At 37.9% G+C, this 123,577-nt stretch overlaps 5 protein-coding genes and 1 long non-coding RNA gene across 6 annotated transcripts in view; 4 read left to right on the plus strand and 2 right to left on the minus strand.

Annotated features, from left to right (window-relative positions):
* The window catches only part of LOC125255962, a 4,111-nt gene extending 1,580 nt beyond the window's left edge, over positions 1 to 2,531 (minus strand). Inside the window, exons 1-2 of the mRNA XM_048171573.1 lie at positions 1,964 to 2,531; positions 37 to 1,086 (exon numbers count right to left, since the gene is read on the minus strand). Of these exons, the coding sequence (XP_048027530.1) occupies positions 37 to 1,086; positions 1,964 to 2,531 (1,618 nt within the window). The remainder of the gene's footprint in view (positions 1 to 36; positions 1,087 to 1,963) is intronic.
* A 9-nt stretch (positions 2,532 to 2,540) lies between these two features.
* LOC125256041 (GTPase IMAP family member 9-like) lies at positions 2,541 to 4,191 on the minus strand. The gene is made up of 3 exons (XM_048171685.1): positions 4,090 to 4,191; positions 3,336 to 3,392; positions 2,541 to 3,189 (listed from the first exon to the last, which is right to left on the minus strand). Exons 1-3 carry the CDS (start codon positions 4,109 to 4,111, stop codon positions 2,600 to 2,602), a joined length of 669 nt encoding a protein of 222 aa, XP_048027642.1. The 5' UTR covers positions 4,112 to 4,191; the 3' UTR covers positions 2,541 to 2,599.
* A 16,003-nt stretch (positions 4,192 to 20,194) lies between these two features.
* On the plus strand, positions 20,195 to 21,364 carry LOC125255892. Its single transcript, XR_007182023.1, has 3 exons — positions 20,195 to 20,587; positions 20,743 to 20,837; positions 20,953 to 21,364. It is a non-coding gene; the product is annotated as an uncharacterized LOC125255892 (long non-coding RNA).
* Positions 21,365 to 46,603: 25,239 nt separating this feature from the next.
* LOC125255963 (integrin alpha-M-like) lies at positions 46,604 to 83,815 on the plus strand. Its single transcript, XM_048171574.1, has 34 exons — positions 46,604 to 48,143; positions 50,741 to 51,081; positions 51,190 to 51,403; positions 59,589 to 59,706; positions 61,756 to 61,859; positions 63,216 to 63,286; positions 63,799 to 63,910; positions 64,048 to 64,175; positions 64,826 to 64,966; positions 67,221 to 67,329; positions 67,441 to 67,577; positions 68,728 to 68,874; positions 68,995 to 69,195; positions 69,367 to 69,500; positions 69,588 to 69,733; positions 69,891 to 70,039; positions 70,633 to 70,764; positions 70,857 to 70,930; positions 71,048 to 71,189; positions 74,247 to 74,345; positions 75,789 to 75,868; positions 76,022 to 76,108; positions 76,210 to 76,288; positions 76,409 to 76,504; positions 76,958 to 77,014; positions 77,289 to 77,387; positions 78,823 to 78,902; positions 79,054 to 79,140; positions 79,241 to 79,319; positions 79,447 to 79,542; positions 79,996 to 80,082; positions 80,207 to 80,317; positions 81,979 to 82,092; positions 83,705 to 83,815. The coding sequence occupies exons 1-34, from the start codon at positions 46,604 to 46,606 to the stop codon at positions 83,813 to 83,815; spliced, it is 5,502 nt and encodes a 1,833-aa protein (XP_048027531.1).
* Positions 83,816 to 90,006: 6,191 nt separating this feature from the next.
* On the plus strand, positions 90,007 to 114,437 carry LOC125255471 (integrin alpha-X-like). Its single transcript, XM_048170763.1, is given in 34 exon segments — positions 90,007 to 90,155; positions 91,259 to 91,382; positions 97,791 to 97,894; positions 98,024 to 98,094; positions 98,397 to 98,511; positions 98,619 to 98,749; positions 98,848 to 98,993; positions 99,378 to 99,528; positions 101,015 to 101,165; positions 101,307 to 101,380; positions 102,208 to 102,325; positions 102,436 to 102,569; positions 105,408 to 105,559; positions 105,672 to 105,870; positions 106,782 to 106,915; positions 107,005 to 107,044; positions 107,046 to 107,148; positions 107,279 to 107,331; positions 107,333 to 107,428; positions 107,932 to 108,063; positions 108,167 to 108,240; positions 108,358 to 108,499; positions 108,749 to 108,769; positions 108,771 to 108,809; positions 108,811 to 108,849; positions 109,650 to 109,729; positions 109,862 to 109,948; positions 110,049 to 110,127; positions 110,922 to 111,017; positions 112,359 to 112,445; positions 112,599 to 112,709; positions 112,808 to 112,921; positions 113,310 to 113,420; positions 113,530 to 114,437. Coding segments are annotated over 34 exon segments (3,432 nt in total). The 5' UTR covers positions 90,007 to 90,115; the 3' UTR covers positions 113,614 to 114,437.
* Positions 114,438 to 117,116: 2,679 nt separating this feature from the next.
* LOC125255470 (integrin alpha-X-like) lies at positions 117,117 to 120,740 on the plus strand. Its single transcript, XM_048170762.1, has 5 exons — positions 117,117 to 117,338; positions 117,457 to 117,567; positions 117,666 to 117,779; positions 119,787 to 119,888; positions 120,002 to 120,740. The coding sequence occupies exons 1-5, from the start codon at positions 117,276 to 117,278 to the stop codon at positions 120,083 to 120,085; spliced, it is 474 nt and encodes a 157-aa protein (XP_048026719.1). The 5' UTR covers positions 117,117 to 117,275; the 3' UTR covers positions 120,086 to 120,740.
* The last annotated feature ends 2,837 nt before the right edge of the window (positions 120,741 to 123,577 follow it).

The following is a 123,577-nucleotide window of genomic DNA, read 5'->3' on the forward strand; positions in this document are numbered from 1 at the left end:
TTCTTCTTTCAGTCTCTGGTTAAATTCACCATAAACTCTGTTCTTTCTCTCTTCTTTTCTCATCCTCTTCTTCTCTTCTCATCTTTCCCTCTAGTTTCTGTTTCTCCCATTCCTCTCGTTCTCTCTTCATCTCCTCATGGATCTTTTCCTCACTCTCTTCTTTCTCTTTTATTCCTCTTCTATATCGTTCTTCTCTCGTCTCCTTTTCTCGCCTCATTTCCTCTATTTCTTGATTAAATCTCTCTCGTTCTCGTCTCATCTCATCTCGTATCTCTCTCTGATGTTTCTCTTGTTCTCTTATTTCTCTTTTGAGTTCTTCTTCTCTTCTTTTTCTCTCTTTGTCATGATTCTGTCGTTCTTCCTCCATCATTATCTTCATTCTCTCTTTCTCTTCTTCTAATTTCTTCATCTCCTCTTCTCTTTCTCTGACTCTGTCCATCAGGATCTTCATCTGTTGTTCTTGTTTCTCTCTCTCCATCTCTCTGAACATCTTACATGAGTAGAAACTCCCTCCGTTCGCTGTCACCATGTTGTCTATCTTCTCCAGTAGATCAGACACCTGTGTTCGGTCTCCAGTCTGATTATTATTGAACACATGGAATCTGTTTCCACACGCTTCAATCAGATTCATCAAAGGAGATCCAGGTTTTCCCAAACACTGTTCAATGGTTTTGTTCTTCAGATCGTCTCCTCTGGTGAAAAGCACCATGGTGAACTTTAGAGATTTCTCTCCAAACGTCTCTTGGATGATCTTCACTGATGTTTCCTCATGTTTAGTGAATCGTCCCAGAGGAATCAGTAGAAACACATGTGGTCCAGGCAGGATCATGGAGATGCAGTGTTTGATTTCTCTCTGGATCTCCTCATTACTCAGTTCAGTGTCAAACATTCCTGGAGTGTCGATCACAGTAACCTGTCGGCCGTTGATTTCAGATGTTTCTCTCCGACTCTCTTTAGTTACTGACTCAAAAGATGCTTGTGCCTTAAACGCGTCTCTTCCTAAGATTGTGTTTCCAGTTGCACTTTTCCCAACTCCAGTTTTTCCCAGCAGCACAATCCTCACTTCACCTGTGTTTTCTTGTGAACCTTAAATTTTTAAAGATTAAAAAAGCATTTACAACAGAACAAACAATACTGAAATTTATCAACATGGCACTGGGGTAAGCTGTTCCACTGTTCGTCAATTTTGTTATTTTGATATTTTATTTTGTTTCATTTTTTTTTTTTTATACCTGTACCAATTCAAACTCTGAAGTGCTGTGTGTCAGTTTCCTTTAGCATAGCAAAAATAGCTTAAAGGATTAATTCACTTCAGAATTAAAATTTCCTGATAATTTACTCACCCCCATGTCATCAAGATGTTTTTGTCTTTCTTTCTTCAGTCGCAAAGAAATTTTGATTTTTGAGGAAACCAATTTAGGATTTTTCTCCATATAATGGACTTTAACGGCTATCAAAGAGTTTTAGGTCCAAATTGCAATTTCAGTGCAGCTTCAAAGGGCTCTACATGATCCCAGACAAGGAATAAGAGTCTTATCTAGCAAAACAATCAATAATTATATTTAAAAAAAATCATATCAATTGATTTTAACTGGAAAAGAAAATGTATGCTGGTGCTCCTGTTTATCTGTAAGATTATAAAATTATAGTGAAACTTTAAGCCTCAATGCTCAAGTTGTTTGCGATTGAAAAAAATGATCGGTTTGAATATTCTAATAATCCTGTGGAACAGCAACCTTGTTTTTAGTACAATCGGAATGTTTATGTTCTGAATTTTAAAATTTTAAATTTGTTAACTTTAGAATGTTGAATATTGCAGTTCTAAATTCCACCTTTAACTGTTTAAAACACAAATGTATAAACAATGCTACACAATAAAGCTCCTCTGTATAAATTATATATATTTTTTTGTAATTTTTCTAGTTACATAATTTTAGACTCAAACTGATTTTCTGGTCATTACCTTGAGTCAGTAAATGTGTCTCCAGTGAATGAATTTCCTTTATCTCTTCATATTTCATCAGTTTTTTCATCTGCATCTCCAGAAATGTCTCTGTGGAGAAAAACTCTCCTCTGTTTTCTTGCAGCATCTTCTCAATGTTCTTCATCAATGTGGACACTTGTGTGTTGGGACCAAAGAAATGATGTCGACCTCCAAATCTCTCAATGACAGACTGTGTTTCTTCATTGAGTTCTGCTGTCTGATGCTCTGAACTCTGCATTATGAGGATCATCATATGTTTGTTGATTCTGGAGCTGAAGATCCTCTGGATCTCCTCCATTTCTGCTTTGTCTTCATTATTTAGAGGAGCATCAGGAATAATGAGGAGGAAAACATGAACTCCAGGATCACAGAGAGACACACAGTGGAGAGTCTGACGCATCACTTGCTCCTCTGAGAGACGAGTGTTGAACAGAGCTGGAAGCTCCACCAGACTGATCTGACATCCATGAAGCTCCACGTCTCTCAGGATCAGCTCTGATATGGAGGATTTCAATGTCCCGCCACTTCCACACACAACCAGATTCATCTTCACACACTCTGAAAATGACAGTAGAAGAAGAACATTTAAAAACTGTTAATTTATCACTAGAAACATCAAATATCGTTACACTCACGTCTTTCTGTGGCTTGTTGCTTCATTGTGAAATACTGTGAACCTTCTGCACAATCCAGGTGTTGTCCATCATTCATTTTCACAATGTCCTCAAACATCTGCAGAAGATCATCAGGAGAGCTGCTTCTCTGAAGACTGAAGTGTCTGTTGAAGCATTTCTGAATGATCTTCTGTAGGATGTCATTGGTTTCAGTGGGCTCTTGTGTGGTGAGCACCATGGTGTGTTGATAAACCCTCTCAGACAAAGAGTCCAGCACCTTCTCCACACACTCCTGATCTTCTGCTGAACACTGATCATGTTTGAGGAGCAGAACGATCACATGAGGTCCTGGATCAGACAGATACACACACTCTCTCACTGTCTGTGTGATCTGATGATCTGAGATGTTTGTCTGGAGCAGCTGAGGACTGTTGATGACCATCACGTGTCTGTCCTTCAGTCTTCCTCCGACTCTCTCAACAACATCTGGAGGAGCTTTACTGTCAAACGCTGATCGTCCCAACAGGAAGTTTCCCACTCCAATGTTTTCTGACACACTCTTCCCCAGAAGAACGATCCTCAGACCACTCACTGAAACACACAACACATTTAAATTGTGACACCAAGATCTTTTTAATGCATCAGCATCATCAACATAAACTAAAACACATTAGCTTCTTTCAGAATTTGAATTTAAAATTTTGTTTTGAAGTGAGTAAAACTGGCAGTAATCTTACTGTAGGGTGGATTCTCTTTGCTTTTTCTTCTCCTGCGAGAGGAACCACGAACAACAACTGCAGGAACAAAAACACTTACATTTGACACTTCAATATGACAAAAAGGAAACAGGTCAAAAAATAAGATTAAATGTATTGATTCTCTAAAAATGTTACTGCAGTACACATGAACATATTAAGGTACAGCAGCTCAAACGAAGACAAAGCACATAAAAAGTGTTATTTAATAAACATTTTTATTAAATAACCCATAATCCAACAAGTGTTTCTCCCTCTCTGTTTCTTCTCAAACTCTTCTTTTATATGAAAACATGATAAAGCTGCAGCTCAGAACTAATAACTACATTTGACAAAATGAAAAAGCAGAGGATATATGAATATAAATGTGATTCACACTCATTTCCTCCTCATCATCTGTCTTTATTTATATCAGTGATGGAGTGAATTAGCTCATTCATTTGTGTGGTGCTCATTAAGTACAACTAAATTAGAAACAATGATTATCTCTTTTATTGTAAATTAAGTATTTGATGTGGGTTATTCTGAAGATTTTATCATACTTCATGTATGAATAATTTTTCCTCAACACATTCTGCTACTCTGTTTAATGTAACCAGTTATTGTGTCTATATGATGAGCTGTTTGAACTGAACCCAGCAGCCTCCCGTAGTTTTCTGATCGTGACCAGACATGACTTTTATTCAGACATGTTTATTCAACTATTAATATCATTCATAGATCTATAATCTCTGACCTCTGCTCTCTCTGCTGGACATGATGATATTGTGTTCTTTCTTCAGTCTTCAGTCCATCATCTTCTCTGACTCCTGACGTCTGTCTCTTCATCATCACCCTGTCAGAGATTACACTCATTTTACTTCATCAGTAATAAGATTCTTACCATACTACAGGCACAATATTTAATATTGATAATATAAATATTATCAATTATTACCTATTAATTTTACATTGCTTATAATGAAAAATGTTAATATTAGATTTATGTTCATATGTTAATGATTGTTTTTCTGTGAATCTGAGCATAAACATTGATATTGTCAAAGATATCTTATAACTTAACAACTGTTTTGATGACAAAACGAGCCACTTGAGAAATTTGTTAAACAATACCACCGCGGTAAAGTTGGTTTTATATTCGCACATTCGGGCTTCCGCTTTCAATAACTTTCTAATTATATGTGCAAGAAGGTTAATGTTTGCAAATTATAATCAGCGACATTTATGACAACCAACTACATTTTTCAAAATTGATTAAAATGGGCAAGTATTGTTGTAATGCTATACTTACCTGCGAATGTCCACCGAATGTCCACCATAGTGTGGTAATCAAGATAGGGACCGTCTAAAAAGTTGTAATTTGTTTTCATTGTGTCAAAACAGACAACTACATTTTAGCCAATTACAGATGTATCACCAAATATCACTCACATTATGCCTTCTAATGCTATAGATTTTCCTTTAGCAAAAACAAAACTCTTTATAATGATGGGGTTTGAAAACATTTCTAGGAAATAAAATAGAACGAACATGTACATGAACTGTAATTTGTTAACAATCCAGACAAGTGGAAAATCACGTGTAATCCCCTGAACATAGTTAATCTCTTCATTTTATCAACAGTTTTCTTTTTTTTTTTTTTTTGGCTCAAAATGAATGAGAACTGTGTTGCTGTGTTGGTTTTAACAATGACATATGATTCATTAGGTTTTGAAAGCATGGGCCGACTGCTCCAAAGCAACTTGGTACATCTTATCTGGACCCTACAGAACATACTACAGCCCATGTCTTGTTCCCCTCTGTTATTTTTAAGTGTGATAAAGACTTAACAGTGTAACAGGTGTTGAATTAAAAGAATGGCTTAACTATCTTTTATGTTTTCCTGTTGTCATCTTTGTTTAACATTTAAACTCTCACAATATCACAATTTATGTGTATAGATTGATGCTGACAAGTGTGTAGAAATATTACTGTCCATGGTACTGAATCCATAAGAATATTGACAAGTACTAAAAAAGCATGACAGAAAATAGGATGATTATTTTAGGTGAACACCTCAAAAACTAGTGTCAAAACGTTCTTCAATGTGGTTTATAAAGAGTTTGTGCCTCACATATAAAATTTCTACCATCACTGTCTTCTTTATTGACACACCTTCAAGCTCAATAGCTTTTGAAAGGAGAATCCCAGTGCTCCCCTACTAGTTGCAAAATGTTTTTTTTTATGCTAAAGAACATACTACAAGTCTTAAATGTATAATTATTTACTCTAGATGTTAAATTTCCACCAATCAGTCTATTCTATGGTTTTCTTCATTGACACACTTTCCTGTTCTATAGTTTTTGAAAGGAGGGTCACACTGTTACAAAATAAGTTTTAAAATACTTATCTGACCCCAAAGAACATACTACAAGTCTTAAATGTACAAGAATGTACTGCAAAAGTTCAATTTCCACCATCACTGTAGTCTATGGGTTTCTTCATTGACACACTTTCCTGTTCAATAGTTTTTAAAAGGAGAGTCACACCGTTACAACACAATGTTTACAATAATTATCTGACCCTAAAAAACATACTACAAGTCTTAAATGTGGAAGAATTTACTCAAGAAGTTCAATTTACACAAATCAGTCTATTCTATGGGTTTCTTCATTGACACACTTTCCTGTTCTATAGTTTTTGAAAGGAGGGTCACACTGTTACAAAATAAGTTTTAAAATACTTATCTGACCCCAAAGAACATACTACAAGTCTTAAATGTACAAGAATGTACTGCAAAAGTTCAATTTCCACCATCACTGTAGTCTATGGGTTTCTTCATTGACACACTTTCCTGTTCAATAGTTTTTAAAAGGAGAGTCACACCGTTACAACACAATGTTTACAATAATTATCTGACCCTAAAAAACATACTACAAGTCTTAAATGTGGAAGAATTTACTCAAGAAGTTCAATTTACACAAATCAGTCTATTCTATGGGTTTCTTCATTGACGCACTTTCCTGTTCTATAGTTTTTGAAAGGAGGGTCACACTGTTACAAAATAAGTTTTAAAATACTTATCTGACCCCAAAGAACATACTACAAGTCTTAAATGTGGAAGAATTTACTCAAGAAGTTCAGTTTACACCAATCAGTCTATTCTATGGGTTTTTTCATTGACACACCTTCAAGCTCAATAGCTTTTAAATGGAGTGTCATACCATTACAAAATAAGTTTTAAAATAATTATCTGACCCTAAAGAACATACTACAAGTCTTAAATGGTCAATTTCTACCATCACTGTATTATATGGGTTTCCTTACATTTTCCGGTTCAGTAGCTTTTGAATGGAGGGTCACACCGCTTTAAAAGAAGTTGTAAAATAATTATTTGACACTAAAGAACATACTACAAGTCTTAAATGTACAATTGTTTGGTCCAGATGTATCACTGCCTCTATGGGTTTTAATCCATGTTTCTAGAAATCCATAAAAACAGAAGTGTTAATTTAACTCCTAAAGAGTTGAATTTGACTCCGTTTCAGATAACATTTGGCCCCACTCGAAATCAGTGTAAAATTTACTCTTTGGTCAGTGTCAAGTTTTTAGAGTTAATTCTACTCAATATTGTGTAAAAAATAGCAATGAAATGTGTAAAAGTATTTAACACTGTAGTTTAATCACACTGTTAATAGTAATATAATTACACAGTAAAAAGTTAATTTATCTACAATTTTACTTTTAAAAAAGACAAAGTGTAATATTTACTTTTCATTTCTCTACAGTGTTTTTTTTTTAAACAAATATATAAATCATAAGATGCAGTGTTACTGAATTATAAAACTATCAACTACTATCCAAATAAAAACAAGCACAATAACACTAGATTACAGAATTCACAATTTATTGTAAAAAATAAAGCATTTCAATGTCATTGAATTTACACTGCAAACCCATTGCCTTGTCTCTGACCAAAACATGTATAACATCATAAAAATGTTTACCAGAGAAAGCAATATGGCACAACAAGTAGAGTGTCATTCCCTCCATATGACATTTCTATGTCAAAAGGCCTAGGGTGATGCAGGTTGTCGACATGAAAAAAAAAAAAAAAATCTTGCTTTAGCCCAATTAACCTTCATAACCTGAATGCTACTGTACACAATTAACAATTAAATGTTTTGAAATATACACATAAATCTTGAGATAACATGGATGAGAATATAATGTTTATTATTTGAAGTAGTAAAAGAAGCAGGCCCCAGTGTTGGTCAGTAGAACTTACTAAATCTCCAAAGATAAGATGAACATTCCGAAGTAAGCACCAGGACTGAACTGCATTCAGTCCCAGATCATTAGATCCTTCACCTAAATTAACAGCTGTTGGGAACCTGCAACAGTACCTTGCACTGAAAGACTCCACCAGACCAAACAAACTATGCAAACCCAAATTATCCCCAGTAACCTGTACTACAGTGCCGCAAACATAACCATTGTATAATGGAATCTCAATACCATCACTCTCTAACACTTTAATGTCTCAAACAATGGGAGCAAAAATTTCACTAAAACCATACCGTTTAACATCTTGGGAATAAAATAAGTTGCACAGGTGTATGTTAGCCAAGAAAGAATTCCATTTTGGAGAGAAGTTTCTTAAAGTAAAATTTACTCCACCCAATTTATGAATACCTCACTTAGGACCAAGAGGGTTGGCGACCTCAAAGTCATCATAGAACATTTGGATCTGTATTGTCTGCTTCTCAGTTGAGAACAGGGGGAAAAAGATCCATCACAAATATCTCTCTGTCTAGAGTCGCTGGTAGCGGAGCTTTGCAACATTTCTGGAACATACTGACTTTTAAATATTGACTGCAGTGTAGATAAAATTGGAATATACATGAATTTACCTGATCATATGTTCCAGTCTTTTTATTTCGTCTTGTGTCAAATCTTGAACCAATCACACATTCAACTATTTCTACTATTTCCCAATTGTCAGTCTTAAATTTGATTGCTTGTATTCTGAATTTAGAATTGTGAAAGGATTCTCTAACCCCTCAAAACACACCTCAACTTTCTTGCACGTTTCCGTTTCTCTTTCATTACTAAATACATGCTTTATCACTGTCACTTTAGCATGCTGATGGATATCTTGAACAATCTCTTCCATGGAAATCACTACAGAGTTCAGTGTACTTTGACCAACACCTGCTGCCTTTAGATCAGAAATTACAGCTGAACAACTATTTACAATGTATGGCGAAGATAACTGTGACTCAGCCTCTAAATAATTAGAAAAATTCTCAAATTTCTATACATCCAAATTATTGTTGATATGCAATTCATTTTTACAGGAGCTCATTGCTTCTACCTTAAAGTTAAATTCTAACAGTGTTTGTAAATGAACTGCCCAAATTATTACATTATTTGTGTAAGGGTGGGACTCCTACAGCGGTTCAGACTGTAAGGTTTGCCGGGCGACTAAAGAAACTTTATCAGTAAGATGTTAGAAAACTGTACATTTCTTGTCTATTACCACCCACTGCAACTTATACCAACGACGGAAATAAGCGCAGTTACAATAGCAAAATATGTGGGAGAGCGTTGCTATAGTGTGACAATATTGTATTGCAATAGGGAGCACATTATTGCGAGAGTGCCCGAGATCCAAGGAAGAAGAGCATAGAAAAAAGCAGAGCCTAGAAAAAGAGCCAGAGCGACAGTCACAATATTCTTTTATCCCTTCCTTGACCATGTGACTGAAACCTAGATGTGAGACATTCAAACTGACCAATCAGAAGATTAAAACTTCCCCCCACTGTACTAAAGGTGTGACCATTTGTAGACCCCCGATGTAGACACATCTTGGCCTCCAGGCCTTGATCACTATCAACACCTTTGAGCCTTCCAAATGGCAAGAGAGAGGAGGTTGAAACAGTAAAGCAAATGTCTATGTTCATTTTAAAATATCTTTGGATATTTTCAATTCTTACATTTTCTAACTGCATTCTTCTTAAATAGTAATTTTGACATGCATTCTCTGTAAAGCTGCTTTGAAACGATATGTATTGTGAAAAGCGCTATACAAATAAATGTGAATTTAATAAAATATTCAGTTGACTCTTCAACATGAGAAACATTACTTGTGTTGACGGTAATTTGAGGATATGAAAGAACATATTCTACAGGATAATATTCTACAGAATCAACTAAACTGCTTCCATGGCACTTAAGATGCTTTCTTAAACCAGAAAAACCAAGAACGTGAGCATCCTTCTTGACCACACTTCAGAAAAAGAGTCCTGCCTGTACATAGCATGCTGGTCAACCACAATGAAGTAGGACTGAATGGTGCTCTGTGTGTATCCCTGGGCAAGAAGGTAGGGCTGACTGCTTTGGGTGATGTTGTCTAGATGCTGCTGCACACTGGTTCCAACCTACAACAAAACACATTCAACAGAATTGTTTTGGTGACCAACTTCTGACAATAGATCAGATCACCTCCAACTGTGCACAAGATTGAGGTGATGGAAGATATATTTTAAACAACTGTTAAAGAATTAGTTCACTTTGAAAAATGTTTTTGCTGATAATTTACTCACCCCCATGTCATCCAAGATTCATGTCTTTCTTTCTTCAGTTGAAAATAAATTAAACATTCCAGGATTTTTCTCCAAATAATGAACTTCCATGGCGACCAATGGTTTAAGGGTTCAAATGAAGGGTCAAATGTCTGTCTCAATGTAGCTTCAAAGACTCGACAATCCCCGCAGAGAAATAAGGGTCTTGTATAGAGAAACGATCGGCTGTTTTCAAAATAAAAATAATATACTTTTTAACCACAATTGGACCTTTCCGACATCATGACGTAATGCCTGGCGCATCTTGAGAATCTACAACACGTGCAATTGTGGTATTTTTATTTTGAAAACGACTGATTGTTTTGCTAGATAAGAACCTTATTTCACTGCTGGGATCATATTGAGACTTTGAAGCCACATTGAGACAGACTTTGAACACTCATTTGAACCCTCAAACCATTGGTCACCATTGAAGTCCATTACATGGAGAAAAATCCTTGAATGTTTTCCTCAAAAACCTTAATTTATTTTCGACTGAATAAAGAAAGACATGGAACTCTTGGATGACATGGGGGTTAGTAAATAATCAGCAAAAAAAAAAATTATAAGTGAACTAACCCTTTAAGCATACCTTTTGAAATCTGATGAGCTGATCTACTTTCCCGGCCTCTTTCTACCTTGTGCAGATGGTGGTAGCAGATGTAGCAGCAGCAAGATGGCAGACATGTCACTGTCCCAGCCTACAAATACGTAAATAAAAACATTATGCCATAGCATAGCATTCAAAATGACAACTTGCACCATTACGAAAATGTACACTACACACCTACATAACCCACAATAACAAGTAAAACAGTTCCATTCATACTATTCTCAACTTCAGCAGCTGACTCAGCATTGCGCATCAAATACAAGAGTTCTGTGGTGGGTACAAGTCCATGGCTTTCCTTTATTACTTTTGCTTTAAAAGTGGTTGGCCACTTCTCCAGAATTTGTTGGCCGTGGCCTCACCAAACAGAAATCTGAAATCTTGTTCTATCTGCAATGTAACACACAGAACTGATGAGTGATACCTAATGCTACATTGGATATTTTGGTGATGCTGTGAATTAAGATGTCATACCAGTCCTGGTGTGTCCAGAAATCGTGGGAAGACCAAGAAATCTGATAATTTGGCTTCATCTTTGACCATTGCTTGCCGATATATGAAGGTCATTTTCATCTTCTCATGGACAGTCTTCTCATCAGCGGAGTGTCTCAAAACAGCAATAGCTGCTTCCACTTCCTCATCAGATAGCAGCTCTCTGTCAAAGGTGAACACGACCTGGCCCACCAACTTAAGACAAAAAATGTTAAAAACTCATTTCTGTACAATTCACAGGTCATCGATATCACGCCACTGATCAGTAAACATACCTTTAGGAGATTTGCTGACTGAGACACCTCTTTCCTCTGCTGTTTTTTTTTATGGTCTTCAATCGCCATGCAAGGTATCCTGAACCACTCTCTGGATCGTAGTAATGTTCCTAAGTGATTATAAATAAATTATAAGAGTACTATTAACATTTCAAAGAGTGAATATGTGCATAATGTTGCAATAACCCATTTACTTACATATCCATTCTAGATAGGGAAACAAAGCTACTATCCCCTGTGGGGGGGGGGGGGGGGGGGGGGGGTCCTAGCATATGAATTCAAAGTTAACATCACACTCAAATGACATTGCACAACACAATTTACATAATTAACATTTGTAAAATAATGACAATGTTTATTTTCAGCCCAGCTATATGCTTAATGCTTACCCGTGTGTTTCTGTCATCTCAGCAGCAAGTATGTTAATCATCTGTCTTCTGGTGGCATCTGTCAGGGATTTGGTTTTTCCATACTCTTGCATAATTTGTTCACCACCAGGCTTTGATGTTAAGATAAATAAACCATAGGTGAAATAAAATGTGCTTTCCGTTATTGTAAAACCATATGTAATAATGATGGAAAAAAAATGTTATCTAAAGAACACTTCCCATGGTGAAACAACATTCAGATTGGACTTAATTTAAGCAACTTGGACTTAGCAATTTCCACCACTTACCACTTTTGCCTCAGTTTATGTGGCATGGCCTTTTAGGCTGTCTTCCTTCGGCAGTGGCTTCTTCTTCAACAGGGTCACACATTGTGAAATTCAGGATGACGGTGTCATCAGATGTACCCGAGCATGATAATAATTGAGAGGCTGTTCATTATGAAATTGGTACAAAATATAGAAACATATTACAAGAAAAAGTTACTGGTATTTTAAGACAATAAATTGTCTCATTCCGGCCTTTAAACTAAATAAACTAATTTGTGAATTGCCTGAATTAATACCAAGTCCTCCATTGCCCAGCATGATTCTCAGAGTTCTGTCAACTTCTGTCTGACTGGTCATACACCTTAATGTCTGGCTGCCTGCTTTCTGGCATGTTAAAATTTTAGACACGCTGTTTAAAAAAATAATAAAAAACCATGCATTCCCTTCTCACAAGAATCAAAGTATCTGCAGCCAATTTTAAGTAACTAAAAATATAAAGCACAACAGAAATGATTATTGACCTTACTAGATATCATAACATAATTGGTTAAAGCTGTATTATTTTGTCATTGCGTGATGAATAGGCTATAGCTTTATGTACTCACCTTCTTTCAAGAAAGCATCTAATGTCAGCTCAGACAGCTTGGCGTTTTTCTGCTCTTCCCCGAATTGAACACGCAACAGCATTTTGCCCCTGTTAACAAAGAAAATATATAGGCTATTCAAAATCATAATTTAGGGCTGGTTCAACTAGGAGTTACCTATCCATTTCTCTCATGCACTATGCTATTACACTGCAATTATGGCGGCTGAAGAAGACAAAGTTTAGGTTATTTTCTGCAGCAAATTAGGCTAGTTAAAGTTAAGAGGCACGGTGTCCAATTAGCTACCAAATAAATGTGCCAAAGTTAGCTAGCTCATTTGTAACCCGTTAAAAATGTTAAGCCTTGATAATAAAAAACACGTCATGCAATCAGTGATCAAAGTTATCGTTTTATAAGACCAACATTAACTATCAGATGCATGTTAACATTACCAGTATATATAAAAAACCTAGATTGTTGCCTGGGAAGCTAAAAAAAATACGTTAGCTAAGAATAACTATTAACTGTATTAAATCTTTTGTTGTTATAGTGACCGAGTTAACGTTATTTTACGCATAACTTCGTTCGTGAAAATATTGCAACACAAAAGAAACACAGTTACCGATACGGATTGCTATAACTTGTAATATGACCTCAACTAATTTCAGCACACTTTTAAAATTATGTAAAGTTAAAAAACACCGTTTTGGTGTGGACAACACAGGATGTTACTTACCTAACAATATCAGTGACCTAAGCGTTGCTCCTATGCAATCTTCCTCCACCGAAATGCGTGCCAAACGTTTGAAAAGCACAGCAGAGTGGTATTCGTCACTGTTGTAGAGTTGAAATTGTAACTGCGTTTCTGCAGATTTTTACACTCACTTTTAACTCCACTGATAGAGCAACTTTACTCCCCAAAATGTTTAAAATACTCTATCTGGGTTAAAATAACTTTACTCTGAAATATTAACACCACATTTTTTTACTCCAACCTACTCTACACACCTGTCTGTATGTTTCTGGCAGTGCAAAATGATATATCAATCAGCTGGTTCAGGTGTGCCTAATTATTGTTGGAGATAAATTCTGCAGCCTATGTGGCCCCATGTTGGAGACCTAGATGTTCATTATCCATTCAGCATGCAGGCACAGTGAACATCACAATGGGCCGTTATAAAAAAGGGAAAAAAAATAAAAAGAAGTAATGTGTGGGAACAAGCAGGAGGAGTGGAAGTTGTAATAAATGAGCTAAGGAAAGCTGACATCTTAAACAGAAACACAGAATATTCGTCTGACATATGGGCTCAGCTGTCCATTGCTTTATTTGGCGAGGACCACCAAAAAAACCGTCACTGGTTATGGGTCACTTGGACTAACAATCGCAACCAAGTGAGAGACCGAATACATCTGGCCAAGGAAAATACAGCAATGAATCCAAGTCCTCCAGAAAGTCAGACACAGGAAATAGAAGGTAAGAAAATCTGTGCATCTATGCAATAAATGTTGCTACCCCTAATGAGAAAAGCTTTACCCAGTGTTATTTTCCTTGTTAGATAATTAGTTAGTTGAAAGGCTTGTTGATCTTGATGTTAATAAAAGATGTTAATCACTTTTGTGCCTTAAGTTACATTCTCTTTTTAAACTGATCTACCACAGACATGGCAGTGAATGAAATACCATGCCTGGAGAATGTGGGACGTGTGGACTCAGAATCAGAATCTGATGAAGATGGTCTGCAACCAGAAGAATGTGATGAAACTGAGACCATGGAAACACAGGCACCAGAGGCTGGCCCAAATACATGGCGGCAATGTCCAAAGGTGTGCAGAAAGTTTTGCTTAATTTTAAAAAGAAAACAGTGGAACAAAATTAGACCACTACAGGGTTCCTCAAAATTAAGAAATCCTTGGACCCTTTTTCTTTATGATTGCTTTAAAGAAAAAAATCCATGCTGCACTCTTTCCTTCAAATATCAGCATGTAAAGGCTCTCCATAGCAACAAACGAAATGCTCCATACATACACATTTTAGCCATTTGCACATTCCCCTCATGCCCTGCCAAATACAGGTTCACGTTGAAGAACAAACCATCTACAATAGACAAACAGGTGAAATTCTTTGTTAAGCAAAGTGGAGAAATTCAACATAAAGTCACAGAAAAAAAATTTAGGCCAGCAACACATCTAAAAAGAGGCAAGATTGCAAAATCTCTTTTTCATGGACCCAGCGATTATTTCTACCGCAGACTGCGATCAGCATCAACAGGGGAACTTTTGGCTGGAAACATGACGAAGTGCCTGAACAGAAACGTCCTAAAAGTCATTGGGTCTGAGGTAAGGAGAAAGCAATGTCTTCATAATGATATTTTGATGGAGATGCATCTCACACAATCCATACTAAAGGAGACAGACACCAAATATTTAAGAATTCCAGGGTACATTCAGCACCTTAGTGTTGACCCATTTGGTGTACATATGTACACTGAAATGGGCATCAGCATTCTTGTTGAGCATTTAAGAACCAAAAGCCCAGTTACTCTATATCTTGATGCTACAGGTGGGCTTGTATCAAAGCTACCAAATCAACCAAAAAAAGTGCTGTATTACTCCCTTATTCTTCCTGGGAAAGGTCGTGGTTCACCCCCTGTTCCTGTCTGTGAAATGCTTTCAAACCAGCATTCAGTTCCTCCTATTGCATTTTGGCTGATGCAATTTACATTACAGCTCTCAAAATACACACAACTGCATGTCCATCAAATTGAGACAGACTACAGCTGGGCTCTAATGCAAAGTGTCCTCCTTGCGTTCAATAAGGAAAACATCACCTCCTATTTGTCATAATCATACCTTAGATCTAATACTGTCGCATGGAATTGATATTGATGCTGTTGAAATTCTACAGCAGAGCGATGATATATCAGATCATTATTTAGTGTCGTGTATAATACAATTAGCCAAGGCTACAAAACCACCACCCAGCCATAAATATTGTAGAACCATCACGTCTACCACTAAAGATTGCTTTATAAATAATCTCCCTGAGCAGTTTCATCGCCTTAGTATACCTGACAACTTAGAAGAACTCGATGCTGCAACAGAAACTATTGGCTCTCTCTTTTCCAGCACATTAGATGCAGTCGCTCCTTTACGTCTAAAGAAGATTAAGGAAACTAATCCAACGCCGTGGTATGATGAGCACACTCGGGCTCTAAAACGAGCAGTTAGAAAAACTGAACGTAGTTGGAAGAAAACAAAACTAGAAGTTTTTCGCCTTTCGTGGAAAGAAAAAATGATTGAGTACAGAACGGCTATAAGAAATGCTAGATCTACTTATTTTTCAAATCTCTTAATAGAAAACAAACATAATCCTAGGTATTTATTTGACACAGTGGCTAAATTAACTAGAAACAGAGATTCAACTGCTGACGTTTCCATAGAGCACAGCAGTAATGACTTTATGAACTTCTTTACTTGCAAGATTGATAATATTAGAGAGAAAATTAAAAACATGCAACCGTCCACAGTTTCGCTTCAGACAGTGCACTGTAGTGTCCCTGAGGTAAAACTAGAATCATTCGCCGCTATAGGAGAGGAAGAATTATCTAAACTTATCAAATCATCAAAATCAACGACATGTATGTTAGACCCAATGCCGACTAAACTACTGAAAGAAATGCTTCCAGAGGTCGTAGGTCCACTTCTTGATATAATTAATTCATCCTTAACACTAGGATACGTGCCAAAAACCTTTAAGCAGGCTATTATTAAACCTCTTATTAAAAAACCTCAACTAGATCCGAGAGATTTAGTAAATTACAGGCCAATCTCGAATCTACCTTTTCTGTCAAAGATACTAGAAAAGGCAGTTTCAACACAACTGTGCTCCTTTTTAGAAAGAAATGGAATCTGTGAGGATTTCCAGTCAGGATTTAGACCATACCATAGTACTGAGACTGCTCTCGTTAGAGTTACAAATGATCTACTCTTATCATCCGATCGTGGCTGTATTTCTCTATTAGTGTTATTAGATCTCAGTGCTGCTTTTGACACTATCGATCACAACATTCTTTTAAAAAGACTTGAAAACTATATTGGCATTAGTGGAATTGCTTTGGCATGGTTCAAATCGTACTTATCTGACCGTTATCAGTCTGTAGTAGTTAATGAAGAGATGTCGTATCGCTCACAAGTTCAATATGGAGTACCACAAGGCTCAGTACTAGGACCGTTGCTTTTCACTCTGTACATGCTGCCCTTAGGAGAGATAATTAGGAAGCATGGTGTTAGTTTTCACTGCTACGCTGATGATACTCAGCTCTATATTTCCTCGCGCCCTGACGAAACCTACAAATTCACAAAACTAACAGAATGCATAGCTGACATTAAAAACTGGATGACAAGAAATTTCTTATTATTAAATTCAGAAAAAACTGATATCCTAATCTTTGGACCAAAAACTTCCTCACGAAAAAACCTTGAATACTCCCTAACGCTTGACGGGTGCTCCATTAAACCTTCGTCCTCAGTTAGGAACCTGGGTGTGCTCTTCGATACCAATCTTTCATTTGAAAGTCATGTTTCTAGTATCTGTAAAACCGCCTTCTTCCATCTAAAAAATATATCTAAATTACGACATATGCTCTCAATGACAAATGCGGAACAGTTGGTTCATGCATTCATGACCTCAAGACTAGATTATTGTAACGCTCTACTGGGTGGTTGTTCTGCTCGGCTTTTAAACAGACTACAGTTGGTCCAAAATGCGGCAGCTAGAGTTCTTACTAGAACCAGAAAGTATGACCATATTAGTCCAGTTCTGTCAACATTACATTGGCTCCCTATTAAACATCGTATAGATTTTAAAATCTTGCTACTTACTTATAAAGCTCTAAATGGTTTAGCTCCCCAGTACCTAAGTGAGCTCTTAATGCATTATAGTCCTTCACGTTTATTGCGATCTCAGAATTCAGGCCAGTTGATAATACCCAGAATATCAAAATCAACTGAAGGCGGCAGATCCTTTTCCTATTTAGCACCTAAACTCTGGAACAATCTTCCTAGCATTGTTCGGGAAGCAGACACACTCTGTCAGTTTAAATCTAGACTAAAAACACATCTCTTTGCTCTTGCATACACATAACACATTATCAATACATTAACATTTTTCAAATCCGTTAAAGGATTGTTACGCTGCAATAATTAGGTCGGCCGGAACCGAGAACATTTCCTATAACACTAGATATACCTGTACATCAGAATAAGAATGGCATCTACGCTAATATCTGTCTCTCTGCTTATCCTGAGGTTTGCCGGGTGCTGGATCCAGGCCGTATCCAGATCAGATGGAGAACCTGTGTCTGGACCTGACTACAACGTAGCCCAGGAGACAATGGGCCTACAGATCCAGTTCTGGCTGCATCTATAATTCAGATTTTTAATCCCCGTATCCGCTTACATATATTTATATATAATCTATTTTTAATCTCTATAATAAAAATGTATAATTCAGATTTTGATCTCCATATGCATTTACATATATTATATATATCTTCCAAGGGGTTTTTTCCCTCCTAGGACTTTTTTCCCAGTGTTAGCACGCTGGGTTTTTCTCCTAGGGGGTTTTTCCACCCCTGGGAGTCAGCCGACATTGGCTTAATGTAGCACCATCTTGTATATGTTACATATTACCACGCTTGTTTGTACAGCTTATTTTTAACCACTTCCCTTTTTTCTGTGCTTCTAATATGTAAAGCTGCTTTGAAACAATTACCAATTGTAAAAGCGCTATATAAATAAATTTGACTTGACTTGACTTGACTATCTGGATAGAGCCTATAGCATTTGCAGAGGACAAAAAACATGGGAGGAAATAAGACCTGTCACTGTGCTGCATCTCTGTGCTGCTCATATACTAAAAGCAGTTAGACAGGCAATAACTAGGCACACCAAGGATAATGGCCTGAGAGACTTTGTGACATTTGGCTTTGCAAGACTGCAAAATGCTAGCTCAATCAATGACTCTGCAAGCATCTTCAGAGCATTGTGCACAGTTTTGTCAACACCTAAAAACTCAGCAGCAGTCAAAGCAAGCTTGCATTTCATGGAGAGCATCATTTTAAAAGAGGAACAGTTGGAAGATGCAGTGGTGGGAGATTCCGAAACAGATCACTCTGGTGAAGAAAAAAAGGACCTTAAATCAATTGTGAACAGGTCTCCATTCACCTCATTTTTCCATCAGCTGTTGGAAGAGGTCTTAGAACAGGCAGCAAATGAAACGGAGTCAACTGAGGACAACCTTTACTTCTGTCCAGGCATTATAAACTTCCTATTTGATAACTACCTTGCCATCTTTCCCCTGTGGAGTGGGTTACTCTTAGGAAGTTTGAAGAGGTATGCCTCAGACGACAATACTGTGGACACAAAGAGCCGACCAGAGAAAACAAGAGACACAAATTGTCATGTTGAGAATTGGTTCGGGATCATCAAGCAATCAATTATTAAGACAAAATGTGTTCGACCAGGAACATTTGTCAGGAAAATGTTTCTTGCCCTTCAGGCAAGATATACAGAACACATTTTGGAACATAACCTCTCCCAAGACCTGCTTCTGAGACCTCTTCGAACAAAGGACATTTCCCACTGCCATGAAACATGGGCAAAGACCAATAAAAGAACATTCCCAGCCTCCAAATCAAAGTTCTATTCTCCTCCTCCTTGTGTGCCAGCCCCCCAGAAAAAGAAAAAGACACCGATTAACCAAAAGGATGTGACATGCATAGATGGGTATGGCCAAGAAAGCAAGTCAAATTTGGTCCCCTGTGATCTTTCCTCAAAGGTAGTTCCTGTGGAGGAAGAGGTAATAAAAGTAAATATTATTAAATTGTATATTGCAATGCATACAATGTTACAAGCAGAAGCAACACTACTTTAACTGAGTATTATTACAGGTTGACATGCTAGATGGGTACAGCCAAGAAAGCAAGTCAAATTTGGTCCCCTGTGATCTTTCCTCAAAGGTAGTTCCTGTGGAGGAAGAGGTAATAAAAGTAAATATTATTAAATTGTATATTGCAATGCATACAATGTTACAAGCAGAAGCAACAGTACTTTAACTGAGTATTATTACAGGTTGACATGCTAGATGGGTACAGCCAAGAAAGCAAGTCAAATTTGGTCCCCTGTGATCTTTCCTCAAAGGTAGTTCCTGTGGAGGAAGAGGTAATAAAAGTAAATATTATTAAATTGTATATTGCAATGCATACAATGTTACAAGTAAAAGCAACACTACTTTAACTGAATATTATTACAGGTTGACATGCTATGGCAAAGTGATCCTACTGACCTTATTGTGGTGATTGTAAGAGCCCCTGACAGGAAACAGGAGTACCTGTTGCATCACAGGGATTTTCAAACTTTGAGGCCACACGAATTGTTAGTTGGGGAGGTAAGTTCATGATATATAATATAATATAATATAATATAATATAATATAATATATATATAATATAATATAATATAATATAATATAATATATATAATATAATATAATATAATATAATATAATATAATATAATATAATATAATATAATAAATGCACCGTTCAAAATGTGCCATTTGGTTTGAGTTTGTGTGTGAGAAGTATTTAAGACTTAAATAAAACAAATAATGTGATTTGAAATACAATATGCTTTTAACTTTTCAACCTCTCATTCAGGCAATTGAGAGCTACTTCTGCACTGTTCTCAATTCTTGTGATGCAACTGGTAAGATCTTTCAGTTAAGTCATTACATCACTGGTGTCATTTTGCGTGGCAAAAGAGAACAGATGGCTCGACAAGGGTTGAGAAAAGTGAGTGAAAGAGTTACAAAAGTGTTTTGACTGAACATCTACCCTATCACAATTGCTTGAATTGTCATTAACTTTGTCATTTTTGCCACACAGGTGAACTTTGAGGATTACAATGGTGTAATCACTTTTGTAAATACTGGCAATGTGCACTGGAAGTTTGTGGTGAGTGAAAACACTATGATCTTCATTTACACTAATGTGCAAATATGTTCTGTACTACACCTTAAAAAGCCAGGTATTGTTTATATTGTGTATATATGATTGAGCTTATGTTTGGGTATGTCATTGATTCATACAGTATTTTTTTATCTTTCTAGTATCTGCATGCTATATCACAAACCATTTTTGTTGTTGACCCTCAATCTGGCACTAATGAAATGGAAGAAGCAAAAAAGGCGTGTTACAGATTTGGGTAGGAGCTTGTTACTTTAATGTCCTGTTATTATTCTGCTGTATCAGAATGTTCTGATGAAGGTATATTTGACAGAATTATACTACACAACTTAAATGTATTTCTTAAAAAACAGGGAATACTTCAAAATGAGACAACGTCAGTATGGAAAAGAGGACTGGGTGAAAGCCAAATGGAAACCTGGCAAAATCCACCACACATTTCAAAGAGATGGCACGAGCTGTGGTTGTTTTTGTAATGCAGGCAAGGGTGTCTACAGATATTAACATGTCAAATTTAAGACTTTTATTAGGAAAACTTTGACATTCTAAGACTTTTTATTAAGGACCCGCAGCCACCCTGGTAACTGAATGTTGGTTTACAAAATATTCATGACAAAACTGGGAACACCAAGGTCATGGCTTATTTTTCCACACAAATATGAAAACATGTATAACTTGAATGCACTGTACTGTAAATTGCTTTGGATTAAAGTGTCTGTCAAATGCACATTGCACTTATATTTTCTCATAGTTCATTTTGTATTTTAACATGCTGCTGTCATACCACCAGATGGCCAAGCTTGTGGTGCAGGAATTTCCACAAATTCCTGGCAGCATGGAAATAACCCCCACCAAAGACTGGATGTGCCATTGCCGAAGAAAAATGGCAGAAGAAATTCTTCAGGCATCAGGTATTGTAAACAATCCTTAAAGTACATCCGTAAAGACAACAATCCTGAAAGTGCATTCCATATACTTAAGAGTTTAACAATTTAAGTCTTGTTTTTTCATTTACATTTAAATAATTGCAGTGTCAAAGGAGGAGTATTGTTCTTTGTGTGGGACTAATGAATCTCCTCAAATGGAAGAGCCCTGTATTTGGGTAGTCAATTTGTATTTCACGTGAATATCTTCTATTTATGGATTGTAAAACCAAAGTAAAATTAACTTTGACCACGTGTGTCCTGCTTTCTCAGGTTCAGTGCGAAAAATGCAAGAGGTGGTATCATATAAAATGCTTAAATGTTGCAGTCCCACAGGAAGACCAACCATGGTTCTGTTGCTTATGTATTTAAGTTAAAAAAAATTATTTTTTGGATTTGTTTCAAACAATGTGTTAATCTATGCAGTGATAAACATGATTGTTTATATGTAGTTCACTTAGTTTAAAAACAAGACATGTCTGTAATAAAGAGCTGAAAACAATCACTGAACCCCTTTGTTTGTTTGTTTTTTATCTACTAAATCAATTAAACATTGCATTTCTGTTAAGTTCAGTATGTTACAGCATTGCAAAATTTGATAGGATCCAGTAGATGTTACAATGCCTGAAAGATGAGTATTGTGTCGGATAGAGTTTGTTTGTGTTACTGCTGTTCTAAGGCAATTTGTGCAACCACTGAAATTGTATTGAAAATTTAGAGGTACCACAGTGGCAAAGATATGTTTTATAAAGAGGACAGCCCACAATTCAGCTGTGTTGGAAAGTGGGAAGTTTCAGTTGTAGTATGTTTAGAAGGGTTCATAGAAAAAAAAAATACAGCTTATTCTATAAGGTACAGTGGGGGAAAATGCCCCACTTAAGGACTGTAATTTTTTTTTTTTTTTCTGTGAAAAGATACATGTGTCTAGAACAGTTATTCTAGATTCAGTGACAATGACAAAAATTATAAACCAAGTATGAAAAATGTCCAGAGTTTTGCTATTAGATTAGTAATGCCATTAGATTTGAACAAAAAGTAAATTTGTACCAAGAGGGTAAAATGCCCCCACTCTGACAAAGCAATTTGCTTTATATATTTACAAAGTACAAGCAGTACCACCACAACTAAAATGAACTAAATAAATTAAAGTCTTAAAATATAACCAATATTATGAATTCCAAAATTATAAAGCCTATATGAATATATATATTTTTTTAAATAGTTTGCTGATGCTAACTGGCTAGCTAACTAACCAGATAACTTGAGGTAGGCTAATTTTTAAATATGAAGTCCAAATATTTTATTCAACCACCTAGTTAGATACATTTGATGGAAAAACAAAGGTGATGTTCTGAACATGATAACTACAGTAATTATGATGGGGTCGTTTTACCCGACAGATTATGTTTGAAAAAAACTTCATTCTGAAAATAAAATTATATTTTCCTTAAATGACATGTACTCCCTAACTACACAGGGCTTACTATTCTCATATCATATATAACTGTGAGGTTCTGCAAAACAAGCTTTAAAACATTTATTGCTTTGAATAAAAGTGTCTGTCAAATGCACATTGCACTTATATTTTCCCATAGTTCGTTTTGTATTTTAACATTTGACTGCTGTCATACCACCAGATGGCCAAGCTTGTGGTGCAGGAATTTCCTCAAATTCTTGACAGCATGGAAATAACACAGAAGACTGGATGTGCCACTGCACTGTGCTACAAGAGAGAATACGTGTTTATTAAAATGAACATCACCAAACTTGTTCTTTGTTGAAACAGGACACATTTATTATAGAGTAAAAATATTTCACAAGCGCGTTCTGTAAAAATAGTAGTACACAAACGGTTAGCAGATTTTATTCTCTACAACGAGTACCGGGATTTGTGCATTTAATTTATTTATAATTTATCTCAAGTCATAAACTAATAAAACACAACAATTTCAGTACACTGTTTAAGCAGGTGCGAGTGGAAAGCGACGTGTACATGAGACTTTATAAAAAATAGCATTGGCAAAATTTTTGTTGAAAAAAAATGGCTTTAGTACTATATTACGTAATTTTAAAGAAATATATTTAACATGATTTTAAAACAATTTGTTCCACCATTCAAAAACCACTAAATACAAATTTACTAAAAAAATTAGTTACCTAATTAAATTCAACGCAATGTACTCACATATGTTTCCTAGGTGCTAGATAATGATTAAATAATTTGGGGTCAATCTATGCAAAAAACTGAAAAGATATGAATAATCATTTATACAATCCTGTACTGAATTGTGGTCATTTTTGGTAACTATAACTGATATTACATATTCTCTGAATCATGCAAAAGCATTTTGCAATTAAATTTGTAAACTCAAGTGAAAACATTTGAAATCTGAATGTTGATTGATTAAAAGGAAATCAAAATTATTTCAATAGAATGGTTTAGCACAACTGTGCACATTCAGCACCAAGCTGTGGACAGAGGCTGAATCATAAGGAATCATTTATATGTTCATGGGGGTCTGAAGAATTTGTGCATTTACAGCCAAGTACATTATAGAAAGAGTATGATGCCAATAATGTTACTGTACTATACACCATCACTCATGAAATTAAGGAGGATAATTTTGTTATAGTCATAGTTCTGCAAGATTGGACACATCAATCAATGCACATATATCATGATGTTGTGAGAGTTTAATGTTACATTAAAGTGGTATATGACAGGTAAACATAAAAGATAGACAGTGTATTAAGTTTGTTCAATCTTTAATTAGAGAACACTGTTACATACCTCATTATAATGATCACAACTCTATATCACATGTAATGCAAACAAAAAACAAGTGGAAAAACAAGAAAAATTAAAAACCTATTACCTATTAACCAAATACATTGTACAAACAAACAAACAAACAAACAAACAGTAGACTAGTTGAAGTCAGTACCGCTGTCATACATTGTAGATGTACATTTCAGCTCCATGGACAGTGGCAGTGCAGAACGAATTTTCTTTGTTCCTTGTTCAGGTCTAAAAATAAATTGTGTAACGTTTTAAATCAAGGCAAGGAGAGATTTTCAGCTTAAAAGAAGGTTGTCATTAAAGTATCATGTAGTTTGTAGACGGTCCCTCAGAAGTTCATGACGTCACATCTTTCCATAGAGAACAATGTGTTTTTCAGCTTTTACAAACGTCGTCTTCTGCATAAAAATGTGTTGTAGTTTATAGTCATAATAGTCGGTAATGATAATTAACTGAAATGATTACGTTTAAATGCATAACAACAAAGTTATTGAACCTGAAAGACCGAATGTGCGAATATCAAACCAACTTTACCACACTACAGATTATTACGTCACTATAGCAAAAGTATGTAGTATTTCTTTACCGTTTTTATAGGCATATATCTTAATTTATACATTAATTTATACATATACTATTGCGCAATGGCGGCGCCAGCGACCTGTCCGTCTTGAAAATGAACGCTTTGCTTTGACGCAGTTAAGCAGTTTACACGCGCCTGCTGAAATATACATTTGATTACATTTTGGAGAACAGACCGAAGAAGATCCGTCAATGTGTATTTGATCATTGTTTGTGTCAAGTTCAGATATGAGCGCGAGCACATGTAAAGAGTTTTCTCTCTTCTTTAAAATGTAACGTTAGCTGTATACGTTATTAATATAGTAACGATATAGCCTGACGTGGTCATACTCAATTCTAGTCAGAATATGAGTCTGATACTGCTCCATTGGGCTTTGATTATGGGGGCGTATTTCAACCGATCCAGGAAAGACCTCAATTGGATAGACCTACAACCAATCAGAGCTACAGAGTAAGTGACGTATGTTGAGAGACGCATAGTTGTCAACAGAACTCTTCTTAGCGACCATCGGGGCCAGCTGATAAATCAAACTTTTGCCGAATCCCGTAGGAAGGACGGCAAAGACATCTTTCCCATCGACAAATGCCTTGATCGCGGTCCTCTGTTCCTCTTTTAAAATTAATGCGCTGTCGATATCTTCTATAACGGACGCGATGGCGGAATCTACACATCTCAGTTCTTCAACAACAGCCATCATTGTTGTAAACTAATTGACCTTTCGCAAAGACTCGCCCCCTTAGTTACTGTTGCTTTGTCCGACAAGCCGTGGCGCTGTCACGCCACACAGAGTGGAAAATACATCGCGGAGCAAAGAGGAAACTGACAATACATCGACAGACGAGACAGAGCAGGTTACTTATGATATTAAAGTCCCAGCTTTCAAACTGTGTAGTTATTAAAAAAAATTCAAACAATAAAAACCGTTTTGTGGCTCTTTAATGTGTTGTGACCATGATCGTGACAGATTGCTGTAGCGCCTCAGCTCAAGAGGCTCGTTAACTGATCATCTCTTCCTACTAGTCCATTTATAGCATCAAATAAACATGAATGAACATGAGAATGAATGTTGTTTCAAACGCGGAAAGACGTCAATATGCACAATTTTTCAAGTTTAACTCCACCGATGTTAATCTTCTAACTCCTGACTGCTTTGTCGGACAAAATGGCGGATGCGGCGTTCTGATTGGTTAGATCGCTTGTCAATCAAACTCCCCAAGCGCTCTTTGATGACGTGGGTGGTTACGTAACCGCAGATAGCCTGTCCATCATCGATTAAAGCCCGCCCTGGCAATTTGATTGGCTCGGCCTTCTGGGAGCCGAGCATAATTACTCCACAATGGATCGAGTCCAGACCGAACTTCCCGTCCAAAAAATATTGTGGGCGGGGTTCGGGCTGGCACCCAGGCTAGTAACGATACATTCGGGTTACAGATGCTAGAATGCTTGTCTCTTCTATGTTTGTTTGTTGCAAAGATGTCTAATTATGATAATAAATTAAATATCTATTTAAATAATAAACATTAAATAATAACATGCTATTGTGTGTGTGTGTGTGTGTGTGTATATATATATATATATATATATATATATATATATATATATATATATATATACCATATATATATATATATATATATATATATATATATATATAAATATATATATATATAATAAAAGTAACTAGTAACGAGCTACTTGAGTAAGATTTTTATTGGATACTTTTTTACTCTTACTCAAGTAACTATTAGGATTATTACTTTCACTTTTACTTTGAGTAAATATTTCTATAAGTACTTGTACTTTTACTTGAGTACAGTTTTTGGATACTCTACCCACCTCTGGTTCTTAAAGGCATACATCCACTTATTTAATATATCAATATATAAAGCAGTGAACTCATTACCTGTAGAATATTATTCTACTGGGTTACATATATATATATATATATATATATATTTTTTTTTTTTTTTTTTTTTTTTTTTTTCCTTTGGGTACAATGTTTATGAATGGCTATGCTGCCTGATGTGTTATTGTGTCCTATTTATATTTATTGTTGATGGAGCTATTCTGGTGTTTATTATTTTTTTGAAAGATCTCTTCTGGTGTCTTGGAAATCATTGTTGTGTATCTTGTGAGATATGTGATTTTACTCTTGTCATTCCTTAATTGTGACCTATTATAGACTTGAACTGAAGTTTGTGGACTAATTATCTGATTGTTTTAGTCATGATTGTAAACACCTGTGGATTTATAGTGCATTTTCTATATTATTATTGAGAGTGAATGAAATTGTTACACTGACGAAGGCGAAGAGCCGAAACGTTTGTCATCTTATCTCCTGTTTACTTAAATTAAAGTCTTTTTAGAGTGCAGACCTTTTCTGTATTCTTGATTTGATATATAGGTCTTGGCACCTGATTAGCTGGGAGAGCGCGGTGTTTTAATTTGTTTCTTTTTTTAAAATGGTTACTGTGATAGGGACCCGACCGGTCACAATGAGAATCACTCCAAGATGTAAATAAAGGAGCAATGTTGGTGTCCAAAAGATGTTTATTACAAACAAATGTGCAAAAATGTGCAAATAAATATGGTTAAGAGAAATGAAACATGTTATCAATACAAACCGTCAGTGTAAGTTCTACCAGGAAGACTTTAATGCCACATCATTCATTCATTATAATAGGTCTGGCCAATCACTGCTTGACACCTAAGTATAAAAGCACTGAATTCTCTGTTTCTCTCTTCGCTTCCCAGCATGGGAAATAGCTCACTTAAATTTCAACCTGACTTGATCGTACTCTATTAAATTAACTGACATTTTAATTTAAAATCGTTCTGTGAACGATTGGGTAAATGATGCCCCTTCCGTGATGCACGCTTAATTTTTTTGTGATTGTGAAGGAAATAATCACATAGGAAATGTTACTGGTTGTTTGATTGTCCTACTACGATGTAAAAAATAATGATGGATAATACCACAGTGGTGCTTCTAAGTCCATGTCAGCCTATCATCCCGAATGTTCAATGAGCTGTCGCATCAACTACTCGATTTTAATCATCAGACACAAGTTTATTGCTATTTTCAAATTTCAAGAGTATACAGGTTTTCTCCTCATGAATTTTGTCTTCGAAATTTGCCTCTGCAGTCTGATTGAGGACTCTTGGTGCTTTCAAGTCACGTTGGAAAGATCATATTTACGAGCTGAACTAGGGTTTCCACCTTCAGTGTTGCAAAATAAATGACACCCATTCACAGGCAGGTGTGTTGGAGCTAAACTCCTTATTCGGCCTAGCATTGTCACCCCGCACAAAATGCGTGGCATTCTTGTGTTGAACTATATAGACGACTGGCTCATTCTGGCTCAGTCAGATGGTGGTTTGACATCGAGATGTCGTTCTCAACCACATGAAAAAATTGGGGTTAAGGCTCAATTCCAAGAAAAATGTGCTTGTTCCAGCTCAGATGTCCACTTTTTTAGGAGTAGTGTGGGACTTGATATCGATGAGGGCAACGTATCGAGTCGATACTAGTAGCCGTAAACATGCTAAAGCTAGGCCAATCCATCACTGTGAAACAGTTTCAGAGACTGTTAGGCCTCATGGCGGCAGCGTCCAACGTAATACCTTTTGGCCTGTTGTACATGAGACCTTTGCAGTGGTGGCTCAGGACCAAAGGGTTTTCCCCGAGAGGCAACCCATTTCGCATGTTCAAGGTCACGCGGCAATGCCTTCATGCCTTGGACATGTGGAAGAATCGTTGGTTCCTGTCCCAAGGCCCGGTATGGGTTGGGGAGCGGTCCTGGATGGACACTCAGTACGAGATCTGTGGAGGGGCCATCATCTCACTTGGCATATAAATTGTTTAGAGATGGTGGTAGTGTTTCTAGCTTTGAAACACTTCCTCCCAGACATTAAATGATCACCATATTCTAGTTCATTCAGACAATACTTTGGTGGTGGCCTACATAAATCATCAAGGGGGTCTAAGATCACACCCACTTTGCAAACTGGCACATCAGATCCTCTTGTGAGCCCAGGGGAAGCTTCTTTCATTGAGGGTATGTAGATCCCGGGGTCAATGAATCAGGGAACAGACATCCTGTTGAGGCAGGGGCTCATAGATGCTGGTCTCTCAACTGAGGTTGTAGAGATCATCCTTCAATCCAAAGCTCCATCCACAATGGAACTCTATGCTTTGAAATGGAAACTTTTCACTTCTTGGTGCGGAAACCATCAGCAAGACCCAGTTAACTCCTCGGTCAGTACAGTGCTGGAGTTTTTGCAGGAGCGGTTCTCTGCAGGGTTATCTCTGTCCACCTTAAAGGTGTATGTGGTGGCTATTTCTGCCTACCACTCTCATTTGAATGGTTGGTATCAGTTGGTAGAGACCCCCTAGTAGTTAGTTTCCTTTGTGGCACTTTGAGGCTAAGGCCTGCAGTTCATACGAGAGTACCATCATGGGATCTGGCTATTTCGGAAGGCCTTTCTTTGGCTCCCTTTGAGCCCATTAAAGAAGTATCTGTATTCCTCCTTGCGATTGATTATGTCTCTCAAGAGATTTGCACTTGATTGCGTCTCTTAAGAGAATTGGAGACCTGCAAGCCCTGTCAGTTTCTCCTTCATGTTTAGACTTTGCTCCAGGAATGGTCAAAGCTTTTCTTCACCCTTGACCAGGGTTTCTTCATCTGCTTTGCCCTGTTAGGGCTCTAGATGCATATGTCTACAGAGCTGCCCATGTGGCCAAAGTCAGACTGTTTGTCTGTTTTGGGTCACCAACAAAAGGGTGCCCTGCGTCTAAGCAGAGGATGAGCAATTGGATAGTTGAGGCTATCTCTCTTGCTCATGAGTCGGCCAGCCATCCATCACCTTTGGTGGTCCGACCCCATTCAACCAGATGTATGGCTGCTTCAAAAGCATTATTGTCAGGAGTTTCCCTTCAAGATGTGTGTGATGCTGCGGGGTGGTCTTCTCGCCATTCATCTGTGAGGTTTTAAAACTTAGACCTAGGGTCTACTCCTGGGACGAGTGTGCTTTTTTTTTGTTTATTTGTTTATTTATATGGATCCCATTAGCTGAAAGTCTCTGCAATCAGCTAGTCTTCCTGGGGTCCATTCTAAAATGTTACATTACAACAACAACATTTCAATCATCACAGTAAATAAAATATACACATATACACATTATACATACACACACTCATACATACATACAATCTGGTTTCGGTCCATAACAGGACAAGACATAAATACAATATGATTTATAATTACATTAATCAAGACATATAAGAACCTACATCAACACATAACACCTTAGACTACTTTTAAATGACAGCTTATTACAAAGCTGATCAACTACAATGGGAATGTTATTCCAGATGACAATAGCTCTATACAGGACAGTTTTCTTCATAAAATTAGTTTTTGGATAGCCTGTTTGCCTTTCTGGTGTTATGATTATGCACAGAGTTACAGTACACTATTTGATTAAACAGAAAAATAGGCATTTTCATTGTCAATGTGTTATATATCATGGTGTTTAAAGTAACTATTATTCTTTGGTTTAAAGTGAGCCATGAAAGAGTAGAATACATCTGATCTCTACTTGTTTTAATTGAGCAGCCCAGAACAAGTCTTGCTGCTTTATTTTGCACAACTTGTATTTTTGTCAAGTCCTTTTTAGATGCAGAAGACCACACCTCAGTGCAGTATGACGTGACATAATTTTAATGACTCTGTAACTATTTTTAAAGTGTCCTGATTCACATAATGACAAAATTTTTTAGTTACAGCAATGACACGTCCCATTCTGTTAACGATAGTATTTATGTGTTCTTTCCAATTAAGACTACTATCCAGGCACGTGCACACATAGACATAAAAGGGGGCTTGAACCCCTGCCCTTTTTCTTCCTCGAGAGAAAGTGGCCTTTTTTCTGGGGTGCTTTTTTTTTTTAATAAATGAATAATTATTACTGTTTGCGCACAGCTTCCCTGTCAAAAATATATTTACTGAATAAAATAAATAAATAAATAAATACTATATCAGTGCGGCTTTGTCGAGTTCAGCTGCCCTCCCTCCGCGACACGCCATTTATTCCCGCACGCACGCGCGCGCGCGCCCCACCTCGTGTTTGCTGCTGGCTGAAAATTTGTGACAACTATTCCCGGGAAAATACAATTGCTGTCTGGCGATGAGAAGCGAAAAAGAAAAAAGCCCTAGATGGATCCATCCCGTGCATTTCTTTTAGGTATCCTATATATGTTCACAAACATAAATTTGTGAAACTATTGTGAAACTATTTATGGGTGAGATTATTTATACGTTTAACGCCGTGTTAATAGTTTGACCACCAGCAACGCATCTGCCTGATTTGATACTAATGTAATTTATGTCATATTATAATATTTTAATGTGCTATGCATTGCGTTTTGAACCATGTTAAAGATATCTGTAGGGCTGTCAATACCAGAAGAGGAGCATCCATGAACCGCATTATTAGACAGTTTTCTAAGGATGCACGATTTATTAAAACTATTTAAAAACCATAATACAGCATTACATAATGCTATTCATAAATCTACGCTTACACAGGAGAATACATCAATAAAAGTGGCATGTAGCATTTCTATCAAAAAAAAAAAAAAAGTGGCCAAATATTTTTATTTAACTAATAATAATATATTTTTAATCATGGTGGTTGGCTTTGATCGTGGATTTGATCATGCTGTGCTGTGTAACAACAAAAATCAGCAGGCTTTTGGCGCCTTCTGCAGGCATTTGTTATAATATATAATGTATTTATAACATTTCTGGGGAAAAAACTCTTGATGTGTTTAAATTTGCAGATTAGCTTGTTTTGGTTAATTTAGAAGAAGTCTACAGATGCAAACAGATGGATGGTAGTAGGCTTAAAATAAACACCATTTAAATGTGTAGGGTTAGGGTTAAGTTTTCTTTCCATTAGAGTAAAAGACATGGCAGGAAAAATGGACCAAAATCTTAAAATTGTCCACTACATGAAAGAAGTATTCCAGTAACACCAAAAGAATTAAAACGATTTATTGATTTGTGCAAATAAACAAATTATTAGTGAAACTATGTCCCTCTCCTTGGTGTAGTAATTTATTCTATATATATAGCTACTTGAAAATAGTAGTGTAGAAAACATGCAGATTGTGGCATAATTTCCTTTGCTGTTGCTCTTGTGATAAACCTAGAGAATACTAAAGAAGACCATGGTCTCTGTGTGAACTAATTATTTTGTAGAAATCTGAACAATTGCGTGAGTGTGAAGGAATTAAAATAAATTGGTAAGGAAGTCAGAGTTGACTTAATATATTTAAGTGTTTATTATTTTTTTTAAATAAATAATTATGAGAAGTGCCCTTTTTTCCACTTGAGCCCCTGCCTCCCAAAATGTCTGTGCACGTCCCTGCTACTATCAATAACCAAACCCAACAGTTTGGCCTTTTCTACTTGTTGTATTCTTTGCCTGGCTATATGTAACTTTAATTCCGATCCAAGCCTCAATTTTTGTTTTGATCCAATAATCATACTTTTAGTTTTGGATATATTTAAGACTAATTTGTTTCCGCTAACCCACTCATACACCGAATCCAATTCTCTAGACAGAACATGATTAAGTTTGTCACATGAGTCTGCAGCATAGTAAACAGTTGAGTCATCTGCAAACATTGTCATTGATGCTTTTTTGACAGTTAAGGGTCAATCATTAATAAAAATAGAAAACAAAAGAGGACCCAAATAACTTGCTTGAGGTAACCACATATTAAACCTTTATAATTAGATAAAGAACCATTGTAAAAAAAACCCCACTAAGTTCTGTGGGAAAGATAACTTTTCATCAGTGCAACAGCAGGAGTGAAGCCGGAGCTCTTCAATTTCTCAATTAAAATATGATGGTCTATTATATCAAAAGCGGCACTGAAGTCCAACATGAAGTCCACAGTAATTAAAGTCTTGTGTTCCAAAACCTTTTCTTAAATTACTAACTTTATTTGTAAAATAATTATTAAAATAGTCTGCAATATCTTTGGATTCTGTTATAAAACCTCCATCAGACTCTACAAAAGAAGGGGATGCATTTCTATTTCTACCCATAATTTCATTTAGGATATTCGAAAGCTTTTTGCCATCATGTTTAACACTGTCAATTCTGTTTTTGTAGTACACTTTCTTTTTCCTTTTATTCATTTTAGTATCTTGGTTCCTTAATTTACAATATTTTAATCTGTCCTCTAAAAAAAAGGAAACTATAAAGCTAACAAACAGTTGTGCACAATTGGTTTCACACAGACTGGCACTTGTCAGTATGGCGGCATGTGTTTAAACGTCCCCACAGCGTCAAAACTATGATGCAGCATGAGTGTCCTTGAAAGGGAACGTCTCAGGTTGTAACCATGGTTCTCTGAAAAGGGAACTAGACGCTGTGTCGTGTTGACATACTTCCTGCATGCCTGTGATCACCTTGCTTCAGCCTTTTCAGAAGCTAACGCTGTTTGGTTTGAGTATGCTTTATGGTTTCCTGGTCAATGACGTTCTGTCATGCCATTGGACTTTACAAGCTTCTTCCCGGGTTGGTGACATCATAAACCATGCAAAACACTGCCCCCGGGAACACACAACAAAGTGGGCGAGGCCATGTTGCTCAGCATAATGGAAGCGGAAGAGTTGTGTACACCAGACGCGAGCGACATGTCAAAAGATAATATAACCCATTATAATCTGTGATATTTTCTACACTGGATGCGCCGTGGAAGACAGCTTCCAGAATCTACACAAGTTTAATGCTGGATTTGCACAAAGGCTATTACTGAAAGATGAAGCAGTTCCTACTTTAAAAGCATAAGCTGCTGTTTATTGGCTTCAACTGTAAGTATGTTTTATTGTTTGTACATGTCTTTTAAATGTATAGTTCTGTTGCTATTTTTTGGTTGCATCAACACTCAAAAAATTGTTGTTAGTTTCACTCAAACCACCCTTGTTCACATTACTTAAACTCATGTAACTACATGACCGTAATTTAACTGTGTTGTTTCTACTAAAATTGAGTATTGTCAGCTTTACTTAGTGTTTGTTCAGTCAACTTAACATTGCTGTGTGAAACGCACACATTATTGTTGACACAACTAACTGTGCAGTGGATCCGTAGTTCCCAGCATGCTTTGCAAGGGACTGCATTAGGAGAGTAAATTTAGGGATTAAAGTGTTATTTTATGTGTTTTTCAGTAAAGGGAAAGATGTTGTTAGTTTATGTTAGTGTTTAATGTTTAGTTATGTTGGACATTTAGAGTAGTTTCTGTAATGTTTTTGAATTTGAATTGGTTACCATCATGCAGAAGAGTGTCGCCTGTGTTTAGGCTGTGCACACTCATATACGCATGCTTATAGGATGAAATTCCTGCTCTCAGTTCAATTGAGTTTGTTCAATTAGCTATTTTTTGAGTGCATTTTGGGGTGAGGGGCTGCATTCTGATATGTTGTATCCTTTTTATTTAAATGATTATTCAAAAAAAAAAAAAAAAAAAAAAAAAAGTGAAATGAGTAAACAAAGACCAATGTGTTTTTGCTTCACTAGCCAGTTAGCTGTATTCTATTGCATACTTCTCCAACAAACTTCTATGTTGATAGACAAACAGTTGTTCATGTTATAAATTAAACGCTACCTTTACAAAAATGCTACTACTCAGTCATGTATTCGGCTATAGTAAAGCTTTAATCAGGATAAAACTGTATATTGAAAGCTAACAAACAGGAGTGACAGCATATCTAAAAACTTTGACACAAATACAAAATGAAATAACATTCATAAACGTCCTTTAAAAGCCGTGATTGCAGAGGTTCTGCTTGACCCTCTTCATCTGGATCTGATTCAGGCTCAATTTGATACAGCAATATAGACGCCATTATTTACATTTCCACTGAAGCACATGTAGCAACTAATGGTAAAGGGCGTGGCATTTCCGGACACTTCAGCAAATCACAATACACTGGGCCAGCTACCAGCCTACTAACCAATCTGAGCACATTGCATATTTCGAGGGAGTGGCTTCATAGAACCAGGAAGTCAAATGAGCCATTCAAATGACAATGGAAACAGAGGTGTAGAATGAAGGTAAAATATAATTTATATAAAATATAAAAAAACCCCGAAGCATTAAGACATGTTAGACTGCGCCCCAAAAACACAATCAGTGAACACAATCAGTGAACACAAAACACTGAACCACCCCTTTAATAAAATATGTTATAAAGGAATTAATACATTATGACACATTTAATTAATAAAAATTCATATATTACTTAATCTATTATTCATATAAAGAAACTTTATTAGTTGTTGATGCAGTAATCATTAATTAATGGTTTAGTTCTTCATGAGTCATACATTAAAACATCATTATCTGTGCATTAGTTAAGCATGAGTTAATGCATATTAGTGCACCTGTATTGTAAAGTGTTACCGATTGTTTTTATGTGTGCGAAATTTGAGACTATTTAAACGCCATACACGAAGGCCACCATATGCCATGTTACGCAAAGGCCATGATAGACCTAGCTATGAGAAGGGCCATGATAGGAAGCATTATGCAAAAGGCCACAATAGGCCACTTATATGAATAAAACATTGAAAGGCCATGATAGGCCAATTTTGTATGATAGGCTGGGTAACATAAGACGATATTAATCATTCTTCACCTGATAACCATGATAGGCTGCGTTATGCAAAAGGCCCTGATAGGCCGTGCTATGTGAAGGGTCTCAATATGCCAATTATGTGAATAGTTATGTTAATAGTTAATACAGTTATGTAAAGGGACGTGATTGTGAAGACCGAAGCCAAAAATATAGTAGAAAAATGAATGAAACCACCACCAGTAGCTAGTGAAGAAAAACATACCTTGATTATTACTTGAAAGTGCCTGCTGAGCATTTGAGTTATTTTTTAGAAAGAACTTTCATGTATTACAGCCTATCGTGTCGTTCCAATAAATCCACTGTATAGATTCCACCAGTGAAGCGTACTTGTCATAATGACATAGTCCACAAGACTGAGTGAAGTTTGTGAGGGCATCAAATGCATCAAAAAGTTTAGAAATTCTTAGAAGAAACTGAAATAGAAATAGAAATTTGAGCAGAAAATGTCAGAAAGCCTGTCCTCGGAACTAATGTTTTAGTTGTTGTTTCCTGTACGTCCCGTTATTAGCGACGCACACTGGTAGAAGATGCCTGTTAATCCATGTTTATGCTGCTATTATGCTCTGTGTAATGCGTTCATGCAATAACTGTAAGTACTGTTATGCCTTTATCTCTAATTAGTATATGTTGTGCATGTGATTGGTAATTGCTGATGTTTATATTGTTCGAGTTTACCGTTTATTTCGGACGTAATTTGCCGATCTAAATCTGCTGAGTCATCAACATCCGCTCTAGTGTTACGAGCCGATACAGCGAATGTTTGTTTATATAATTGCTTACAGCATAATATTCAGTCTAGTACTGTATTTTTGTTATCTTTATTGTGATTATTAATATAGACATATGTTTAATATATTTTTGGTACTATGTTACTGAGTAATTAGTGTAATGAGACATGCAAGTTATATGAATATTATTGTAAATTTATTTCTCTTTATTTCCTTTGTAGACCATATAATATCACAGCTGCATACCTCAGATGCATATTCAAGACTGTAAATAAATGCCTCATTATCAAGAATCTCTTCTCCACTCCTGATTCTCTGACCGGAATCTGATCCATATTTGGCCGCCTCAATCAGCTAAAAACTTAATTGTAGTGGGGCTTCGCTACATTATTATGGTCCTTCGAGCCGGATTGAGTGCAAGCTCAAACCAGTATGGATCCAGAAGCAAGTGACACATTAGAGACAATGGACAGACCTCGCCGCAGGACTAATCTGCCTTCTCACCTGGACGATTATGAGGTTGGCTACCGACCCGCTGATGACCCTCCTCCTAAAGCTTCTTCCCACTGTCCCAGTCAACCAAGAAGCAGCTCGAGGAAAACGTCTCGAAGTGGTGCTAGCTCTCATTCCAGGACAAGTAGGCGCTCTGTTACGTCCACTGGCGTTTATCTTCCACCTGAACTCTCTAGTGTCCAGACTGCTATTTTGGAGGAGAAGATTAAACAGAGGCAGTTAGACAGTCTCCGCCAGCAGGTCCAGGAGGACTCACTGGCTGATGTGGAATACCAGCGGCTACAAGCACAAGCTAAAGAAGCCCAGCGTATTCAAGAGGAAGCTCTTACAGCAAAGCAGGCCTTATCCAAGCATCTAGAAAGACAGCGAAAGCTGCAACAAGCAGAGACTGAGCTTGAGGTAGCAAAGCTTGTATCCTCCATGCTTATTAAAGACTCTGGTTCAACGACTCCTGTGCCTCCTGGCTCACCCGACAGCCTTTCGCCTCCGCCTCAGCTCATACATAGTAGTCCAGCCATGAGCCCACCTCAACCATCATGCGCTATCCAGCGGCCCTCTACTCAGTCACCAGCTGTGACCTCAACCATACAGATTTGTCAAGCTGAACAGATTATTCCTGATGACTCTTGGGTGTCTCAGCCATCACTTAGACCACTGCAGTTAACAGCTGAATCTGGGAGTGCACCACCTGCAGCACTCCACCTGTTACCACAAGCAGCAACACCAGTCTCTAATGCATCTCAGACTACCCATATAACTGCACCAGCTCACACTGTGTTATCAACATCTACTGTGGTACCCCAATCTCACTCAGGAGCCACAGTCATGTCCACTGCTGCACATCCCTTGAGTACAAGCACGCCGTCTGTGCCACAGCAACCTACCACAGCAACATTGCCGCCACATACAAGGCTACATGCAGTACTGCAGACAGCACTTCCACCTGTGACAACACACTCACGTCTTCTGCAGCCTCCATTTACCAGCTATCAGGCTTCAGCCATTCCATCTACTGTCCCTAGCCATGCTCAACCACCTTCATTCTTGCCCTTTCCGCAGGATGGTCATCCAGCATACCCTGGTACAGAGCTACTGTTTGCATCAGCCTATGGCATCCCACAACCCAAGTTGCCGGTGTTCGACAGTGGTAAGGAGAGTGACTTTGCCTTGTTAAAGTTGGCACTGGACAATCTGTTGAGCAATCACAACCATCTCAGTGAACAGTACAAATATCATGTCTTGCTAAGCCATTTAAAACTCCCTAGTGCTCAGCAGCTGGCTAAAGCCTATATGTACCATCCGTGTCCTTATTCAGCTGCACTGCAGGCTCTTCAAGACAAGTATGGCCAGCCAAGACAGCTTGTTCAGTCAGAGTTGGGTGCCATCATGAGCACTCCACCAGTCAAAATGGGTGATGCTAATGCTTTTGACTCCTTTGCATTATCCGTTCAATCATTGGTGGGCATGCTAAGGACGCTTGAGGGCCAGAATGGTTATGAGCTCATGTGTGGCTCTCATGTGGATCGTCTGCTAAGTAAGCTACCATCTGCTTATCGTGATGGCTTTGTTGAATACTGCCTAAGCAGGGGTATTCTACAGATGGGTACTGATAAGACCTATACACTTCCTGATCTGGCCACCTGGTTAGAGATCAAGTCTCAAGCGAAACGAATCTCCAGCCGAGCTGCAACCTTGTTCCAGAGTGACTCATCCAAGCTCTATAGTAAAGCTACGACATTCACTCGTCCAAAGGAGAGACCAACACCTGTTCTCATGGCCAATGAGAGCATCACCATGTCCCCTAAATCTGCAGACTCAAAACCCAGCTCAAAGCCAAAGCCATATTGTCCCCATTGTGACAACAGGGACCACTACCTCAACTCCTGTGACCAATTCAAGAAATTAACCACTGCTCAAATCGTCACCTGGATTAAAGAGGGAAAACGCTGTTGGAGATGTGGTCGGACACATGCAGTAGAGACCTGCAACCTCAAACGCCCATGTAAGGTCTGTAAAGAACTGCATCTTACAGTTCTACATGAGTCCATTAATGACACTTCTAGGGCTGTACTCATGGTAAGCTTGCCACCTACCAGGATTTACCTTGACAGACCTAACCGTTCTCCAAAGGTCATGTTGAAAGTGGTCAAAGTCCTCCTTCACAATGGTTGTCACACTATGGAAACCCATGCAGTACTTGATGACGGGTCAGAGAGAACACTAGTGCTTCAGCCAGTAGTGCAGCAGCTCAAGTTAACAGGTGCTCCTGAATTGCTTCCCCTACAGACGATTCAACAGTGTCACACTGAACTTGAAGGGTCATCGATATCTTTTGAGGTGTCCTCAGTATCCAAACCCATGACGAAGTTCACTATACGCAACGCATTCACTGCAAACGGTCTGTGTCTAGCGGAGCACAACTACCCAGTGACTGCCCTCCAGAATGCCTATCGACACCTGAAGGATCTACCGCTGCCTCCTGTGGACAGAGTAAAGCCATTACTCCTTATCGGGTCAGATAATCCTCACCTCCTGACACCAATCCAGCCCATACGCAAAGGCCCAATAGGGGGACCTATTGCTGTCTGCACGCAACTCGGATGGTCTCTCCAGGGCCCTATGAGTCCAATGCAACCTTCTCGAGGGAATCAACAGTGTCTTCACATCATGTCAGTTCCAACCCGTGATGATCTTATCCACCATGTAGAAAGGCTCTGGCAAGTCGATACTCTCCCCTACAACGAGAAAACGGTTACCAGGTCCAAACAGGATAGGGAGGCTTATACCCTGCTGCAAAATGCCACAATCCGGGTGAATGTGGACGGTGTTCAACGTTACGCTACACCATTGCTAAGGCGAACACCAGTGAGTTTACTCCATGCAGACAAAGAGACTGTGCTTCCTAGTTTGCGTAGCACTGAACGCAGGCTGGCACGGGATCCTGAGAGGGCTAAAGCCTACTGTACTGAGATCAAGAAGTTGGAGGTGGCAGGTTATGTGGCTAAGATAACTCCAGAGGAGGCCAGCAAAAGTGAAGAATCCTGGTACATCCCGCACCATATGGTGCATCACAACGGTAAGGACAGGATTGTCTTTAACTGTTCCTTTAAACATCAGGGACAGTCCTTAAATGATCAGCTGCTGCCTGGGCCGACATTGGGACCTTCCTTACTGGGTGTCCTCCTGAGATTCCGCCAACACACTGTTGCTATCAGCGGGGACATCAAAGGTATGTTCCACCAGGTACGCTTGCTGCCCAAAGACAAGCCAGTGCTGCGCTTCCTTTGGAGGGATATGTGCAGAGAGGTGGAACCTGATATATATGAATGGCAGGTACTTCCGTTTGGCACTACATGCAGCCCATGTTGTGCCATCTTTGCCCTCCAACACCATGCCCAAGGACACAAAGATGACATGGCTGACCTAGTTGACATAGTAGGGCATTCATTCTATGTAGATAACTGCCTTCACAGCACACCAACTGCAGATGAAGCCAAAGCAACAGTGGATGGACTGCGCCAGCTGCTCTCCGATGGAGGCTTTGAGATCAGGCAATGGGCAAGCAATGTACCATCTGTGATCCAACACCTTCCCACAGATGCTAAGTCTACTAATAGCGAGCGCTGGTTAGCACAAAGCAGCACTGACCTCCAAGAACTCACTCTTGGTCTGCGGTGGAATTGTATCACTGACACCCTGGGCTATAATTTACGCTCTACGGAGACCGCTGCACCTACAATGAGGAACATGTATAGGATCTTGGCGAGTCAGTATGATCCTTTGGGGTTCATCATCCCATTCACTACCAGGGCCAAGGTTCTTATCCAAGACCTCTGGAAGCACAAGCTTGGTTGGGACGACCCCATTGAACCTCTGCATTTGAGAGAAAAGTGGCTTGCCTGGGTAGGAGAACTCCCGACTCTCCTTCAGTTGCAGTTCCCTCGAACATACACCTCGGCCTCCATTGACAACACTTCTGTTACCCATGAGCTTCATGTCTTTAATGATGCATCAGAAAGAGCTTATGGTTCAGTGGCCTACTTGCGTACAACAGATAGTCAAGGACAGGTCACTGTAACCTTTGTCTTGGCCAGGTCTAGAGTAGCACCAAGGAAGTGTCTGTCCATGCCTCGCTTGGAGCTAAGTGCAGCTCTGACTGGTGCCCAGATGGCAAAGGTGATCCAAACAGAGTTGACCATTCCTATTCACAAAGTTACTTTCTGGTCTGACTCCACCACTGTGTTATACTGGCTGACGTCGGAGTCCTGCCGCTACAAGGTGTTCGTGGGTACACGTGTAGCAGAAATACAGACCCTCACCGACATGGCTGAATGGAGGTATGTTGAGTCAGTCCACAATCCTGCTGACCACATCACACGAGGTCTTACACTAAATGAGTTGGCAGGCCCTCATCAGTGGAGCTCAGGGCCAGCCTTCCTGAACCAGCCAGTTGACCAGTGGCCATCCACACCCAAAACTGAAGAAGAGCCAGACTTCAGTGAGTTAAAGAAGGCTGCCTTTATTGGAACCATTTCTGTGTCTAGTAGTTCCCTTCCTGATCCATGCCAGTTCCACACATGGCAAGAGCTTGTCCAGGCCACTGTCAGATCCCTGCATGGGGCGGCTGGAACAGATACTCACTCTCCTGTCGAGGCTTCTGATTATATCGAAGCAGAGAGGCTCCTACTGGCACAGGCTCAAAGTGACTCATTCCCGCTTGAAGTCAGGGCTTTAAAGGCCAGACAGTCAGTTCCAGCTGACAGTCGTCTGGGATCTCTCGCCCCTGAGTATGATGGGGCCACCGGTCTCATTAGAGTGGGTGGAAGACTACGTCGTGCTAGTGACCTTGACCTGGAGACTATACATCCAATTGTATTAGACCCTGGCCATCCCATCACCAAGATGCTAATTAAGGAGGCAGATCAGCGACTCCTTCATCCTGGCTCAGAAAGGGTCCTAGCTGAACTGCGTCGCCAGTATTGGGTACTCCGAGGCAGAGAGGCGATACGTAAACAGCAGCGCACCTGTCAAGACTGTCAACGGTGGCGGGCCAAGCCTCAAACCCCGCGATTAGCAGATCTGTCCACCCTGCAGGCTGAATTTGTATAAGCCGCCTTTCCATTCTACTGGTGTAGACTGCTTCGGCCCATTCGCAGTCAAAATTGGTCGCCGTCAAGAGAAAAGATGGGGGATTATCTACAAATGTATGACAACACGGTGTGTGCATCTAGATCTGTTAGAGCATATGGACACTGATGCATTCCTGCTCTCTCTGCGTCGATTCATAGCACGACGGGGCAAGCCTATGGAACTGCTATGCGATAATGGCACTAATTTCATTGGAGGTGATCGAGAACTACGAGAGACCTTCAATGCCATGTCACCGAGACTTCAGGAGCTGCTGGCTGGGCAGAAGATCCGGTTCCGCCATAATCCACCAAGTGCTCCTCACTTCGGGGGAACCTGGGAGCGTGAGGTAAAATCAGTCAAGACAGCGCTGCGTGTAATCCTGCGAGAGCAGTCGGTCCCAGAACCAGTGCTTCAAACTCTTCTAGTGGAAGTTGAGAGCATTTTAAATGCCAAACCACTTGGCTATGTATCTTCAGATGTCGCAGACCTGGATCCAGTGACTCCAAACTTACTTCTTATGGGTCGCCGTGATGCCTCTCTACCACAGGTCCTATATGACTCTAACAACTTGCTCGGAAGACGGAAGTGGAGACATAGTCAGGTGCTGGCTGACTGTTTCTGGACTGCCTTTATTCGACATTACCTCCCAGGCTTGCATGGTCGTCATAAGTGGAGGACGGATGTCAAGGAACTGACAGTAGGTCAAGTAGTACTTATTGTCGATCCCCAACTTCCCCGGGCACTCTGGCCTGTCGGCACAGTGACGGAAATCCTGGCTGGGGCTGATGGTAGAATTCGGATCGCCAGAGTCAGGGTTAAGGAGAAAACCTATACCCGTCCAGTTGTCCGGTTGATCCCACTTCCTCACCTTGAGGACGATGACACAGGCACTTCAGACAGACTTTCTTAGGGTATTCAATTATCTTACCAGATAATTGGGGGCGGCTGTGTCAGAAAGCCTGTCCTCGGAACTAATGTTTTAGTTGTTGTTTCCTGTACGTCCCGTTATTAGCGACGCACACTGGTAGAAGATGCCTGTTAATCCATGTTTATGCTGCTATTATGCTCTGTGTAATGCGTTCATGCAATAACTGTAAGTACTGTTATGCCTTTATCTCTAATTAGTATATGTTGTGCATGTGATTGGTAATTGCTGATGTTTATATTGTTCGAGTTTACCGTTTATTTCGGACGTAATTTGCCGATCTAAATCTGCTGAGTCATCAACATCCGCTCTAGTGTTACGAGCCGATACAGCGAATGTTTGTTTATATAATTGCTTACAGCATAATATTCAGTCTAGTACTGTATTTTTGTTATCTTTATTGTGATTATTAATATAGACATATGTTTAATATATTTTTGGTACTATGTTACTGAGTAATTAGTGTAATGAGACATGCAAGTTATATGAATATTATTGTAAATTTATTTCTCTTTATTTCCTTTGTAGACCATATAATATCACAGCTGCATACCTCAGATGCATATTCAAGACTGTAAATAAATGCCTCATTATCAAGAATCTCTTCTCCACTCCTGATTCTCTGACCGGAATCTGATCCATATTTGGCCGCCTCAATCAGCTAAAAACTTAATTGTAGTGGGGCTTCGCTACAGAAAATACAGCAAATAGCTGTGAGGTTCATATGACGTCTGGCATTTATGCATTAAACATGTTGTGCTTAAAATGTGCAGATTGTCCAGGAGTTTCTTTTGGATTATGTGCTTAAATCATATTTCTTACATATTGCAGTTATTATTTATGTTAAATATTGCATTTTGGATGCTTTGCTTGTGAATAGATTGGCTGTGTTTAGAAAAGTGTATTGAACTGGCACTATAATTTGGGCATTCAGAAAGAAAGTTTGCATCTTTCCAACTGCAAAGGCATAGTGTAGTGTTTGTCAACTGGTGGTGTGTGCAGTCAAAGAAAAACATCAACAACAGAAAAACATAATTCGAATTGATTTTCTGGTGTAAGTCTTTTATTTTGAAAGACATGCACAAAAGCTGTAAAATTTTCTTTCAAACGCAGGTTAAGTAAAGAGTGCCTGAGAAAAACCTCATTTGACTCATTTGCACTGTTACTTCCTGATTTTTGATAATCCAGCTTGGGCATTACCTTCTCATTCACATCCAAGAACTGCCTTCTCATCATTCTCTTACCTGTTGCTCTGCTGATCACTTCAATAAACATCCATTAATGCTTTTACATCTGCCTCCGGTGTCTCTATCATAACAGAAGACCGGACCATAACAGCAACTATCAGCATGAGCATCACCGATCCGTTCCAGGAGCTCGTGGACGCACTGCGCCGAGCACTCACCCCACAGCCACCATCACCGTCATCCACCACCGCTGCCGCTTCCGCACCCACCATCACCGCTCCTTCTCCAGTGTTTACCGCCAGTCCCATGGCCAAACCGGCGCCCTACTCAGGATCGGCGGAGGACTGCAGCGGATTTCTCCTTCAATGTGAGCTGATCCTGGAGATGCAACCGCACCTCTACCCCACCGACATGGCTAAAATCGCGTTCATAATCTCCCAACTGCAAGGTAAGGCCCTTCAATGGGCGGATTCACTCTGGACTCAGAGAGGCTCTGTTGTAAACCTCTGACAGATTCTTCAACTGGTGAGAAGCTTTACAATCTAAAACAAGGAAATAACACTGTAAATGAATATGCCTTGCAGTTCAGAACGCTAGCCGCCACCAGCGGATGGAATGAACAAGCCCTTATCACCACCTTTTGTCAAGGATTGGAGCCTAATTGTCACGGTTCATGGGTTCACTTACTCGCCCTCGTGTGGTTGTGGTGTGTGTTGCATGGTTACTGATTGTGTGGGTGTCACCCACCTGATTGATTGTGATGTGCTGCCAGCCGAGTCTTGTTCTGTGTGTGCTTTATCTTGTGTGTGTCTACATGGCGTCTTTGTCAGTTCGTTGCAGGCTGTCCCGCTGTTGTGTTTCTGTGTTTCACCTCCTGTTATCCTGGGGTTCTGGATCTCCGTCTTGTGCCCGCGTCTGGGTTGGATTATTCCTTGGCTTCTGATACTCATTGCAGCCCTGCGCCACCCGGTTCATCTGTTTCAACACACCACGGCGTCAGCTCGTCTTTGTGACTGCAATGACTGTCCTTTTTGGAGTGAAGTTATTGTACAGCGTATTCTGTCAATAAATCCTGTTTTACTTGCACTTGGATCCTCTCTCTGTGTTCATTTCCTGACAGAACGAACTGACCCAGATGGATCCAGCAAGGTCGTCGGATCTTCAGGAGTATTTGAGCAAGAACGCTCAACGGATGGATCAGCAGGACGAGCAGGTGATGGTCACTGCTCGCACCGTGCAAACGTTGGTGGCGCAGGTGGCTGAGCTCTCAACCCAGGTATTACATCTTTCATCTCCCACTGCGCCAGCCCCACCGCCCATTCCCCACTCATCAACCAGCACGCCACAAGAGCCTCGTATTCCTGCACCAGAGAGGTATGGTGGAGAACCTGATGCTTGTAGAGCTTTTCTGTATAAATGCTCTATTTATTTCTCTCTGCAACCTAACACGTTCTCTTCTGAGGAGTCTAAAGTCGCATAAGGAAGCATAATGGACTTTGAGCTGGCTACTCGGTTGCACATTCCCATTCGCCCGTTGGATCACGCCATATCTGTTTTCGCCCTCAACGGACAGAAACTACCCACCATCACACACGCCACGGACCCCGTCACTGCCATCATTTCCGGTAATCACACTGAACTATTGTCATTTTACCTCTCCAGATCCGCTCATCATCCTATCATCCTGGGACATCCGTGGCTGGTGAAGCACAAGCCCAGGATTGAGTGGGGCCAGGAATCCGTGGTGGAGTGGAGCCAACACTGTCATGCGTCTTGTTTGTTGTCTGCTTGTTCGTCTGTGTCTCGTTCTGTGTTGTAGGAGGAGTCGGTGAACCTGTCAAACGTGCCCAAGGAGTACCATGACCTGAAGGAAGTGTTCAGTAAGTCCCGGGCTGCTTCTCTTCCTCCGCGTCGTCCCTATGACTGTGCTATAAATTTAGTTCCAGGGTCTTCTCCGCCCAAAGGCAAGTTATATTCACTTTCTAATCCTGAAAGGGAGGTCATGGAGAAATATATTTCTGAATCTCTGGCAGCTGGGATCATCCGCCCTTCTTCATCTCCCGCGGGGGCAGGTTTTTTTTTTTGTGGGTAAGAAGGATGGCTTTCTGCGGCCGTGCATTGATTACAGAGGACTGAACAACATCACGGTAAAGAATACTTATCCTTTGCCGTTGATGTCTTCTGCCTTTGAGCGACTGCAGGGCGTGTCTCTGTTCACAAAATTGGACCTGCGCAACGCTTATCATTTGGTCCGCATCAGGGAGGGGGATGTATGGAAGACGGCTTTTAACACCCCTAGAGGGCACTTTGAATACTTGGTTATGCCGTTCGGCCTTTCCAACTCGCCCGCCGTCTTCCAAGCACTCGTCAATGACGTGTTGAGAGATATGGTCGATCAGTTCATATATGTCTACCTGGACGACATATTGATTTTTTTCTTCTTCTCTCCAGGAACACGTGCAACACGTCAGGCGAGTGCTCCAAAGGCTGTTAGAGAATGGGCTTTTTGTCAAGGCGGAGAAGTGCTGTTCCATTTTTGGGGTACATCGTGTCGTCCGAGGGGGTGCGCATGGATCCTGACAAGGTTAAGGCTGTGGTGGATTGGCCAATTCCAGATTTCCGCAAGGCCCTGCAGAGGTTTCTGGGCTTTGCCAATTTTTACCGGCGTTTTATTCGCAACTTCAGCCAACTAGCCGCTCCTCTGACCGCCTTAACCTCCCCCGCAACGACGTTCAGGTGGTCGGCTGCAGCTGAGGCTGCATTCACCAAACTCAAAAGCCGCTTCGTTTCGGCTCCCATTCTTGTCGCCCCTGATCCTTCACGTCAGTTTGTGGTGGAGGTTGATGCGTCAGAGGTGGGGGTAGGTGCAGTTCTATCCCAGCGCTCCGCAGCGGACGATAAGATGCATCCTTGCGCGTTTTTTTCACATCGTTTAACCGCTGCCGAACGTAATTACGACATTGGCAACAGGGAGCTGCTGGTGGTCAAATTAGCTTTGGAAGAGTGGCGTCACTGGTTGGAGGGTTCGGGGGTACCTTTCATCGTCTGGACTGATCATAAGAACCTTGAGTATATTAGATCCGTTAAACGACTTAACTCTAGGCAGGCTCGGTGGGCTCTGTTTTTCGGTCGTTTTGATTTTTCTCTATCTTACCGTCCCGGGTCCAAAAACATCAAGCCCGATGCACTTCTCGCGTTTTTTGATCGTTCCGAGCGCCCGTCCACTCCCGAGTGTATTCTTCCTGAGAGACTCATTGTCTCTTCACTCACATGGGAGGTCGAGTCGAAGGTCCGCACGGCCTTAGAAGGGGTAACGCCTCCGCCCGGGTGCCCACAGAGTCGGTTATTTGTGCCAGAGGGGTTGCGTTCAGATGTTATCCGATGGGGCCACGATTCCAATCTGGCTTGTCATCCAGGGGTTAGTCGCACCAACTTTTTGGTTAAACAACGATTTTGGTGGCCCTGCATGGCTCGCGATGTTCACAATTTTGTTTTGGCTTGCTCTGTCTGCGCTCGTGGTAAGACTTCTAATCGTCCCCCTGAGGGACTCCTTCAACCGCTGTCTGTCCCTTCGAGACCCTGGTCCCACATAGCGCTAGATTTCGTTACAGGCCTCCCTCCTTCACAGGGCAATACAGTGATTTTGACCGTAGTGGACCGGTTCTCGAAGGCGGCGCATTTCATTCCCTTGCCCAAATTACCCACTGCCAAGGAGACAGAGGTTACTGTCATTAATCACGTCTTCCGTATCCATGGCCTCCCAGTAGACGTGGTTTCTGACAGGGGATCCCAATTTACCTCCAAATTTTGGAAGGAGTTTTGTCGTTTACTGGGGGCGACGGTTAGTTTGTCATCTGGGTTCCATCCCCAGATGAACGGGCAAGCTGAGAGAGCCAACCAGGATTTGGAGAGAATGTTGCGATGTCGGGTTGCTCAGAATCCTTCCTCCTGGAGTCAGCAGCTTCCTTGGGTGGAGTACGCGCACAATTCGTTGCCAGTGTCGGCTACGGGCCTGTCGCCTTTTCAGTGTAGTCTAGGTTACCAGCCACCTGCCTTTCCCAGTCTGGAATCCGAAGTCGCGGTCCCCTCCGCTCACGCCTTCGTCCAGAGGTGTCGTCACACGTGGAGAAGAGCCCGAGAGACTCTTCTTCAGGTGGGGGCGCGCACCAAGGCCCAGGCCGATCGCCACCGGCTGAAGCCTCCCATATACATCGTTGGTCAAAAAGTGTGGCTTTCTTCAAAGAACATTCCGCTCCGCTCCGTGAGTAACAAATTAGCACCCAAATTCATTGGCCCGTTCACGGTCACCAAGATTCTTAGCCTGGTGACTGTCCGCCTCAAATTACCACCAGCGTACAGCAGAATTCATTCCGTCTTTCACGTTTCCAAAATTAAAACCCGTTTTTCATTCTAACATTAATCCGCCAGTCCCGGTTCCTCCCCCGCCGCGACTCGTAGATGGGGAACCTACTTATTCGGTTCGTCGTATTTTGGACGCTAGGCGAAGGAGACGCGGATTCCAGTACTTGGTGGACTGGGAAGGTTACGGTCCGGAGGAGAGGAGTTGGGTTCCTGCCAGGGACATCCTGGATCACTCTCTTATTGATGACTATCGTCAACAGGTAGGCTCTCCTGGGAGCGCCAGGAGGCGCTCGTAGGAGAGGGGGTACTGTCACGGTTCATGGGTTCACTTACTCGCCCTTGTGTGGTTGTGGTGTGTGTTGCATGGTTACTGATTGTGTGGGTGTCACCCACCTGATTGATTGTGATGTGCTGCCAGCCGTGTCTTGTTCTGTGTGTGCTTTATCTTGTGCGTGTCTACATGGCGTCTTTGTCAGTTCGTTGCAGGCTGTCCCACTGTCGTGTTTCTGTGTTTCACCTCCTGTTATCCTGGGGTTCTGGATCTCCGTCTAGTGCCCGCGTCTGGGTTGGATTATTCCTTGGCTTCTGATACCCATTGCAGCCCTGCGCCACCCGGTTCATCTGTTTCAACACACCACGGCGTCAGCTCGTCTTTGTGACTGCAACGACTGTCCTTTTTGGAGTGAAGTTTGAAGTTATTGTACAGCGTATTCTGTCAATAAATCCTGTTTTACTTGCACTTGGATCCTCTCTCTGTGTTCATTTCCTGACACTAATGTGCGGTTGCATCTCGCTGCATACGAGTACTCCATAGGACTCGAACGCTTCATCCAACTCACCATCCGCGTGGGTTCTCGTATGCAGTCGTGTCTCCTCGAGCACCAGGGCCAGTCACTCTCCAACATCCTCCTCCGTCGGTCCGAACCCGTCAGCTCTCCAGAACCAGCAAGTGAACCAATGCAAGTGGATCATTCACGTCTTACTGCTGCTGAAAGACAGAGAAGGCTGACCCTGAATTTGTGTTTATACTGTGGATCTCCGGGGCATGTAATCTCCACATGCCCAACTCGTCCTCCTCGGCCCGTGGTGAGTGCTATCATTCCCTCCATTCAAAAGATGAAACCACTCACTACTATTGTCAACCTTACTGCTGCTAATGTCTCTGTTCCAGTGGTGGCGCTCCTCGATTCAGGGTCAGCAGGAAATTTCATCTCCGGCGCCCTCTGTCGACACCTCAAACTCAAGACCTCTCCGTCTCCGATTAATTACCAGGTCCACTCCATCACGGGCAAACCCCTGAGCCGTAAGACGATCCGTCGTTGTGTGGGACCTCTTCAACTACAAGTGGGTATACTTCATACGGAGAACATCCATCTGCTGGTTCTGGAGGAGTCCACCGCTGACGTGGTTCTAGGGCGTCCGTGGCTTGAGCAACACAGGCCCACCATCTCCTGGCGCACGGGCGAAGTCCTGAAGTGGGGCGACCACTGTTTCTCCAACTGCTTCCCAGTACTTCCAGTTCCAAGATCTCCACTCTCCAAGACTCTCTCCATCAATGCCACGTCCATCGAAAGTCCTGTAGAGAAGCGCTCGGTGGATATCCCACCTGACTACGCCTCCTTCAGTGACGTCTTCTGCCCGCAACGCGCCTCCAAGCTACCTCCACACCGGCCATGGGACTGTGTCATCGATCTGTTACCGGGTGAGCCAGTGCCCAGGGGACGCATCTACCCCCTGTCATTACCGGAGGAGAAGGCCATGGAGGAATACATCAAAGAGGCACTTAACCAAGGATACATCCGCCCGTCTACTTCCCCTGCTGCTTCAAGTTTTTTCTTTGTGGCAAAAAAGGACGGAGGCTTGCGGCCTTGCATCGACTACCGTGCACTCAACAAGATAACCATCAAGTTCCGGTATCCACTTCCCCTCATCCCAGCGGCCCTGGAACATCTCCGTGGTGCCACTGTGTTCACCAAGCTGGACCTCCGCAGCGCGTATAACCTCATCCGGATATGCGAGGGGGACGAGTGGAAAACCGCCTTCGTCACGCCCACCGGCCATTATGAATACCTTGTCATGCCGTATGGTCTGGTCAACGCCCCCTCCGTATTCCAGGATTTCATCCACGAGGTGTTCCGGGAGTTTCTCCACAAGTTCGTGCTGGTGTATATTGACGACATCCTCATTTACTCCCGGAGCTTGGCCGAACATCGCCACCACGTTGTGGAGGTCCTCCAACGCTTACGGCAATACCATCTGTTCCTCAAAGCAGAGAAGTGCTCCTTCCACCAGCCCTCTGTCCACTTCCTGGGGTACGTGATTGATCACAGTGGCATCCGGATGGACGAGGGGAAGGTCTCCGCTATCCAAACCTGGCCAACTCCAACCACCATGAAAGAACTCCAACGCTTCCTCAGATTCTCCAATTTCTACCGCCGTTTCATCAAAAATTACAGTACCATCGTCAGCCCACTCACCAACCTGTTACGTCAGCAGCCCAAGTCTCTGTCCTGGTCCCAACCTGCCACCAACGCGTTTGAGACCCTCAAGAAAGCCTTCACCACCGCTCCCCTCCTCGTCCACCCTAACCCGGACTTACCTTTTGTCGTGGAGGTGGACGCCTCCACCACCGGAGTGGGAGCGGTCCTATCACAGCAGCAGGGGACACCAAGTAGACTCCATCCATGTGCCTTATTCTCCCGCAAGCTCAACCCGGCGGAGGTCAACTACGACATCGGTGACCGTGAGCTCCTGGCAGTCAAGCTTGCCCTGGAAGAATGGAGACATTGGTTGGAGGGGGCTAACCATCCCTTCCAAGTTCTCACTGATCATAAAAACCTAGAGTATCTGAAGGCTGCTAAAAGACTCAACCCTCGCCAAGCTCGATGGGCCATGTTCTTTTCACGGTTCAACTTCTCCATATCCTATCGTCCAGGTTCCAAGAATGCAAAAGCTGATGCTCTGTCTCGTCTCCATGCTCCAGAGGAGAAAAATGAAACTCCAGAAATCTTTATTTATTTATTTCACACACTTCATCATTTTAAAGACACAATTAACAATAATTAAGAAAAGTTAATGTGTGTAAAAAGGGGGAAACCCCAAAGAAGCTATTGAAAGCTTTTAAAAGGGGGCCCAATACCCAATCACACCATACAACATATAACATACAAGAACAAAAGCTCAATCCATAAACACAAATAAATATAAATACATCAAGACAAGACTACAGCAAACAGACGATCCCAGCACAAATATAACACTTTCAAAATGATCAAGAAGTATATGTTGAAAGCAGTTTTTCCTTCAGATTTTTCTTGAAAACGGAGACAGAATGCAACAATTTAAGGTTTTCCTCAAGCTTGTTCCAAATCTGTGGACCTCTACAGACTACACTCAGGCTCGTACATTTCAATCGTCTTATTTTACCAGTAATTAAAAGTTTTCCCCTTGTGTGATATGTATGCTGGGGTCGGCTAATTGGGACAAGTTCACACAACCTGTAATTTAACTTATGAACATCCTGGAATATCATACAGGCATTATGAAAAGTATTATATTCAGTAAGTCTTAATAGACCAAGGCGATGAAACAATGGACGCAAAGGGGTATTTGGCTCAGACCACGTTAATACCCGTATAATTTTTTTCTGTAAAGACTGTATTTTTTTCAGGTAGCTAGTAAAAGTGTTACACCATATGACATTACAATAATTTATATGGGATTCAAACAAGGTTTTATATAAGATGACAAGTGCTGACTTTGGGAAAAAATTTCTTATTTTGAAAATTAATTAAATAATAAAATAATAAAAACAACGTATTTTGATAATTTTTTTATTAACTGCTCAATATGACATTTAAATTGTAGACATTCATCAATAAAGATTCCAAGAAATTTAGTGGTGTTTACTCTTTCAATAATTTGTTCATTTATTTTAAGACAAAAATGCTTATTTGCCAATTGATTTTGTTTGGAATGAAATACGATGTAGTTTGTCTTGTTTATATTAAGAGATAATTTATTGCACCGAAACCAGATAGCAACATTTCTTAGCTCTCTATTTATTATTTCTTCCATGTCATTTGGACTCTTATGTGACATAAATAAGTTTGTATCATCAGCAAATAAAACCTTGTGTAAAGCCATTGTGGAATTTTCAAAATCATTTATATATATTAAAAAAAGAAGAGGGCCCAAAATGGATCCCTGAGGGACTCCACATTTAATGGGTTTACTTACTGAAATTTGTTCATTGATACTTACATACTGCTGTCTACCAAACAAATAACTTCTGAACCAGCTAAGGGCTAATCCTCTAACTCCATAATGGTGTAATTTATTCAATAGGATGTCAAAATCAATAGTATCAAACGCCTTAGATAAATCTAAAAAAATACCAATACCGCTATCGCCTTTATCAATGGCATCATTGATCTTTTCGATCAGATCAAGTACCGCCATGCATGTGGTTCTTTTTTTCCTAAAACCATATTGAGAAGAAGCAATAATATTTAATTTATCAAGATTAAGCCTATTGTACACTACTCTCTCTAAAACTTTAGAAATTGTGGGCAAGATTGATATCGGACGATAATTGCACATATCATTTTTATCCCCAGATTTGAACACTGGTATTATTCTGGCAATTTTTGTCCTTTTTGGTACAATTCCAACAAGCAGAGAGAGATTAATACAATAAGTCAATGGCTCCATGATATTGAATGCTATGGCTTTCAGAATTTTACCACAAATTTCATCCTCCCCAGCAGTGTACGAACTTCGTAAATTTGTAATTATTTTATAGACTTCATCACAATTAGTTGGTTTCATAAAAAAAGAATGTACATAAGAGCCCCGTAAATAATGGTCGAAAGTGATACCCTGAGGTTGAACTATTTTGTTAGAGAGTTTTTCCCCAATTGAGTTAAAGTAATTATTAAAATTATTTGCTAAATTAATATCACGCGTATATTTATTATCCAAATTTGAGGGTAAGCCCACAGCATTAGGAAACACAGCGTTGTTTTTGCTTTTGTTAAGGACTTCATTTAGCACTTTCCCGGACTTCTTAGAGTCACCCTGTGATGCTTTTATGAGATATGTATAGTGGTTATTTTTACTTTTCCTTATTATATTAGTAAGTTTATTCCTGTAACTAGTATATATATCCTTGTTCATATCACTTGGGCATTTTAAGAAACGTTTATAAAGCTTATTTTTATGGGTGATAGATTTTAAAATACCCTTTGTGAGCCAGGGGTTGAGACCAGTTGCACGGTGTCTGCCGTTCTTTTCAGGGATAGTACAACAAATAGAATTTGTAATTTCGTTTATCAAGTTGTCATAAGCAGTATCAGGATTGTTGCAGTCATAGACTGCTTTCCATGTTTTAGCCTGTAAATTTTCACCCAGTAGTTTCAGGGTTCTCTCATTTAGTACTTTAATTTTTGTTTTTTCGCCGTGGTAATTCATTCTTATTTGCAAGATCTAGAAACAATACAATCGGACCATCCTGCCTGAAACCATCCTGCCTGAAACCATCCTGCCTGAAACCATCCTGCCTGAATCAATCTTCGTGAGCCCTATCCAGTGGTCGGAAGAGACCTTACCCTCCTCCAATGCCTCCTCACGCACTCCGCCGGGTTGCCCCCAAGGCTTGCAATACATCACACGGGCACGTCGCACTCCACTCCTGCACACCGTTCACTCTTCACTTGGCACTGGCCACCCGGGGGTCAATGAGACCCTCTCGTTGCTCAAACAACGCTTCTGGTAGCCCAACATGGCCAACGACGTCAGAAGGTACGTGCAGGGCTGCAGGGAGTGTGCCATCTCCAAGAGCCCACGCCATCTTCCCACCGGCAAGCTCAATCCTCTGCCCGTTCCTGAGAGACCCTGGTCACACCTGGGAGTGGACTTTGTCACCGATCTCCCCGAGTCTGATGGTCACACTTGCATCCTGGTAGTTGTAGACCGCTTCTCCAAAGCCTGCCGTTTGATTCCCCTGGAAGGTCTACCTACCGCCATGACTACTGCAGAACTGATGTTCAACCATGTCTTTCGTCATTATGGAATCCCCAAAGACATAGTCTCTGACAGAGGGCCCCAATTTATCTCCCGTGTCTGGAAGGCGTTCTTCTCCATCCTGGGTGTGACCGTCAGCCTGTCGTCCGGATACCATCCTCAGTCGAACGGGCAGACGGAACGAAAGATCCAGGAGATAGGCCGCTTCCTGCGTACCTTCTGTCACGGCCACCAGAACTCCTGGAACCAGTACCTGGGTTGGGCCGAGTACGCACAAAACTCCCTCCGACAAGCCACAACTGGACTAACACCATTTCAGTGCGTACTCGGTTACCAACCCCACTGTTCCCCTGGGACGGGGAACCCTCCAACGTTCCGGCAGTCGACTACTGGTTCCGGAGAGCGAGAGGGTTTGGGACTCAGCACACCACCAACTGCAGAGAGCCCTGCGCAGACGCAAGATGGCAGCCGACCTTCGGCGCTCCGACGCCCCTACCTACCAACCGGGGCAGAAGGTCTGGCTGTCCACCAGAGACATCAGGATGCGTCTGCCCTGCAAGAAGCTGAGTCCCCGCTTCATTGGCCCGTTCACCATCCTTCGACAGATCAACCCAGTCACGTACCGCCTCCAACTCCCTGCACAGTACAAAAGAATTCATCCCACGTTCCATGTCTCGCTATTAAAGCCTCACCACCCTTCTGTTCTTCCTTCCACAGAACCTGACGTGGCAGCCGTCGAGCCCCCCCTTCCACTCATCCTGGATGATGGTACTGCCTACGTGGTTCGTGAGATTCTGGATTCCCGGCGCCGTGGTGGTCTACTGGAGTACCTGGTAGATTGGGAAGGCTATGGCCCCGAGGAACGCTCATGGGTCCCCAAGAATGATATCCTTGATCCTAATCTGTTACAGACTTTCCACACCAACCACCCGGACAGACCTGCCCCACGCCCTAGAGGACGACCACCACGACGTCGGGGTCCTCGGCCCTCAGGAGCGGGCCGTGGGAGGGGGGGTACTGTCACAGACACGTCAGGTTCCACCTCACTCCCTTACCCACGCACTCAATCACCAGCTTACTAATCACCGCCACCTGAAGATCATCAACACCATCATCACCGCCTGCATTTAAACCCCACACTCACACACACTCACTGCCCGGTCTCGTTTGCACTACAACTCAATGTATGCTTACCTCAAGGACTCCAAACGCTATACTTACCTGCTTCCATCGTCTCCATCGTCTCCTTCGTCTCCAGTACTCCTCGTGTTCCTACCTGCCTGTGTGTGTGAGTGTCTCTTCCACCTGTCTCCATCTTCACCTGCAATACAACAAAAGGACAGAATTACCTTCTCATTCACATCCAAGAACTGCCTTCTCATCATTCTCTTACCTGTTGCTCTGCTGATCACTTCAATAAACATCCATTACTGCTTTTACATCTGCCTCCGGTGTCTCTATCATAACAGCATCAGCTTCAGTTTCGATTTGTAATTTATTTGCATATTATACTCATGGCAGTCATTTTATAAATTGCTTTGAATTTAAATCCACAACCAGGATACACCACATAGAAAATACAGTAGTCTACATTTGAAGTGCATCAAAATCTTTTCACAACTTTGATAAACTTTTTTGATCCACTTCAAATGTTGCCTATATCTCTTCTCAAATACTTCCTCATCTTATAATGACTATTCAAAGAGTCTCTAAACTGCAATATAGGTGATTTATTGTTTGATTTAATAAATTTGATTTACTTTACATTTTGTGCATTTAATAAATTCTCAATTTTATTTTGAGCATGTAGCCTCTTAAGCTTCATCCTTCTTGAATATGTAATCATTTTGTCTTTTTCAAATTGTTGTTCCTCTTTAGTAAGATGTTTCCACCCCTTTTTACATAATTAAACCACCTCTAGATCTCATCTTCACATTCATTTATTGACTTGGCTGTCTCACCTCATGCATCCACAATATCTACATTTGACAAGTTATAATGGACTACAACTTCTGTATCAGATTATGCATCTTTTGTGGTAAGATATTTATTTATTTTCTTCTCTATGTTTTATTATTTATTAGTAATTTTTTAACACACGGTCACTACCTCAATAGCTGTCTATTTCCTCTCCTCTGTAAGCCTTCTTGTGTTGCAAGTCTTAAACCTTTTTTTGTTAAATTTTTGTACGATTGAAAGCAACGAGTGGCAATAAGATTTTAACAAGTTTCTTGATCTCACCAGTTAAAATTGGCTTTATATTCTCATTAGTCTTTTTTTTAAATTTTTTTTATTTTAAGCGGTGTGAAATGCATTGCTGTAATCATGTTGTACACAAATAGATGAATGAGTGATTTAAAAATAAAACAGTGTATCATTGTAGGAATTAAGTTTAAAATTCTTATAGTTTTAGTTTTACTGTAGATTGTTGATTCATTGTTGATCATAAGACATTAAACACAATGAATTTTAGACAGAGCCATAAGTTCAAAACCAAAAGTAATGGCAAATATATATATAAAAAAAATAGGCCTACATACATGCATGCACATTTTTAAAGTACACATGAAATCAAAATTGACCTTATTTATTTTGTTAGCTCAAATGGACCCACTTTATATTAAGTGGCCTTAACTACTATGTACTTACATTTAAATTAATCATTTGATACAATGCACTTATTGTGTACATACATGTTTTTACATTGTACTTACATCTTAAAAACACCTGCATGTAATTACATCTGTAATTAATTTCTGTAATTACATTTATAATTACACTGTTGACCCATCCCTTAACCCTTACCCCTACCCTTAAACCTACCCATACCACCAAAGCTTTCCCTAACCTTACCCATATTCCACCTCAATACGTCTCAACACTGGAGAAAAGTCGTTTGCAACTTCCGGTTCATGAGGACTTTAACACAGCTTTAATCGCCTTTTTGGTTATTGGTTATTATATATCATGATTTAATAGACAGAACTACGACGCTGCATGCTCGTATTTTCTTTTGCACGGTCTGCAGCGCACCAGTTGAGAAACATTTTACAAATTGAGAACCGCCATGTTAGATTGCATCAAACGCTCTCCGAATTCTGATTGGTCGAGAGGACATATCGCATTTAGGCTAAAAACAGGTTCGGCGCTTATAGCGGTTTGGAAAGAAACTGCATCTTGCAGTACATTTTAAACAAGGAAATACACTGCGTTCCAAATTATTATGCAAGTGACACATCAGTAAGATTTCAGTAGAATAAACATTTAGATTTTAGTTTTTCTAAGAAAATGTTTGTTTGTTTATTTATCCATGTCTTTTTAGATAACTGGTATCAATCTCAGACAAAATAATTTGCCAGGCCAATGGAAACCCTACTTAGAGGTTGTTCCACATTATTAAGCAAGTCACAGTTCTCATGCAATATGGGGAGGAAGAAAGATCTTTCTGAAGATGAAAAGCATGAAATGGTGCAATGTTGTGCAAAAGGCATGAAAACAACGAATATTTTGTGAAACTGAATGGAGATTACCAAATTATCATAAGATTTGTGAGTGATTTAGAGCACAGCAGAACTTGGTCAGATAAAGGCTTATTAATAAAAGTTCCTGTCAAAAAAATTAATCGCATTAAAAGGGCAGCTATAAAAAAGCCAGTGTTGAGCAGCAAACAGGTATTTGAAGCTTCTGGAGTCTCAAGAAGCTCTCCATGCAGGCTGGCAGTTGTGCGTAAAGATGCATTTTAGACACCACTAACCAAACCTAACAAAGAGAAACATTAACAGTGGGTCTAGAAATACATGAAGACTCATTTTTTAAATAGTTTTATTCACTGAATAATGCTGTACTACAATAGATGGTCTAAATAGATGGATTTCTGGATGGTCCACATTCCAACAAGACTGTGACATCAGCAGGGAACTAGTGGTGATTTGGGCTGGAACATTGAGAAGTGAGATGGAAGGTCCCTTTAGGGTCTCTGAGGGTATTAAAATGACTTTTGCAAGATATGTGGAGTTCATAACTGGCCATTTTCAGCTATAGTATAAAAAGGAGGATAGTGCCTTCTGAAATACAACGCACTATGCACTATCCCATGCTGCAAAACAACCCCAAAGCAATAAAACTGTTTGAAAATGTATTTCTACACCCACTGTAAATGTTTCTCTTTGTGAGGTTTGGTTAGTGATGGCTGAAATGCATCTTTACGCACAACTGCCAGCCTGCATGGAGAGCTTCTTGAGACTCCAGAGACACCAGCAGCTTCAAATACCTGTTTGCTGCTCAACACTGGCTTTTTTTTATAGCTGCCCTTTTAATACAATTAATTTTTTTGACAGGAACTTTCATTAATAAGCCTTTATCTGACCGAGTTCTGCTGTGCTCTAAATCACTCACAAATCTTATGATAATTTGATAATCTCCATTCAGTTTCACAAAATATTAGTTGTTTTCATGCCTTTTGCACAACATTGGACCATTTCATGCTTTTCATCTTCAGAAAGATCTTTCTTCCTCCCCATATTGCATGAGAACTGTGAATTGCTTAATAATGTGGAACAACCTCTAAGTAGGGTTTCCATAGACCTGGTAAATTATTTTGTCTGAGATTGATACCAGTTATCTAAAAAGACATGGATAAATAAACAATCATACATTTTCTTAGAAAAACTAAAATCTGAATGTTTATTCTACTGAAATCTTACTGATATGTTACTTGCATAATAATTTGGAACGCAGTGTATAGCGATTTGGCATGAAACATTGATGGAGCAGAGAATAGGTTCAGTACACAGCAAAATGGCGTGACAAACTCTTTTTTTTTTTTATTTGAGAACAAATTGCAATATGTGTGAACTTTCTTCTCTACATGCCCCTCTTTAATGTTTTCTTATTACATAATTGCCTTTATTGGTGCTACACAGTGAAATCACCAGCAGCTGCTGAACTGGGGTCTGTGACTATAGAATATATTTTAGAATGGCTGCAATGTTAAATTGACCAATCAGGAAACTGGAATGGAAATATCCATTTTATATGTTTCAATTGTCAAATTACAGTTTTACTAATTCAGTCTTTATCACTTCTGGACACTTTAGTATCTCAGTCGGTGATGGCTTTTAACATTGATCCTGTTACTTGGAAGACTTTCACTGCACCTTCACCGAGTCAAAATGTTGCCTTTGGCTATAAGGTGATACAGAAAGACAAATCAAGGTGAGAGCAACATAACCACTGATAATGAAACCCCAAACCCCTGCATTGTTTGGAAAGCCAGTACTCACCACACTGCACAGGATTCTCCTTCAATTTTGATCAGCACTAGTGATGAGCAGTCTGTGGAGAGCAGCTTTATAAGCATAAAGTCTCCTTCACTCTGTAGATTATTATAGCTATGAGCTGAACATTAGGACAGGAAGAGACTGGCTTACCAGCATCAGTCAACCACTACACTTGGTTTTGTTTTTATGTGGCCTTTAGGGGTGAATCTAAAATAGATGCTACTACAATAGATGGACATGGAAAAAAAAAACAGATTATAGCTTTGTGCTTCATTGCACATAGTGAAGAATTGGTAACACTTTACAATAAGGTTCATTAGTTAACATTAGTTAACTACATTAGTTAACAGGAACTTATGAACTGCACTACAGCATTTATTAATCTTTGTAAATTTTAATTTCAACATTTACATATTATTAAAATCTAGTTACCATTAGTTAATGCACTGTGAACTATCATGAACAAACAATGAACAACTGTATTTTCATTAACTAACATTAACAAAGATTAATAAATACAGTAACAAATGTATTGCTCATGGTTAGTTCATGTTAGTTAATACATTAACTAATGTTTAACCAATAAACCTTATTGTAAAGTGTTACTGAAGAATTTGACTAGTTATTAAAAAATGCGACTTCTAAACAATGGGCCAAAATCCCATATGGTGTCTCTTTGAATGCAGCACCCCCTGTTGGCAATCAATTAACTTATAACATTATAGATTAGGAAATCCCATGCTTTAAAGGTGGTACAGAGGATGTTTTGTTTTATACATTTTTGCAATATTACTTGAAACTGTCTTTACTAACTGATAAAAGACTATTTATTAGGTGCACTGAAAGGAATATTATTAATATACATCATCTGTGCACGAGGTAGGGCCTTAAAAACATCAGCCAATCGTTTACGCGATCATCGCGTAAACGATTGGCCCTCTGGCTTGTCAATCACTGCCATTGTGAGAGGCGTGCGCGGATTGGCCCTCTGGCTTGTCAATCACTGCCATGACGTTCCTTGTGAGAGATGCGCGGCTGCGCGCTCTAGTAACTTTCCACACTCCGCATGCAATGTTTTTGTCAGGAGACAGGAGTAACAACTGCAGATTATGAGTTACCTGCGGTGAGTCCGACATAATGAATCCACTAAGTGTGTGCGCGGCTTAACGATTGTAAGGCCGATTATGAATGTAAATTGATACTTATGACTGATCATGCTCAAACGCGTCCAGTCAGAGCCAGTTGCGTTCAGTCTGCGATTACAGTCGGTGTTCAAATTCCATGTGAAAGAATATAAATCTGCTTCAGGAGCAGGAAACAATCGCTGTATGTTGAGCACAGTCAGAATGTTTTAGCTAGTCGTTAAATGTGTGCCCGGCTTAGTAACACAGCGAATGCCGGTGGTAAACAAACACTCATGCACGAGTTTTGGGAGGCGTTCACTTGAAATGAGCTGTGAAGGAGGGGGATTGTTCTTCCGCATGCACTCATTTCAAAAACTCAGTCGACGAAAACATCCTCTGTACCACCTTTAATGGGTTGTAAACCGATAAAGTAGCACACAGAACTGTAAATATACCAATAAAACTACCTGCACACACAGTGATAGGCATGGACTGTTTAAAATGGCAAGCATATGACATTATTATTACCATTTCTGCTGTATTATTTGTGAACTATATACATTTTCTCTATGCATGGAATATTCAGATGACCTACTAAATTTCCTTAAACCCTAAAACACAATGCAGTGCAATGCGTAATTCAAATTATGAGTAAAATAAATACAGAAAATTCCTTTATTTTATATTGGATCCTATTTCTTTCATACACTTTTCCTAGTGTGTGTATAGTATTCCCATATGGAAATAACACATAGGATATATGTACATGGGTACTAGTTCTTAATAAAATTGTCCATTAAATTAATTATCTTTCCTCTGTAGTTGATTCTAATATATTCTTACCTTTTTTTTTCTTATAGTCTGATTGTGAGTGATCCTTTAAATCAAATCAGTCAAGATAAAAGAGGATTGATTTATAGCTGTGCTGTCACACAAGGAACCTGCTCATCACTGAAGATTGATGGTATTTAGGGTTTTGTATTACAGTCCTAATTGAAATATTATTTGCCACTTTCCAAGTAGGGTATACTACGGTCTATGGCAATACTGTATATGAGAGTTATTCTCTTTTTCAACAAATGAACAGAGTAAATAAAATTTAAATAAAATTTTCCTGATAATTTACTCACCCCCATGTCGTCCAAGATGTCCATGTCCTTCTTTCTTCAGTTGAAAAGAAATTAAAGTTTTTGATGAAAACATTCCAGGATTAGTTCTCCATATAGTGGACTTCAATGGAGTTGGTTCAAATCCAAATTCAGCGGCTGGAATTAGCTGAGGTAAAGTGAGTGACGGCTCACAGACAACAGCGGCATCTACCTGTCACTCAAGTGACCACGCCCTTAATTATGCAGAACTTTAAGGCTTAATATAATTTAAAAGAATGAGATAGAAAAAAATTCACCCCCCTCAGAGTTGTCATGAAGGGCAAAATTAGCAGTATAGACCAAAACCACAATTTGAACCAACTTGTAAACATGTTTTTTTCTGCTGTAAACTTGGCCAATTTAACATGGGACTCAATGAGATTCTGCTCTCTTTTGGAGCCTGTCCCTAGCGGCCAGTCGATGAATCGCAGTTTAAGTCACTTCCGTATTGGCTTCACGAGAGACTGGGGGAGGTTGCCGCTTGGCATCTCCACGTTATGGTAAGAGGCGTGACCTTTCCGGGCAAGATGCGCTAAACTGCTGTCGAATCACAACACAGGAACCGCTGGCACAATCAGAACTCGTTACGTATTTCTGAAGGAGGGACTTCATAGAACAAGGAAGTCATCAGCCGTTTTTATGACAGTGGAAACAGCGGTATACAGATAAGTAAATTATGTGAAAAATACTGTGTTTTTTTACACGCGAAACATGAACACATGTTATATTGCACACTATAAACACAATCAAAGCTTCAAAAAAACACGAAAAACGGGACCTTTAAATAAATGTTCCAAATTCAAAGTAATTAAATTGCCCTATACTGCTCGCCAGTATGGGACCAGATGTGAGTGTAGATGTTGATAAATTAGATGTTTACTATACATTAAAGAAAAATAAATGATAATTATGTATTTGTAAATACATTATAGTATAGTATACTTTAGTAAATGTTGAAATTAACATAAATTAGATAAATAAATGCTGTAGAAATATTGTTCATTGTTAGTTCATGTTATCTAATGTAGTTACCTAATGCTAACAAATAAAACCTTATTGTAACGTGTTACAATAAAACAAACAAACAAACAGGATTTGTACTTCAAAGTGAGTGAAACATATTTGTAGAAAGTTCCATTGAAAATGAACAAACCGTCTGTGTGTTAATGAAGTGCCCTCAGAAGCTGTCAACATGTCTCTTGGACTTTCCATGGTTCAAGATCCTCAGTCTTCAAAGCTGGCAGTAAGTTTTACTGAACACCATAGAGCTCAGTTACAAATGAAGTACATATTATAACTATTTCACACTTCCAAATGCCTAAAGAACATAAAAAGCCAAATGAAATGCTCTGTACAACTACTCTCAATTCATAAAGGGGATTATAAATGTTAAAAGTCATGATGTGAGAAGAGAACTTGTTTTATGATCAATATTAAAGAACTCATCTATTGATTAAAAATTACCATTTCGCTGGCTTAAATGAACCCAAAATACGCTGAAAATTAAAATCACACACAAAATTACTTGAGTAACAACATTGTTTTACGCATAGTATAAAATGAGTCAATTTTATTTTATATAATTTTTTTGATTTATTTTTTGATTTATTATCCTGTCTCAACAACTAAACAGACTTTGACCAGAGTAATTAAATAATTGGTATTGTGGTCTATGATTACCATTTGATTTAGTATTCCTTTAAAAAAAAGAAAGAAAAAAAAGTGAAATCCATGTTTAAATTCCATCTCATTCAGATTTGTGGTCCAACCATTCCAAAGAAATGTGAATCAGTTACCACCTTAAATGGCATGTGCTTCATCAGTGAAAACAGTGGGTTTAAACCACCAATACCGAGCTCTCTGAGAGGTAAATATGATGAGCAACGAAGGGTGTTTTTTTGTGTCCCCATGCAGTCAAAGAGTTTTCTTTTGTTCTGATGTAACTTCAAAGCAGTTTTAACTAGGCCTACATATATACACTCTTCTGCTTCTCTTCATTTACAGACTGTCCTGGTCAGATTGACATTGCTTTTCTGTTAGATGGATCTGGGAGTGTACAGGATTACAATTTTAGAAAGATGAAGACTTTTGTGAAAAACATGATCAAGCGTTTTACTGATCGGGATGGACAGGTAGGAATATCCTTTATACCACTTCAGTGATTTCCGTTACTAATTGCAGCCATTTTTTTTTTCTAAATATAAAAATGGAAAGACATGAATTTGTCTTTCCATGTGTAATTATCTTTTTCCAGAAAAATATATATAACTGAATGGCATTATAGAAGACTGTAACACAGTTCGTAAATATGGGAAGAAGGAGGCGGGAACCGGCGAACATTCAACAAAACTTTAATCTCAAAATAAACAAACAAAGCGAAAGTAATGCCGGCAGACCCTCGCGGACGTCTGCCGGCCACACAAACATAATAAAACATAACATAAAGTCCAGGCCTGGTCCTCTCTCGTCCTCCACGGTCGTCGCTCCTCCTTTTATGCTCCCGGAGCTCCTCCGTGAGAGACTCAAGGCCGGTGCGCCTCCCAGGTGATGCTCGTTATCACTTGCGTCACCGGCCTCGCGCCGTTCCCTCACGGCTCTCGCCCGCCCTGGTCGCCACAAAGACTGGCCCTGCGTCTCAATCAGCTCCCTAGCTCCCTAGGTCGTGAATCAGTACATAATGAAAGTGAATGTGGCTGATACCCTGATCAGTGGCCTGACTACTGAACTAGGGAGCTGATTGAGACCCACGGATAATGAGACTTTATCTGTTGTTGTTTTACAGTTTGCCATAGCTGTCTACTCCAATGATTGTGTTATTCACTACAATTTCAATCAACTTAAAGACAGCACATGGGAATCTAAGGTGACAAATATACCATACAATGGAGGTGCCACTTACACTGCAGCAGCCATCAAAAAACTTGTGTAAAAGTTTTTTTGTTACTAGACGAATCTTTGTATTTATCAAATACATGTAAGATTTTTTGATTAAAATATCCAAAAAACACCAGAACAGTGTTATATATTTTGTTGACTTGTGTACTTACGTCATCCCAAATGTTTCCAAGAATGTTTAAATCCAGAGGTGGATTCATCGCCTATTTATGACATCATATCTGCGTTACACTCGATATATGGTTTTATTTTGTAGAAACCATGCATGGAAACACCAAAGACACTTTAATATACTGTATTATGTGTTTTATTAGACAAGTAAAAAACTGTTTGGACACATTAATCGATAGAAAAGTAATGTTATATAGCTCAACACAGTAAGTCTTATTGTTTAAATCTCGTTTTACTTGATTTACCGTGAATACCATGTTTTACCATGCCTAATATTGATCTAGTTTACTGCAGTGAGCAACAAGTGTCTCATAGCAGCCACCAAGCAAACACACAGAGTAGCATTATAACAACTTCCACACAAATGTATTTAATATGATAAACAGCACTGCGTTGCCCCACATACACTTGACCGGAAGAAGTGTGGACATCTGCGGCATAATAAAAGATCTGCTGCTCTCAAGTCATGTGTCGTGCTAGTCTCTCATTAGCAATCGCTCCAGCGGCTTTGTTCAGCTACAACAGCTTTCAGCCACACCCTGCTTCATTCTACAGTAGGCCTAATGTTAATAAATATTTAATACATTAGCTCATCCATGAATATGATTTCTGAATATGAGTCCTATCTGATTCTTTTCCAGTAGCTGTAGACGTGATGACAACATCACCCATGATTTCACGAAATCAAGGCGTCATTAAGCTACACATTTGTTTTGAATAAGCGACGTCTAGCTGCAAAAAATTACATATTGTGCCTTTAATATACACTGCTCAAAAAATGTAAAGGAACACTTTTTAATCAGAGAATATCATCAAGTCAGTTAAACTCCTGGGATATTGTTAATCAGTTTCAGCTGCTTTGGTGTTAATGAAATTAACAACCGGTACAATAGATGAGCAACTATGAGATGAACCCCAAAACAGGAATGGTTTCATAGGTGGCGACCACTGACATTTTTGTTCCCTACTCATCTTTTCTGACTGTTTTTCACTAGTTTTGCATTTGGCTAGGGTCAGTGTCACTACTGGCATGAGGCGATACCTGGACCCTACAGAGGTTGCACAGGCAGTCCAATTTCTCCAGGATGGCACATTAATATGTGCCATGGCCAGAAGGTTTTCTGTGCCTCCAGTCTCAAGAGCATGGAGGAGATTCCAGGAGACTGGCATTTACACTAGGAGAGCTAGACTGGGCAAATGAAAATTTCCTGATAATTTACTCACAATTGTGTCTAGTCAAATTCTTATATGTTGCAAAAAGCTATAGGGTTAAACCTGAAATTTATTGTGAATTTTATGTGGCCATTTCTGAGCTGCTAACTTTTTAATTTACTTATAGTTTTGAAGTAATAAATGCATGTGAATTTGTTTCCTTTTGTTTCCATTTATTACTCTAAATATGCTTTATAGCTTCATTTCATTTTTAAGCAAACAATATTTTTGTCTCTAGGTTGGCGAGGCTTTTAATGATTTCTATGCAAAACAGGAGTTGAATACAATTGCTACTGATCCAGACAATGATCACGTATTCAAAGTGACAGACTTTAATGCACTGAATAATATTCTTCAAAAGCTGGAAGAAAACATTATCGCTATTGAAGGTAGCTCAGAAAAAAATAAATATGAAGTGTATTTCTGCTTTAAGTATGTATAGACATATTTTTGTAATAACTGAATTGTTTTTTCTTAAAAGATTTAAATGACTTTAAAGAAATTAGTTATTTTAGTAACTTCTGTTGATTTGCTGCAGGAACCCAGACTTCAGGTGATTCCTCCAGAATGGAGTTTGCACAGGACGGATTCAGTGCAGCTTTCACATCATCTGTAAATAAATATGCATTTTTGCCAAATCCTTAATCCTTGAACTCTTCAGACCAAGTGAATGATCATAGTATGGTTATATGGTTGTATTTTCAAAAAAGGTATAAGAATAAACTTTAAATACTGTAACATGTATGACCCCAAAGACAACATTGTCCCCTGTGATCTTTTTGTGTAATGCTCACAAAATCTTTATCATTATATAAAAGAAGAGTATGGGATATCTTGACAATTTTCTGTGTGTGTCCAAATCCAACACAGTTTTGTTTTGTTTTGCTTTTTTTGTTCAGGGAAGCGTGTTAATGAGTGCAGTGGGAGCTTTCCAGTGGAAAGGTGGATATCAGGAATATTTGCCAGACTACTCCTTTCAAACAGGCACTGAGCATGAAAGCTATCTAGGTGAGGATTTTTAAACTCTTAAAACATAGAAAATGTGAATTTAGAGTCATTTTCTTTTTTACAGCAAATACAACTCAGAATATACATTGAACTATTGCATTTTGTCTGAAGGTTATTCGATGGCTATTGCAACAATGTCAAGGACCAGCTTTGCTATTCTAGGAGCCCCGAGATACAAACATAAAGGACGAGTCTTTGTTTCACAACTCAGAACCAATTATTTTAAACAGCTGCTGGACTCTCCCAAGGTTGTTCACTTACTTTTTTTGGTCAAAACCATGCATAAAAACAGTATTATTAGATATGTCCATCTAAAGTTGCAATATACCAAATCATTCTGATGACAGACTTTGGCTCAGGCATTTCAGAATGACCAAACCAACATTTGAGATGCTGTGCACTGTTGAGGCAGAGTCACATGAGGGTTTTTTTTTTTTTTTTTTGCAGGAATTTATGCGCATCTTGGCCTTCATTCCAACATTTTTTTTTTTCCCACACGATATCCCAAAATGTCAACCCAATAGGTGGATTTTCAATATACAATAACTGCAATAAATAAGCAATTGCAGTGGTTGTAAAGCAAAATCAACTCTCTACAAAATGACACTTTCACACATTGAACAAACCAGTAAAATGACCAGTGTTAGCATGTACAAATCCAGAACCGGCTGATGTCGAAATTGTGCTTTGGACCATTTGTAAAGTTTAGACAAAGATAACGAAATCAATTTACCATTACATCTGTGAATAAAAATGAAATCAAATTGGACAAATAGTGAAACTAAAGAAATAATTGCATTTTTTTTTTCAACAATTGTTCAAATAATGATATAACCATACTATGAACGTTCACTTGGTCTAAAGAGTTTAATGTTAAGGATTTGGTATATTTCTGTTTTTATACACATATGATGTGAAAGCTGTGTTTTTACATCTGAGGAAATCTTAATGGTAAAAGACGAAACAGCAGATCCAGTATATTTACTGAAAAATGCATTTAGCCAATTTACAATAGATAACAAATTAACACCATATTAGCTGGTGTACAACTAGTCCTATGCCAACCAGTTCACTATAGGGCAGAAGCAAACTCATCAATTCAAAACTGACTGACACAATTTAATTAAACTTGTGTAGTCACCTTTTTAGTTTTTTGAAGAAACAAATTGAATATTTAATATGCAAATATTTTTTACAACTTCCAAGTGTTTTTAGGGATGGTGCAGTTGGTAGTGGCAGCAGTGAGAGTTGTCTCAGCATTATGTACATATACATTACATATAGAGCCAACTGATGGTCTTGTCAGAACAAGAACGCTCAAAGCATAAATGTACAGAATCAAGTTACGATCAGCAGGGAGTATAGATCATTTTAATGTTCAAATTTCTTTCTTTTCAGCCTCAGATTGGCTCATATTTTGGAGCTGAGGTGTGTGTGGTGGATTTGAAGAAGGACTCCAATACAGACCTACTTTTGGTATCGGCACCAACATACATTGAGTCTGACCGGGAGGGCATAGTGTTTGTTTTCATCTTCACACATCAGGTCAGTGATTATTTGAGTTTCAATTAACAAATAAAACTTTTAAAAAGAGTTCAAGTAAGAGTGAACTTACTCTTGTGTTTGTTTAATCCAATTTCTTCTCTCTCTGTTATATCTTCACAGTTAAACTTCACTTTTTCGGATACACTGGTGGGCATGTCAGGTCAGAGGGGTCGGTTTGGCTCTTCTCTGGCCAGTCCAGCAGATCTGAATGGTGATGGTTTCATGGATGTGCTGATTGGAGCTCCTTTAGAGGAGGATGGACAGGGCAGCATCTACATCTTCAACGGGAGAAATGGAGCGATCAATTCAAAATACTCACAGGTAAAAAAGATGTGGGCTGATGGCAGTTTAAAGGGATAATTCACCATTCTGTCATAATTTATTCAACCTCAAGTGTCACCTTTCTTGCATTACCTTTCCTTGACTCACTTTATAGACTCTTATATTGTAATATTTTTTGTTAACTCTTTCATTCCCTCTTGAATGAAACAGAGGATTGTTGGATCGTCTGTGCGACCAGGTTTGCAGTTCTTTGGGATTTCATTGAGTCAGTCTTCTCTAGACCAGAGTCAAGATAGCCTTCCTGACATTGCTGTTGGGTCCAAGGGAGCAGTTCTCCTTCTCAGGTCTGTTTTCTGTTATAAAGAACTAAAATCTATACAAATACAGTTTCAGCCATAATCATTCATATGTGTTATATGTGGATCATTCAGGTCCAGACCCATCATGCTCTTGGAAACCAAAGTAACTTACAACCCAACCAAAATACCAACCAGTGACCAAACAGACTGTACAAAGCCATTGCAAAACACCCTGACAGTGTGCTTCACCATGAGTGCATACCAACATCGCATAACAGGTTTATTCCTAATATAATTGCATAGTTTTTATGTTTATACATCACATATCGTCATATACTCTGTTTGAGGTTTGTAGTATTCTGGTGTGCCCTTAAAATCCGGTATTGTTGCATTGCTAATATTTTTTGGGCTTTTATGATCAAACACATTTTCTAGGTTTGGCTGCAAATATTAATTACACTATAACGCTGGATGCCAAGCGACTGAAATATCGAGCATACTTCTTACTTAAAAACCGGCTCCACAGTGATGTGATGAACATTGGGCTGCAGGAAGTATGCAAAAGTCATGCTTTCTTCATAGAGGTAAGCATCAAATGTCATTTTTGTTTTGCATTTATAAATAGATTTTCAGTGAATCCGATGATACTAGGCTATAATTTAGGACTAAAAAAAAAAAATCATTCCTGCTTCTTATACTTAAAACTCAGGCATTCAAACTTCATTATCTTTATTTCATACAGTTTTGTTGTAATGTAACTTTTAAGGGCTTGCATTAAAAAGTGTAGTTACAAATGATCTTCTGCTGAAATTCCACATAAACACATTTGAACACAGCACACGCTATTAATTATAACTTTATTATTTACACAGTAACAAGAAAATTAACATGATGTCAAAGAGTATGTAACCTGATAGGATGAAAATAAAGAGCAAATGATCTATATATTGTGTTCTTAACTGTGATGAAACTTTAAATGTTTAATATTATATTCAATGATTCAATATTCAATTATATTATTCAGTGTAATATTATATTTAACATTTTAAGAAATATGATGGGGATATAACAAGAAACAAATGCAAAGCAAGAATGACCATAAACCATAGAAGTGACCATGAAGTATAACCATAGAGTTTTGTTAATAACATCTCTTATAATTTCTTGTTTCCATAAGGCTTGTTCAGATGATGCTCTGAACCCGTTGTCCAATCAGTTAAATTTCACATTTGAGGGTCTTCCATTAACAAGAATGCAAAATTTGAGACCAGTACTGCTGCCAGAGATAAAGACCTCCACAGACCACAATGTAAGAGTTCATCTGTGTTAAGAGCAGAAGTTAGCAGAACTTTATCACATATGAACAATTCATTAATTTTTCTGTGCCCTCACTTTTTATAGCTAGATTTTGAGATAAACTGTGGAACTGATAATTTATGTGTTGACGACCTCCGAATGGATTTCAATTTCTCTGGGTGAGCAAATCATTTGCTCTATTTCTGAACTGAAGTATTAAAAGAAATGAATATTTCCAAATCATATTCATGCTTATGAAAGTATTTCCGAATCTCTCTTTGGTTTCTGTGATCCAGGGCTACAAACATAGAGGTTGGGATAATGCAGGAGATCAACGTGACAGTGTTTGTAGAGAACAGAGGAGAAAACTCATACAACACTCTCTTCACCCTCAAATACCCCTTTGGACTTTCCTACAGGAAATTCACATCTAAACAGGTAAACATAGGCACATTTGCTGAAACTGTATTAGTTCAAAATGAAAACAATGACATTTCTAAAGCAAAATAGCTATGAAGATGCAATGAAGTTTTGAATAAGCCACATTAAAATTATGGCGTGTTAGAGTTAAGCACTTAAGGCTGATTTACTTCTGCGTCGAGTGTACACCGTAGGTGTGTTCGACATCGGCTGCGGCTGGATGCAACCGATCGGCGAGAGTAGCCGCGTGCAGGCGGGGAGGAGCTGAAAACGGAGACGTGAAGTCGGACACTTTCTGCTCGCGCTGTGTTTGCATACTTTATCACAGCTGAAGTTAAATAAATGCAATATTTGACTAATACACTGATGTTTCAGAGACATTTTCATTCAAAACTTTATGTACTGCTTACAGTGTCTGTTTTTACAAGAATAAAGTTCAACATAAGCATATGTTATTTAAATAACAATGTAGTGGGGTCTTTGTTTTTTATCCGTTTTATTTTGATAAACATGACACAATATAACATCGCGACTACATGAAAAGATCTTTAACTGTTATAAAAACACAGATTTTTGAGCATTACTGGAGCTGAAGGCGTGACAATAAACACGAAACACAGGTGATCATTGTCATGCGGTGAATCCGGCCAATCGTGAAACAGCTGTGTCGTCATCAGCGCTCGTGCAGCTCCTCTTGAGAAACTGCGCTGGCTGCCTCAGGCGGCTGATCTCGAATCGCTCTCGCGGTACTTTGAAGCCATACGTCACAGTCACATGACGTCAGTGCTGTCTCAAGTCGGACAAAATCAGCCGCCGATCGGTCTGTGCGGCGCTGCATCAAGTCGAACAAGCCTCGTAACTACAGCGTAGGCTGTGCGTAGCATACGACGTAGCCTGACGTGCTCCTCTTCAAAAATGTAACGACGCGTCAATTCTACGCGGACCGCACGCGCTCTGATTGGTCTGCTAGAACCTCTCCCTCAGGTCAAAAAACTGGCGCGGAGCAATAGGAGAAGAGCGAGCACTTTCAACTTCCATATGAATGAAAAAACACTCTGTTTCAGGGGACACATACAGTCAAACTGCAACAAAAGTCATTACCTATTTGCCAACGTACATGACGAGCTGCTTCTTCTTCGTCTTTTGCCTTGATCCTCAACATGAACGCGTACACTGCCTCCTAGTGGTCTGCATGCACGTCGACATGGACAACGACGCAGAAGAATAAATGAAGACAGACGCATAGCCTACGTCGCAGAGGCTCCGGCGGAAGTCCAACGCAGACGTATAAATCAGCCTTTAAGTGGGAAGCGGTGTCTGAAACACAGAAGCTGTACTCGTGTACGAGTATTGGAACACGAGTGTTTACCACCGGCATTCGCTGTGTCGTGTTTTTTGGATTCATTATGTCGGACTCACCGCAGGTAACTCATAATCTGCAGTTGTTATTCCTGTCTCCTGACAAAAACATTGCATGCCACGCCTCTGGAGTGTGGAAAGTTACTGGAGCACGCAGCCGCGCTCGTCTCTCACAAGGAACGTCACGGCAGTGATTGACAAGCCAGAGGGCCAATTGCAGATTGGCTGATGTTTTTAAGGCCCTACCTTGTGCACAGATGATGTATATTAATATTATTAGCAATAGCAGTTGGGTGATTTTACCTTTCTACTTCCTGTGAAGTGATGTATCGATGTTCCCTTATTCCCTATGCCGTTCGCAGTGCTCTTCGAACTTAACATGTTTGTTCCTCTCGGATTGGAATATCACTTAAGATGGCGGAATACCCTGTGAAGTCCATTTCGCAGTCCACTTACGGTCGAATGGAACGCTCCTTCGATCACACACACGAGCTGTGCGTTCTCTGTCTGGGAAGAGCAGGCATGGTAAGTGCCTATGCAAACTGTGAGCGTGTTCCTTTAAGAACGCTCCGTTTTCGCCTGGGTCTCTTCTTGAGGGAAGAAAGTTCAGCATCTGGGCCAAAGAATATACACTAACAAGACCAACACTAACATTCCATTGCAACACCGGCACCCAGCAGCGGCCCTGCGTTTCCGCCATTTTGGGGTGAAAGCAAGTCGGCAGCCCAGTTTCTGTATTATTTGTGAAAAGATGACTAGAATCTTCAATCAGCTTCAACACATGCGGTTTTTCTTTTTATCCTATCATTTCTTTGCAGACACTGCATCACATCCTATTCACCCACTGCCCCCTAGTGCCTATATGCAGGAACTACATAACACATCAGAATTACAAATTTATATTCAACAGCTTGAATATTACATCCCCCTTTTTTGAAAGCTTGACATACTATGTCAATGAACAAAATATTGCAGCTGTGCAAATCCTTAAGGTATAACATACCAATGCAACAATCAGTATACAGAAGAACAACAATATAACAACATATCAAAAGTAGTAGATTTCTTTCTACCTTTAGTGGTAGTATACCTTTAGTTAAGTTATACCTTAAGAGTCTTCGTAGCGCGCTAAGAGACAATGTTACCGGGAAACGTAGCCCAGGTATGATTTTAATGCAAGCTATTAAAATCTATATTATGTATACGCACAGATAATATAACAGTAGGCTATATTAGTCAATATTTTTTTATTAGGTTAAGCAGTGATTGGATAACGTTTTTTTTTTTTTTTTTTTTTACATTTTTAATTTAAGGCCCACCCACAATTGGTCTGGCCCATCCAAAACTGGAATCCTGGCGCCGTGCCTGGGCCACACTGAGCTGTGCGTAACGCCCACAGACGTGAAGTGAACGAGACAGAGGCTGTCCTGTACTGTCTGAAATGGTTAACTCTGTGGCGATGCATGTGCAAAACAGATTTAACTAATCATAAAGTCAATCAGGATACATAACAAAGCCTACTATAGGCCTACACTAACACCCCCCCACAATATAACCTGAGATGTTTATTTAACTTATATTTTTAAACCATGTAATGCAATATGCAATATGCAATGCAATGAAATGTAAGTTAGCATGTTTTACTTGTGTGTGTGTGTGTGTGTGTGTGTGTGTGTGTCTGTGTTGAAATATTTCATTAACATTCTGTATGAGCAGGGCAGAGTGGAGTGTGTGTCTCTGGATGCTGAACGAGGAGATACTCTGGGAAAAACCACTTGCCAAATCAGTAAACCCATCCTCAAGGGAAACACTCAGGTCAATAATCACACCGCTGACATGAACATTTGCTCATGTGGAGGAATGCATTTTAATGGTTAAACTGATAATCATTATTTTGCTCAAAAATTATTAATTACAATCGTTCTCATTTGAGACATTTCATTTTACATTTCATGAGAATTATTGAACTTTCACATAAACACAAATCAAGAGAACATCAAGTCATAGACACGGTTTATTTTATAGTCAAGATTCATGTTTATATTTATTACAGTTAGTCCCAGAGAAGGTTTCCTCACTGATTTAGTCACAGATGGGCAGTACAAATACTTCATTCATTCATTCGAGCAGAATATCACAATGGAGATCACTGAACTCCAACACACACATCTGCCTATATTCTCGGATCAGCAAATGGTTGTCAAGTTGGGAAGATTTAGTAAAGCACTTGTTGAATAATTTATTGATTTAAGAGGAAAGCTCTGATTCGGGTATTTAAACTCTCGACATCTGGCAACCCCAAAGCATGAAAGCTCATGGAGACTTGTTACTGATACAAGAACACAGGAAATGTAAACAAACAAACAATAAAATACTATTTATTGTCCAGCTCTACTCATTTGCATATATACACTCATTTACTGACTTGATTACTTTCAAACTCAAAGCAGTTAATGAATTAGTTAACGCCATCCTAGGTGTATATGACTTTCTTTATGATGAACACAATCTAAAAATATTAATAAATATCCTGATGCATCCGAGCTTTATAGTGGTAGAAAGTGTTACCAAACGAGTAAGATCTGAAGAAAGTGTCTCCTTCCACATCCATCCATCATAAACATATTCCACATGGCCCCGGGGAGTTAATAAAGGCCTTCTGAAGCAAAGCGATGCATTTGTGTAAATAAAAAAAAATCCATATTTAACAAGTTTTGAAGTATTTATTTATTTTTTTTTAGAAAATGAGCGAAGGTTTCTCTAGATAAGATTCTTATTTCTCGTCTGGGATCATGTAGAATGTTTTGAAGCTGCAATGAAACTGTAATTTTGATCTTCAACCGTTTGGGCTCCATTGAAGTCCACTATAATGAGAAACATCTTAGAAATGTTTTCATCAAAAACCTTAATTTCTTTTTAACTGAAGAAAGAAAGACACGAACATCTAGGATGACATGGGGGTGAGTAAATTATCAGGAAATTTTAATTTGAAAGTGAACTAATCCTTTAACCCCCCGGAGCCTTGTGGAGTATGTTTATGATGGATGGATGTGGATTAAGACACAGGATGGCTTGAGGGTGAGTAAAGCTTGGGGTATTTTGCATTTGAAAGTAAACTAATCCTTCAACAAACACTTTTATCCAGAACAACTTTCATGTGTGTGTGACTGTTCAACATGTTCTGTTGTCATATGACTTACAACAACTTTAGTTAGTCCAAAATTTAGTCTTATTCTGGCTTTTTTGTTTAAATTCTAGGTTGTGTTTGACATTACATACAGTATTAATAAAGAAAGTACACTGGGCCAGAATGTGACGTTTGCTGCTGAGGTCACGAGGTATGACATCATCTTTGTGTGCTATAAGTTGTTTGAGTGAAGTCAAAGCGTGAAACAGCCTTTGACCATTGAGCTCTAGGAGGATTCTCACATGATCATTTTTATCAGAAATGGATAAATGATACTAATAATCAAAACCTCCATCTCTCACAGTGGAAATGACAAACACTCAATCAACAGTGAGTTTAAAAAACAGAAAACCATCGATGTCAAATATGCCATCTATATTGCCTTGATAAGGTTAGTGCTCTGCTCCATGTTTCTGTATAAAAATAATACCACATTGTTCTATTATCCTATACTGTAATATTGTCTTTTTCTTTCTTCATTTTAAATAAAAGGCATGAAAATTCCACCATCCACATTAATTTTACTTCAGGGAAAAGGGATCTTATGAAACCTGTCCAGCAGATAATAAGGGTATTATTATAATTTTTTTAAATTTATGTATTATTATTATTATTTTATTATCATATTTATTTTGATAAAAGAAGAAAATACTGTACATAACTCTTCCTTACTTTCTTTTTCCTCTTTCAGGTTCAGAATGACCTCAGAGAATTAATTTTCAAAGTGTTCATCAGAGTACCAGTGAAACTTGGTGATACTGACATCTGGACTAATTCAAATCTGCAAGTGTGTGAATTTATTTCTTATTTTATAAGCCATACAGGTATACTGATAATTGTAAATAAATAATTTCGGTATGATGTAGGGAAGAAAAATGGCATCCCATCCTTCACCCATAATTGTTTTGAAATTTGTTTGAAAATGAAGGGAAACTTGTACTTATGTTTGAAACCAGTGTTCTGAACTAGGGGGCCTCAGCAAACTTACAAGTAGGCCTCAGGATGATGTAAAAGTATTTAAATTAATAAAATATTACTATGATATTAACATAATCTAACTTTAATTAAATCAAGATGTAATTTGAAAATTATATTTCTTTGTATTTTCCCTCAATAACCATTGTTTTTACTGAAGAACAAATACAGATTATAACTTCTGGAATCACAAAATTAATATACTTTCATTAATAATCTTTCCTTTCCTTTCTTTCTTTCTTTCTTTCTTTCTTTCTTTCTAAAGATTTATGGCTGTAAAAGCGAGAACATGGAGAAGCCTGTTATTCACCAATTTTGCAATGTTGGACGTTATTAAAAATCATCGTGTGGTGGTGAGGACACTTTTTAAATGTTAGTTTTGTTTTACCTCATTAGTTTTCCACAATTTATTAATAGTATATGTTAAACATACATTAACCTGAGATGTTTATTTAACTTATATTTTTAAACCATGTAATGCAATATGCAAATGCAATGCAATGAAATGTAAGTTAGCATGTTTTACTTGTGTGTGTGTGTGTGTGTGTGTGTGTGTGTGTCTGTTGAAATATTTCATTAACATTCTGTATGAGCAGGGCAGAGTGGAGTGTGTGTCTCTGGATGCTGAGCGAGGAGATACTCTGGGAAAAACCACTTGCCAAATCAGTAAACCCATCCTCAAGGGAAACACTCAGGTCAATAATCACACCGCTGACATGAACATTTGCTCATGTGGAGGAATGCATTTTAATGGTTAAACTTATAATCATTATTTTGCTCAAAAATTATTAATTACAATTGTTCTCATTTGAGACATTTCATTTTACATTTCATGAGAATTATTGAACTTTCACATAAACACAAATCAAGAGAACATCAAGTCATAGACACGGTTTATTTTATAGTCAAGATTCATGTTTATATTTATTACAGTTAGTCCCAGAGAAGGTTTCCTCACTGATTTAGTCACAGACGGGCAGTACAAATACTTCATTCATTCATTCGAGCAGAATATCACAATGGAGATCACTGAACTCCAACACACACATCTGCCTGTATTTTCAGATCAGCAAATGGTTGTCAAGTTGGGAAGATTTAGTAAAGCACTTGTTGAATAATTTATTGATTTAAGAGGAAAGCTCTGATTCGGGTATTTAAACTCTCGACATCTGGCAACCCCAAAGCATGAAAGCTCATGGAGACTTGTTACTGATACAAGAACACGGAAATGTAAACAAACAAACAATAAAATACTATTTATTGTCCAGCTCTACTCATTTGCATATATACACTCATTTACTGACTTGATTACTTTTAAACTCAAAGCAGTTAAAGAATTAGTTAACACCATCCTAGGTGTATATGACTTTCTTTATGATGAACACAATCTAAAAATATTAATAAATATCCTGATGCATCTGAGCTTTATAGTGGTAGAAAGTGTTACCAAACGAGTAAGATCTGAAGAAAGTGTCTCCATCCATATCCATCCATCATAAACATATTCCACATGGCCCCGGGGAGTTAATAAAGGCCTTCTGAAGCAAAGCGATGCATTTGTGTAAATAAAAAAAAAATCCATATTTAACAAGTTTTGAAGTATTTATTTATTTTTTTTTAGAAAATGAGCGAAGGTTTCTCTAGATAAGATTCTTATTTCTCGTCTGGGATCATGTAGAATGTTTTGAAGCTGCAATGAAACTGTAATTTTGATCTTCAACCATTTGGGCTCCATTGAAGTCCACTATAATGAGAAACATCTTAGAAATGTTTTCATCAAAAACCTTAATTTCTTTTTAACTGAAGAAAGAAAGACACGAACATCTAGGATGACATGGGGGTGAGTAAATTATCAGGAAATTTTAATTTGAAAGTGAACTAATCCTTTAACCCCCCAAAGCCTTGTGGAGTATGTTTATGATGGATGGATGTAAGACACAGGAGGTGAGGGTGAGTAAAGCTTGGGGTATTTTGCATTTGAAAGTAAACTAATCCTTCAACAAACACTTTTATCCAGAACAACTTTCATGTGTGTGTGACTGTTCAACATGTTCTGTTGTCATATGACTTACAACAACTTTAGTTAGTCCGAAATTTAGTCTTATTCTGGCTTTTTTGTTTAAATTCTAGGTTGTGTTTGACATTACATACAGTATTAATAAAGAAAGTACACTGGGCCAGAATGTGACGTTTGCTGCTGAGGTCACGAGGTATGACATCATCTTTGTGTGCTATAAGTTGTTTGAGTGAAGTCAAAGCGTGAAACAGCCTTTGACCTTGAGCTCTAGGAGGACTCTCACATGATCATTTTATCAGAAATGGATAAATGATACTAATAATCAAAACCTCCATCTCTCACAGTGGAAATGACAAACACTCAATCAACAGTGAGTTTAAAAAACAGAAAACCATCGATGTCAAATACGCCATCTATATTGCCTTGATAAGGTTAGTGCTCTGCTCCATGTTTCTGTATAAAAATAATACCACATTTTCTATTATCCTATACTGTAATATTGTCTTTTTCTTTCTTCATTTTAAATAAAAGGCATGAAAGTTCCACCATCCACATTAATTTTACTTCAGGGAAAAGGGATCTTATGAAACCTGTCCAGCAGATAATAAGGGTATTATTATAATTTTTTTAAATTTATTATTATTATTATTATTTTTTTTATTGTAACTTATATTTATTTTGATAAAAGAAGAAAATACTGTACATAACTCTTCCTTACTTTATTTTTCCTCTTTCAGGTTCAGAATGACCTCAGAGAATTAATTTTCAAAGTGTTCATCAGAGTACCAGTGAAACTTGGTGATAATGACATCTGGACTAATTCAAATCTGCAAGTGTGTGAATTTATTTCTTATTTTATAAGCCATACAGGTATACTGATAATTGTAAATAAATAATTTCGGTATGATGTAGGGAAGAAAAATGGCATCCCATCCTTCACCCATAATTGTTTTGAAATTTGTTTGAAAATGAAGGGAAACTTGTACTTATGTTTGAAACCAGTGTTCTGAACTAGGGGGCCTCAGCAAACTTACAAGTAGGCCTCAGGATGATGTAAAAGTATTTAAATTAATAAAATATTACTATGATATTAACATAATCTAACTTTAATTAAATCAAGATGTAATTTGAAAATTATATTTCTTTGTATTTTCCCTCAATAACCATTGTTTTTACTGAAGAACAAATACAGATTATAACTTCTGGAATCACAAAATTAATATACTTTCATTAATAATCTTTCCTTTCCTTTCTTTCTTTCTTTCTTTCTTTCTTTCTTTCTAAAGATTTATGGCTGTAAAAGCGAGAACATGGAGAAGCCTGTTATCACCAATTTTGCAATGTTGGACGTTATTAAAAATCATCGTGTGGTGGTGAGGACACTTTTTAAATGTAGTTTTGTTTTACCTCATTAGTTTTCTACAATTTATTAATAGTATATGTTAAACATACATCAATGAAACTGTCTCTCTCTCTCTCTATGTGTGTGTGTGTCAGAACTGCTCTGTGGCGGTGTGTGCCGTGTTCAGCTGTGACGTCAATCTCATAAAGAATGAAAGGAAACTCTATTATATATCTGGAAATGTGAGCTCTGGATGGATTGAGCAGGTATCTGATGTTTAAAGCTAATTCATATCACAGAACACACACACATATACATACATACATACATACATACATATATATATATATATATATATATATTATTATGGCTGTCAACGTTAAAGTGTTAACTCATGTGATTAATTCAAATCCTTAACATGTTAAAATAATTTAACGCATATAACGCACACAAAAAAAAGTATGTGAAATTGTGTCATAACAAATTTAAGTCACGCAGTTAGATGATCTTAAAGTCCATGCTGATTATATCAGAGATGGCAGAGAGAATCATTCTTTCCATTTATTTAATTTATTTAATATAAATTAAATAAAAATAGCGCCCTCTCATGGTATACGAACAGTGCTTACACTGGCGTGTTCATTGGTCAGGCATCAACCAATAAAACGGCTTCACCCCCACCCACCCCGTTCTGCTCTCTCACTTCTGCTTTCAATTGCTCAAGTCAGTTTTGCAACAGAAATATCGCAAAAAGAGTAGCAAAAGTCAAAGCGCCAGGAATTGAACTTGTACTGCCAGATCTGAGAGGTTGTAAGTGCCGACTTGAAGCTGTACAGCGAAACTGAAGTAAAGTGCAACAGTAAATATGTCTCACATATTTGTGTCTGTCATTTTGTTTATGTGAATGCCATTTTACACATTTGTAACTATTAATCTGCCACTACAACTTCGTAACGGGGTAATCGAAACATTCAGCTTTTCACATCAGGGCTGTGAGTGTAAATTTCAATTTACAAATACAAATATTAATACGACAAGTTCTCACATTCAAATCAGCAACCTCTCTGGTTTTGCTACTGATTTACCTTCATACTCGACGCACTGATCGCACATAGTATTCATGCACAGAAACATTTCAGTACATTCACATTGTTTTCACACACATTCAGGATAATGTTTTGATTTGTCCTGTGTATGTTGCTGTGTACTTTAGTATATATGCAGGTCAATGGCATCTCCATGTGGTCCTGTTCAATATCACAACTTGACTTGTCTGAAATGTAAACAACTCTTTGCTGTTGCACATACTATACACTGTGAATTCTGAAACTTTTTTGCTGTGATTTTTATTTTAATTTATTTTTATGTGCAATTAATCTATTGACAGCCCTAATAATATATATATATATATATATATATATATATATATATATATATATATATAGAGAGAGAGAGAGAGAGAGAGAGAGAGAGAGAGAGAGAGAGCTCAGTTTAACTGCTCAGAACAAACAAGAGACTCATGAACAACCATCACAAAACAAAAAACAGTCGTAGATCATCCAGGTAACCACACACAGTATAAAGAATCAATGGTTCACATACTTTTGAGCGTGGTTATTTTAATAAATTCAGCTATTTTTTTTTTGTCTTATGGATTATATGTAAACATCTTTTATGTAAAATATCTTACTCAGGACAGTACTAAATAAAAAATAACATGCATTTTGCATGATCTCTCTTATTTTGTTAAAATTATTCAAATTTTTACAGATTCTGCAAGTGGTTCACATACTTTTCCTTGCAACTGTATGTATATATATATATATATATATATATATATATATATATATATATATATATATATATATATATATATATTCATAATTGTTTGATCATTTCTTATTGTCATAATCTGTGTCTCTCTTAGACTGGACTCAGAGCTGCTGTGTTTGAGTTGGTCAGTTCAGCGTCTCTGGATTATGACAAGAGCAAATATATTTTCTTTTCCTCTGATTCTCAAGGCACTGCACCGTCTCTCCAGGTGATTCAGTGATCGTTCATGTCAAGTCTAATAACTGTAAAAAGAGCTCTCAAAACACTGCTCTGTTTGAAAGAATCTGTAACTGCAGCCTACTGTTTTTATAGCTTATGATTTGTTCATTTGATCTGTATTTTTCTCTTATTTTTTCACACCACATAATTTTTCTCTTTTTGATTCTAGAAAATATATTGAAAATTGCACTTACAATGTTTTTCACATATATACGTCCTGTGAAACGTACAGTATATGTATACGTACTATGAAAACACACTTGTGCAAAGTAAAGCATTCTTTTAAATTATTATTAAAGAAATGCCACAGAGACAAAAGTACTTACACTACCACCTAGACTGCATTTATTTGACCAAAAAGAGAGAAGGATGTGCATCATACACACACTAAAACAGATGCATTATAACAAAAGTAGGGCTGGAAGATTATGGCCTAAAATCAAAACCTCGATTAATTGAATATTTTACCTCGATTACGGTTAATGAACGGTTATTTTGTTTGTGTTTTTTTTTTGTTTTGTTTGCCCTCATAGTTCACTTACAAGGTTTGTACGGTAAATATGCTTGACTATTAAAGGTGGGATATTTTTTTCCTATTGAAAGAGTGATCTGACATAAAATAACTGCTGAAAGTGAGATGTTATCTATGATTTGTAATATTTCTTACAGATTTCTGCTTATTGTAAATTAGATAAAGATAAATTAGCATAGTACCAGTACGTAATGAGAGTGATTGCTTGTGTGAAATAGTCATACTGTCTATCTTTTAATTGTGAAGCTGTGGGTTGTAAATAGTTCCTTCAAAAGTAGAAAATATATGCTATAATAACTTGTGAGTTTCTAAGCTACTTTAGTGATAAATCACAGGACAGTTTGACAACTAGTTTCTGCGTTCCTCTCAGTGCGCGCGATCTTCACGATTTGCGCAGCTACTGTTTGTATGAGTGTTCGTGCCACAATGCAGCTGCGCGAGCGCGGTAGCTCGATATAATAATACACATACAATCGTCTAAAATCGCTTGAATGTCCTAACTGGCAAACCTTAAAACACATACAAGTGAAACGGTTTAGTGAAGAGGCAAGTCTTACCGCTCTCGCGCTGTCTCTCTGTGTGTTGACTCGCCATTTATGTTGCTTTCATGCCACTGACTGGACGGGGCAGAGTCACATGGCTACACACGCGGTAGTATTTTTTTAACAGAATGAAAAAAAAATGAAATAACCGACATGGAAAAATTACGTTGGTTAGAGGTTCTGAATTTCGGTTTCGATTACTTTTCGATTAATCATCCAGCCCTAAACAAAGGATTGTTAATAGTAATTAAATAACCATGTTTAATCTTGCTTAGTTAGGCTGTATGTGCCATCTAACCTACTCAAGTGTCCAATGACAGAATTGAAATGTCATATTTATCATTGAATTCAGTGTAGTAATATTCACAAATAGTATTTATCAATTATTTAACCCAAATTATAATCTATAATTAATTATAATCTATTATAATTATCTATTGTTTGACATGGAACATCTGTGTGAGTTACAATGAGATCACTTCTGACTGCACTTAAAATTCACTTGCTCACATTTTTCCACTTTGTAGATTAACACTCAAGTGGAGGTGTATGAGGAGCCAAACCTGACCAAAGAGATCATTGGAGGAGTGATAGGAGGACTGCTGCTACTGGCTCTCATCACAGCGGCCCTTCTATAAGGTATATCGCCTTCATAAAATCAGTTTCAGTCCCTCACACTTTCACCTGTCTACACAATCTATATTTTTTAATGCTTACAGCATATTACTGCATGTTTTCTCTTTACAAGGCTGGGTTCTTCAAAAGCCAGTACAAGCAGATGCTGCAGGAGGCGCAGGGGGATGAAGGAGGAGAACCAAACATGACACAATAATGTGCACTCAAACAGTTATAAGATTTATGTACTGATTGTGTTTTGTGGGTTTGAGAATGAAACGTGAATATATTTAAAACCCCATTGACTGATTTAGAACACTTTATTTAAATGATAACTGTACAATTTTGAAGTTACTTCAGATTACTCATCATCTTATCAGTGAACAAAACGAGTTACCAAAGTATTTATAGCATGCCAAATATCTGACTTCCTACTTTGTTATGAAAACTGATAATGACTGAGTATGCACTGTAGCAGAAATATTAGAAATATTGGAGAATCTTTTTCTCATTGTTTTTGTTTTTTGTTTTCTATTCAAGCTTGTTTCCACAGCACAGAATTAAAAAATACAAAAGGTAATTTAGACTTTTTATCTCACAATTCTGACTTTTGTAAACTTTTTCTCTGAATTGCGAGATACAAACTCACAATTCAGAGAAAAAAAGTTATAGTTGCGAGATATAAAATCCAGTTCTGAGGAAAAATTACAATTCTATCATAATTCTGACTTTTTAATTTGCAATTGCGAGTTTATGTATCGCAATTCAGAGAAAATTCAGAATTGTGAGATATAAACTTGCAATTCTGAGAAATAAATTACAGTCCCTCCAGAAAAACGCGATTATGCGATCGCCTGATTTAATGCATAATCAGCCAAAGTCTGCATATTTATGCGGGGTCTCATTTTGTCAAATACGCCGCACTTTCACCGCATAAATTGCCGATTTCAGCAAGCAAAATATGCAGGGCTAGCATGATTTCATAATCTTGTGGAATAAACACAAGACAGCCTGACCACTTTGCAATGATAACATTCTCCCGCTTACATTTTTAGCACGCCAGGCTACTCTGTCTTGCCTTTTAATCATCTTATTTTACGTTCAAATATATATGCATTATGAACAAAGAACCGTCATTATTTCCAAGCAATATGTGCTGAGCTAACTAGCTTACCATCCGTCAGATTGTCCTACCCGGGCTTACTGCAATCTGCACACATCAATATTACATCAATTATACATATAATATTATCATTGTTGTCATGATAAATAACACAAAATTACTGTATTTGCATTATTGTAAAGGGTAGGTTTAGTATTGGTGTAGAAATTAATAATTACACAATCTGATAAGCATTTTTCGCTATCGATTTTTATATCTAATGATTAATGCTATATCATATTGTGCTAAAACTACTGTACTTGCATTATTATAAGGGTAGATTTAGGGTTGGGGTAGGTGTAGATGTTAATAAAGCCATAAACCACGTTAATATCATGCTGGAAGCACAATCTGATAGGTAACGTTAGCATTTTTCGCTGTCAGATTTTGCTACCTACTGTTTCAATGGGAGGTAGCAAAATCTGACGGTAGCACAAATTGTCAGAACACTGGCATTTCTCTCCTTGGGTTTTAGGTTTCGGGAAGGGAAAAAAATTCCACCACCCCATCCAAACTTTTAGGATACCGGGTATCAGATTTACACAATCCCTACGCACAACGCTTCGGCATGTTTCTCTCGCTCGAAAGCTTGACAGACCTCCCGCGCGTAGTTATGGTTGCTAAACCACGATTGGTCTGTAGCGGTTTTCGGCGTGGCTTAGCGAAGGGTCAATTACGCGACGTGAACATCATCTGTGGTGAAACCAGGGTGAAACCATGATGAAGCACGCAAATCATTCTCATTTGCCAACAAAAATAAGCGCAAAGGACCGCACGAATGTTTTGTAAGTTTGAGTCATGTGTTAATTAAGGTCTGAAATAAAACGGAATGAGAACTTAATATTCTTTGATTTAGTATGCTTGCTTATCATAGGAAGTAATAAGAAATGACTCTTTACATTAAGGTAGTAGCCTAGTGAGAACAGGGTGTTGGGGGAATCACCTTTTTTTTCTCTTTTTCATCAAACCGCAGTTTTTGCAAGTTTCTGCAATTTCATCGCATAAAATTGCAAAAATATCCTGCATATTCCATCGCATTTTTTAAGAAAACGTGCCGCAAAATCAAGTTTTTTTGCCCGCAACAATCACAAAAAAAATCCGCGTTTTTCTGGAGGGACTGAATAAAGACAATTGTGTGACATAAAAGTTTGCAGTTAGCTTTTTTATTTGTTATTGAGTGGCAGAAACAAGATTCCATAGTTTTATCATCACGTTTCTTCAGATTTTCATAATAGGGATTTGCACTGGGTGTGAAATTAATGTTTAATCAATGAATTTGATGTTTTCTGCTTTATATAAAGATGTTGTTTAATTTGCTTTTTTTTTTTTTTTTTGGCACGTTGGCAAGGAAATTAAAATAAATTTAGATTAAATAATTTTGGCATTATCCATTACACTTATTTTTGTGTCATTTATATGCATACCTTAAATAAAAATTTAAGTATGAAGGTAAGTTAGGAAATTCTGTGATTTGGGGTGTTTGTGAGACTGAGGTGTCAGATTCAATTGCAGCAAACCCAACAGATACCTAAAACCTTGGTTTATTTATTTATTTTTATAAATCAATGTAGAAAGACACATTAGAATGTACTGAAAACATTTTATAGATAAACACTCGATGCAAAGTCCCATATTTCCTTATATTTTATAGCCTAAACCAAAATCAACACCATAAACATACAAGTGAATATAGAAGTGAATTATTAAACTATTGTTACAGTTTACTTGGTGACAGAATAAATAAATCACTTTGAAAATATGTACTGGAAAAAAAAAAAAAAAAAAAGTTCCAGTTGGCCTACTCCATGTATTGGGTTAAAATGTTGTTCAAGATGTGAAGAACATGCAAAAATACATCCTATGAGTGTAAAAGGGTCCTGTTGCCATGTAGATAAGGGGAGCTCAGAAAACAGGATATCAACATTAGTAAAAAGGGGCGGAAGTGTCTAGTCTCGTAACGTACTGCAACTGTTACGATCTGACAGTGTAACCAGTTTTATCCTAGTGTGTCGTGCAGATCACTGTGATATTTATGGCTTATGGTATTTGAGAGTGTGCTAACTTTGGCCTTTTTTAGTAATTTTAAACATGCTGCTGTATTCTTTGTTGTTGTTGGGATGATTCAGATTTAGACTCTGATCCCACACTACTACTGCAAATTTACGTAAATCTTGATGGATATGCTCCACACCATCTGGTTAGCAACTGAAACAATTGCCGTAACTCATTATCCTCCCTCTGCAATTTAAGTCATCATTAAATCACCAGCAGAGACCAGTTGGCATAAACTTAGTCACTATATTAAGACTGTGTCTTAAGAACTAGTTTGACCAAACTGCAGTTAACCAAGGGGTAATCAATGTTATTTTTCCAATTCAAATTACACCAATCTACCTTTTTATGTAACAGACTTTAAAAAATTAGGACCACTCTTCATGAAAAACATTAGTGTCTTAACTTTTAAGACTAGTCTAAGTGGTTTATGCAACCGGCCCCTGGTGTAAATGGGCATGTGTCTCCCTCGTCTGCTTCTGATCCAGTGAGTATAAAAGAGCACCTGTGAATAACATCATCCTCTTCTTGTCTGAAGGAGACCAGAGCAGGAATGCCTGAAGCATGGCAAAGGGATGCAGCGTCTTGTTCCCTATTCTCAGGGAACCATGGTTACATGCGTAACCGGAGACGTTACCTTTCGAAAGGGAACTCGTGCTGCATCCCCTAGGAGTTGCTATGGGGAACGGAATAGTGCCTTAATGGCTGTGCTAAGTCAAATGCCTTGTCCAAATACCCACACTTGCGGTCTTGGCCACTTGAAAGCTCATGCATGCGACAGGAAGTAAGTTTGCAAGACTGTCCCATGTCTTAAGGGCACTGCACTTGGGCATTTTTAATGCACACTAAACCCACACTATCTTGAATACTGCTTCTGAGCAGTATTCGAGGCTAAGCATATCCCAATCATGCATTATGTTCGGGAACTCACATGCCCCGAAATCGCGAGATGTCAGGGAAAACATACGACTGTAAGTTAAATTGATTATACTGTATAATTTTGTTAGTAAAATATAAAGTGTTGTGCATTTTATTGATGCAAAGATGAGTACGCTATGTGTATTTTGTACATTTGCAACTGCTGTTTGTCACTTAAAGAAGCACCACAATTTTAAAATAGTCTCTTCTGTTAGTTACATAGCGACCACTGAACAGACATTTAGAGCTGTATTTTAAAATGCAAAGTACTGAGAATAATCATTTTAAAAAAGCTGTAAACGCTTGCATTTTTTTGCAAGACTATAAGTGTGTCCCATCAGGCAATCAAATGTTCTACACACACTTGCAGTCTTCATGCCCACTTGACCACTTGAGCCAAATACAGGAAATACGTCATGCAAGTAGACAAGTGGTTAAGTGCAAAGACCGCAAGTGTGGTTTTTGGACAAGGCTAAAGACTCAAAGAGTCTTCATCCTTTTGGTGTACTAGTGACAATCACAGGTCAGAGCTTCTCAAGAACGGAGGCCTCAAAAAAAAAGGAAGAGGAATCTCTAAGAGGAAGCTTAACAATGTTCATACCAGTTTCAAAAGAAAATGCTTTGAGCTGGTTCACGAAGCTCTGCAGAGTGGAGGCCTAAATCACATCTGCTGGATTGAGAGGGGGCCTAACACACTAATAGTCCAGGGAAGCTAAAAGAGAGCCTAACTACCTAGCACAGTATTTCCTACTGCCTAGCCGAGCCCTAGGAGCGGAGGCCTCAGCATAATGACTCTCATATCGAGAGGAGGCCTGACAATGATCCACACTTTAGGATATTTGATGAGGAGCTCAAAGAGTGCCTGCAACCCGCAACTTATATCCACCGGAGCTCTAGAGAGCGAAAATGAATGAATGTCTTACTGGTGTAGAATGACATGAGGGTGAGGTACCTACATATCCTGCTGGTACTGAGACTCAAACCCACGACCTTTGGATTACACTCTAACCATTAGGCCACCACTGCCCCTTTGAAGATTCACAATGTGGTGTTATGCCAAACAAACAATACTCTGAGGCAAAAGTGAAACTAAAAGTTCATTCTCTCACATTCTGTACTCCCGGCTTAGGGTGTTTTGTTAAACCCATTGTTCAGCTTCCGCTGGTAATGGGCACTCGTCCAACATAAGCAATGACATACATCTCAGTCCAGAAGAGGGAACGAAGTTAGCAATGGAAGAGCATAAAAAATTGAGGCTCTGTCGCAAATGGAACCCTAAGACCTGCAATTTTTTCTTCTGAATTCAGACTTTTGTGATGTAATGGCACTTTGACTATTGGGTAAAAGTCTGCTGTCGAGCTCACCTCAGTGTGGACTCGGCAAAAATGCACCTCGAGGGTGCATATCGGCCTCAAACGGGGTGCTTGCGAGCACCCTTCTGAAACCTACAAACAGTCTTGTGGACTTAATGGACACACATTGTTAGTCCACAAGGCCACAAGTGTGCATAATGTGTACCATTTGGAACAGGGCCCTCCATTCTCAAATTCATGCAAATAAGAGGCAGAAAACACAGCATGGCAGCAAATAGCTGCAGGTTTAGGTAATGGCTCATGTGTCCAAAATATGAATATTGTGACTGGATTATTTGTGTAAATTTTATTATTTACACATCGGATGCATTGCAGTTGTTATGTATGTTAAATATTGCAGTTTTAGATGCTTTTGTTGTGAATAAACTGGCTTACAAAAGTTTATTAAACTGGCACTGTATTTTGGGCATTTAGAAAGAAAGCTTGCATCTTTCTAACTATAATCGTGTATATATGATTAAATTGGCTGTGTTCTGGAAAAAGCCTAGGTTAAACAGACTCGCTACATACACCATTGACTATTTAATGAGTTCAGAACAATGTGGGTGATTTTTTTTTTTTTTTTTTATTAGATTTAATTCAATAAATAAATATGTATTCTGTGTATTTAATAACTTTTTATTAATTTTATCTTGAGCATTCTCTTATGCTTCATCTTTCTTGAATGTACTCATTTCCTCTTTTTCAAATAGTTTTTTCCTTTTTAGTTAGATGCTCCCCCACCCTTTTTTTGAACCACCTCTAGGACTCTCCTCTTTCATTATTGCTTTGACTGTCTCACCTCATAAGTCCTCCATATCTACATTTGGCAGGTTACAATGGACCATAAGTTCTGTATCAGATTGTACATCTTTTGTGGTAAGTCTTTTATTATGTATTTGTTATTTTGTAACACACGGTCACTGCCTCAATAGCTGTTTATTTCCTCTCTGTTAGCCTTCTTGTGTTGCAAGTCTTAAGCCTTTTTTTTCCCTTCTTGTACAATTGTAATCAGTGAGTGGCAATAAGATACTTTAAAATTAACTAGTTACATGATCTAGCCAGGTAAAAGCTGCTTTACATTCTCTTAATATTTTTTTAATTTGTTATTTGTTAAAATCTAAAGCTGTTAAAAATGCATAGCAATAATCATGTTGTACATGAATAGATGGATGAGTGATTTAAAAAGAAAACTGTCATAGGAATTATGTTTAAAGCTTTTACAGTTTTGTTTTACTGCAAATTTACAGTTACTCAACATTCAGAAACACTGTTGATCATACGACATTAGACACATCGAATTTTAGACAGCCTTGTGAGTTAAAAACCTTGACAATCTTTCAAATGTTATAGCATATATTATATTGTGAACAGACATATGATAGGGATGAAGATAAAAAAGTCCTTCTTAGGCAAGAACAAACATCAATCAGTGTGAACTTTTTTAAATGCCTCTCTCATCTAATTCTGACTCATATGTTCACACATATGTTGCACGCATTCAAACATGCATCTACGAAAATAGCACTGCAAAAACTAAAACTCAACTCAAATGCACTTGACAGCTTTTCATATATTAATATGTTCCTAATGAAAAACAATTACATTTAAGAGGAAACCAAACAAATTAAAGTTTTTTAGGCACAATGCCTAAACAGAATTTTGAGTTTTTACTTTTTTCCTTTCCTTTTCTTTCCTTTTCTTTTCTTTCCTTTTTTGTTTTCTTTCTTTTCTTTTCTTTTCTTTTCTTTTTTTTAATGTTACAAAACATTTTTATGTTATCTTATTACATAATTGCCATTTATTGGTGCTACACAGTGAAATGACCAGCAGCTGCTGAACTGGACATCTGTTACTATAGAATGTATTTTAGCATGGCTGTAATGTTGTATTGACCAATCAGCAAACAATATTTCAATTGTAAAATTACTGTTTCTAGTTAGTAATACAGTCTTTTTTTTTATCACTTCTGAACACTTAAGCGTCTCAGTCGGTGATGGCTTTTAACATTGATCCTGTTACCTGGAAAACCTTCACTCCACCTTCACCTTCACAGAGTCAAAATGTTGCCTTTGGCTATAAGGTGATACAGAAAGACACAAGAAGGTGAGAGCAACATAACCACAGAAAAAAAGGGGGGGCGGGGGGCTGCATTGTTTGGAAAGCACATTTACCACTTCCAGTACTCACCACACTGCCCAATGAGACATGAAAAGAAACCGCCTTACTAATAGTCAGTCAACTGCTATTGTTTGTTTTGTTTTAAAGTGATCTTTAGGTGTAAATAAGAAATAGATGCTACTACATTGAGAAAAACCCAGATTATAGATTTCGTGCTTCATTGTCCATGTTGAAGAATTATACTAGTTATCGAAGTGTTTAGTTTGTGTGATTTCTGAATCGTCATTGTCAAATTGTCTCTTTTGTTGCACCCCATGTTGACAAACATTGAACTTACAGATTTACAGATTGACTTATGATACGGATGAAGATACAAAATGTCCTTTTAAGGCAAGAGCAAACTTCAACAAGTGTGAACTTCCTTTAAATTACCTCTTGGTCTATTTCTGCCATGTATGAGCTTTCTGCTTTCACACATTGCCCACATTCAAACATGCATCTATGAGAAAAACACTGCCAAAAAATAACTCAAATGCACATGACAACATTTCGCATATTAATATATTCAGAATGAAAAACAATTACACTTAAGAGGAAACCAAACAAACTAAAGCTTTTGGTTAGACACAATGACTACATTCACAGTGTAACATGACCTTGTCCCACCCACATACAATGGTTCCAACACCCATGGGTTCCAATGAAATCAAAAGTAGTATCAAAAAAGTTGCCCATTTTTACCTTAAAGGTACAATGTGAAAATTTTAGGAGGATCTATTGACAGAAATGCAATATAATATACATAACTATGTATGTGGTGTAAAAAGAGCTTATATAATGAACCATTATGTTTTTATTACCTTAGAATGAGCCATTTCTTTTTTAATACACTGTAGGTCCCCTTACATGTTAGTCGCCATTTTGTGCCGACATGTTTCTACAGTAGCCCTAAAAAAACAAACTGCTCTACAGAGCGTGTTTGCTTGACTGGCTACTCTCTTCTGTCTCAGACGAAAAACTTTACACTCTGCACCTTTAAAACTATTTCTCATTGCCATTTAAAGAGAGTTCATTCAAACATTAATGTCATCATTCACTCACCCTCTTGCCATTCTAGACCAATAATCTGCTGTGGAACACAAAAGAAGATGAAAGACAAACTCAGTCACCATTATCTTTATTGTATGGAAAAAAAATGTAATGAAAGTGACTGGTTACTAAGCCTGTCATTCTGCTTAACATCTCCTTTTGTGTTCCACAGAAGAAAGTCAGTCATGCAGGTTTGGAACGACATGAGGGTCAGTAAATGACAAAAACAATAAATGAATAAAAAAATAAATAATGGTGAAATATCTCTTTGTCCAAATGGTGAAAAATCGCATATTATTATTATACTACATTAAATTTGTAATTGATTGCAGTGTGCACTTTAAGCCATTAGCGGCCACTGACAGGACTTTGCTGGACTCCCTAAGAATACCAAGTGGGCATATTAGGATGAGCCAGTTTCAGCCAACCCTTTTCCTAGAGGCATACTGTTGTGGCAAATTCGATGTTTCTTCAGTTCTGGTCTCAATGAAAACTCTCAGAGTTGATGTCCAGGTCCCAGGAGTTTAACTTTATTGACAAGCAACAAAGTGAGATGCCAGCTCCACATCTAAATCTCTCTAGCCAGGGCACAGTTTTTATAAATTTTTCTTATCTGTTAAAACAGTGTAAGATCCACCCCTACAGTTCTTTTCCATGATCTCATTTACAGGGGCTCTTTTCCCTTTCTCATCTTTGAGTCTCCCATGTACTCCCCAACATTTTCACCACAGTCACGTCACCAATCAAACTGCAGGTGTTGCTTATTGTAAGAGATATTTCTCTTTGTAAGGGCGGCCGGCTGCCAACTATTTTTAACATAATTTCTCATGGTGGAATTCTCCCACAGGCAAAATGAAACATTGTAGCAAACACAATCAACACTCCCCAGAGGCAAGAAGCCTTCACGACACGCTTAACATTTCATTTCACAGCCATCTGTTGTCTGGTGGAAAATTACCAGCAAAATATGCTTAGTGGCCAAGTTAACTTCTCAGACACATCTGACTAGGGCTGTAACAATTCACTCGTTTTCTCAATGCATCGATTACAAATCCTGACGATGCATATGTATCAATCTCGAAACATGTTTTTAAATCGTGAATCGTTAATAAGCGATGTAAAATGCTAAGAATCGAATTAATTGTTACTCTATGGTGATTCTGTGCTTTAAAAATACCTAAACATTAAATTACTACATGCGCGAATTGATGGAGACGTTGTGCGCCGTCATTCGTGCTCATACAGCTCTCCTTCACAGATACGCACTGCACTCTTTACCGCTTTTCACTGAAGTGCTCGCGCTCCGTCCGTAGCTCTCATCAACACCTTTTTGAGCACCCCATGTTTGAGCTTTCCTCAGGATGGCCACTGCTATTCACATGAGCAGATGACAGCTCTCTTATGCATGGATGGAGCAAACACATAATGTAAGTGTCTAAATGCATAAGCATAGTTCCAATGAACAATAAAAAATTTAACTTTATGTTGTTAAACTGAATGTGCGAAGGAAACTGCTGAAATAACTACAACATTAACAATACTGAAATAAGAGCGCATGGTTTATCTATCAGATGCACATTAAAGTTGTGTTCGTTACTATAGCAACAGTAGATACCCAGCGCGTTTTCTGAATCATGTAAAACAGGAATATGTTCCATATAAAGAGAACAAAGCGGGCTTTGTTTGGGATGCATTTCAATAACCCTATGAATGCATATTAAAATGCAGAATCGAATCAAATTAATCAAATCGCATCGAATTTTAATGTGAATCATCTCAAATCGAATCGTTCTGAATTTGCAAAAGTCGTTCTTGAATTGAATCGAATACCAATGAATTGTAAATCGAATCAATTCGCTGTCTACCCAAAGATTCACAGCCCTACATCTAACCCTTATGTCACATAGGCCAAGAGGCCTCAAAACACTTCTAGCTTTTATAGCAAGCAAATTAATTCTACAGTTGTTTTCTATAAGATGGATAAAATACTCTGTCAAATACCAACAGTACATTTCTTGGACAGCTCATTTCTCTAACAGACACATTTTAGGTTTTAGTCTAGAAACAAACTTATGAGTTAAATTTAAAACGTACAGTTTACATGTCTCAAGGAACATGATTGTAGAACACTGGAGTAACCATTACTCATTCTTAAAAACCTTGTAAAAATTCACTTAAATTTACCTTTGTTCTGGGTTTGTGGCAGCTCTGCTCAGTTTCAGTACAGCTGCGAACTGGAGGAACTGTACTGATGTGTAGCTCAGAGTAGTCCGCCATCTGGTAAAGTAGTGCAACAGTGTGGTTACACATGTGAGCGCACCAGCAACACAGCAACACAGCGACAGCTACAGTGGAACAGTGTGACAGGGTTTAATCCATTAACACAATCTGTAAAGTATAAGAATATGAACTGCCACCAACAAAGTGTAACAATGGGTTTGGGTTATGTTTGTTTTCATGACTTTTATTTTGTAGTTTGCCTTAGTCATGTTTCATGTTCCTGTCATGTGACTTCCTTGCCCTCATGTGATCATGTCTTGTGCTTCCAATAGGCTTGTTCGAGATGCATCTGCGCTGCGAAGACCGATCGGCGTATGACATCAAAGTACCGCGAGAGCATTTGGAGAGCATACGACTCTTTATGCTTTTGAATCACTCTCGCAGTACTTTGATGTCATCAGTGCAGTGCAGATGCAACTCGAACGAGCCTCTTGTCTTATGTGTCATGTTTTCATTGGTTTGTCTCGTCATGTGATACTCTGCTCTGTTCTCATTGGTTCATTATTTGATGGTGCACAGGTGTCCCTTGATTTTTCATTAGTTTTGTGTATAAATAGCCCTCATATTTCATTGTTCCATTGTCTAACCTTGTTCATGTAACACATTGTTTGGTGAGTGTATTCATGTTCATGTTAAAGGCAGGTGCACACTGTACGATTTATAATAGTCCTCCACGATTGTTGCTGGTCATACTGTACGAAAATGATCCTCATGTCACACTGAGGGATCTCAGCTGTCCTATATGTCAGACTGTATGACAGTCAAGAAGCGTTAAAAACAGAGGCAAGCTTGAAAACTTGTCCGGAGTTTTACATCATCGACCTAAACACATTTGGTGACTTTGAGCTGCATTACACACTGAAATGGTGGCTAACAAAGAAATCTCTAGCATTAATTTTGATCACGGCTTATCTTGAAAAACGATTTGACATTTGTCGTAGGAGAATTCACACTGCAGGACTGTGCACCAAATCTTCTGAGACTGCCAGAATTTCATTGGAGGTCGAATTTGATCACAACGTTCATTAATCAGAACATTCTCATTCACTGCTCCGTGCGGAGGCTGGAAGTTCCTGCCTTCATCCGGAATTCAGAATCCCTGGAAATATTCAAAAGACAGCTGAAAGACAGCTTTCGTGAGCACTTAACCTCATCTTAAAAAAAAAAAAAATCCTATCCTTTCATTACCTATTCTTTCACTTCCTTTAATCCCTTGCCATTGTAGCTTATGATACTCTGAGCAATGTCTGAAACTTTCATTGTGAGCACTTCTTGTCTATTTGCCTCTTCATTCATGACGACTTGCTTGTTGTATTCCTCACTTGTAAGTCGCTTTGGATAAAAGCGTCTGCCAAATGAATAAATGTAAATGTAAATGTAATCAGCTGTCAGTGAACATGTCAAACTAGCGATCAAAGACTACAGATTTTTTCCTAGGATTATATGAATCTTTTAGGATTCTCAAAATTTGTCTCAGATGACCAAATCATGGCCAAAATCGCTCAGTGTGCACCCGCCTTAAAGGGTTAGTTCACCCAAAAATGAAAATTCTGTCATTTATTACTCACCCTCATGCCATTCCACACCCGTAAGACCTTGGTTAATCTTCAGAACACAAATTAAGATATTTTAGTTGAAATCCGATGGCTCCGTGAGGCCTTCATAGGGAGCAATGACATTTCCTCTCTCAAGATCCATTAATGTACTAAAAACATATTTAAATCAGTTCATGTGAGTACAATGGTTCAATATTAATATTATAAAGTGACGAGAATATTTTTGGAGCGCCATAAAAAACAAAATAACGACTTATTTGGTGATGCCCGATTTCAAAACACTGCTTCAGGAAACTTCAGAGCATTATGAATTTCAAAAGAACAGAATGATCTGCACTCCCTTTAAGCAATGCAACATAGCCTACATAACAGACGTTTGGGATTTCTGCCCAGGCTGCCTGCTCTGCCTCAGTCTTCATGCCCTCTTCCACTTTATGGACCTGGCCCTCCATCCCGTCCCCTAGTCCGCCTCCGCTCCACCTCCCTCCTGGACTTTTCTAGCCATGATGGGAGCTCCTGGAAGCTGCTCCATAGGAGGAGGGCTATGTCACGATCACCTGTAAGAGTGGCCATAATTGCCACCAGAGGGCACTCCACCCTGGACTTTTGCCACACTGTCAAGGACTTCATTTCCCATAGTTCATTGCTTGGTCTTATCCGTGATTGTTTACTGCTGTCTCATTAGCTCATTACCTCACCCTATATAAGCCTGGTTCACTCTATTATTCTCTGTGAGGTTTTGTAAGTGTCAACTTCATTTCTGAGCATTCTTGTGTTTATCTGTGTTTTGGTTCTGACCCTGTTGCCTGTGTTCTGGGTCTGTCTCTGTTTTTCTGTTATCCTGCCTGGTATCTGTTTTGGACTGCTTGCTTGTGTTTGGACCTCTTGCCTGTTTTTTTGACTGTGTTTTTGGATTACCCTTCTAATAAATTACTGCGAGTCTCGAGTCTCGGAGCAGTATCATGACAAGAGGTTTTCATTAAGACCCAGAGGAAACCTATACTTCAACTGATGCATCCAGTATCCATTGTAAACATTTGTTTTCTACATGTCCTCCTCTTCTTTGCTACTTTTACAATTCGTATATGAATGAACTGTTTTATATCATGATTACAGTCATGAAAGTGTCTGGCACTTGGTGAACTGATGTTTTTCTGATCTATGTTTTTTTTCTGTACCATAAGATTTTGGTTTAGTTTAGTTTATTGATTTATAAAGCACATTTCAAAACAACAGAGGTTACAACCAAAGTGCTGTACAGAAAAAATAAAACAAAATTAAAACACACAAACACACACAAAAAATAATTAACATACTGGATCAAAACCTGGAGGACAATCGAAAAATTCACACCCTTAATTAAAACATTTTATAATATGTTCAGAGGTTTTTGCATCATGCTCAAACAGCACACCCAACCAACCAAATTATTTAACATGTTCTCATTATTCCTCCTGTCTTTTTTCAGTCTACTTGTGAGTGATCCTTTAATACAACTCAGTCAAACTCAAAGAGGACAAATATATCGCTGTGCCGTGACTGAAGGAAACTGCAAGCCACTGTCCATTACTGGTACTTAGTTTTTAAATTATGCTTACAAGCATTTAATATCAGATACTAGTTTCATTATCCATATTAGTTTTTCTAAAAAGATAAAAATAAAAATCCCCATTTTTTTTTTTTTTTTTTTTAATTCAAAAGTCACCAATGAAGCTGTCAACATGTCCCTTGGACTTTCAATGTCTCTAGATCTTCAGTCTTCAAGAGCAGTGGTAAGTGCCATATTTTAAATAATGTCTGTTTTTGTGAGAATATAAAATCTTAATGCTAATGCTAAATTGTGTTATGATATTCCAAAAATGTAACCAATTTTACTGTAAAAACATGCTAGATTTGGTGCTTGTCTACATTTAGATCATTTTAATTAGATTATAATTTGCTAGAGTTCAACCTACAATTTGCAGACAGTCTAAAAGATGTCCAAAATAACTAAGAATATTTGCTTCTACAATTTTTACACTAATGTTCATATTAGAGTTTGTCATGTTGAAAATAAAATCTTAATTTCTCTCAGGTTTGTGGTCCAACCATACCTAAGAACTGTGATGAAATAACCACTTACAATGGAATGTGCTTTAAAATCAATCCAGATAATATTGTGAGCAGACCTGTGCCAGAGACTCTGAGAGGTACATTTATGGTTTACCAAATCAAAGCAAATATTATTCATACTGTATATACTGTATGACATTATTAAATGAAAATATGATGCAATTATTCATTTCTCCAACTTTAGAATGCCCAACATCACAAATTGATATTGCTTTTTTACTGGATGGATCTGGAAGTGTAGACTCTGTGGATTTTAATAAGATGAAGGCTTTTGTTATAGAAATGATCAAAAGTTTTATAGACCGTGATACACGGGTAATCAATGCATTTATTATGATTTAGCTTATGCATTTTTTTGTTTTACCCCTAACGTTCATAGCATGAGGCACTAAATCTATCTGTCTGTCTTACAGTTTGCCATTGCACAGTTTTCTTCACAATGTTTCATTCATTACAAGTTTCAACAAGTCAAAAACACAATGGCATGGCAAGATGCAGTGAAACAGATATCTCAACAGAGAGGATGGACCTACACTGCAGCAGCTATAAGAAAACTTGTGTGAGACATGTCTGCTGATATTTTAATTTTTTTTATCTATGGCATTAAAAGTAATATTACTTCTGACAGAAATACTTGGAATGAAGATGAATTTTAGTGAGGGCTGAGGAGCACATCCTAACTAAGATTAAGGATAATGCAACTAAACAACCTGATAGGTGTCTAAGCAAACATGCAAAAAGTAAACAAAACTTAAATGCATGAATGAATGGACACACATACTACTACTAAGTCTTTTGCTTTTTTTGAGTGTGAAAAGGTTTTACAGCACTTGATAATTTGAAGAAGGTTTCACAGACAAAACTTAATAAGAAATCCTAAACAGTTGCATAATTGTATTATTGATTAATTTTTTTTTTTTTACTTTTTTTATTTTTTCAATAGTAATGAGTTATTCGTAAGTAGTGGAGGTGCAAGACCATCAGCCAATAAAATTTTGGTTGTTATCACGGATGGTGAATCAACTGATCCAGATGATTTGACTGCAGCTGTTCAACAAGCACAAGCTAAAAATATAATACGATATGCTATTGGGGTAAGATTTGATTTACATTTTATGTTTTGCCTCTTTTAGATAAAAAAAAAAAAAAAAAACTAAACTAAACTATATTAGTTGTGCAAAAACCAGGAAAAACTGCTTTAATTTATACTGATTCAGATCTAGATACTCAGGCAAAATCAACATGCATCCTTTCCTGATAGGATAGCCATTGTGAAAGTATTGTGCATAAAAATGACTGTTCCTCTTAAAATCAATTCAGTCATCTACTCACCATCATGCCATTCCAAATTTGACAAGAAGAATGTTTTGCTTTGTCCTTACAATAAAAGTCAATGTTTTCCAGTGTTGTCTTGTCATTGTATGGACAAAAACATTCTCCAAAATATCTTCCTTTGCATTTAAAGGGTTAGATCACCCAAAAATGAAATTTTGGTCATGTTTTACTCCGCTGTCATGCTTCTATGCTGTTTATGTTCAACACTTCCAGGTTCTACGTCAGAATACCAACTCAGTATTGGCCAAAGCTGATCACGTGATCAGCATGGCGCATGTGCGTGATGCTGACGCAGGAGCCAGCCAATAATGAACCGACATTCTGATGTAGAATACAGAAGCGCTGCACTGTCTACAACAGGGGAGATACGAATTTGTTGAATAAAGTTGTTATTTTTGTTTTGTTTTTTTGCGCAAACTTTTTGTAAAATATTTTTGCGCACATATTTTTGTAAAATATTAGCTCTTCACACATTAATGTAAGCGAATGAAAGTACGAGAGATCAAATAGATGTATGGTAAACTACAGCCATGGCCAAAAGTATATATGCAAAGAGTCAGTATTTACGGTGTTGACCCTTCTTATTCATAACCTCTACTACTGCCCCCATCAGCAGCTTCTGGGATAAATCCTGATCGTTTACAGTCGTTCTTGCCTTATTAGTGCTTGAGTTTATCACAGTTTGTTTGTTTCTGCTTGTCCACTCGCCTTTTGAGGATTGACCACAGCTTCTCTATGCACTTCATTATTACTCTTGCCTTGTGACATGGTGCTCCATCATGCTGGAAAAACTAGTCTCGTCACTTCATAACATTAAGGTTGAACCACTGCAGTCACATGGATTTTAGCAATGTCTTTACTACTTTTCTGGACCTTGAATGAAGGTAATTATGTTGATATATGGGGGATAAAAATAAAAAAAACTCTTGGATTTCATGAAAAATATCTTAATTTGAGTTCTGAAGATGAATGAAGGTGTTACGGGTTTGCAACAACATAAGGGTGAGTAATTAATGACAGAATTTTCATTTTTGGGAAAGAAGCCATACACATTTGGAATGACATGGCGGTGAGTAAAAGATGACATAGTTAACTTTTTTGGTGATCTATCCACTTTATTAATAAAAATCATTAATCAAAAAAAGGTATAAATAAAATATTTTATTTAAAAACAAAAATGTTATTAAATCGTTAGATTTATGAAGTGTTACAGTTATCTCCATTGATTTTTTTTTTTCTTCTTAGGTTGGCAATGCTTTTAATAGTGACACAGCAAGAAGGGAGCTGGAAACTATTGCATCTTTACCCTCCAATAATCATGTGTTCAGAGTAAATGATTTTGACGCGCTGGAAAGCATTCGTGAAAAACTCAAAGAGAACATTATCGCCATTGAAGGTATGTTTGCAGAGGGAATGAAAAATAATAGACAGAATGTTTACATTCATCAGCTGTCATGTGAGCACAGTTAATTTGTTCATTGTGTTGATTTAAAATATTAAATGTATAGTTTACTGTGCTGTTGCTTCTTTACTATAGGAACCCAGACCTCTGGAGATTCATCTCGAATGGAGTTTGCACAGGACGGGTTTAGTGCAGCATTTACATCAAATGTAATTCTGTGTATTTAACTTATTTAACACCAAACTAATGAAATAGACAATGTACAGAAATTAAAAAGATGAAATACATAGGTTAGAAATAGTTTTTACTTAAATGAATTGGAAGGTGTTGAATTGCTTTCTTTCTGTTTAATTTAATTCATGCTTTCCCACTTTAACAGCAATTTTCAATTTTTAACTTGATTTTAATTTTATTGTCAGTATTATATTTGTTTGAACAACAATTTACTTAATTTTACCATTAATACAATTTAACTGAATTAGGTCAAATTAACTGTGCCATTCTTTGTAAAACTGCTTTAAAACCATAAGAATTCTGCAAAGTGCTTTAAAAACAACCTGGAAAGTGCACTCGCATCAGGCCAAATCTAGCCGTTTGTCTTTATTTATCAAGGCTTTTATAGACATTATTTGCAATGATAGAAATTCATGATATTTGACTCATGTTGAACTACTCTTCAACTTACTTTTTAAGTATTTCTTATAAGTATTATTTAAAATTCTAGTAACACTGTACAATAAGGTTTATTTGTTAACATCATTTAATGTATTAACTAACATGAACTAACCAAGAGAAATACATTTTTTACTGTATTTGTTAATCTTTGTTGATGTTAGTTAATAAAAATCCAGCTGTTCATCGATTATTCATGTTAGTTCAGTGCAACTAATGTTAACAAATAATACCACTCTTGATTTTAATAATGTTTAAGTAAATGTTAAAATTAACATTAACAAAGATTAATTCATGCTGTAGAAGTGCATTTCATTATTAGTTCATGTTTTACTGAAATTCCTGTGATATTATCTGCATCCAGACAGATATGATAATGACTGCAGTGGGAGCTTTCCAGTCGAAGGGTGGATATCAGCTGTACAAAGCAAATGATAATTCAGCTGTCTTTCAAGCTGGAAATGAGCATGACAGTTATTTAGGTGAGATCTCTTCTTCGACTGTGTAAATCAAAATAAACCAGTCACAAAAAAAAAAAAAAAAAAAAAAAAAAAAAAAAAAAAAAAAAACATCAAGTCTATTTTCTTCACAGGTTATTCCTTGGCAATAGCAACAATGTGGGGATCAAAGTATGCAGTCATGGGAGCACCAAGACACAAGCATAAGGGACAAGTTACTGTTTCAAGAATTGATCGAAGTGATGTAAAACAACTGGATCCTCCTAAGGTTGTAACACTCATATTTTTTGTAAAATATTAGCTCTTCACACATTAATGTAAGCGAATGAAAGTAAGAGAGATCAAATAGATGTATGGTAAACTACAGCCATGGCCAAAAGTATTGACAGTGACACAAACTTTGTGTATCACAAAGTTTGCTGTTTCAGTATTTGCAGATTATTTTTTCACTTGGTGTACTGGGAAAAAAGAGATAAGAATTTCATGTTTTAAAGGCTTTTACTGGCAAAAACATTCAATATATGCAAAGAGTCAGTATTTACGGTGTTGACCCTTCTTCTTCATAACCTCTACTACTGCCCCCATCAGCAGCTTCTGGGATAAATCCTGACCGTTTACAGTCATTCTTGCCTTATTAGTGCTTGAGTTTATCACAGTTGTTTGTTTCTGCTTGTCCACTCACCTTTTGAGGATTGACCACAGCTTCTCTATGCACTTCATTATCACTCTTGCCTTGTGACATGGTGCTCCATCATGCTGGAAAACACATGGAGCATCACCAAATTGCTCCTAGGTTGTTGGGAGAAGTTGCTCTTGCAGGACATTTCGATTCCGTTATTTGCAGTGTTTTGGGCAGAATTGTAAGAGAACCCAAAGCCTTGGATGAAAAGCAACCTCACACATGGATGGTCTCAGGACTACACTGTTTGCACAATGGTAGTGTTCACGTTTTCTTAGGGCTATAGTCAATTCCACCTTTGTCGAGTCTAAGACAAGTCCAAGTCCAGGACTAGTCGAGATCGAGTCAAGGCCGAGTCCAAAGAGGTTCGATCCAAGTCAAGACAGAGTCCAAATGAGACAGTCAAGACAGAGACAGAAAAAAAAGAATCCTCTTCAAGACCACGTACATAACTATTGATAATTTATGTGATGCGAGAAACAGCACATCTTCTATTCTAAGATAATCATTATTTGTAATGATCAAAAATACAGAGTAGCAACACTGTAGGATGGAATTAGGCCATTTTATTTACTTTAGGTATAGCAATTTCACTAAAGTCACATAAAACTGAAGTGCAACTTCACATTTTCAGTCTTTTTTATTGTTGTGTAACAATCACATTTTGGGCTACCAATGGAAAATATAAAATTATTATTATTTTAAAGTGAAAAACATATTTTTCACTTTAAAGGTGCTGATGTTTTCAAAATATGTAATATAAGTCTTAAGTGTCCCCTGAATGTGTCTGTGAAGTTTCAGCTCAAAATACCCCATAGTTTTTTTTTTTTTAATTAATTTTTTTAACTGCCTGTCATTATAAATGCACCGATTCAGGGTACGCGGCCCCTTTAAATCTCGTGCTCCATGCCCCAAGAGCTCGCGCTTGCCTTAAACACCATAAACAAAGTTCACACAGCTAATATAACCCTCAAAATGGATCTTTACAAAGTGTTCGTCATGCAGCATGTCTAATCGCGTAAGTATAGTATCTATTTGGATGTTTACATTTGATTCTGAATGAGTTTGATAGTGCTCTGTGGCTAAAGCTAACATTACACACTGTTGGAGAGATTTATAAAGAATGAAGTTGTGTTTATGAATTATACAGACTGCAAGTGTTTAAAAAATGAAAATAACGACAGTCTTGTCTCCGCAAATACAGTAAGAAACGATGGTAACTTTAACCACATTTAACAGTTTATTAGCAACATGCTAACAAACATTTAGAAAGACAATTTACAAATATCAATAAAAATATCATGATATCAATGATCATGTCAGTTATTATTGCTCCATCTGCCATTTTTCGCTATTGTTCTTGCTTGCTTACCTAGTCTGATGATTCAGCTGTGCACAGATCCAGACGTTAATACCCTTGTGTAATGCCTTGAACATGAGCTGGCATATGCAAATATTGGGGCCGTACATATTAATGATCCCGACTGTTACGTAACAGTCTGTGTTATGTTGAGATTCGCCTGTTCTTCAAAGGTCGTTTAAACAAATGAGATTATAAGAAGGAGGAAACAATGGTGTTTGAGACTCACTGTATGTCATTTCCATGTACTGAACTCTTGTTATTCAACTATGCCGAGGTAAATTCAATTTTTGAATCTAGGGCACCTTTAAAATAATGGTCCAGATCACTAGTAGTTCTTGAGGAATGACTAGGTACTTGAGTAATAAGTGATGCATTTTATGACCATGTTCCGATTAAAAAAAGGACAATCTTCAAGAACAACTATTGACCTGGACCATTATTTTAAAAGTGAAAAAGATGTTTTTCACTTTAAAATAATGGTCCAGATCACTAGTAGTTCCTGCATAGTGACTAGGTAACAGCTGAGTAATTAATGATGCATTTCATGACCACATTGAGAGTAAAAAATATATAATTGCTCACATCTCAGACACTTTAATGTTGTGATTATTAATTAATTAGTAATTCTTTATAATTTGTCATAGTTACCTATTAGTTCTTAATGATGCCAATCTCATTCTGTAATTACTGATTAGCTAATCAGAAACTATCTTAGTCCTAAATTTTGATATTACTTACTGATTAATTTAAGCTTGTTTCTATATTATTTAATTGTAGTAGCTGAAGTGTTAAAGCAGTACTACTGATTTGTCCTGCATTACTTCCTGCATAGTTACTTATTAATGACGGCCCATTATTCTAAAGTGTTACCGTTTCTTCTTGTTGTTGTTGGTCAATTAAGCTTTTTGTAATTATTTCAAAGAAATCTAGAAACAATGTGAATGTGAACAATGTGAATCGACAACACAACAACTGAAGCAGCAAACCTTGCAAAGCACAAAATTTATGTCACTGCCAAAACTTTTGGCCATGAATGTAGATTGCTTCTCTTCCTCTTTTCTCAGCCTCAGATTGGCTCATATTTTGGAGCTGAGGTGTGTGTGGTGGATTTGAACCATGACTCCAATACAGACCTACTTTTGGTATCGGCACCAACATTCATTGAGTCTGACCGGGAGGGCATAGTGTTTGTTTACATCTTCACACATCCGGTCAGTGATTTCAATTAAAATTCATTTAAAATTAACATTTTCATCAGAAAAGATTGAATATACCTTTGCATATGTTTAACCCTGTTTCCCCCTCTCTCTGTTATATCTTCACAGTTAAACTTCATTTTTGTCGTATACACTGGTGGGCATGGCAGGTCAGAGGGGTCGGTTTGGCTCTTCTCTGGCCAGTCCAGCAGATCTGGATGGTGATGGTTTCATGGATGTGTTGATTGGAGCTCCTTTAGAGGAGGATGGACAGGGCAGCATCTACATCTTCAATGGGAGAAATGGAGTTATCATTTCAAAATGCTCACAGGTGAAAAAGATGTGGGCTGATGGCAGTTTAAAGGGATAATTCACCTAAACTTTTATTCTGTCATCCTTTATTCACCCTGGTTTCTTGCGCTACTTCACTTTTCTTTACTCACTTCATAGACTCATTGTAATATTCAGTGTTGGGGTAACACATTACAAGTAACTTGAATTATGTAATCAGATTACTTTTTCAAGTAACTAGTGAAGTAATACATTACTTTTTCAATTTACAAACAAAATGTCTAAGTTACTTTTTCCCAGTTATGGGACTGACAGCTCTCCTGTCCCCATGTTGAGAGAAATAAAGGTCAGAGGTGTTGTGTTGCATGTGAACATGATGTTATTGTAGTTCTAGACTAAATGTAAACATGCATTTACTCATCTGACTCGCACAAAAACATTCAGTATTCCTCAAATTCCTCAATAAAAACAGTGAAATGCAATCTCAGAAACCTGTAGTTCTCAAACCTGTAATGGTATTTAATCTCACTTTATTAACCACTGTCTTTGCTGCTGACCTTCAATAATCTAATTTAATAAGCAAAAATGACTTTAGATTAGATTTAGAAATAAGAGTGTTGAACTTCCTTCTCATGTATAATATCCTATGAACAGATGCAGATATGCATTTCCTTCAGCCTGATGCTTATTTATTTCACTTTTGATGTGAAAGGGCCTTTACATTTGTCAAAAATAGAACTTTTTAAATTAAGAAACATTCAAGCAAGACTAGCCCAGGTGAGAAAAAGTAATGCAAAAGTAATGCAATGCATTACTTTTCAAAAAAAGTTACTTACGCGATTAGTTACTTTTGTAGGGAGTCACCCAATATTGTAAATGCATTTCTTTTAAAAGTGACTTTCCCCAAAACTGGTAACATTTTTATTATGTTTCATTCCTTGAATGAAACAGAGGATTGTTGGATCGTCTGTGGAACCAGGTTTGCAGTTCTTTGGGATTTCATTGAGTCAATCTTCTCTAGACCAGAGTCAAGACAACCTTCCTGATATTGCTGTTGGGTCCAAGGGAGCAGTTCTGCTTCTCAGGTCTGTTTTCTGTTATAAAGAACTAAAATACATACAAATACACAGTTTCAGCCATAATCATTCATATGTGATATATGTGGATCATTCAGGTCCAGACCCATCATGCTCTTGGAAACCAAAGTAAATTACAAGCCCAACCAAAATACCAACCGGTGAAACAGACTGTGCAAAGCAATTGCAAAACACCCTGACAGTGTGCTTCACCATGAGTGCATACCAACATCTCATAACAGGTTTATTCCTAATATAATTACATAGTTATTGTGTTCTTACATCTCATATGGTCATATATTCTGCTCGAGGTTTGTAGTATTGTTGCATTGCTAATGTCTTTGGGCTTTTATGATCAAACACATTTTCTAGGTTTGAATGCAAATATTAATTACACCATAATGCTGGATGCCAAGCGACTGAAATTATCGAGCAACCTTCTCACCCAAAAACCGGCTCCACAGTGATGTGATGAACATTGGGTTGAAAAAAGTATGCAAAAGTCATGCTTTCTTCATAGAGGTAAGCATCAGATGTGATTTATAAATAGATTTTTAGTGAATCTGATGATTAGGCTATAATTTGGGACTAAAAGGGTAATTCCTGCTTCTTATACATAAAACTCAGGTATTCAAACTTCATTATCTTTATGTTATACATTTTTGTTGTAAAGTAAAGTTTATATGATTGCATTAAAAGGTGTAGTTACAAATTATCTGCTGAAATTCCACATAAAAACATTTAAACAGAACACACACTATTAATTATAACTTGATTATTTACACAGTAGCAAGAAAATTAACAGGATGTTTGAAAATGAAAATGTAACAGGATGAGTATGTAACCTGATAGGATGAAAATAAAGTTATAAAACTGTGATAAAACTACAAATGTTTAATATTATATTCAACATTTTAAGAAATATGATGGGGACATAAGAATCATATACAAAGAAAGAGTGACCCAAGTATAACCATAGAGTGTTTTGTTAATAACATCTCTTATTAATTTCTTGTTTCCGTAAGGCTTGTTCAGAAGATGCTCTGAACCCACTGTCCAATCAGTTAAATTTCACATTTGAGGGTCTTCCATTAGCAAGAATGCAAAATTTGAGACCAGTACTGCTGCCTGAGATAAAGACCTCCACAGACCACAATGTAAGAGTTCATCTGTGTTAAGAGCAGAAAGTTAGCAGTTTCAAATACCTTTAAATCTCATCACATTTCATGAATTTTTCTGTGCCCTCACTTTGTTTTATAGCTAGATTTTGAGATAAACTGTGGAACTGATAATTTATGTATTGACGACCTCCGAATGAATTTCAATTTCTCTGGGTGAGCAAATCATTTGCTCTATTTATGAACCTAATTATTAAAAGAAATTAATCATTTTAAACTATATTGATGCTTATGAAAGTATTTATGAATTTCTCTTTGGTTTCTGTGATCCAGGGCTACAAACATAGAGGTTGGGATAATGCAGGAGATCAACGTGACAGTGTTTGTAGAGAACAGAGGAGAAAACTCATACAACACTCTCTTCACCCTCAAATACCCCTTTGGACTTTCCTACAGGAGATTCACATCTAAACAGGTAAACATAGGCACATATGCTGAAACTGTATTAGTTAATAATAATAACAATGACATTTCTAAAGCAAAATAGCTATGAAGAATTTTCGAATGAAAACAGAGCCACATTAAAAATAGTTAAAGTGTTAGAGTTTTATTTTACAAATATTTTCAAAGCATGTAACAAATGGAATGTTAGTTAGCATGTTTTATATATATGTATGTGTGTGTGTGTGTTCTGAAATATATGATAAACGTTCTGTATGAGCAGGGCAGAGTGGAGTGTGTGTCTTCTGGATGCTGAGAGAGGAGTTACACTGGGAGAAACCAACTTGCCAAATCAGTAAACCCATCCTCAAGGGAAACACTCAGGTCAATAATCACACCACTGACATGAACATTTGCTCATTGTTGTGTTAATGGTTAAACTGATAATCATTATTTTGCTCAAAAATTATTAATTACAATCGTTCTCATTTGAGACATTTCTTTTTACATTTCATGAGAATTATTGAACTTTCACATAAACACAAATCAAGAGAACATCAAGTCATAGACAGGGTTTATTTTATAGTCAAGATTCATGTTTATATTTATTACAGTTAGTCCCAGAGAAGGTTTCCTCACTGATTTAGTCACAGACGGGCAGTACAAATACTTCATTCATTCATTCGAGCAGAATATCACAATGGAGATCACTGAACTCCAACACACACATCTGCCTGTATTTTCAGATCAGCAAATGGTTGTCAAGTTGGGAAGATTAGGTAAAATGCTTGTTGGATAATTAATCGATTTAATAGGAAAGCTCTGATTCGTGTATTTAAACTCTCGACATCTGGCAACACCAATGTACTAGAAAACAGAAATGTCCCAAAAAACAACAACAACAACAAAAAAACACTTTTTCAGGAAAAATAACCAGCGGGACAATATTGCAAAGATTATGCTTAATTGATCTAGAGAAGCAGGAATAATGATCACAATTAAAATACTATTAATTGTCCAGGTCATTTGCATATACACATTAATTTACTGACTTGATTATTTTTAAACTCAAAGCAGTTTACAAACACTTTTAGCTACTTTAATGTGTGTGTGACTGTTTAACATGTTCAATTTTAGTTAGTCCAAAATGTAGTCTTATTCTGGCTTTTTTGTTCAAATTCTAGGTTGTGTTTGACATTACATACAGTATTAATAAAGAAAGTACACTGGGCCAAAATGTGACGTTTGCTGCTGAGGTCACGAGGTATGAAGTTGTTTGAGTGAACTCAAAGCGTGAAACAGCCTTTGACCTTGAGCTCTAGGAGGATTCTCACATGATCATTTTTATCAGAAATGGATAAATGATACTAATAATCAAAACTTCCATCTCTCACAGTGGAAATGACAAACACTCAAACGACAGTGAGTTTAAAAATCAGAAAACCATCGATGTCAAATACGCCATCTATATTGCCTTGATAAGGTTAGTGCTCTGCTCCATGTTTCTGTATAAAAATAATACCACATTTTCTATTATACTATACTGTAATATTGTCTTTTTCTTTCTTCATTTTAAATAAAAGGCATGAAAATTCCACCATCCACATTAATTTTACTTCAGGGAAAAGGGATCTTATGAAACCCATCCAGCAGATAATAAGGGTATTTTTTTTTTTTTTTTTTTTTTTTTTCTTAAAGGGTTAGTTCACCCAAAAATGAAAATTATGTAATTTATCACTCACCCTAATGTCGTTCTACACCTGTAAGACCTTAGTTCATCTTTGGAATACAAATTAAGATATTGTTGATGAAATCCAATGGCTCAGTGAGGCCTCTACTGAGAGCAAAGCCATTTAAACTCTCAAGGTCCATAAAGGTACTAAAAACATATTTGAAACAGTTCATGTGAGTTCAGTGGTTCTATCATAATATTATAGAGTGACAAGAATACATTTGTGTGCCAAAAAAACAAAATAACACCTTTACAACAATATCTATATGGGCCGATTTCAAAACACTGCTTCAGAGCTTCGAATCGAATCAGTGAATCAGAGCACCAAAGTCACGTGATTTTAGCAGTTTAGCCGTTTGATAGGAGATCTGAATCACTAATTCTAAACAAAAGATTCATAAAGCTCAGAAGTTTCATGAAGCAGTGTTTTAAAATTGGCCCATATAGATATAGCCCATATAGGCCTCAATGAGCAATCAGATTTAATCGACAATATCTTAATTTGTATTCCAAAGATGAACAAAGGTCTTACGGGTGTAGAATGACATGAGGAGAGTACTAAATTACATTATTTTCATTTTTGGGTGAACTAACCCTTTTAAGTATATTATAAAAAAGGTTTTATGGTAATATATTTTAACATATTTTAACAGGATTTATTTTAATAACACTCAAATGCTCATACTGTACATAACTCTTCTTTACTTTATTTCTCCTCTTTCAGGTTCAGAATGACCTCAAAGAAATAACTTTCAAAGTGTTCATCAGAGTACCAGTGAAACTTGGTGATAATGACATCTGGACTAATTCAAATCTGCAAGTGTGTGAATGTATTTCTTATCTCATAAGCCATACAGGTATACTGATAATTTTAATTAAAGGTTGAGTAAATAGAATTTTAAAAACACTGTTTGGAAGTTAGTCGGACCGACACCAACAGCAAACGTCGAACCAATCAGCATTAGGGGGCGTATGACAGTCAGAGAGAACGAGTAAGAGGGATACTTGAAAGAAAAAAAAAAAAAAAAAACTGCAGAATGAGAGATGGGACACAATACAAAAGAGCTCAAAAGAATATCACTGGAGTGAAGGTTTATGACTTGGCAAGCACTTTAGGACTGTGTTTATATTAGAAAAGCTTTCCAGAGCTGGAGAGAGCTTAGTGGGAAAAACTGAAAACAGACGCGGAGGCTGTTTTGATTCCGCTTCTCATGTGAGTAACACTGGGTTTTGATTGTCTGGAGCTGCTGTGCTGTTGGCGACTAACAACGAACACTTTGTATTTACTCTTGTGTACTGTACGTTCATTTTTTGTGCTTCCTTGTTGTTCGTTCATCAACTGCACTTTATTTTTCGTGAAGCATTTTGTTGCGCGTCAGCTGTGATACACAGACATTGAGTGTGTAACAGTGGCCAGACACTGACGACATTGTTAGTGCACTTGCCTCGCCTGCCAGCAGCGATCGGGGTTCGAGACCGACTCAGAGCAGGTTGGTTAGGATTGGAGGGTGAGTTTTGGAGGCGGAGCAATGAATAGAGGGGTGGGTTTGTTTGGGTTGACTTCAGTTATCAACAATGTCCAACAGCGTTTTTCAAAATCTACTTATCACACCTTTAAATCATTTCGGTATGATGTAGGGAAGAAAAATGGCATCCCATCCTTTACCCATAATTGTTCAGAAACATGTTTGAAAATGTCACCAAGGGAAAATTATACTTATGCTTATGAACCAGGGGGATGTGGGGCTTTAGCAAACTTACAAGTAGGCCTCAGGATGATGAATAATTATTTAAATTAATAAATTATTATTTTAATATTAACATAATCTAACTTTAATTAAATCAAGATGTAATCTGGAAATCATTTCTTTGTATTTTCCCTCAATAGCCATTGTTTTTATTGAAGAACAAATACAGATTGTAACTTCTAAAATTTACACATTGCACCTTTGAATTAATAATGTTAATTAATTCAATATATCATTAAAAAAAGATTATGAACAAGCATCTTTATCATAATCACAGCAGGAGAATGAGAACTATAGTTAGCAAATATAGGGGGTCGGACAACGTGCTTACGAGTTTTAAACCGACATTGGCTGACAGAAAGTGAAATTTTCTTTCTTTCTTTCTTTCTTTCTTTCTTTCTTTCTTTCTAAAGATTTATGGCTGTAAAAGTGAGAACATGGAGATGCCTGTTATCACCAATTTTACATTGTTGGATGTTGTTAAAAATCATCGTGTGGTGGTGAGGACACTTTTTAAATTTAGTTTTGTTTTACCTCAGTTTTCCACAATTTATTAGTAGTATTTGTTAAACATACATCAATGAAACTCTCTCTCTCTCTCTCTCTCTCTCTCTCTCTCTCTCTCTATGTGTGTGTGTGTGTGTGTGTGTCAGAACTGCTCTGTGGCGGTGTGTGCCGTGTTCAGCTGTGACGTCAATCTCATAAAGAATGAATGGAAACTCTATTATATATCTGGCAATGTGAGCTCTGGATGGATTGAGCAGGTATCTGACTTATAAAGCAAATTCATATCACAGAACAGACCATATATATTCATAATTGTTTGATCATTTCTTGTTGTCATGATCTGTGTCTCTCTTAGACTGGACTCAGAGCTGCTGTGTTTGAGTTGATCAGTTCAGTGTCTCTGGATTATGACAAGAGCAAATATATTTTCTTTTCCTCTGATTCTCAAGGCACTGCACCGTCTCTCCAGGTGATTCAGTGATCGCTCATGTCAAGTCTAATGACTGTACAAAGAGCTCTCAAAACACTGCTCTGTTTGAAGGAATCTGTAACTGCAATATACTGTTTTTATGATTTATTATGATTTGTTAATTTGTTCTGTATTTTATTCTTATATTTTCACACCACATAATTTTTCTCTTTTTGCTTCTTGCTAATATATTGACAATTGCACTTACAATGTTTTTCACACACATATGTCCTTTGCATATGTGTGTTTTACTTTGTACAAGTGTTTTTTATAGTAAGGAAGTCACAGTAATTGTTATTAAAGAAATGCCACTGAGACAAATGAGTTACAATGAAATCACTTCTGACTGCACTTAAAATTCACTCGCTCACATTTTTCTACTTTGTAGATTAACACTCAAGTGGAGGTGTATGAGGAACCGAACCTGATCAAAGAGATCATTGGAGGAGTGATAGGAGGACTGCTGCTACTGGCTCTCATCACTGCGATCCTCTATAAGGTATATCGCCTTCATAAAATCAGTTTCAGTCCCTCACACTTTCACCTTTATACACAATCTATATTTTTTAATGCTTACAGCATGTTACCGCATGTTTTCTCTTTACAAGGCTGGGTTCTTCAAAAGCCAGTATAAGCAGATGCTGCAGGAGGCGCAGGGGGATGAAGGAGGAGAACCAAACATGACACAATAATGTGCACTCAAACAGTTATAAGATTTATGTACTGATTGTGTTTTGTGGGCTTCAGAATGAAACATGAATATACAGCTCATTGTAGCAACATAGTTCAGACTGATTTAGAACAATTTATTTAAATGAAAACTGGACAATTTTGAAGTTATTTCAGATTACTCATCATCTTATCAGTGAGCACAACGAGTTACCACAATGAAAGTATTTATAGCCTTTCAAATATTTGACTTCCTTTTTTGTTATGAAAACTGATAATGACTGAGTATGAACTGTAGCAGAAATATTAGAAATATTGGAGGATCTTTTTCTCACATGCACATTGTTTTTGAGATGTTTTCTATGGAAGCTTGTTTCCACCACGGAATTAAAAAATACAAAAGGTAATTTCGACTTTGTAACTTTTTTTCTCTGAATAGCGAAAGACAAACTTGCAAGTCAGAGAAAAAAGTTTCAATTGTGAGATATAAAATCCAGTTCTGAGGAAAAATTGTATTTGTATCATAATTCTGACTTTATAGTTTGCAATTGCAAGATAATATCTCGCAATTCAGAGAAAAAAAAAGTCGTAATTGTGAGATATAAATTCGACTTTTTAAATTTTTTTATTGAGTGGCGGAAACAAGCTTCCATAGTTTATTATTTTTTTTTTTTGCTATGTTTCTTCATGTTTTCATAATAGGGATGCGCACTGGGTGTAGATGTTTAATGTTTTCTGCTTTATATAAAGATTTTTTTTTTTTTTCTTCAATATTGGTATATTTAAAAATGGCACTTGTTGGTATAAGGAAATTAAAATATATTTAAATAAAATAATTTTGGCATTATGCATTACACATTTTTGTGTCATTATTTATAAGCATACCTTAATTTGTATTTTAAAGGGGTGATGAAGTGAGAAATCAAATTTTCCTTGAGCTTTTGACATATAAGAGGTCTTCATACTATAAGAATATCCTGTAAGTTTCAGAGCTGAAAACATCCTTGTTAGTCCAATAAAAGCTTTAATTGACACCAGACCCAACAAACGACAGGATTTTCAAAGTGGGGATCTTTGACGTCAAAGGGCAGCAAGCACCGCCTCCGCAGAAGAAGATCAATGCCTACTTTACCCACTGCCTGTTTAGCCCCGCCCATCGATTCACGCATGACATGTAATAAATAACATAGGCCTACATGGTGCTACTAAACCGGATCGAGCTACCAAGCAATAAACATGCCGTTGAGGATTACAAAATATTGTGCAGTGCCTGGACTCGACAGTAATGCAACATGTAAGTAAGTGTGTTCATTCTAATGCCTGATCTTATAGGCCTATTAATGATTCATGTACCGTCAGATGTTCTTTGTTTTTTCTCTTAGTAGGATGAAAATAATCTGTTATTTAACGGTGATTTAATTATATAAAGAAAGCGATCAAATAAAGCTCCCTTTGCAATCGTTGGAGCAGCGTGCACTGAAGCTGTCAATCAAACAGCGCAAGTTTATCAGTGACTGACGCATAAAACTCCCGTTTTATTCAATGAATCTCTTAGTTATATCACGTTTACACTGTTAGTGTCAGGATCACAAGTTGGAGTGCCCTATTTAGCCACCAGAGGGCACTCCAACCCGGACTGTTTTCACACCTCTTTTGGACTTCATTTCCCATAAACCGCTTCCCGGACTCATTATCCCGTCATTGCTTTCAGCTGTTTTGTGTTTGATCATTTGTGTCTGTCTATTTATACCCTGTTTGTTTCTGCTTTTGTCATTGAGGTTTCATTTACGGTCACTGGTTTCTCTGTTCTGTTTTCTTTGTTTTGTATGGACTGTTCTTTGGATTTTGACCCTGCCTGTTCTGGATTACGTTTTGGATTACCCCATTAAAAGCTGCAAATGGACCTTAACTGTTTGTCTCTGTGCCTAATGTGACAGTTAGTGAAGATGCAAACGTTTGTTAGTGTACAGAAATTGAGTTTCAATGACGATGTCACTGCTTTCATGCGCTCAACAACATGTCTGTGATCGGCTACAATGTTCATCTCTGCAACCTTTCATGCCACAATCTCAATATAATGCCATAGATCTAAATGTAATGCAACACGTTTGACGATTAGTTAACCTTGAGAGCTGTAATAGTAAAAACATGCTAAAAGAGAGAGTAATACTTGGCTATTTCAAATGAAAAGATGTCAGCCAATCACAACAGTGGGTGTTTACACTGAAGTTTCACAGCAGACACGCCCCTTAAAACAGCATTCAAACCAGAGGGCTAAAATCAGGGTAGGAAAAATGCCTTTTATTTATAACAATTTTGGAAGTAAAAAGCATACTAACATTATAAATGCACCCCAGGAAACATTATAAAACAATAAAACAACGCAGTTCATGACCCCTTTAAATAAAAAAATTGAGTATGAACGTAAATCAGGAAATTCTGTGATTTGGGGTGTTTGTGAGGCTGAGCAATTGCAGCAAACCCAAACAATACCTAAAACCTTTTGCTGGTTATTTATTCGCTCATTTTTATAAATAAATGTAGGACACATTAGTATGTGCTGAAAATTTGGAAAAGATAAACACTCGATAAAAAAAAATCAACACCACGAACAATATACAAATGAAAATAGAAGTGAATTATTAAACTATTGTTATAGTTTACTTGGCGACATAATAAATCACTTACAACTTTGAAAATATGTACTGAAAGAAGAAACATTTTTGTTAAAGATGTGAAGAACATTCAAAAATGCATCCTATGGGTGTAAATGGCTTATGTTGCCATGTAGATAGGGTGACCATATGCGCCATTCTCCCAGGACGCGTCCTGTCCATGATTTCTAAGTTGCATAAAATTTCCCAGTTTTGGTTTTGTTTTCATATTTGCGGAAGGTAACAATTGAAAAATAATTTGACCAATAGCATGCATTATACATAATCAACCGATCGTGGCTTGCAAGAAGGCTGGATCTACAGAGAACGGTCAAAGCATTGCAAATACGACAACATTTTAATGCATTGCATGAAGAATGTCAATAAGAACAGTGGCTTGCACAGACCTCCGTGTAGAAATCGCGTTCCTAAATCGCGTTCCGGGGGCACATCGATATGACCACTTTCACAATTAAAGAGGCAAGGGCTCAAGCCATTTTAGGCAATTTAGAAATCATGGACAGGACACGTCCTGGGAGAATGGCACATATGGTCACCCTACATGTAGATGATAAAGGGAGCTTAATAATCTTTGTGCTGCTCTAGATAGTTGCAACCTACTTCAGAAGAGGGTTTCATCCTAGTGTGTCATCTGCAGATCACTGTGATATTTATGGCTTAGGGTATTTGAGAGTGTGCTAACTTTGGTCTTTTTAGTTATTTTAAACAGGCTGCTGTATTCTTTGTGGTTGTTGGGATGATTCAGATTCAGACTCTGATCCCACACTACTGCAAATTTCCATAACTCTGGATGGCCTCATATGCTCCACACTTCTCTAGAGAACTGGTTAGCAACTGGAACAATTGCTGTAACTCTTTATCCTCCCTCTGCAACTTAAAGAGTTTGAGAACTACTGTTTTAAACTGTAGCATCCTTTAATTTCTTCCCAGTGGCATCAGCTCATCATATTTGCTGACAGAAAGTGAGATTTTCTTTCTTTCTAAAGATTACTGGCTGTAAAAGCGAGAACATGGAGAAGCCTGTTATCACCAATTTTACATTGTTGGACGTTATTAAAAATCATCGTGTGGTGGTGTGTACACTTTTTAAATTTAGTTTTAAACATTTGTTTTCCACAATTTATTATTAGTATTTGTTAAACACATCAATGAAATTCTGTCTCTCTCTATATGTGTGTGTGTGTGTGTCAGAACTGCTCTGTGGCGGTGTGTGCCGTGTTCAGCTGTGACGTCAATCTCATAAAGAATGAAAGGAAACTCTATTATATATCTGGCAATGTGAGCTCGGGATGGATTGAGCAGGTATCTGACTTTTAAAGCAAGTTCATTTCACAGAACAGTTCATATGTATTCATAATTGTTTGATCATTTCTTATTGTCATGATCTGTGTCTCTCTTAGACTGGACTCAGAGCTGCTGTGTTTGAGTTGATCAGTTCAGTGTCTCTGGATTATGACAAGAGCAAATATATTTTCTTTTCCTCTGATTCTCAAGGCACTGCACCGTCTCTCCAGGTGATTCAGTGATCGTTCATGTCAAGTCTAATGACTGTAAAAAGGGTCATCGTGATTTTGCCAAGTAAGACATGTTCCTCGATCAACATATTTTGTTGATCCTGGAACAACATTCCAGTCTGAAAATTTAGTCTTAACCCTATTCCTACCCCTAAACCTAATCCTACCCATAACTTAATCCTAAAATCAGAGGGGAAGATAAGTAAATAACATTGATGTAGAAGCACCTAACCCTGGTTGCAAGCCTAAACTTGACATAAACTGTAAACTTGTCCCTCAAATCTGATTGGTTGATTGGAATGTTGTTCCAGGATCAACAAAGATGTTTATCCAGGAACATGTCTTACTTGGCAAAATCACGGTGACCCTGTAAAAAGAGCTCTCAAAACACTGCTCTGTTTGAAGGGATCTATAGCTGAAATGTACTGTTCCCTATTAGTCAGTCACGTTCAACATTATGTCAGAACTGAGTGACTCAATGGGATCTCGCCTAAGAACCCAATTACCTTCTAGTGGAAACGAAACAAGACAATGTGTCAAGTGAGATTTGCATCGCAAGCCACTCCTCATACGTAACGGTTTATAAGGCAGCGTGCAACACTCACAAAGCTAAGCTTTCACTTCGGAGCCGAGCGGTTGATATACTCAGCACTCTGACAATCATCTATCGTGTGAGCTGACAAGAACGTAAAGCAGTTCTGAGATGGAGTTATGGTGCATTCGTTGGTGGTCGCATTCAAAGAGCAAATTGCACAGCCAGTGCAGCGATCTCACCCCTGGTCATCCTCCCGTCAAAGGCTCAGATACTTTGTCTGCAGCAACCACACAACAAACGCCGTCGGGTAGGCAGGCCAGTGAACTCAGATAGGCCGAATGAAGCACCACAGCAAGCGGCAGAGCAGAGTACACCACCTCTGAGCACCAGCGGGAATCACAGAAACGTAGTTGAAGCTGAAGTCCGTTTTATAAATGTATATAGCTGTCACGCATACATTTTAAACAAGAGAACAATAACAAAACAGACAAACAGCCCTGGTGTGAAGCAGCAGCCAAACATGCAAAGCATACTCACACGTGTTGGCCAATATCGCTGTCTCACATACTGTACCTGGGCACAAGCATGCTGAGATGGTATTTGTGGATGGTTCATGTTCTTATTGTGAGAACATGATAAGAGCTGGTCCAGGTCCAGCATGTGCCAGCATGGACCAGCATAAGACCAGCACTTGAAAGGCATAAACCAGCTCAAACCAGCATACCAGCTCCAGAAGCTACCTTAACCAACATATGCTGTTTTTTTCAGCATTTATGTCAGTTGTGATGTTAAATAAAGCTTGCAACATGTCAGCGAGAAACTTGCGACTCATATTATTCTCTCATGCAATTACAGATACAGTGTTTTGACTGAACCACTGATGCACGAGAGATGAGAACACATTTTTATAATTTTCTGGGTCTTGATAGAGTCTGCGTTTGTGATATTTACTTTCTGTCTGGATGCGTTTAAAATCTGCACTAAGGATGAGTTTGTCACGCATCACACATGTGCAATCCAATAAACAGACAGAAAGCAGGTTAATGCATTTGCATGCCGTGCGAAATCGGGGTAAGAGGCAAAAAACTACCTGTTCTGACCAGTTTATGATGTTTATGACCTTACACCGGTAAAAGAAAGCGGCTTACCGTGTTTACTTGCACGTTCATTGTCGGCTTATTAAGCATAATTGGCTTAAGAACGTGCATAGTAAATTATCATGTTTAATCTTGATTAGATAGGCTGTAGGCTAAGTGGACCTTTGGTTTAACCTATTCAAGTGTCCAGTGACAGAATTTAAATGTCATATTTATCACTGAATTCAGTGAAGTAATATCATTCACAAATAATATTTACCAAATTATAATGTCTATTGTTTGACATGGAACATGTGTGTGGGAGGAAGGAGGAGGACTTCTTGTTACAATGAGATCACTTCTGACTGCACTTGCTCACTTTTTTCCACTTTGTAGATTAACACTCAAGTGGAGGTGTATGAGGAGGTGAACCTGATCAAAGAGATCATTGGAGGGGTGATAGGAGGACTGGTTCTCCTCACAATGGCCTTCTATAAGGTATATCGCCATCATAAAATAAGATTTAGTCCCTGGCATTTTCAACTGTCTACACAATTTATATTTTTAAATGCATGTACGGTTTATTACTGCATATTTTCTTCCTTTACAAGGCTGGGTTCTTCAAAAGTCAGTACAGACAGATACTGCTGGAGGCACAGAGGGATGCAAGAGGACAGCCAAACATGACACAATAATGTGCACTCAAACAGTTATAAGATATAAGTACTGATTGTGTTTTGTGGGTTTGAGAATGAAAGATGAATTCAGTTCATGTTTGTCATATTTCAGGTTAATTATATCATCTCTATAAGGCACATCTGATTGTTTCCTGGTATCAGTAGCCAATGAGCTTGCATGATCAACTTTCAAATACTTAGGATTAGTTAGTTAGCAGATAGTTAGCATTTTTGCAGTGCAGCATGCTTTCAGAAACCCTTCCCCATGTACAGCAGCAGCATGTCTTACTTGCTCATAGCAGCCTGTTGTGTATGTATTGGCAGTAGCAAATCTCATACTTTATGATCAAATCTCATAGCAGCAATAATCAACAGCAGATGCAACAGCAGCATAGCAGATCTATTCCGCAAGAATAAACATATCAACATTGTCATACCCATTACCATGCCAAACACTCAAGAGAGTTATGACAGAAATCATTTTACTTCATATCACTACTCATCATTATCTCATCAGTGAGCTCACCACTGACTTACTACAATGAAGGTATTTATAATAGCATCTCAAATATTTAAATTCCTCCTTTGTTATGAAAACTGATAATGACTGAGTGTCTAGCAGAAATATAAGAAATATTGGAGGAACTTTTTCTCATGTACATTGTTTCTGAAATGTTTTATTATGACATTTCATCAGATTCTCATTATAGGGATTTGGACTGGGTATATTTTGTAAATATTGTGTTGCTTTCTGCTTATTATAATTGATTTTTGCAAAATCTTATTTGTATTTGCAGATAATTAAAAATAATTTAAATTCCACTTGATACGGAAATGTTGATAAGGAAATAACCAAAAGCTAAAATTAAATAATTTTGCCATTATCCATTACGCTTATTTTTGTGTCATTATTTATATGTCCTTCATTTAAAACATCTAGATATGAAAGTCAGGAAAATGATGAGGGGTGTTTGTGTGGCTGCTCTCAATTCAATTGCAGCAAACCTATATACTGTATATATTAGGACTGTTAAAATAAACGCATGCGATTATTATTATTATTATTTTCAGTTTAATGCATTAAAAAATTAACACAATTAACACAGCATCCATTTTTCCAGTATAATTTGGCTAGCGTTACATTATAGAGGGTATGCATTGACGCCACTTTCCCGCTGGAACACGCTCTCTCTCAGCTGGACTGAGTGGCAAAAGAGCCTGAGGCATGAAGGGATTTAATAAGGGAAACTGCAAAAACGCAAGTAAAACAAAGATTACGCTAAAGGTTGGGCCCGATATATATCAACACTTATGGATATTGACATGCAGCAAGGATGTTTCCTGGCACTTAGATGTGCCTGATTTCGACACCGGGGAAATACATAAAGCAAATATGCCTGTGAATGCTTTATAAATACAAAATAGGTAGGTCTAAATCCGAGTGATCACTTATATCAAGTTATATATAGCCCTAAAATTTGTATAGTTTTTGTCAGTGTTTATTTAAAAACACCCAGTTAATCAGAATAAAATGGTAAATATTTAATTGATGAGTTGTCATCACAATATATAGGGTATGGTTTTACCCCAAAATCCAACATTTTGACACAAAATGATAACTGCAAATCCAGGTTTCTTTGCCTGGAGTCCAGTTGTTTCTGTGAATTGCAGAAATCTATTTGCTTCTCTTTCTTTAGCTTCTGGCAGTCTGTAGAAATATACCTCAGATTTTGTGTCAAATCTATCTGTACAGTCAATCGCAAAGCTCTTTCCCATTTTGGATGTGTTTTGTGTGTTTTTTGCGGCATTCACGCTGAAAACCAACGCTTTTGCCAGTCAGTAGGTGTAACCGCAGTCATAATGGCCGAAGGTGAAAGGCAAGTCTTTTCAAGGGGAAAAAGAAAACAGAGATTAATAAGTGAAAATGAGTCACCAAAATCTGAATGCAACTCTTCAAATAGAAATATTTGTGTCAAATGCCAACACCAGGCTAAAAAGAATACAAAATAAACAAGGAAACTGAATTTTTGAAATACTTGTTGAAGGAAATAAAATATGAAGTTTTACATGATGTTTCTGATATAACTGACCAATATAGAGAAATTTCCTATCACAGTGAACTCACAGTAAAACTAACAGAATCAGAGTTTAACATCACAGTGGTCTTACATGGTGAGCTCACAGTATGAACACACAGTGAGTGCACTGTGACCTCACATTGACCATAGTTCACAAGTTCGCCTGCCCATTCAGTCTGAATGGTTAATGGTAAAACAAACTTGGCTTGCTGTCCTTGAAGGAGGCTCGAACCCGAGGCTCAGCTCAAGTTCAGAGTTAATCCCCCTATAACAGTACTGCATAGAGGGAGAATAAGAGAAATAGAGGAGGAGATGGGGAGGAGGAGGGATGCTGGAAGAATTGTCGCTGGGATTACGCAGTGACTGCTGCTTATATGCGCTCATAACTGTCAATGATGATTGACAGGACTGAATGTTTAGGCTCCTCCTGAACCTACGTTTGGAACTACATTATGAGCGTACAGTGAGTGCAGTGACAGTGATCAACTAAAAATGCACTGTGACCTCACACTGACATATAGTATGGGCCCAAAGCCGAATACCTTATTTGGAAAGTCACGGATAATGGCTTCAAAACGAATAACGAATAATTCTGCTGAATAATATTCGGCTGAGGCCAAAACAATCTCTCCTCGAGTTTGCTGGATAACAGGTGAGCCAGGGGATCATAGCACGATACATAAACCACTAAAATCACTACGCAATGAGTGTGTGAAGCGAATGCGAGTAAACTTTATGAATGAAATGAGCACAAATAAAATAACCGCGTTGCTGTTGCTCCGTCTCTCTGAAATCAGAGTTTGACAGGAGTAATATCGACTAAAATACATCATACACATGTTCTACTGTTCAGTATGTATATGTAATTGATGTAAACCTTGCACGATATGATACACGAATGAATGGAATTAGCACGGCATGATCGCAAATCAAATAGCTCTCCATCTCTGTGCATCTCTGAGAAACAAGCTCTCTTTCAAGATAATCAACTAAAATGCATACACTTTCTACTAAGTCAACACGTTTGCAACTTTATCTGTTGCTGACTGGCTGTCCTCACAGTCCCTCACACTTTTACTCAGGGTTCGAAATGACTTAGGACTCTTGGGGGGTCCCCTAAAATTTAATTATTAAAGGTTCTGAAGGCCCCCCTCCCCCACCTCTTTGTTAAAAAAATATAGATTAATAGTAAATAGATATATTTAGTTATATTTGTATATTAGATATAATTAACAAACAGATTGTCTCTTTCAGGGGCATCATGCACTCATAATTTTTGAGGGGGCACGAGTTATTTATTTATTTATTTATTTTTTCAAACTGAATTATCATGAAATATCTTAATTCTCACCTTTATAGATTATGATCTATAGTGGGCGATGGTCAAATTAACCTAATAATGTAATATGCATAAAAAACCTGTCTGTTTACT

The sequence above is a fragment of the Megalobrama amblycephala genome, linkage group LG20, assembly GCF_018812025.1.
Source record: "Megalobrama amblycephala isolate DHTTF-2021 linkage group LG20, ASM1881202v1, whole genome shotgun sequence".
NCBI lineage: Eukaryota > Metazoa > Chordata > Actinopteri > Cypriniformes > Xenocyprididae > Megalobrama > Megalobrama amblycephala.

What these genes read in the sequence shown, in the direction of transcription:
- LOC125256041 (XM_048171685.1), bottom strand. Translation starts at nt 4,111, where the DNA reads ATGTCCAGCAGAGAGAGCAGAG. An exon ending in GTCCAGCAGAGAGAGCAGAG is followed by an intron (nt 3,393 to 4,089) that starts GTCAGAGATTAT and finishes TTGTTCCTGCAG; the next exon opens with TTGTTGTTCGTGGTTCCTCT. An exon ending in CAAAGAGAATCCACCCTACA is followed by an intron (nt 3,190 to 3,335) that starts GTAAGATTACTG and finishes TGTGTGTTTCAG; the next exon opens with TGAGTGGTCTGAGGATCGTT.
- LOC125255963 (XM_048171574.1), top strand. Translation starts at nt 46,604, where the DNA reads ATGGGCTTTTTGTCAAGGCGGAGAAGTGCTGTTCCATTTTTGGGGTAC. An exon ending in ATCTATATTGCCTTGATAAG is followed by an intron (nt 76,109 to 76,209) that starts GTTAGTGCTCTG and finishes TTTAAATAAAAG; the next exon opens with GCATGAAAATTCCACCATCC. An exon ending in TCCTCAAGGGAAACACTCAG is followed by an intron (nt 77,388 to 78,822) that starts GTCAATAATCAC and finishes TTTAAATTCTAG; the next exon opens with GTTGTGTTTGACATTACATA.
- LOC125255470 (XM_048170762.1), top strand. Translation starts at nt 117,276, where the DNA reads ATGGAGAAGCCTGTTATCACCAATTTTACATTGTTGGACGTTATTAAA. An exon ending in GCTCGGGATGGATTGAGCAG is followed by an intron (nt 117,568 to 117,665) that starts GTATCTGACTTT and finishes TGTCTCTCTTAG; the next exon opens with ACTGGACTCAGAGCTGCTGT. An exon ending in GCACTGCACCGTCTCTCCAG is followed by an intron (nt 117,780 to 119,786) that starts GTGATTCAGTGA and finishes TCCACTTTGTAG; the next exon opens with ATTAACACTCAAGTGGAGGT.